The 144,179-nt window shown below is 52.0% G+C and overlaps 1 protein-coding gene across 2 annotated transcripts; it reads right to left on the bottom strand.

Annotated features, from left to right (window-relative positions):
- Positions 1-42,157: 42,157 nt before the first annotated feature.
- On the bottom strand, positions 42,158-138,901 carry LOC138570258 (zinc finger protein 84-like). 2 transcript variants are annotated; one of them, XM_069649020.1, is made up of 4 exons: positions 138,776-138,901; positions 138,306-138,366; positions 133,332-133,408; positions 42,158-45,515 (listed from the first exon to the last, which is right to left on the bottom strand). In XM_069649020.1, the coding sequence occupies exon 4, from the start codon at positions 44,929-44,931 to the stop codon at positions 43,384-43,386; it is 1,548 nt and encodes a 515-aa protein (XP_069505121.1). In that variant the 5' UTR covers positions 44,932-45,515; positions 133,332-133,408; positions 138,306-138,366; positions 138,776-138,901; the 3' UTR covers positions 42,158-43,383. The 2 variants fall into 2 exon arrangements, with proteins under 2 accessions (XP_069505121.1, XP_069505122.1); XM_069649021.1 differs by lacking the exon at positions 133,332-133,408.
- Positions 138,902-144,179: the final 5,278 nt, after the last annotated feature.

The following is a 144,179-nucleotide window of genomic DNA, read 5'->3' as shown; positions in this document are numbered from 1 at the left end:
AGTCCTCATAGGAATTGCTTTGGGGCATCGAGTAGCATGGTCTACTACAAGTATAAACCTGTTGCCTGAAGATGTTGGATGGTCAAGAGGACCAACAATGGTGATCCCTACCCTTTCAAATGGTACTCCCACCACAGGGAGAGGCACTAAAGGTGCCACATTCTTGGAGCACCTTTTACCAGAGGTTTGGCAAGTGTGGCAACTCTTGCAATACTTATCTACCTCAGCCCCCATTTTAGGCCAATACAAGTAGAGAGAGAGCCTTTCCTTTTTCTTCCTGAAGCTCAAGTGACCAGCCAAAGGTATCTCATGGGCTAGTTGCAAGAATTGGAGTCTGTTCTCTTGGGGCACTACAAGTCTCTTGTAGTCTCCAGGGATTGACTCTGTCGGTTCACTATAGAAGAGGCCATCTTCCCAGTGCAACCTATACTTCCCAGGCTCTTGCCCTTCAAGCTGAGAAGCTGCCTGGTGGCGAAGACCTTCCAGAGTTGGACATTCTCTTTGTCCCCTACTGAAGTCTGCCCTGTTGGGGCTACCTTCTGCCAGTAAAGACTGCAGCTCCAGTGGAGTAGAAGTGATTTATTTTTCTATCATCTCCTCGGGAGAGCCCCTCAAGGTTCTCTCCCTTGTAGGTTTGGTGAGCTCCTGCAATAATTTTCTGGGAGGTCAGGGAGTACTTGCACTACTCTTATCTCTTTAAGGTCATTCCCTAAAAGAACCCTTCCAGGCACTTCAGATTGCACACTAACAAGTATCCTCACAGTCAATTCATTGCACTGGATGAGAGCTGGTAATTGGGGAAGCATCTGCACAGGCCCTCCAGCTGACTTGGTGAGGCGTTTGGGTGCCCTAGCAACTACCTCCACCTTGGAAAAAGATTCATCCACCACAGATATGCTGGACCCAGTGTCTCCAATGGCAGGGGTCTCCTGACCATTGACTAGGACACTGTCTTTATAATACTCTTAAGTATTAGGAGGGACAGGATTATATACATCTAAATTCTGTTGTTCCCACAACCCTAGGGATACTAAAGATACACTAGCTGAGACTCTGATGGGGTCTTCAGCTCGTAGTTGAAAGTTTGCACTGCCCATATGTACTTCCTCCTCGGGAGTGAAGGCTAAGGAGACAGCGTGGACCCCTGAAGGTTTACCCTTACACCTGGGATCCCCTTTCACATGATCAGTAGAGACACAAATATAACATTTCCCAAATGTATTTATGAATGGTGGCCTGTTCGGACCTCCTTCTGGTCTAGGACCAGACGATACACTTGCCTGATTAGGTTTCCCTTGTGGCTTACCCTTAGAATTCTGTTTGGGGCCCTCTTTGGAATTGGAATTATTTGAATTATTTTTGTTTTCTTTCTTAGGCTGCTTTCCCTCATCCTTTTTCTGAGTGAGCCCTGAATCCTTGTGAATAGCCCTGTTGGCAACCCACGAGTCAGCAGCCTTAGCCAGTTTCTTAGAATCTAGTTCTTTTGAATCAGCCAAGTGCTGTCTGAGCTCAGGAGAGCAGGCATCATAGATATACTCCAACATTACAAGATTTCTCATTCCTTCATAAGTGTTAACTCTGTAACCCTTAATCCATCCCTCTAAGTTCTTCAAACACTCATTCACCCAGGTAGCCCAAGGGGTACTATCATGCTTTTTGAGGGTCCTAAACCTCTTAAGGTACTGGGAAGGAGTCTTCCCAGATCTAGCTATTAAAGCTAGCTTCACACATTCATAATCCATCCTATCCACCTCCCGCAACTCCATTACCACATCAAATGCAACAGGTGGGAGCCTAGAGAATAACCAGAGGATCAATTAATTCTCTGTGATATCCTGGAGCCCATGATTGTATTCAAACATTGGTAACCAATCTAATACATCCAACTTAGGTTCATACATACCCACAATCTCTTTAGGCATCCGGGGTCTTTTTGGACTGGAAGATCTAGAGGATTTGGGGAGAAAAGCATTTTCCAAAGCCAATTTCTTCATCTCTAGCTCATGATTGAGCTCCAATTCTTTGAGCCTTAGTTCTTGATGTCTCTGTTCAGTTTGGGCACTAATTCTTTTGAATTATAGCTCAAGTGTCATTTTTTCTAGGGTGATACATTCAGGACTTAATGTGGGACCTGACAATGGTCCAGTAGCCACAGGTTGAGGCATTTGAGCAGGCATAGGCCAGAGGGGGTGACATTGCTATCCTCCTCTTCCTCATCTGCTTCAACAATAACATCATCAACATTATCATCCTCAATGTTTGCCACATTTGCTGGAGTAGTAGGCACTACAGCCCCACTATCCAGACTTTGTTTTTCTAACATTCTATCAATCATTTCTGATTTCTTGCCTTTGACAGGAAGACCTTTCTGTCTACACAGATCCCTTAGATATTCAGCAGTATTAGTAAGGATGGTCTCCTGGCTGTAACTTTCCTACTTTGACTTTGTTTAAAATAAACTTTTGTGATTGTTAGCCTTGTGGTTAATTGAACCAAGGTACTAGCAGCACACTAAAATGTAAATCCAATATGTTTATCCCACCGCTGCCACCAGTGTTAGGCAGAATCCTGTGCAGTTCCCTTAGGGAGCGCTACAGAAGATTAAGACTACCGGTATGAGCAATAAATCCCCTTTGGTATCAGTCTGTACCACAAAGATTTAGTTGGTAGCTCTGGCTAAGCAGTCAGACTTATCTCAAGAGGGAGATGAGCAGTATTCAGGGTTTACACAATAGGGCATCAGTACTATGGCACAAGGAAACACTGACCAAAGCTTTGTATTAAAAAGAATATATATATATTTATTTTACACACTTCTAGTTCAACACATAAACCACAGTTATTAAAGCAAGTTAAAATCAGTCAAGAAAAGTATACCCAACTCCCTAGTTAAATTGTAGACAAGTTTGAGCATGAGTGAAAACTGAGCAAAACAGCACAGTGAAAACCAAACACAAATGGCACTCTATCAATTTCTCACAAGGGAGGGAAAGAACAAGTTATACAGGAATATACTCTTAGCCACCTTAGCAACACTTCCCAATAAGATTGTGATCAATTTTAGGCAAGGCAGTACTTTAGCATGTATAATACTGAGGTGAAAACCGAGCAAAATGGCACTTCACAAGTTTAAAAAGTGGGAAGGAAAAGGTGGTTATAAGAGTTAGGTGCACCAACACATTTCTAGGTGAGAAGCAATCTAGAGAAGGCAGTTGTAACAGATTTAGCCAGAGTCAATAGGCCTGTGCCAGAGTCAGTGGTACAGGGCAAAAGCCCAGGAGCAAAATGTTCTTGTAGCTGCAGTCAAGTCTTTGTTAAACGATTCGAAAAGGCGGTTGCAGAAGGTGAAAGACAAGGTTAAATGATAGGGACGGCCAACCCAGCAGGTAGGTAAAAGATTTAAAACACCTTTAGCGCTACCACCCGAAAAGGGAGGTCTGGTGGAACAAAGTACCTTAAAATGTAGAAGAGGCTCCTGCGGTGGCAGTTGTTCCTGTCAGTTCCTGCAGTTTGGGAGATCCAGCAGAGGAAGAGAGACTCTCGTCGTGGAGGAAGGTTCGAGTTACTGCACTGGCCAGGGATGAAGCCAGCCGCGGTGCTGTCAAAAGAAATAAAAGGTACGCTCCTTTAAATCGCGGTTCGGGTGGATGGGTGCCTGGCTATCCGGTCTCCGAGTGCAGGGTACTGGCGATTGCCAAACTGGTTGGCCCCACCAGCTCAAGGGAAGAAGGCTTTTGCAGATGAAGATCATCTCTCGTCATGTGGAGAAAAGTGGTGAGACGCTGCAGCAGGGCTTCACCGGTGGTTCAGTTGGTACAGATGTCTTTGGCTTCTCTCCACTTCGGCTTCTTAGTTCCAGTGGTGACGTCTTGCTCTTCCAGTCCTCAGGACCCTGCTTTTATGCAAAAAGATCCCCATTCATACAGCCTAGCTGTCACTCACACAGTGGAGTGGTCATCCTGGCGGGAGACCCTCCAGCCTATCAGGGCAGAGTGGGACATGGGTTGCTGAGGCAACCCTGTCCTGGGGTCCTACTCCCCCTCCCACACAATGGATCCACCCCAGACTCAGTGGCACCGCAAAGAGGGTTTCTTTGCAGAAGCTCGCCAAAAGGACGAACAAAGGATCCCCGACCTGGGTTAGGATTTTAGAGAAAGACACGAGAAAGAATTTATATAAAAGTTCTGGCAAATAAAACCTACCGGAGTAAAGTTAATATAAAAATAAACCGGCAGTATGTTAGAGGCTGTCAGTAAATGTGGTAGCCTCGAACAATGGGAAAATCCCATAGGGAAATATTCACAGTCGAATATTTTTGGTAGTAACCAGTGCCACCAGCCAGAAACTTTTGAGAGAGGGCCTGTACGGTACCCTCACGAAAATGAACATAAGGGAAAAACTATTAACCCTTGCCAGTACCTCCATAGTAAGATGGGTTGTACTGGTTTTGTTCGTAAAGATTGACTAGTAAAGTCAATGGGGACTTAACATGCCTGGGAGACAGTAGTCAGTCCCAGGGTATGGAGTCTATGTTTGGGGGTCGCTATGACACCCCTGTGTTACTGCACGGAGGGTGCTGTGTAACACATATGTATAAAGATGGTTCCTATAAGGGTGAGAAAAACCCCATAGACATTAAACACAAAAAGTAGCTTAGAACACATATAGCAGAAATGCCTAAGAATGGGAAAAAGAGTCTCACTCTTAGCAGGAGAAAAAAACAAACCCTTCAAATCCAGCAAAGCTGCTTGGGGACTCTATAGGTAAGTGAAATTAGCCATAGAATGATAATTCTCCCTAACAGTGGGGCCTTGCGCCATATTGGCCATTTCACTGGCGTTTTCCTGCATGGGGCGGTGTTGGGGGCGTTTCTGGCACTGTTTGCTGTTCATTGCACCACAGCTACTGATGCATTGGGAAATAAATGAATACGCGTGCCATGCAAATGCTGGTTTGTGTCACGGTGCACGGCGCTTGCGCTGCTTCTGCGCTGGATTGTATGAATCGGGCCATGTGTATGAACCCCAGTAACCCAAAACTGCACCGCGCTAACCATTTATGTAATTCAGCGCCCAGTTAATCTGCGTACGAACCCCAGTAATTCAAGGCAGCACCCTGCTAATCTGCATATGATCACCCCTAATTCCAAGCGGCACCTCAACTAAGTGCCATCACCACCGAATTGCTATGTAAACATTAACTTTAGACGTTGGTTCCCATGAGCTTAGTGCTTTGCGCCTCCCATCATGTGGCACTAAGATCACCAGGTTTGCATGTGACTATTCATGACGTGAAGTTGCACGTGGGAATCCATGAATACGGTATTGTTTGCGATTGACTGGGCGTGCAATTTCTCTGCATGGCCCATCCCTCAACATGCCCATGTTATTCCTTGTTCTTCCTCATTTTGCCTATTTATTTCTTTTTGTAGGCCTGTCCCACACTTTGCATGGAGTGCCGTGCAAAGTGCGCGACTGCACGCACAGATGTGATGGACTGTGCAAAGTTCCGGAAAGACATGCAAAGTCCGTCCATGGATCCATATATCGGTGAAAGGAGATTTGCGCGCTGAAAAGTGTACATGTAGTCACTTTTCAGCACGCAAACAATTCTATGAATCAGGCCCAAAATATGCTATTCGGTGCAGCACTAATGTTTACAGAATGAGGGGCATCCATGTTAATGTAAATTAAAACAAAACCACTGCAAACTCTTTATTGACACTGCAAAAAATTATTTTGCTATGATCGATGTTGCCGTTCTATTCTCTTTTGCAAAATTAGTTGCTAAAATGGGTACCACTCACATTGCATTTCCGTATTCAAAGACAAGGATGTCAGTGTATACATGCACATCTGACACAGTAAAGTTTATTTTCATTTCAATACAAATAAACAGGATGGACAGAATAACTGATTACAACTTACAATTTACTTTTCTATGGTCACACCATTAAGAGACACCATGATATATTTTTTATTAGGTTAGTATTACAACGTTCACCATGCTGGTGACACACTGGGGCTCATTTTCATCAGAGCCTTAAAGTTAGTGAAAGGAGTAAAAGTCCTGCATAAAGCTTTTATTCCTTCCGTTAATATCACGGCTCATTTTCAACCATTTTTATGGTGGAGAGGAGAGGTGGCACGGAACGTACATTTCCGCCACCTTCTTCCAAATGCAGGATTACTGACGCATAACCGCCATTTTTACCACTCCGGTGTGCTCACAATGAGGCCCACTATATGGTAAGTGCAAATGCTTGTTGGTTTACTGATAAAACTAGGTAGGGTAGACATTGAGAGTATCTGATATTGATCATACCCACAGGGCTAATAAGCATGGATACATAGATGCTCTAGAGGTAGACCCACAGCAATATTGCTGTTATGTCATGTTAAAGGTTCTTATAAAGTGCACTATTGCCACCAGCGTGGTCTCTTGGCGCTCTGGCAGATCTGTAATGCAAGAAGGGTGTAGGTAGTTAGTAGGATTGAGCGAGAAGAAGAGAAAGAGAGGTTTGATGTGTGATGTTGGCAGCTTCAGTTCAGATACACCGTTCACTGAGCGTAGGTGTGATTTTTCGGGTTGGTGGCCGTCATGTGGTGTTGGACGAGATTATGTGTGGTTTGCTTAGTTGTTGTGGTGTTGTGAAGTGCATGCGGTTTGTGGTGCTCTAGAGGTATGGCTGTGTTTAGTTCTGAGTTTGCGCGGTGTATGCAGAAGAATTCGTTTTTAGTACAGTTTGTTAGTGGCAGTACATTTCTGGCCCCCGCTTTTCTGACTAAATGCGGTCCATAACCCTTATGTCAATCATTCTAGAGTGCAGCCATCACTGCCCCCACGAGATAGTGTGTTCCCTGTGCCCAGTGGTCAGCCCATGGGCTTCCTGGTTTCTGCATCCAGCCTGATTCCTTTATGTGACGAGTTTCACCCTTGGTGGTCCGATTAAGTGGGACACATCTCCCTCTCCTGTTTCTACTTGTGGCCCTCTATCAGGATGGGTACACTTCAGGCCTAGAAACTACCCTTACCAGTCAGACGCCTCTCTTTTAGCCTGCCCTCCTTTTCCATTGTGTGTTTGTTTAATGGTGCGTTGAAGTTGTTCAGTTATTTTCACCCTGTTCGGAGCTGAACCAGATGAATTTTAGATGGTCCTTCATAGTTCATATTTCTCTGGTGAGAGAGTTACAAAGTGTTATGGCTATGCAAGAGAATGCTGATCCACCAAGTTATTTCCTCATGTATGGTTTAGGTTCTCAGGGGATGTCATCACTGGATCTATGTGTTGGCTTGTACATGATGATTTTCTTTTGTATGAACTCGGCTCCTTGGCCCTGTATTGCTCAGTGTGTTATGCACATTGTGTGGTCATTCCGATTTTGACTGGGAGCCATTATAACATTCTGTCCTATATTAAGCCTCTCAGGTGCTTGGGGGTTGCAGTTTCTCTTTCACTGACTGCAAAGACACAACTTTCTCTGGATCATTGCTTCGAGTATAGCAGGATTCTCTGCTGCAAATCTTATCACAGAGTCAGGTGGACATTTTGGAGTGGAGGTTAGGCTCTGCATGGTATGATGCAAATCCTGATAGCTATACCTTTGGCCTTGGGAAAACATCCTGCTACCCGTGTGGACCAGTAGCCCCCAACATTGGGCTGTCACCAGCCAATTCAATGACCAGTACCAGCACTGGGAGATTTCAGACACTGCCAGTGCGCCATGCGTGGACCTCAGCCGGCTCTGAATTTTTTCGGCAAGTTGGGTGAGGTGTCGTAGGGGGTAGGGGGCGAAGTTATAGGGTGGGTCCCAAACATTATTTTTTCCCCATAGACTGAATGGGGAAAAACTTTGCGAAAGGCTGGACTGGTTTTTTTTACCAAATTTGCGGCAAGAGCAGGGGCTTGGGCTTGGATGCATGGCTGGAAGCCTTACACAAAGACGTGTGTGGGTTGCCTGTAAGTACTCCTTAAAATGTTGCCTTTTGTGTGTGGTTTGTGAGTTGGGCATGCATTGTTCATTCCATGGGTGTGTTCATTGTTCACACATGGTACATTTGGCAGTGCATGGCAGGATCTTATGGAGTGTACATGTATGCAGTGTGTCCACTGAGTGCTGTGTTGAGAAAGTGTGTGTGTTGTAGTGCATAGGATTGAACTGTATAGTGCATGTGCTTGTGTAGTGTGCATTGCACAATTAGTAAATACCGTACTGCACTTGGAAGTACAGTATCTTTGCAGTTGGTGGAGTGTTCGGAGGAAAATAAAATACTGGTACATGCAGTTGGTGGTGTTGGGTACTGGTGTGGGTGAATGTGGATGATGAAATTGTGGATCTCTTCGGAGAACTGTTACGTGGAGGTGGTTTCACATGACATCAGACCTGCACTGTGAGTGTGTAAAGGTATATCTGCAATGTAGTGCAGAAATGAAAATGTTCGATGAGGAGGACTTGGAATGTGAACGTTAAATGCGTCTCTGCCTATTAAATAGTAAGTAATGCGGAAGTGCTGTACATATAATAGTGGAAACGGAAGAAGGAGTGCCTCAGCTTTAATGGGCTGTGCCCGTTGCTTTAGGTCGGAAGGCGCACGTGGTACAGTGTACCCTTCTGACCATGATGCCTTTGCAAATGGAACTGTGGGGATTATCAAATGAGGTGTGGAGGGTGTGGGTGACAAGAAGGGGTGGTGGTAGATGTCTCCAAATGTTGCTGCAGTGTGGTTGACTGAGAAGGAGAGACACAGAGGTATTATGTTGGGTGATACCTTTGTGCAAGATGTGCACATTTATGCTGTGGGAAGAGGCTTTAATACTAACTTTTAGTTTGGAGGAGTGGAGGCTTTTTGGGGCATAGTCTAGGAGTGGGGTTTCAGTGCTATGGTTCTCCTTTGTACATGTGTGGCATCTGTCGGTACAGTGGATGTCGTGGTTGTGCATTATGCAGCACTACATTTGACCTAGATGTCATGCGCATGTTTGCTATGTCACCTCAAGAAGTGGCTATCAGCAGTGATGCACATTTTTCCCACTGCTAAGGTGATGTTCTTCTCCATACAACCAAAAGGTGCTTGGAACCATGCTGGTGTAAGTTGCCCACAGCCAGTGTTTGGGAGCTGTTTAATAAACAGAGACTTCTGTGAATGTATGTGCAGTGCTGGGATGTTCTTCACCGACTATGACAGCATTAACGAGCAAGATTGTCAGTGATCGCAAGGAAATGTTATATTTTGGACCTCCATTGGCAATGCTGTTTGGTTTGGAATTCTGCACTAAGATTTGCAGAGAAACTTGTAGAACTGTGAGAGAGGCGTCGACGTTTAGTACGTACAAATGTGAGGAGGATAAGGAAACAAAGTTATTGAAAGAGATTTTTTTTTTTTTTCATTTTTTTGAAAGCACTTACGTAACAGAGCCAGGACACACAAATCCTTTTGTTTTTTGAGACAGTTGTACACACCCAAACCCCTATCCTGTTCTACAGTTCCCCTCCTAACCGCCCCTCCTTCCCTAGCATGTTAACTCAGCGGATAAGGTGTACTTGCACGCTTGCATGTGCCGCATGCAGACTTTCCAATGGGAGGTATGAAAATGAAACTGTGGAGCAAAAGAGACTGCTCTATAAGCCTGGGGGGTCTGGTGGGTATGGAAACACTGTGCCCGAAGGTCTCTTTGGAGAAAGAAATGCAGAAGGTATGGTGGAAGTGTACAAGGTAAGGGGCAGGCAATTTGGCTGTATGCATGCAATGTATGCATTTGTTTGAAGTTCGTAACATGGAAGCGGTGGCGCGTGTGTGCGTTATTTTTTCAAAAGTGTACAGTGAGTGGGGTATTGCGGAAAATAAACAAAAACTTGGCAGTGTATGGGATATGTGGCAGACAATGTACTGTTGTACATGCACTCTGTGTATGACATCACATGATGTGCAATTGTATGCTGTGGCATTTGTCATGCCCCTACACACACGTCTAAGAAAGCGGACCGAGCCAAGGGAAGGGAAACAAAGGGGAGATGGAGACAACTATGGTAATAGGCCAGGTGTGACTTACGTAGCCAAAGGCCATGGATGGAGGGAGGGGAAGGTACAGTATATGGGAAGAAGAACAAATGACTATAATTAACAGAAAACGGTCCTCAAGAGCGGGGTGTGATTGAAAGTCAGTGCAGCGGTTCGCGTTTTGAGTATGGGAGATTTTGGGCTAGCATACCAGAGTTGTGTGGTAACTAGTGCAGAATGAGTGTACGTCAGGCAGTTAGCCGGGGAGAGGGGAATAAACAGCAGACGCTAAGAGAAAGGGTTTGACTTACTTTTTGAACTGCCGATGATACCCCTCAATTGTCCGGGAGCCAGGGAGGCTGTTACAGAGGGAGGATACAGGAGAAGAAGCATACCTACCACAACAGAAGCCTGTCAGATTGTGTACACTCGCGTGGGATGTTCTTCTGCAACAATGGCCTCCTTACTTGTGGAAATGCTGATTTTTTTGGATGGGAATGGCTTTTCCTTGTCGCCCATTAGCAATGTGGTTTTCTTTGCCAATCTACATTATGCAGTGAAGAGTTTATTGTAATCCTGTGACTGCAAGAACACAGAAAACTCATGAAAAACAGAAAAAAGGTGTCTCGCAACAAGCATCTAAAATGAGAAATTGAAAAAGGAAAGCCTTTGGACAGCCTCCCTTAAAAACGAAATTGAAATGTATCCATCCACGGCGGCACACAGCACGGAACCCTCATCCGGAGATATTCATGATGGCCATGGAAATGGGACTGTGCAGGCTGAAGTATTGCACAATGCCGTTTCTGGGTGTGGTGTGTACGCAGAGGACTGGTGTTGAAAACTCATACTGTTACATGGAGAGCTCTTTAATGTAATTGGTGGATGCGTGTGCAACATTGTAAGAGAACATAACGACAGCGTGCAAGAAGGAAAAAAGTGGAAAGGGAAGAAGAATTGTTGATGCTTTAGTGGGCCGCACCAGTAGCAATACTTGGGAAAGCGCATGTGCCATATTCAGCTCTTCTCATCATGGTGTCCAATGGAAATGGAACTGTGGGCATTGTCCAATGAGGTACGCCGGGTGTGCATCACAGGCAAGGGCGCCATAGGGAGAGGGACTCCTCCTGTTTCTCTGGGGCGCAGCCTTCGCTGTACTTTCGGATGCGCACATGCTACAATCTGTGCGTCTCACCATGCGGGCCAATGGAAATGGAACTGTGGGAAATATGAAATCAGGTACTGTGCATGTGGTTCACACAAAGGCCCTGTCATACTGTTGTATATTGCTCTGCGTAGTGAGGCTGTTTGACATGGTGAAAAGCTGTGAGTTGCCTTTGGGTGATGCATTTTTGCTACATATGCATAAGTACGCCCAGGAAAGATTCTTCCTCCTCTGCCCAGGAAACTTCCTCATCCTCTGCACAGGGTTCCTTGCCTACTGTGCCTTCCTTATCCTCTGCACAGGCTCCCTTGCCCCCTGTGTCTTCCTCTTCCTCAGCACAGGCTTCCTTACCTACTGTACCTTCCTCCTCCTCTACAAAGGCTCCCTTGACTACTGTGCCTTCCTCCTCCTCTGTGCAGTCTCTCTTGCCTCCTGTGCCTTTTTCCTTGTCTGCACAAGCTTGCTTGCCTGCTGCGCATTCCTCCTCCTCTGCACAGGCTTCCTTGGCTACTCTGTGCCTTCCTCCTCCTCTGCACAGGCTCCCTTGCCTGCTGTGCCTTCCGGCTCCTCTGCACCGGCACCCTTGCCTTGCCTCACTGTCCCGGCCCCCTTGTCAGCCTTGGTTCCTCCGCCATCCTCCACTAGCCTGCGGAAGACCTTCAAAGATGCAAAGCTGCTCCATATTGCCACGCTTAACTCTCGCTCTGCTGTCAAACACTCATCTGATATATGCAAGCACCTTAAACGCATGGATCTAGATGTGTTCACCATCACAGAGACATGGTTCAAGGACAGCTCTGTCACAAGCATTGACACCGTCGCCCCTGAAGGATACAAGATCCTCTCTGTGCCCAGGCCCAGGGGGTCAGGAAGAGGAGTGACATTGATCTTGCCAGAATGGATACCTGTGTATCCAACCTGGAATATAAAGTAGGAGCAGAGGTGCTGGCTGAGTTTTTAACTCGCAGTGGCGAGTGCGGCAGCCAACGGGCTGGAGTGGACTGGGGGCGTAAAGGGACACAACGCAAAACACAGGGCTGGGGAATGAGCACAAGGGACCAAAGCCATGAGATAAGATGCATAATTAAATAAAAAAACAAAGGCAAGGGAATGGGTGGCATGGATACAGCACTCACCTGCACCCTGGAAGCCTAAGTGAGTGCAGGGGTGCTGCCTGAGTTTTTAACTCGCAGTTGGGAGTACAGCAGCCATTGGGGGCTGGCTGGAGGCGGCAAGGGACCCAAAACAAGACGCAGGGTTGGGAAATGAGCACAATGGTACAAAGCCAGGCGATAAGATGATTATTTAAACAAAAGAAAGGCAATGGAATACGTGGCATGGATACAACACTCACCTGCACCCTGGAAGCTAAAGTGGGTGCAGGGATGCTGGCCGGGTTTTTAACTCGCAGTGGCGAGTATGGCAGCCAATGGGGAGGGGATCGGTTGGGGTCAGCAAGGGACACAAAGCAAGGCCAGGGCTGGGGAATGAGCATGAGGGTCCAAAAACATGCGATAAAACACATATTAAAACAAAAAAGAGAAAGGCCGGGGATTGCGTGGCATGGATACAGCACTCACCTGCATCCTGGAAGCTAAAGTGGGTGCAGGGGTGCTGGCCGGGTTTTTAACTCGCAGTGGCGAGTATGGCAGCCAATGGGGAGGGGATCGGTTGGGGTCAGCAAGGGACACAAAGCAAGGCCAGGGCTGGGGAATGAGCATGAGGGTCCAAAAACATGCGATAAGACACATATTAAAACAAAAAAGAGAAAGGCCGATGATTGCGTGGCATGGATACAGCACTCACCTGCATCCTGGAAGCTAAAGTGGGTGCAGGTGTGCTGGCCATGATTTTAACTCGCAGTGGCGAGTACAGCAGGCAATGGGAGGGCGGTGCAGGCTGGGGGCAGCAAGGGACACAAAGCAAGATGCAGGGCTGGGGAATGAGCACAATGGTCCAAAAACATGCGATAAAATGCATATTTAAACATAAAAAAGAAAGACAAGGGAATGCGTGGCATAGATACAGCACTCACCTGCAAACTGGAAGCTAAAGTGTGTGCAGGGGTGCTGGCCCATGATCCTTCATGCAACGTGGGCCTCCCCTGTCGGGTTCACTACGCCCTTTCATTCAAATTCTCAGCAGCTTGTAATATTCAAGAGTCTTAATGTCTTTTAACCAACCATTCACTGTGGACAACCCTCATCCGGGATCACTCTTGTTGGCACAATGTTCACAGGTGTATCACTGCTCACCCCAATTCGCAGACATCCCTCAGCCGGGTTCACACTTGCCAAATACACAGTTCACTTTGCTTTATCACAATGCGAGATTCACTCTTGCTAGCTTTCCCCTTGGCATCCCTCCGTCGGGATTCTAACACAGTTCATGATTTGCCGATTTCATAAGAAAGCGGGGTTCCCTACCCCTGGCTTTCTCTTGGCATCCCTCCATTGGGTTCACACTTGCCACAGTTCACAAGACAGTTCTTTTAGACCCTTTAGGTTCTTCCCTTTACCTAAGTCTGGATCTCATCCCCCAGTCAGGCTCTCCTTTACAGCCCCAGCCGGCTTCCCTTAAAGTCCTTAATACAATTCACTTTGTTTTCTTTCTTGTCAAAGCGTCAGAGATGTTCGGTTGTACAAGCAGTTTGACTCAACCCTTGTATGACCCCCCCTGACTTCTCACGCCTGTCTCTCCTAAGGCCTCCTGGTACTTGTAGTTTCAACAAAGGGGACCACCCAGAGTCCTTCGAATGAGCACCCACGTGGCGCCTGACCACTCTGCAGCTGGTCCTTCAGTTCAGGTTATTTCTTCATACAATGTTGCCGTTTGCAACCTTGAGCTCAACGCAGTCTGGTTTGCTATCCGCTTTTTCCCACTCACCGGCTGTGCTGAACCTGTTGGCTTGTCTTGCTTCTCGAGTCAAAGACGGTAGCACAGTAGCAAATGTGCCTCCCCGCCTGGGTTATCAGTGCAGGATGCACCCCGTGCACCATTGACATCTGCTATACCACATGCCAGCTGTAAATCCCGGTCTGATGATTCTTTTCTCAGAGGCTTTGCAGGTCTGGATTGAAAAGGGCAATGGCACTTCCCTCCTTGTTGTCCTTCCAGGTCTCTCCTCCTTTCTCCTCCATTTGAACTGCCGGTCTGGAATAGCTGCTGCCTTGTGCAGTTGGCTTTGCTCGTAGTGTGCTCTCATGCCCCGACTTTTATCCCTGTGGGTAAGGGAAAGGGCCCTCAGGTGTGCATAGTTGTTGTCAATTGCCTGACTCTGCCTGACCCTTGTGTTGGGAAATGTCAGGTAAACGGCTCTGGTGTTAGTCCGTTGTCTTTCACGATATAAGAAAGTGATCATGTTGGAAAAGGGGGGGGTGCAGCTTCTGAATATCCTACGGGGTAGGATGGGAAAAAAGAGTTACAAGGAAGGGGGTACTACTTTGGTGTCCAACTTCCACTACCCATAGACCCCCATCCAGCTGATCCTCCCCCACTGTTCTACCCCCAGGAACTGGATCCAATAGTGATGGCCATGTCTTGGCCACCTGGATGACAGATCTCTGGGGACTAGCAGGTGAGACACCTTCAGGTTTCTCACAGTACATACAAGCCTTTACTGTCAACAAGATATGGGCCACCTCAGCCTACTTTTCAACAGCACTGGTGTTGCATCAAAAGATGCCCTCCCGTGAAACATTAACAGCCACGCTCGCTCAAAAAGCTGTCAGTTCGCCACCACACCACCAAATATTCAGCTGCTGCTCAATCCCTACGCCTCGCCAGCTCCAGGCACACAGAAAGCAGCATAAGAGACTCCTCTGGTCCTTGATTCACCCAGCTGAGGCCCCAGAGGCACACTCACTGACCAAGCCTGAAGTCCCGCTCACGCACCTATTGCCAAGTCCGGCAGGGAGGGAGGTTAGGGAAATAATCAGACGAAACCAGCAAAAAATAGCAGCAGGGATGTAATTAAAAATACAGGCCTCCGGGGAGTTCACTGTATTGATAGAAAGCAAAACAGATGGATTCTGGGTCGGATGAGGGTTTTTATGTACTGAACGAGGATAAAACATTTTGAGTATGGATTTGTCAGTAGATGGATCACATTCATGGGAAAGCACTGGGGACAAGGAACAGACAAGTGACACTTATTCAGCCTCCCATGCAAAAAGCCCTAAACTAATCCCAATCCCAAACAATGAGGAGAATAGGCTGAAGTACACATAATTCATAAAAAGAACATTCATCCATCACTATTGTGAACATCAAAAAGAAGTGTCTTAATTGGTTAATCAAAAGGATGTATTAGTTTGTTTGCAAGATGTACGGACAGCCTCCTAGCTGTTGAACCATTTCCAACCAACTAACCTGCCCTGCCCTGCCCTGCAGGGGCGCCACTTTTATATTCTCAAGGGCATATGACCCTCAAAGCTTTCAGAAACACTTACCAGACCTTCAGGCACGCTATTCCTGCATCCTGCCTAAAACAGTAGCCCCCCCCCACTTGTCTCAAACCATAGTGCATTATCAGTGTTCATGCTGCGTGTCACCACATGACATTCTATTTCCAGGGAAAGCTAGCCAATTAGTTCTAGTTTCGGGTACGACCTTCTCAGACTAGGGTCATCTGGACTCCATCTACTTCGGTCATTGAATAGAGACTTATTGGGCCTCATTACGACCCAGGCGGTAAGGGGTTTACGGCAGCGTAAACAGCGCCGACCCTTACCGCCTGAGTACGAGGTCCCTTAGCGCCATGGCGGACTTAACACCTGCTTTTAGCAGGTGTTAAAATCCATGGCGCTAAGGGACCATGGAGTTAATTACGGCACCGTAATTTACGGTGGCGTAATTAACGCCTTCCCCACTCCCATTATGCCCTATGGGGCAAAAATGGGAATGGGGAAGGGTAAATGGGGATTGGGGACTTACCGCCCCGCCAAGGTCGGAATGGGGCGGTAAGTCCGCCAACCACCATGGCGTAAACGTAGTTTACGCCATGGTGGTAAAGTCACGGCCCAGGCGGTAACTTACCGCCTGGGTCGTAATGAGGCCCATTGTCTCTGCCAGCTTGAGCTGGCATGATCCGCTGGACTTAGTTCAACATCCTTACTCTTGTGCCCACATTCAGGCAGAAAGTTCACAGTCAGCGGTTTTGGCGCACACGTGCAGTCTAGTTCCTCTAGTTGAATATCTGGCACTGGCTGAAGCCAATACCGAGCAAAGGAAAGTTCTAGTCAAAGTCTGCTAAGAGTGAAAGGAAAAATAATAAACACTAGGGCCAAGAAACGGGATGAGGTCATGGAAGGGGGGGTACATGTTTGGCCTGTGAAGAAAACCCTCGTTTCCAACCCTCTTTTTGTTATAACCTCTAACACTGATCAGCATTTTATTTATTAATTTTATTGACAAGTATGCATTCTTTCACCCTATTGTGCAAAGTTTAGGACATGTTGCAGAGCATGCTGGCTATCATATATCCAAAGGTTTAAAAAAGGCATTATGGGGATTGTTTCGCCCACAGCACAGAGGGGTTTCATTTGTTTGCTAGATTTTGTATCAATTCCTTGATTTGTGAACTCTTTTATATTAATGTCCTACCTACAAAAAAGGTATACATGATAGATCTTCTTTGCAATAAAATAAAAGGAAATTAGAAAACAGCTTAATGAGATGGAAGGTTACAAAAACAGAAAGTTATGGCATGGAAGGGGCACACACTGCTGATGTGAACTATTCATCAAAATATTAAATTGCTGAAACCGTCAGCCTATGGGTTGTAACAAATCATTTTATATGGAGATGAATTTATATAAATGAAGGTGCTTTATATTCTTCAGGAAAATGTGTAAAATCACTGTTTGGCAGCGAAGGCCACAAGTGAATTGACCCTGGGGAGAAAGCTGAGTAAGTAGTCGCCTGATTGCTAAGCCTCAAAGGTATCTGCCCCAAATGTAAATGTCTCTCAATGTCTCTCGCCAGCATCAAGCACGTCTCTTTTGCAAACAAATCCGCCTTTTCAGCTGCTAATTAAGTTGCAGCTTGATCCTGGTTAGTAGTATATGATGATACTACTGCCAGCTCTCCATTTATGGGCCACGGATTCCACAAAGGCTCCACCTGAAGAGGCCAACTTTGAGACTCCATCCCGACAACTCACCTGTTGGGCATCCTGGTGCTATTGCCCGCCAGCACCATCTCATTCTCCTCTTTGATGCCGCATTCCTAAAGGACCTGTTCCCAGCATCTCTTCTTCGCCTTCATTATTAACAGGCTTCTAGCAATCCTCTAGACTATGGACGGTGCTTGCTCATCCTCGCACCTCAAATGCATTATGCTCAATTCTCACCTGGTCTTCTGGCGACCATCACTCCAGGTCTCCAGGTCCATCACTCCAGGTCTCCAGGTCCATCACTCCAGGTCTCCAGGTCCATCACTCCAGGTCTCCAGGTCCATCACTCCAGGTCTCCAGGACCATCACTCCAGGTCCATCACTCCAGGTCTCCAGGTCCATTACTCCAGGTCTCCAGGACCATCACTCCAGGTCTCCAGGTCCATCACTCCAGGTCTCCAGGTCCATCACTCCAGGTCCATCACTCCAGGTCTCCTTTTGAACAGCTCCTTCAATCCTTTGCTCACCCCCTCCACTTTAGCCTCTTTTTTCACCACCTCCCCTTCTGTTGTTACTACCACTCCCTTCTCTGAATGTATTACCACCTTCCCTTTATCCCACCTCCTTTGTTAGTACCCCCTCCGCCATGTTCACCTCCTGCTCTTAAGCCACATCTGTTATTAATACTACCTGCTTATTGCTCCGCCTTTCCCTAGATCGCCTCTAAATGTTTTGCCACCTCGACTTTCCCCCCTTCAACAACCTTTGCCTCCATTTCTCCTGCAGGTTATTCTCTCCATGTCCATCAGTGTCTTCTGCGGCTCCATCCTTTCCGCTTTCCACCCACCTTCACTCCTGCTCCTTCATGCAGCTCTGACAACTGTCCTGCCTGAGGCCTCGTTTTCATCTGCAAGCTTTCAATCCACGGATGCTGGGCGTGTTCTAGGAGTATGCACAAGTGTTATCATTTTTTTTGTTGTAGAATTGTTGGGATCAAAAGCTTTAATTTATTTCAGTTGTTTCTAATTCCTGAGTACAGCTCTCACACGCTGTGTGAATCAAGCCTACAGAAGTCCTAGCAGAAATCCGGCATTTAAACACCTCTCGCACATGGAGAGGAAGGCAAAAGCTCCACGTTCTGCGAGTAAAAGGCCTATCAGCGGATTGCTCACCTGGATGTTACGCCCACAAGGCCTAGCACAGCTTTACCTTTGCTTCGGCATTCACGAATGGCATGTACATTGTCTTCTACACACGGGACGCACTCCCAAGGAACTGACTTCCCATATAAATGGAGCAACAGCACTGCTTGTGTCAACGTCTGTTAAAAGAGCCAGTGGAACCTTTGTCACATGCAACAAGCCCTTGCTCCTTGACCTGGGTGCTGAGAGAATGGAGATCCTTCCCACAACACCACAGAGACCTGCGTCATGGAGCAGGTGGTGGAACCCGGCCATCCCGGTCCGATAGCAGAGCGAGTAGAGCGCTCGCTTTGACATCTGTACCGAGCCTGCTTACGCAGGGTCAAATCCCGGCAGGGCCAAATAGAGGCGTTCATCCTTCTGAGGTCGATAAATGAGCACCACACACTGTGGGTAATATTAAGCAGCCCTCAGATACCCAAGGGTGTATAGCGCTATATAAATGCTAAATTATTATTATTATCCTATGGTCATTCCCTATACACCCTAGTGATCAACCAGGAAACATTATCACATCAGATACTCCTATTGGAGCAATATGTAACCACATTTTACAACTTCAAGTCCAAAATGGGGGACAAGAGTGTGTGTGAGAAACGTTTGGTACTGAAGAATATATGGAAAGAACAACTTGCATAAGAGTAAAATGTAATACAATCGATATTTTCTGCTACCTGCATTGGAGTTTCTGTTGGGTCACCCTTTCCATCTGGATGGAGTAGTGGGCAGTGCTGAGGTGCATGGGGCTGGGTCAGGCTTGGTTAAGTTTATATAGACAAACACGTTAGCAGCTTGCTGGCTCCTGAATGCCAATCACATTGCAGAGAACAATGGCAGACTCTGCCAGTATTAGTCTCTGTTCCCTGCTCTGCCATATCACAGCCACACTCTTTTCTTTCTCCAGACTCTTTCTGGAAACGTCCATCCTCACACAACCAGCTTTTGGCACTAAGGAAGGAGATAATGGTGGGTGCCATATACATTACCAGCCATAGTGGCATTAGCCATCAGGCACCCAACCTTTTTGTCTAACTATAGAATTAGTGGTTGTAGGTTTTATGAGACGTATGTTGTTTGAATGAAATACAAAAGGATCCTGTCATACAATGACTCCTGTTGTGATCAGAATTGCATAACATCAGTGAAATACAAACATGACGTTGTCAAGGAGTTCCCCCCTTCTCACCTGAGTCCGATCTTTGCTGGATTTCTTGGTCGATGCCTTCTTGCGGACGGATCGGGTCTTGAATAAGGCTGCACGAGTCTCTTCCGACTCTAGCGTGCGTTCAAAGTTCCGTGATGCAACGATCCAGGAATCCGGGAAATTAAGAAAGTGCACTAATCAGCACATGAGTACAGGAAGTAAGAAGAAAGGAGAGGGACTAAGAATGGAGTTAGTAGGGACGGAATCAATACCGCAAGCTACGGAGCCTACGTCTGGTCGCTACTTCACAATAGCATTGTGACGCGCAGAGCCGCGGGGGCATGGTCTATTAATAGAACATGCTACGTCCAACGTGTAGAGCGAGAATGGTATTTCACGCTGGACGGCCATGTTGGGAGTACCAGGGAGTGCAAGCCCCATTGAGACAAGGACCAGGAAGTCCAAAAGGGGCACGTTCTGTAGGTCATGACAGCATGCCTCCTCCGAAGATCGGCTCCTCCAGGTTTGCCCTGGTGTACGAGGTGAAATTTTCTGAGCAGTCGAGGGGCCTTGAGATTAGAAAGTGGTTCCCAAGTTCTTTAACTAGGAGGATATCCCTTCCATTCAACCAGGTATTGAAGCTGACCCCGTTTATACCTGGAGTCGCATATTCGGGACACTTCATATTCCAGTTGGTTGTCAACCAGCAGAGGAGGGGGGTCTGCAGGATTTCCGGGAGGACTGGATGTAGGGTTTTAATAAGGATGTGTGAAAAACTGGGTGAATTTTGTTCCAGGAGTCTGGTAGTTTGATCCGGTATGAGACTGGATTTATAATTTCCTTTGTGGAATTGGATAAAATGAGGAGCCTGGATTGTTATCATTCGGAGAATCATAAGACCTATTATTAGAGAATCATTAGAATCATCATTACCCAATCATTACGAGCGATACGCCGTATGAAGATGCAAAAGTTCAAGTGCGAGCCTCCTTTTATGTTGTCTTTTTCTGTCCTTTATTTCAGGTGCAGAGCAAAGGTGATGCGTTGAGGGGTTAAATTGCCGGGGTAAAATCAGGTGAGTCAGTGATGAGGGCAACCCCTCTAAATGTCTTTATAATTCCCCAGTAATGTCTTTTGTCCTTTCCCCATAGGGGCCGGGGTGCGGTACCTGCCAGAGATGTGGTGCCGACCCGAGATGTGGAATGGCTCACCAAGAATAGCCGGTAAGTAATATGGCAGAAAATCCGGCTTTCCTCTTGTGTTCCCTTGCTCACCTTTTGTCTCTTCTTCTCTCCCTTAGGTGCGGTGTAGAGATGTGGCGACCGGCACTGAGAGCCGCGATGGAGCCGGGCGGCGTCTTGGGAACAGGTGAGTGAAGCGCAGCGCTGCAGCGAGCAACGCGGTGCTTTTAAATGGAAGTCTTCCTTCAGGAATGCTGGCGTGAAGATTCCGGATGCAGGTAAGAAGGTTGAAATAGTTCTTGGTTTTCACCTTTCTCTTCTCTTATTCCCTTACAGGTGTTCCAGGTTCGAGGAGGGCGTGGCTGGAGTCCAGGTGCAGGAGCAGACACGGTGAGCGTTCAGCTGCTGGGATGCAGAACAATGCGAAGCACGTGTGGCTGTCCGGGTGTGGCTTAAATAGCCTTGGAAGAAGTTCCAGGTGAGTATTCTTCCACAGCCCCACCCAAGTAACAAAATAGTTCCTTCAGAAAAATAGTCCCTCCTAAGCCTCATTTGGCTTGGTTCTTCATGCAGCATGGTCTACATCAGGTGAGTGTGCAGCATGGTCTGCTTCAGGTAAGTGCACCAAACACTTCCCTTTATGAGCCTGGCGCCTATGGCGCCAGGACTGATGTCCAACATGAGCCTGGCGCCAACGGCGCCAGGACAGAGTCCAAAGAGCCCCTATAAAGGGCCGCTGGGCTTTTACCCGGGGGCGTGATGCCTGCTCCCGGGGGTGCTAGGCCTGGCCTGGTGCTCCGGGGGTAGGCATCATGACAGCACTCCCCCCCAAGGCCCCTCCCAAGGCCTTTTCCCCAGGAGGTTTCGGTTTGTTCGGGAAATTCCGATGGAACCTTTTTACTAGCCGAGGTGCATGTACGTGGTTGCTGTGTTCCCAAGATCTTTCCTGAGGCCCGTACCCCTTCCAATCAATTAGATAGAAAAGTTTTGATTTGAGATCTTAGAGTCCAAAATGTTCTTCACCTCGAATTCAGGCTCCCCATCTATCTGGATTGGTTCTGGTGGCTTTATAAATCCGGTTCCTGGTTGCACTGGTTTCAAAAGCGACACATGAAAGACGGGATGAATCCGCATGTTAGCTGGTAGATCTAGCTTGACTGCCACTGGGTTAATTATAGCTTTGATCGAGTAAGGGCCTAAATACCTTGGATTAAAAGTCTGAGGTCCCTTGAGTGATAAGTGTTTGGTAGCCAACCATACTTGATCCCCTATTTGGTATGGAGGCGCCTCCTTGCGATGCAGATCCGCATTCTTTTTGTATTTCTCTTTCGCATGTTGTAAGTGTGCAGTAGCATCCTTGAAGGCTTGAGTAATCGTAGAATGCAAATGGTCGACTGCGGGCATTTCGAGGCTCAAAGGTGAGTCCACGTCTGAAGTACGAGGGTGATGTCCATATAGGGTATAAAAGGGGCTCTGACCAGTTCCAGAGTGTATCGAGTTATTGTATGCATATTCAGCCACCCATAAAATGTCCTTCCAATTACCCTCCGATTGGTGCAACATACATCGTAGATATTGTTCAAGGGTCTGGTTCGTTCTCTCCGTCTGACCATCGGTCTGTGGGTGGTGACTGGTTGAGAGTCTTACGTCGATTTGTGCCAGTTGACAACACTTTTTCCAAAAATGAGAAATGAACTGGCTTCCCTGATCGGAAATTAGTATGGACGGGAATCCATGCAGACGGATGACATTTTCGAGGAATTCCTTGGCAAGAACAAAAGCTGAAGGTAATCCTTTCAACGGAATAAAATGGGCCATCTTGGAAAATAAATCCACCACAACCAGAATAGTATTGTATCCATTACAAGAGGGCAGGTCAGTGATAAAATCTAGTGACAAGGCGTGCCAAGGTGCTGGTGGAATGTCTAAGGGTTGAAGAAGACCGGCAGATTTTGTTTTTTGACCTTTGTTTTGGGCGCAAACTCCACAGGACATCACGAAAGATTTAATATCCTTTCGCCAGGACGGCCACCAGAATTGTCGTTTAATTTTTTCCTCTGTTTTGGCAATGCCAGGATGTCCTTCCATCAGAGTATCGTGATGACGGGAAATAACCAGTTCTTGCAATTCCTTTTCTGGCAAAAATAAACGTCCTTGGAATTAAGGTAAGCCATCGTTGATTGAAAAGGCAGACCCCCTTTTGATCCAATCCTGCAAGGCTGAAGAGTCCAGGAATAATTTTACCCGTGCTTGAATGTCTTCAAGGGTTTGTAAAGTGGTTATCCCCAAGATTCTTTGTTTGGGAATTATCGGCACAGGTTCTGAGTTTGTGTCCATTTCTCCCATTCCAATTCGAGATAGCACGCCCGCTTTGCCATTCTTACAGCCAGGACGGTAGGTGATTACAAATTCGAACTCAGCAAAGAATAAAGCCCATCGGAGCTGTCGTGAAGACTGAGCCTTGGCAGTTTTTAAATATTGTAAATTTCGGTGATCAGTGATCACAGTGATGGTATGCCTGGCGCCAAGAAGATAATGCTGCCAAGCCTTAAAGGCGGACTTAATGGCTAATAATTCCTTATCGGTGATTGCATAATTTATCTCCGGCGGCAGGAACTTAATGGACCAAAATGCTACGGGGTGCAGTTGGTTGGTTTCGGGGTCTCTCTGAGACAGGACAGCTCCCATGGCTAAGCTGGATGCATCGGTTTCGACTATATATGGGAGATCAGGACGCGGATGTTTCAAAATAGGTGCGGACGTAAATTTAGCTTTTAATTCCTGAAAGGCCTGTTCAGCTTCCTCGGTATATTCAAAACGTTTATTCTTCCGCAAGAGTGCAGTGATGGGTTGTACCACCCGTGAACATTCTGGGATAAACCTGTGATAAAAATTGGCAAAACCAAGCATGCTTTGGACACCTTTCACCGAACTAGGTGATGGCCATTTGAGGATGGCATCCACTTTCCGTGAGTCCATTCGGACCCCTTTAGGTGTCAGGATGAATCCAAGAAATTCAACCTCGGTGGTATGGAAAACGCATTTTTCCAGCTTTGCAAACAGTTTGTGCTGGCGCAATTTCTCAAGGACGGCCCTGACATGTTTTCTGTGATCAGATTCTGAAGAGGAGTACACCAGAATGTCATCGATATACACGAAAACACAGACGTTGATGAGTTCCCGAAGGACATTGTTCATGAAGAATTGGAAGGCAGCAGGCGCGTTGCACAACCGAAAGGCATCACCTGGTATTCGAATAGTCCATATTTTGTACGGAAGGCCGTTTTCCATTCGTCGCCTTCTTTAACTCGTACCAGATGATAAGCCCCCCGGAGATCTAACTTGGTGTATATGCAAGCGTCCTTCACCTGGTCAAGGAGTTCAGGGATCAAAGGCAGAGGGTAACGATTTTTAACAGTTATCTGGTTCAATGCGCGGTAATCGATACAAGTTCTAAGGTCGCCTTCTTTTTTTGGCACGAAGAACAAAGCCGAGGATGCCGGAGACTTTGACGGGCGAATGAAACCATTGGCTAGGTACTGATCTAAATATTGTCTCAAATGCAGATTCTCCGGCTCAGTAAGGGCATAAATCCTGCTACAAGGGGGTTGTGCACCGGGCACCAGATCGATTTGGCAATCGTACAATCTGTGAGGAGGTAACGTGTTGGCCTGTTCCTTTTGGAAGACGTCCTGGAAGTCTTGGTATTCCGGAGGTAGTTGCATGGAGACAGAGGTTACTGATGCTAGACTGACCTTCAGATTTTCTGGGTAGCAGGTTCGTGCACACTCTGGAAAGGTTATTCTCTTCGCTCGCCAATCAATTCGAGGATTATGTGCCTCTAACCAAGGGATTCCGAGTATAACCTGAAACTGTGGAGCCTTGATTACATCAAACACAACTGCCTCCCGATGGCCGTCCGGACCTACAAGTGTTACCTCAGCTGTGGAATGTGTTACCGGTCCCGAGGCAATTTCGGTTCCATCGACTGTGGTGATGACATCTTTGCTGGTTTTAGGACGCAGGGGGAGGTTAATCCTGGAGACCAATTCACGATCCACGTAGTTTCCTATAGCCCCACTATCGATGTATGCCTTTATTGCATGCAACCGCATAGGCTGTTCCGGATCTACGAGGACCATTGGCACAGTGAAATGCGAGGTCTGAGAGTTTGTTTTCAAGCTCGGCAAGTGGACCCCTACGCTTGTCGGGCGGGGTCGTTTCCCGATACAGAGGTTTCATGGATTTTTTCAGCGGCTCCTACCACCTTCCTGGGCGGCCTTACCGGGCAAACTCGTAGAAAGTGTCCAGAGGATCCACAATAAAGACATAAGTGCATCTGCCGTCTTCTTTCACGTTCCTTTTGCGTTAAAGGTCCTTTAACTCCTCCGATTTGCATTGGCTCTGAGGCTTCAGCCCCCTTGAGGTTAGCGTGGGTCTTGACTAACACCCGGGTCTCAAACTTGGACCAATCTGCTTTTCTGTTTTGCAGTCTGTGATCCAATTGGACCACTAAGTCTATATATTCAGAGCACTCTTGGGGCGGATTTACAACTTGGGCCAGGACATCTTTAAGTTCTCTGCGTAGACCTCGATAAAATAACGTGATTCTTTTATCCTCTGGCCACCCAGTTTCCACAATTAGTCTATTAAAGGTTGCAATGTAGGAAAGGAGGTCTTGATTGCCCTGTCGCAGAGATAGAAGTTCATCATCTAGAGCCTTCCCCTGGGAGTGACGAGCAAATAACCTTTCCATGCTTGCTTGAAATCTTTGAAAATCACGAAGAATCGGGTCATCTTGAGTTACCAGTGGAACTGACCAATCGGCAGCACTGCCGCTGAGATATGACAATACAAAGGCTACCTTGGTCTGGTCATTAGGGAAGGCCCCAGGTCTGCACAGGAAATGCAAACGACACTGATTCATGAATACAGCGAATCGTTTGGGGTCCCCAGCAAAGCGTTCGGGTGGGGCCAGCGGCATGTTTCCAGGTAGATTAATCTGCACCGGGTTACTGGAAAGCACAGGAGCGGGGTTCCCTCCGGAACCGGGTAAAGGAGTTTGTCCAGCTTGACCTTGCAAAAGCTGTCTGGCCAGGTCATCAGCTCTTTCCTTTGTTACAATCACTTCCCTCCTGAGAGCATTAGTCTCTTGACAAGCGGCGTGTACTTTGGCCCGTAATTCCCCCAGTAGTTGGGCCAACTGGTCAGTCTCGGAAGTTTCCATAGTGCCTGGGTGGGAATTTGTAGGAAGGCTTCGCGTTCTGTAACGCTCACCTGGCTCCCACGGAGGCGCTGGTTTGGTCTGGGTTGCTGTGGCCTCTCCAAGCGTGATGCGCAGAATTCAGACCACTGATTGAACAGGACCCCCAAATCTTGCTTGTCTGGCCCGTAGGAATATCCTTCTGCAGATGAGAAAGGGGATTAACTGTCTGCTGAATAATGTGCTTGCTCCCCCCTTTCTCCCTTCGTTCTCCTCTAACTTCCTCCAAAACCCCCGGTTTAAGCTCACCTTATGGTTTGGAAGGATGAACTCTCCATCCTGCTTCTGGTGCAGGGGCGCGCGTTCGTCCAGTTACTTCACTGGTTTTCAGAATGGCGCTGGCAAATCCAGTTGACTTTACTGAGAGATACGCTGTAAGTATGAAGATGCAAAAGTTCAAGTGTGAGCTCCTTTTATGTTGTCTTTTTCTGTCCTTTATTTCAGGTGCAGAGCAAAGGCGATGCGTTGAGGGGTTAAATTGCTGGGGTAAAATCAGGTGAGTCAGTGATGAGGGCGACCCCTCTAAATGTCTTTATAATTCCCCAGTAATGTCTTTTGTCCTCTCCCCATAGGGGCCGGGGTGCGGTATCTGCCAGAGATGTGGCGCCGACCCGAGATGTGGAATGCCTCACCAAGAATAGCCGGTAAGTAATATGGAAGAAAATCCGGCTTTCCTCTTGTGTTCCCTTGCTCACCTTTTGTCTCTTCTTCTCTCCCTTAGGTGCGGTGTAGAGATGTGGCGACCGGCACTGAGAGCCGCGATGGAGCCGGGCGGCGTCTCGGGAACAGGTGAGTGAAGCGCGGCGCTGCAGCGAGCAACGCAGTGCTTTTAAATGGAAGTCTTCCTTCAGGAATGCTCGCGTGAAGATCCCGGATGCAGGTAAGAAGGTTGAAATAGATCTTGGTTTTCACCTTTCTCTTCTCTTATTCCCTTTCAGGTGTTCCAGGTTCGAGGCGGGCGTGGCTGGAGTCCAGGTGCAGAAGCAGACACGGTGAGCGTTCAGCTGCTGGGATGCAGAACAACGCGAAGCACGTGTGGCTGTCCGGGTGTGGCTTAAATAGCCTTGGAAGAGGTTCCAGGTGAGTATTCTTCCACAGCCCCACCCAAGTAACAAAATAGTTCCTTCAGAAAAATAGTCCCTCCTAAGCCTCATTTGGCTTGGTTCTTCATGCAGCATGGTCTGCATCAGGTGAGTGTGCAGCATGGTCTGCTTCAGGTAAGTGCACCAAACACTTCCCTTTATGAGCCTGGCACCTATGGCGCCAGGACTGATGTCCAACATGAGCCTGGCACCAACGGCGCCAGGACAGAGTCCAAAGAGCCCCTATAAAGGGCCGCTGGGCATTTACCCGGGGCGTGATGCCTGCTCCCGGGGGTGCTGGGCCTGGCCTGGTGCTCCGGGGGTAGGCATCATGACAGTATGTATGTATGTTGAGAAACATTGAATGAGTTTGCATTTTAGTGCTTGGAATCATAAACGCTAGGAAGCATTTAACACGAGGCCTGAGCCATTTGCTGATGGAGAGACACCACAGAAGTTGGTTTTGCACTGGGCCCAGCGCGAAGAAATGTTATGGTACACTGTGCGTAAACATTGGCAGAGAGACAGATAACATGAACCCTTGTCCCAGTAGAGACGGCCTAAGCTTATCAGCATGGCTGGTGTTCGCGGAGACAACGTGAGGGTGGGGGCTGCTCCATGAGCACGATGAAGAGAAGGGAGAAGGTGCTTTTGCATGAGAGAGACAGGGCCTAAAAGAGCATTTCATGATGCCAACAGAGCCTACAGTGGAGAGAATGGGTTATGAATGGGGAAATAGATGCTGTTTTTCACTGCACACAGAATGGCCATGAAAGAAAGATATGATGTTCAAATGTCACGCTGACAGCACACGAAGTGACAGGACATGCCATGCAAGCAACACGCAAGCAGACCGGCAGGCATTTTGCTATATGCTGACACTATATTGCTATATTTTTTTAGTTTATTTTAATCTGGTTTTGGTCTTCCTACTATGTAAGAGTAATGAGGATGAATTTATGGATTGTTATTCGGTGACTTGGTTAGGTAATGGTGTGAAAATGTATGATATGGACTAGGTAATAGGGTCAATATGTTAGATACAGGAGATTAACTGTGTTCTCTTATCTGAAAATGTGAATATGTTTCTGCTTTGCTATTTCGTTGTTTTTACTTTGTATTTCTCTGTAATGAAAATGAATATGTTTTTTAAAGGTGGGAGGGGTGGGAAGGTTGGGTACGTTAAGACATGTTGTTCTTGATTCATACATATTGCATTGTCTAACCACTGATTCATATGTGTTGAAAAACCAATAAAGAATTTTTTTTTAAAAAAATGTTTTGTAAAGGTTTTTCTAAACCAAAACAAATAAAGAAAAAAAACACAGAAGGAGATATTCTAAGTAGAGTAACCATAGAGATATGTGCGTCATCGGAGACTATAACCAAAAGGGCTGGAGAGAAAGGAATTAGAGATCAGGAGAACCAGTGGGTTGCGGAGAAGTTGGTTGCTGAAGGCTAGCTCGAGGGAGTTTGGGAGAGTTGCAGAGGGTTGGGTGGAGATGGTGCAAGATGGAGTACGAGATGCAATGAGAGAGAAGCAGACTGAGAGGCCTTGATGAGATCGATCTGGCAGAGAGAGAGCTTGGGAGTTGGCAGTTAACAGATCTTGAGTACTGCCACTGAAGGGGAGAGGCCTGGCAAAGACAGAGCTGGAAACACATGCAGAATGGGAAGTAGGGTTTTGGCCTACACTAAATTGATTGATTAGGACAGACACTCACATAAGGGGAGAAGAGGAAACCAGACAGGGATTGTGTAGAGTGAGAGTGTGGATTGGGGTGGATTTGCCCATGGAGGAGATGGATGCTGGCGCTTGCATTAGACTGCATTCGAACCACACATTAGGCAGCACAGGCTTGCATTAGAAACCTGAAAGGCTTATAGTCAGTGTATGATAGCTTTGCACCAGAAGCATAAAAGGTGCAAATTAGACATAGCATTAGAACTGCCTGCATTGTTATGCATTATGCTTAGCTGTGTGATCATAAAAATATGTATCCCATTGTTATAAATTGAATCGATTCTTTGTGTTTTCTTTGTGTGGTATTTATGTTATTTGTTATTGTAGGAGTAACACAGTGCACATAGGGCCTGAGATACGAATGCAGCAAGGGGGGGTAAAGTGATCCACACCCCCAATAGGAGATTGTCAAGGATTGTTTGAGACCGGTGCGAGCTTGCCCAGGGGGGGCAAGACGATGGTTAGGGATTTTGTTTTTTCTGACTGACACCTAGATGGGAAATGGACCATAGTATCGAGGGGCCAATTTGTTTGGCTGTAGATGTCGGGGTAGTAATTTCGAGGACAACCAGACTTGATAACCAATTGCATAAAAAGGCCCTGGTCTTCTTTTGGAATCCGCATACCTCTTAGTCTTTGTTCTGGCCTTCTCTAAGTTTTCTTTGGCCTCCTGGTGTACGTTGATGAGGGTTTCGATCCAGGAGTCGACAGTAGGTACCGGTGTGGGATGAGGGAGAACAGAGGGTAGAACCGATGGATGGAAACCTTGGCTACAAAAAAAGGGACTGGTCTTAAGTGCTGAATGATCGGAATTGTTGTAGGCAAATTCAGCCACGGGTATCAGGAGCGACCAGTCATCCTGAACCTTGGTGGCGAAACATCGAAGATACTGTTCCAGGGTCTGATTAGCACGTTCTGTGGCCCCGTTGGTTTGGGGATAATAACCTGATGAGAGGGTGCGTTGGATTCCCAAAATGCGACAGAGATGTTTCCAGAATCGTGAGACATATTTAGGTCCTCGATCAGATATGATCTTGGAAGGAAGTCCATGCAGACGGAATATGTGTTCCAGAAAGACTCCAGCAAGTTCAGACGAGGATGGTAGCTTAAACAGGGGTGTAAAATGAGCCATATGAGTGAACAGGTCAATGGTAACCATGATGGTTGTGTATCCTCGGGAAGGTGGTAATTCTACAATGAAGTCTGTAGCAATGAATTCCCATGGCCTTGTTGGCAGTGTAGGTTGCAGTAGATGACCCGCCGGTCTCTTGTTATCATGTTTATTTTGACTACAGATAGCACAAGCTTGGATGTACTGCTGTACATCGGTCTTCATTCCAGGCCACCAAAACTGTCTTTGTATGAGGCGGAGGGTGTTGGTTATGCCTCGATGTCCGGAGTGAAGGGTATCATGACAGAGGTTTATTATTCTTTGTTGTAATTTCTGTGTGGGAATGACCAGTACATTGTCCTTGAATAAGTATCCTTCCTTTCACTCTTAGATTCCATTGACTCTTCCTTGAAATATCCTTCCACAGATCAGAGGATTGGGTTTGCACTCGAATTTCTTCCAGGAGACTGACTGCTTGAGCTACAAAAATCGTGTGGGGAAACATCTTAGGATAGGCCCTATCTTCAGTAGTTACATAGTCAGGACGTCGAGATAAGGCGTCAGCAATCAGGTTTTGTGATCCGGGAACATGAGTGATGTGGAACTGGTACTTGGCAAAGTAGGCCCAACTCGCCTGACGACTGTTCCTACACTCCAATGACTGTAGAATTTGAAGATTCCGATGGTCCGTGTGGACCTGAACTGGATGTCTAACACCCAGAAGTAGATGTCGCCATTCAGTAATGGCTTGGCGGATGGCTAACAGTTCCTTTTCCAGGACGGAGTAGTGTGTCCCACTGGGAGTCAGGGTTTGTGAAAGGTAAGCGATGGGGTGTCTCAGTTTATCCTCAAATTCCTGCTTCAACACCGCTCCTATGGCGTAGTTAGAGGCATCCGTTTCCACTAGGAATGGTCGATTTATGTCGGGTTGGGCTAAAATGGGGGCTTGCGTGAACTCTGCCTTTAAACGTTGGAATGCCTTATCTTGCAGTGAAGACCAGATAAAGGGGGGGTCTTTCTTCAAGAGAGCAACGATCAGCTGAACGATTTTGGAAAAGGTGGATATGAACTTCCAGTAGAAGTTGGCAAGCCCCGGGAAGGATTGAACTTGTTTCACGGACGTGAGAGCGGGCCATGCCAGTATGGCCTTTACCTTTGAAGGGTCCATACCAATTCCTTCTGGGCTAAGGATGAATCCTAGGTAGTGAACAGAAGTAACGTTAAACAAGCATTTTTCGAGTTTGGGTAAAAGTTTGTGTTCACGGAGTCATTGTAATACTGCCTTTACATGTTCTTCATGCTTTAGAAGGTCCTTGGAAAAGATCAATATGTCGTCCAGATAGACAATGACAAAGAGGAATAACATGTCAGAGAACACCCTATCCATGAAACGGTGAAAAACTGCGGGGACATTAGCTAGTCCAAAGGGCATGACTAGATATTCATAGTGACCAAAGGGTGTTCTAAAGGCGGTTTTCCATTCATCTCCTTCCCGGACACGGATCAAATGGTAGGCACCCTGGAGATCCAACTTTGTGAATATTACGGCACCTCTCACAGCTTCCAGGATATCCGAGATCAAGGGCAATGAGTACCGGTCTTTGAGGGTGCATTGATTAAAGCCACGATAGTCGAGGCAAGGTCTGAGTTCCTTGGTGTCCTCTTTGGGAACAAAGAACAACTAAGCACCCGCTGGAGATTTTGAAGGTCTTATGGTGCCATTTTCAAGGTTGGTATCCAGGTATTCTCGGAGGGCCTTTTTCTTGGGTTCGGAAAGGATGAACATTCTGCCGAAGGGAATCACTGCTGAGGGATCTGTATCTATGGCACAGTCTTCAGGTCTGTGAGGGGGTAAGGCCTGGACTATGGCAGTTGAAAATACATCAGCATATCCCTGATAGGCTTCAGGGACTTGTATGATATTGGACACCATGAGTGGTGTTTGCTGGTCTCTTGGTGGTTCTTTAGGGGGTGTCAAGGAGGGATCCAGGAAAAGACAGTGAGACATACAAAACTCTGAGCCTAGGAATAGTGATCCTGCTGTCCAATTGATATACAGATTGTGTTTCTGTAACCAGGACATACCCAATACCATGGGGTAATGAGCTGATTTAATGATGTTGAATCTAATCCCCTCTTGGTGATGGTTTATAGAAAGCTAGATCTCTTTAGTCTGCAGGCTTATGGGCCCTGAAGTCAGGGGTCTTCCGTCGATTGCTTCCACCAGCTGCATAGTGCTTTGTGTCTCGTATGGAATGTGATGACTAACAACCCAATCTTGATCAACGAATATTCCCATAGCTCCGCAGTCTACCAAGGCCAAAATGGAATAGGTCTTATTCTTGGAGGGCAATAGGAAGGCCTGCAGTATCACCAAATTGTTTTGTCCAGGAGAGTTCAAGGATGGAATTGATGTGGAGCAAACATCTCTCTCCCGAAGCTCTGCTCCATCTAGGATCGGGACCTGCCGTTTCCCGAACGCCGAGGAGGGGCTAGAGGACATTCCCTAACCAAGTGTTTATCCGAGGCACAATACATGCACAACCCCGTATGAATCCTTCTCATCTTTTCTTGCGGGGATATAGGTCCACGGAAGGCTCCTATCTGCATGGGTTCTGGTTCAGTGACTGAGCGTGGGTTTGTGTCTGTCTTGGTGGTGCTCTCAAAGGACACCGTCAGAGTATTTCCTCTGGATTTCTTCTTCTCTGCCTTCCTTTCCTGGATACGAAAGTCTATTTGCATGGCAAGGTCCATTAGTGCCTGGAATGAGTTTAGGCGAGCCACTCTGGCCAACTCATCCTTAATCTCCCATTCAGTCCTCTCCTGAAAAGCATAAAACTCGCCTCAGGAGACCAATCAGCTTCCTTGGCTAATTGCTTGAATCAGGTTACAAAGGTGAGCATATCCTGGGATCCCTGCTGAAAGTCTAACAGGCGTTCCTGGGCACTATAGATCTGCTCTGGGCGGTCAAACATGGTTTTAAGGGCCTGTATGAACCCATCATAGTCATCTAGGAGAGCATCGCTGGAATTAACGAGGGGCGTAGCCCAAGTTAAGGCATTTCCTGAAAGGTGAGAAATTATGAAACCCACCTTAGCCCTGGGAGTCGAAAAGTAGTAGGGTTTAAAAGTAAAGTGGACCAAACATGAATCCAGGAATCCACGAAGGGTTTTTGCCGACTCATCGTATTTGTCAACTATGCCGCCCAGCAACACACTTTCTTTTGTGGCAGAATCACGGGATAGAAATAATTGTTTGAGAGCAGCGTTTTCTGCCTTTAGATTCTGTACCTCGGTTGATAGTTCTTGCATGCCACGCATCAGGTCCTGAACGGCCGCTTCCATGTCCATATCGAGTTTGGTCGGGTGGCGTCTCAAACTGTCAAGGAGTTCCCTCTTCTCACCTGAGTCTGATCTTTGCTGGATTTCTTGGTCGATGCCTTCTTGCGGACGGATCAGGTCTTGAATAAGGCTGCACGAGTCTCTTCCGACTCCAGCGTGCGTTCAAAGTTCCGGGATGCAACGATCCAGGAATCCGGGAAATTAAGAAAGTGCACTACTCAGCACACAAGTCCAGGAAGTAAGAAGAAAGGAGAGGGACTAGTAATAGAGTTAGTAGGGACAGAATCAGGGAAGCAATACCGCGAGCTACGGAGCACACGTCTGGTCACTACTTCGCAATATCATTGTAACGCGCGGAGCCGCGGGGGGGCGTGGTCTATTAATAGAACACGCTACGTCCAACGTGTAGAGCGAGAATGGTGTTTCACGCTGGACGGCCATGTTGGGAGTAGCAGGGAGTGCAAGCCCCATTGAGACAAGGACCAGGAAGTCCAAAAGGGGCGCATTCTGTAGATCATGACATACGTGAAGACAATTTTAAAAAGTTGACAATCACATTCATTCCAACATAAAACTGGAATCAAGGTGGTAACCCCACTAATTAAAAGACATGAAATGCCTCTGTTCCAGGAATCAGTTTACACCACAGAAAAACCAGAAAACAATGTATATTTAATGTTAGCACATACTGACATATTGGCTGAATCTCAATATTCTTTTAATCAGCATTTCATTCAGTTTATGAACTCAAGTGGGTGGGGTTTTAGCTAGACATGCCAGCTTTCCAGGATCAATTTCATTTAGTGAGCATTGTTGGAATTCAGAGATAACAGCTATGATATCATTATGCCTACACCACTCTCATTGTAGCCATATAAGCACAATTTCATTTTCCAAAGTTGCACATCTCAGAAAGTATTTTGATTAAATGTGCTCTTACCACTCTAGTTACAAAATGTCACATTTTTAAACACATGTCCATGTCATTTAATGGAATACATTTGACATCGTCGTCATGCCTTTCACGCCAATTCCGTTTCTCGTAAAGCAGTGCTTTATCAGTGGGCATGCACCCGCTCGTATGTAACTATTTCACAAAATGCTGACCCTAGACCAGGTAACTATCTATTAATATTAAGTGCACCAATAAAGATAAACCCATTTGGGGATCTTGAGAAAACAATGAGACTGTAGTGCTGCAGAATTTGCTGCAAAAGGGGAAATGTTGCAGAGTTCAGATAGGTGTTCCAGCCGAGGTACACTTTTCTTGGGCATTCAGCCTTCTAGAGTAATATTGGAGATTGCATAGTCCACGTTGCTCCCTTGATGAGCATTGCCATTTCACACGTTAAGCTGAGCTTAACTTTATTAACCATGTTAGAATACAACGTTCTCCAGTTGTATTAGGGAGGGTTCCACATAATATGAATTTGAAATATTTTACTCACTCTGTTTTGAGGTTGATAAATTATTTTTGGAGGATGTATAAATTGAATCCTCATTCCCAATGAAGGCTCTTTTTACTTTACTTAAAAAATAACCACACTTCATTGCACCTAACAAATCGTATCAATAAGAATGTGCATGTTTACTTTACAGTTTCTCTGCAAATCAGGCTGTAATATCTGTGGAACTCCTTCATGTGGTACTGCATGGCTGGCATCACTAAACTGAACATATCCATGGAGTCGAGTGGGTGGAAGCAGAGAAGTAGGCACCTGTGTGTCCGTCGTTCATGATGTTGTATGGCATCATTATTTTTTTTAAAAACTTTATTTTTGGTATTTTAGACACAATACAACTTCACACCCACATTAGGGTGGATGAAAACTTTGCACCCTAGCCCAGCTCCCATCCATCGCCCCCTCCCCCCTCCTTTGGATTCAAATGTCCTCTATGTTAGTTGTTGAATCCCTCCTGTTTCCCGACTGAGGAAGCGAATGTGCCAAGTCTATACCTTCACTGAGGTGTACTCTCCGTCTCTGAATCGTCCGTTGTGGGGTCACCTGCTTCGCTCATCAGGAATAGTGTCAAAGGGCCCCAAATGCCTGGTGGGTGAGCGTGTAGAGGTAGAAGTTTAATATAGTCTGTTTCTAGATCTTGGTAATAAAGTATGTCCTTCTGCCATGCGGCGACCGCTGGGGGGGACCTCGGCCCCAGGCCATGGCAACCCTTCTACGTGCCAGTGTCAGCAGAACCCCTGCCAGCCTCCTAATTGGTGCAGAGAGTAGTCTTGTCATGCCCAGTACAGCAGCTGTCTGGAGCGGTTGTATTGCTTCACGACAATAGCTGCCGTCATCTCCAGGACTTGATTCCAGAAAGAGATTAGTTCTGGACACTCCCAGGCTAGGTGGACAAAGTTTGCTGAAGGGGTCCCGCATCTGTTGCATTTCGCCATCGCGTCAGTGTGGTGTATGTTGGCTTTTTCTGGGGTGTAACGGGTCTGATGGAGGAAGCTGAAATAAATAAGTTTCAGGCGTGAGTTGAGAGCAACTTTTTGAGTCTGTTTCAGGATATAGATCCAATCTTCCTCCGAAATGACTGCGTGCAGCGACTTCTCCCATCTGGCTTTGGCAGAAGAGATGGCGGGGGCCGTGCTAGAGATAATGGATTTGTAGATTTGCAACACCAGCCTACCTTCGCCCTGTGCCTGAATCGCGTTATGCAACAGCTGCCAGGTTGGTGGTTGACACAGGAAGTCTGGCAGAAGGGTCTGAAGTATAGGAATACGTCCAAAGCAGTATCGCCTCCTTTCATTTTTGCTTGGTCTGGAGTTAAAAAGCCGTCCTCCGTGAAGAGGTCCCCAAGGGTTTGCATGTGCAGTTTATCTACCCACTGGTGGAACACCCTCTCCGAGGTCAGCGAAACTCCTGGAATGAACTTGACGGGTAGAAGAGGTGAATACCGTGTTTGTACCCCGCACCTCAGGGCTAGTGTCTTCCAGGCTTTGTATGTCATGAGCATCGCATTCATCGTGGAGCTGGGGACAGGAATCTGACTAATGACGACTGCTGTCAGCAGGTCAGGCGTTGCGAGGGCTTGTTCCACTTGTACGTGAGGGCGGATTGTTTGGGAGGCATACCAGTGGCTGAAGTACTGTGCTTGCGCTGCCAAAAAGTATTTCTCCAAATCCGGGAGGGCTAGCCCTCCACTGGATACTGGGAGCGTCAGTGTTGCGTGCGCCACCCTGGCTGGCTTGCCCACCCAAAGTAGCTCCAAAACCAAGCATTTCAGTTTTTTCAGAAAGGTCTGCGGTAGCAGCATGGGGATATTGTTGAATAGATAAAGTAATTTTGGCAGGATCACCATCTTGACCAGTGAGGCCCTTCCCCAAAGAGTTAGTGGAAGTGTCTTCAACTGGACACCTTTTCCTGAAGGGACTTGACCACCTCTTCGTAATTATCTCGAAACACCTTGTGTTGGTTCAATGACAATTGTTTCCCCAGGTACCGGACCATGTATGTTTTCCATGTGAGTTGGAAGTCGTCCATGAACTGCTTGGTGGCTGGGGTCAGTGGGAACACGATAGATTTTGATTGGTTAATCTTCAAACCGGAGGCAGCACCAAATTTAATAACTTCCCTCATGACCGGGTTCAGGTAGTCTTCAGAGTCACGTATGAATAGTGCCAAATCGTCGGCATAAAGCGAAATGATGAGTTTGTGTGGACCTATGGGAAGTCCTCTCTGCTGACGTTGTTCATGAAGGTTGGATGCCAAGGGTTCCATGACCAATGCGAAGAATAGTGCTGATATTGGACAGCCCTGTCTCGTGCCTCGCTGAAGTTCTATTGTGGCTGATTTGGCTGTGCCTACAATTATATTAGCCCTTGGCTTAGTGTATAATAGGGAGGCGAGATTAATGAAGCGAGCACCCAGACCCATCCGGGAGAGAACCATGAACAGAAACGGCCATTCCACAGAGTCGAATGCTTTTTCGGCATCAAGTAGCACCCCAATTGCCTGCTTTGTAGGGTCCAGGGCCTTCATGACACCGAACATTCTCCTAATTCCGAAGGACGTGTTGCGGCCTGGGATGAAGCCGGCTTGGTCTGCCAACACAAGGGCCGGCATCAATGGAATCAACCTTTTAGCCAGCACCTTAGCGAGTATTTTATTGTCAAGATTGAGCAGGGAGATAGGGCGATAGGATGCTCAGTCCTCAGGTGGTTTGCCTGGTTTATGTAAAAGGATGACATTGGCTTCGCAAGAGGAGTGCGGAAGGTTCCCTTTTTCCAACGCTTCCTCGTATACTGCCGCCAGGAGAGGAGCTAAGGTGCAAGCGAATGCTCTGTAGAATTCTCCCGTTAAGCCGTCCGGGCCCGGTGCTTTGGAACAGGAGAGAGTCTTTATGGCCTCTATGATCTCTTCTTGTGATATCATTTAATTCAGAGGTTCACGCAGGGGTTGCTCAACCCAATAAAGTTATGTGTCTTCCAGATAATCTAGCGGGGCGTTTGAGTCTTTGTTGAGTTTAGCGCTGTAAAGGTCCTGGTAGAAAAGGCCGAATTCTTCTGCAATCTTTTCGTCGGTATGGATCATCTCGCCCTGTTTGGATCGAATCCGCTCTATTTGAGATTGCTTGTTGTCAGCTTTGATTAGGTTTGCCAGAAGGGCACCGGGCTTTTGGCCCTCCCCATACTGTCAGACTTGACTGTGGCGGCCCAGAAATTTGATCTCACGGTCTGCTAAGGAGTTGAAATTTTGCAGTTTCTTTTTTAATGCTACTGCTAGTTTTGGGTCAGCCGCGTTTTCTATCTGGAGCTCCAAGTGTTTTATGTTCTCTTCGCTGGTCGTAAGCTCGCGCCTGAGCAGCTTGAGGATGCCGTTTTCTTTGGCATGACAGATTCCCCTGATGAAGCACTTCAGAGACTCCCAGATTATGCCTGCCGAGGAGACCGATCCTCTATTGGCCTCTAGAAACACGTTGATTTCCTCTCTTAGCTCGGAGGCAAATACTTCATCTCGCAGTGAACCCGTCTTGAAACGCCATTGCTGCAGTGGCGATGTAGGGTTGGAAGGCCTGAGGGTGAGGAATAGTGGGGAGTGATCAGAGAGAGTTGAGCCGCATGACAGGGGGCCATTTACGGAGGTGAAGAGATAGTCGATTCGGGAGTTCGAGTTGTGAACCGCAGAGTGGAATGTGAAATCCCTCAGATCCCCGTTGGAAACTCTCCACGTGTCTTGAAGGTCGAAAGCATTGCAGATTTCCTTTATTTGGAGGCAGGCTTTGGAAAGAAGCTGAGGAGTGGCCTTCGATCTGTCTCTCGTAGGATCTAATACCATGTTCATATCTCCTCTCCAGATTATTGTCGCTGGATCCTGACTGGACTGGCCCATTGATGATGTTTCCCCGGGAGTAGGTGTCTCTTGGATCATGGCCACATCCACTTCCTGGTATCTGAGATATTGGAGGATTTTTCTCATTTTGGCTGGGATATTGCCTCCCCTTATGTTCCAGGTCAAGACATTGAATGGGGGGATGTAATCTTCATGTTGGGCCACTTATCACTTTCAATGGACGCCATTGTTGCGGCTACGTTTAGCACAGTGACAGTGACAGAATATAGAGGATGAGTGCCTTCCAGGAAAGGCTGTATTAATAGTGAGGTGAGAGATACGGGACAAGAGGACGGCTGGGAGCTGGTGGCGCTGAACTTTTCTACTGAACATTGAGGGTACACTCCTCGGGTGAACTCCAACTGGTCTGTAACTTTACTCTCTGTAGGGTGGGCAACCCCCAACTGGCGCACCGAGAGCTCCCTCGTCAACCAACAAGAACTAAAGGCGGACCTCGGAGTCACCATGGTACTGGCGAACTACACTTTGAAAAAACACAACTTATTAACCCAACAGACGCTGTGCTAGGGGCACCTGGGGCCTCCCAAGCGATACAGCCCCGTCTTACGTACAATGTGGCTGTTCCGGTGCGGTCAGTGACGTGTGAAAGCTTGAGACGGGCCGTCCGGCTCTACTGTTTATGGTGGGTTCCTGAGGTCTCGGCCTGGCATGGTTCTGTTCCGGACATCCCATTTGGTCCAAGAATAGATTCGCCTCGTCTGGGGTTTGAAAGAAGTGGACTTTCCCCTTGTGCAGTATTCTAAGTCTCGCAGTCTTTGACATTGGCAAATGTTTTCCGTTGTGCTGCACCGCTGGGGAGAAGTCGGGGTAGATGTGTATTTTGTCCCCGTCGTGGAGAAGTTCGCCTTTCTCCCTGGCCAGCCGAAGGATGGAGTCTTGATTCCTGTAGTTAAGTAGCCTCGCTATTATTGGCCTGGGTGGCGAGCCTGGAGCTGGTCTAGTCGAGGGGACCCTGTGTGCTCTCTCTATTATGAAAAGTTGGGATAATGCATCGCGGCCGAATAGTGATATGCAAAGGGACTCCACGTAGTCCTCCATTTTCCCCTGCATTTGGTGTTCTCTCACTCCAACTATCCGTAAGTTATTCCTTCTCGATCGGCCTTCTAAATCTTCACACTTAGCAATAGTAGATTTCATTTGCGATTCTAGTTGGGAGACGTTATTGGCTAGGGTAGTCGAGTTGTCATCAAGATTAGACACTCTCTGTTCCACCTCGTTCATCCGTTCAGCGTATGAATCCATACGGTGTTGCAAGAGGTCGACTTTAGACGCAAGGCCATCCATTTTGCTGCTCAGGCTGACTATACCAACCTTCACGTCTAGAAGGATTTCTTTAATTTCAGACGGATTATCGATCGCCTCTCCCTGGAGTGGACATGCTGATGAAGAGGTGCTTTGGGAGTTGAACCACTTTCAAAGTTTAGTTTCCTCTGGGATTTATCATACTTTCCCATTGTGACTGCGGATTTGGGAGGGACTATTGCGGCTTGCGGGTGGGCAGTCATGCCCAGGACACTCTGGGGGGGGCGCTTTTCTGACTAGGACTGTTCGTAGCGTATTGTGTGTGGTCGACCTGAGATCCTGGAGGGGCGTGGGGTCGCCACCGTTACAAAGGATGTGCTCTTGCCAAGTTTTGCTCCTTCTTTATTTGGGGTGGAGGGTGGGGCACAGGACCATTCGTCTGGGACTCCCACGCCCCCCGTCCCCCACCGGGAGGATGGGAGTAGAGTGGCGGGTGGCCCCGGGAGCCAATGCTTGGGACAGCAAAATGATTGTTTTGTGCAACTGCCCGCTGGATGAGGATAGTGAACCCCCGTGTTGCCGGGTCATGGCGGTGGATGAAGAATTTTCAGCTTATGGTGTGCCTGTGTCTGTCTCGCCGCAGAGGCAAAGTCCTCCGGGGGGTCGGGGTAATAGGCGCTGGGCCTCCTGCGGGCCAGTGACTCTCGGCCCCCTTCGGGGTAGTTGTCAGGAGGGTGCTCACGCTAAGGGGCGCCTATGTCCAACCCCACGTGTTTGCTTGCACTCGGAGAAGGGGGGAGGAGGCCAACGATTGTGCAGGCTTTGTTCCGGGAGCACTACAACCTCCCTCCCACTCCTTACCTCTGCTCTGTTCTCGCTCTCCAGGCGGCCAGGTCCGCGCCGCCGATCCTCTGTCCCTCCAATGGTTCGTGTGGGTTAGCCTGTCGCCGGGGGGAGATGGATGGGAAGGGGGCAGCTGCCGGCTTCACGCCCAGTCGCTGCAGTCACCGGTGGCCACGGTCTCTCAATGGCTGTGTCCTCGGAGCTTCGCATCGACCACACGTCTCGGGGGAGGGCAGGATTTTCCGCGGGTCTGCTGATGGGTGCCTCCGTCTCGCCACTCCAGTCGTGCCCACCGGATCACTTCGCCGGGAGCCGCCGGGCCTCTGGAGGGGGCGGCGGTGGTGAGCGAGCTCGCACCCGGCAGGCCTTCAGTACGCAGCTCGGCCTCCAGATCACGCAGGCCGCCCGGCGCCACAGAGTGGCCAATTTTAACCCAGATTTCATCTGCAGACAGCCGCTGTGAATAGCTAGATAGGAGACGAGGGGGAAATTTGCCAAATCACTGGTAACAGCAAGGATTAAACAGGATTGATGCGGGGCTGATCGGGAGCCTAAACCATGGCGGCCATCTTGGTTGGCCCTCTAGCACCCTCTTGTATGGCATCATTATGAGTTGGACCACAGCCCTTAAATGCACCAGTAACGCTATTACCGCTGCATGTTAGGGTTGGCCCTATCAAGAGTCTGGAGGAAAAAGTGAGTTTTACTTGCAGCTTTTTGCTGGAGGTACAAATCTCAATTTTTCCGTGCTGTTTTCGGTGCTATTAGGCCCATAGTTGGGAGAGTTGCTACTTATTTTGGGTAGTATTTCACAATTGTTGGGGAGTAAATGTTGGCCAGTACACTGCTTATCTTGAAGGCTAGTATTAAGTGCTGCCTTATTTTTTAGAATTCCTTTTCCTTAACACTAGTTCACCCAAAAGTCTATTGGTTCTAATAGCAGGAGGGCATCAACACATAAAATAATCCATCAAAATTAAGGAAAGTCAAACAAGCGTAGAATTGTCATAAGCAAACATCTGAAGAGCACCTGGTCTGTGAAGGCGTACAATCCCAGAAAGAGGGCACTGTAGTTATATGGAGCTAAAACCAAAAAGGCTGCACCTCCTGGATACCTACTGAAACAGTGAATTCTAGGGGTATACCGAACTTCGGCTTTGAGTAAGTATTCGGCTGAATTACGGCTTAAAAAAAGCTATTCGGCTCCGGCAGAATAGTTTCTTGCTATTCGGCTGTTGCCAAATACTTTGTCATTCTCATTTGAATACAATGCAACAAGATCTCAGAAAGGCAAATATAGACTTCAGTTTGCAAAACTGAATATAATTAGACCAGACACTTAGACACAAGACCAAATTGCAATCACACAGCTGTAAAATATCTTATATTGTAATCTGCTCTTTAGGGCATGTTTTGTTACAGATTCTTAGAGATCAATATCAAAGGTGCTCCCCTTTTATACTTAGCCAGCAACAATACAGGAACATCTTTTCTTTTGTCAAATGTTTATTTGCAATGTGCACTTTCTTCAGTTAGAAAAGACAATGTGCATATTTCACTTTAGGATACATTCAGTTCCTGTCATGTCACTTCCCACTGTGTGTGTCATAGTCATCTGATATTTTATCAGGAATGATAAGGTGCGTATGTTTGTGTATTGGCGAGAAGGAGTGGCGAGGATAAGGGAAAAGTGAGCTGCATTTGTTCCTATGGGCCATGCCCAAGCGGAAACATTAAGAATTCACAATAGGAAGTGGAGACTAGCAGGGCTCGGTTATGTCAGGCAGAGTAATATGCCCTACCTAACAGGCCTTTCAGAGGTATTTATGTTGGGTAATCAAAGTGGGCCAGCGTGTGACAGTGGGTTGCAAATTACAATATCCATTTTGTTCAACCTAGTCCTTTTGCATTTGTGAAGCCTCCTGCTTTGACTGGCACTGGTTTTGAATATGCAACAACATTCTGGTTGCCTTCCCTTCCCAACAATTTGGTCCCTTCATTTTGGTTAAATCTATATACTTTAAATAAATATGCTGCATTAATTACAATGAAGAGAAATAAAAGTATAAAATGCATTTAAAATTGTGCTTTTTTTAAGTTTCGTGATTTTTCAAGTTTGGAACATGATTTATTAAATAAAACAACTATTCGGCTTCATATTCGGCATCAGCCGAATAGTTGACAAACTATTCGGTATTCGGCCGAATACTAAATATGGCATTCGGCACAACCCTAGTTAATTCTCATCTGGATGGAGGGCTGGATCTAAAAGGCACAGTGATGACAAGAACGAGGGAACCTGTGCCATAAAAGCAAAAGCTAGACAAAGGACCTGAAACCCAATGTGAGGGGTCAGCGGAAGCTAGTGCAGGTTGTAATGAACCAGTGATATGGTCATATTTCTGAACACCTGGAAAAAGATAGGATTGCACTTTCCATTCCCCTTGAAGTTTAGATACATGAGCTGGAGAGACATGACTTATGATTCTTTCCCCTCATTCTGTGCACTGATGAGGTATCGCACCTCTATGTGTTCTCTGGTGGTGAGTAAGATCTCCCTTCAAATTAAAGCTTTTTCCACATTCCGTGCACTAAAGAGAATTCTCACCTGAATGAGTTGATCGATGGTAAAAAAGACCTGACTTATTATTGAATCTTTCCCCACATTCAAGGCACTGGTGAGGTTTCTCTACTGTATGTGTTCTCTGGTGGTGAGTAAGATGTACCTTCTGAGTAAAGCTTTTGCCACATTCACTGCAAAAATAAGGTTTCTCACCTGTGTGCGTTCTCAGGTGGCGAGTAAGATCTCCTTTCAAACTGAATGTTTTCCCACATTCTGAGCACTGGTGAGGTTTCACTCCAGTATGTGTTCTCTGGTGCCGAGTAAGGTGTGTCTTCTCAGCAAACCATTTTCCACATTCAGTGCACTGATAAGGTTTCTCACCTGTATGTGTTCGTAGATGAGTAATAAGATTCCCCTGCTGACTGAAACTTTTCCCACATTCACTGCACGAGTAAGGTTTCTCACCTGTGTGCGTTCTCAGGTGGAGATTAAGATTTCCCTTCAAAGCAAAGCTTTTCCCACATTCTAAGCAATGTTGAGGCTTCTCACCAGTATGTGTTCTCTGGTGATGAATAAGACTTCCTTTCCCAACAAACCACTTCTCACATTCAGTACATTCATGAGGTTTCTCACCTGAATGTGTAGACTGATGGTAAATAAGGCCTGTCTGATGATTGAATCCTTCCCCACATTCAAGGCACTGATAAGGTTTCTCTCCTGTATGTGTTCTCTGGTGGTGAATAAGATTTACATTCTGAGTAAATCTTTTGCCACATTCACTGCACCAATAAGGTTTCTCTCCTGTATGTGTTCTCAGGTGGCGAATAAGATCTCCTTTCAAACTGAAGCTTTTCCCACATTCTGAGCACTGTTGAAGCTTCTCTCCAGTATGTGTTCTCTCGTGGCGAGTAAGGTGTGTCTTCTCAGCAAACTGTCTTCCACATTCAGTGCACTGATAAGGTTTCTTGCCGGTATGTGTTCTTAGATGAGTAATAAGATTCCCATGCTTACTGAACCTTTTCCCACATTCACTGCACGAATAAGGTTTCTCACCTGTGTGTGTTCTCAGGTGGTGAATAAGATTTCCCTTCAAAGCAAAGCTTTTCCCACATTCTGAGCAATGTTGAGACTTCTCACCAGTATGTGTTCTCTGGTGACGAATAAGATCTCCTTTCCCAACAAACCCTTTCCCACATTCAGTGCATTCATGAGGTTTCTCGCCTGAATGTGTAGACTGATGGTAAATGAGGCCTGCCCGATGATTGAATCTTTCCCCACATTCAAGGCACTGATAAGGTTTCTCTCCTGTATGTGTTCTCAGGTGGTGAATAAGATCTCCTTTCAAAGTGAAGCTTTTCCCACAATCTGTGCACTGTTGAGGTTTCCCACCAGTATGTGTTTTCTGGTGGCGACTAACATCTCCCTTCCTAACAAACCCTTTCCCACATTCAGTGCACTCATGAGGTTTCTCACCTGAATGTGTTGGCGGCTGGTAAATAAGCCCTGTCTGATGATTTTCATCTTTATTCTCGCATGGGCAATAAGAACTCTTGGGAGATGGCAACTTTTCCCTCATTCTGTGCACGTGTAAGATTTCTCATCAGTATATTCTGTCAGGTACTTAATAAGAGGACCCTTTCCATTGAACCTTTTCCCAAATTCAGTGTGAAGATGAGCTTTTAGGTGTGTAGGTTATTTCTGGTGTCAAATAACATGTGTCTTCTTACTGAAGCTTTTAAATTCTTCAGCGGATACAGGAATAGGCAGGGATACAGTTTACCCATTTACAGGTGTTTCACTAAATGCTTTATACAAACTACCCATACATTAATAATGTGTATAAAATAGGACTCACGTGTCTTCTATCACAGGCTACTAATAATAGGCTAAACAAAAGGCTTTTACTACTGTACATCAAGCAATATTGCTTTCATTATTCCATCATGCTAGACATTTATCTTAGCTCTATGTTGCTGGGTGTTACCACAACAACATAGGCTTTCTAATCCAAGTTCCTGAACACTCTGAAAAGACAACTGGACCCAAAACTGTATCCTTCTAGAACTTTGGGAAATTGCATATTCTATCAATGAAGCTTTGAATGCATTAGTCCAGATAATTTAGCAGTCAACGTTGTTGCAGTTTTGTGGCTTCAATCACCTATTGAAATAAAAGGAGATGAACATTATTAGTGTCAACATATTCATAATCACAGGCATCAATAACAGGCAGGCTGGTTATCAGTAGTAGTGATGTGCAGTAGTTAATTACTCACATAGTAACTAATATGACTTTGAAGTGCCATCTATTTGGGAACAACACTCTAATAGGTGGCAGAGCAGTGGTTCTACAATGACAAAATATATATGTGGTAGAGATGATATGAAGCCAGAATAGTGTGATTCATTGATATTTAGAACCATTTAGTTGTCCAAGAGCACAAGGAAAACAAATCAGACTTTTAAGTGGATATTTTACTCATCAGGACCATGCACATATGTACTACCGTCTCATTTCTTCACAAAGGACTACTCTAGTACATGAAAGCTCCCCATTTCCATATACAAATGGTAAAGGCATGTGTCATCGTTTGACCATCATATTCATTAGTGGTGAATGATTTAACTTTGGGTGCCTGTATATTTCCCAAACACAAATATACACAGGGTAATTCATAGAATTTCGCAGAAAAGTGTCGCAAGCGGCTGGAGCAGAGTGTCCGCGTGCGATTGTCTGCGCCACGCGCGTGCGCCAAAACCGATTTCCGCGCACAGCGTATTCATGGATTTTAGGCTCCCAAACCAGCCGTGGCGCAGAGTATCGCAGCGACCCTGCAGCAGCGCCAGTAACGCCCCCAAGAACGCCCTTGCGCAAGGAAAAGCCATCAAAATCGCTAAATCATCGCAAAGGGCTGCGCTAACCCTGGACCAGTTTATAGGCCTGCCAAACAAGGAACGCAAAGCGGGTAACGTTCATATCAGGGGTACGCGGGAAGTTTTACATGCGATTAGCCAGGGTTCGTGTATGACAGGGGTACGCGTGAAGTTAAACACGCGATTAGCCAGGGTACGTGTATTACAGGGGTACGCGGAAATTTTCACACACGATTTGGCTGGGTACGTGTAAGTTTTACATGCGATTAGCCAGGGTACGTGTATTACAGAGGTGCGCGGGAATAATCACACGCAATTTGGCTGGGTATGTGTATTACAGGGGTGCGCGGGAATTATCACACGCGATTTGGCTGGGTACGTGTATTACAGGCGTGCGCGGGAATAATCACACGCGATTAGGCTGGGTGGGTCCTCACAATTGTGCCCTGTACACCCTCCACGGCCCCTGCAGGCAGCCCACAAAACAGGGGACTACCCTGCACACCTGCTCATGTCTCCCACCCCCCACCCCCCCAGCAGTGTGGGGCACCCTCCACCAGGCCCCCACCCATGTCTCCCACCACCCCCAACCCCCAGCCACCATGGGCAGCCCCCACCAGGCCACCACCCATGTCTCCCACCCACCCCCACCCCCCAGCCACCATGGGCACCCCCCACCAGGCCCCCACTCATGTCTCCCACCCACCCCCACCCCCAACCACCATGGGCAGCCTCCACCAGGCCCCCACTCATGTCTCCCACCACCCCCACCCCCCAGCCACCATGGGCACCCCCCACCAGGCCCCCACTCATGTCTCCCACCCACCCCCACCCGCCCAGCAGTGCAGGGGCAGCCTCCACCAGGCCCCCACTCATGTCTCCCACCACCCGCACCCCCAGCCACCATCGGCAGCCCCCACCAGGCCCCCACCCATGTCTCTCACCACCCCCACCCCCCAGCCACCATGGGCAGCCCCCACCAGGCCCCCACTCATGTCTCCCACCCACCCCCACCCCCAGCCACCATGGGCAGCCCCCACCAGGCCCCCACTCATGTCTCCCACCACCCCCACCCCCCAGCCACCATGGGCAGCCCCCACTAGGCCCCCACTCATGTCTCCCACCCAACCCCACACCCCAGCCACCATGGGCAGCCCCCACCAGGCCCCCACTCATGTCTCCCACCCACCCCACCCCCCAGCCACCATGGGCAGCCTCCACCAGGCCCCCACTCATGTCTCCCAACACCCCCACCCCCCCAGCAGTGTGAGGCACCCTCCACCAGGCCCCCACTCATGTCTCCCACCCCCCACCCCCCCAGCAGTGTGGGGCACCCTCCACCAGGCCCCCACCCATGTCTCCCAACTCCCCCACCCCACAGCCACCATGGGCATCCACCACCAGGCCCCCACTCATGTCTCCCACCACCCCCACCCCCCCAGTAGTGTGGGGCACCCTCCACCAGGCCCCCACCCGTCTCCCACCCACCCCCACCCCCCAGCCATCATGGGCAGCCCCCACCAGGCCCCCACTCATGTCTCCCACCACCCCCACCCCCCAGCCACCATGGGCAGCCCCCACCAGGCCCCCACTCATGTCTCCCACCCACCCCCCCAGCAGTGCAGGGGCAGCCTCCACCAGGCCCCCACTCATGTCTCCCACCACCCGCACCCCCCAGCCACCATGGGCAGCCCCCACCAGGCCCCCACTCATGTATCCCACCCACCCCCACCCCCCAGCCACCATGGGCAGCCCCCACCAGGCCCCCACTCATGTCTCCCACCCACCCCCACCCCCCAGCCACCATGGGCAGCCCCCACCAGGCCCCCACTCATGTCTCCCACCACCCCCACCCCCCAGCCACCATGGGCAGCCCCCACCAGGCCCCCACTCATGTCTCCCACCCACCCTCACACCCCAGCCACCATGGGCAGCCCCCACCAGGCCCCCACTCATGTCTCCCACCCACCCCACCCCCCAGCCACCATGGGCAGCCTCCACCAGGCCCCCACTCATGTCTCCCACCACCCCCACCCCCCCAGCAGTGTGGGGCGCCCTCCACCAGGCCCCCACTCATGTCTCCCACCACCCCCACCCCCCCAGCAGTGTGGGGCACCCTCCACCAGGCCCCCAACCATGTCTCCCACCACCCCCACCCCACAGCCACCATGGGCATCCTCCACCAGGCCCCCACTCATGTCTCCCACCACCCCCACCCCCCCAGTAGTGTGGGGCACCCTCCACCAGGCCCCCACCCATGTCTCCCAAAACCCCCACCCCCCAGCCACCACAGGCAGACCCCACCAGGCCCCCACTCATGTCTCCCACCCACCCCCAGCCCCCAGCCACCATGGGCAGCCCCCACCAGGCCCCCACTCATGTCTCCCACCCACCCCCACCCCCCGAGCCACCATGGGCAGCCTCCACCAGGCCCCCATTCATGTCTCCCACCACCCCCACCCCCCCAGCAGTGTGGGGCACCCTCCACCAGGCCCCCACCCATGTCTCCCACCACCCCCACCCCCCAGCCACCATGGGCAGCCCCCATCAGGCCCCCACTCATGTCTCCCACCGACCCCCACCCCCCAGCCACCATGGGCAGCCCCCACCAGGACCCCACTCATGTCTCCCACCCACCCCCACCCCCCAGCCACCATGGGCAGCCCCCACCAGGCCCCCACTCATGTCTCCCATCACCCCCCCAGCAGTGTGGGGCAGCCCCCACCAGTCCCCCACTCATGTCTCCCACCACCCACACCCCCCAGCCACCATGGGCAGCCCCCACCAGGCCCCCACTCATGTCTCCCACCCCCACCCCCCAGCCACCATGGGCAGCCTCCACCAGGCCCCCTCGCATGTCTCCCACCACCAAAATATATATGTGGTAGAGATGATATGAAGCCAGAATAGTGTGATTCATTGATATTTAGAACCATTTAGTTGTCCAAGAGCACAAGGAAAACAAATGAGACTTTTAAGTGGATATTTTACTCATCAGGACCATGCACATATGTACTACCGTCTCATTTCTTCACAAAGGACTACTCTAGTACATGAAAGCTCCCCATTTCCATATACAAATGGTAAAGGCATGTGTCATCATTTGACCATCTTATTCATTAGTGGTGAATGATTTAACTTTGGGTGCCTGTATATTTCCCAAACACAAATATATACAGGCTAATTCATAGAATTTTGCAGAAAAGTGTCGCAAGCGGCTGGCGCAGAGTGTCCGCGTGCGATTGTCTGCACCAGGCGCGTGCGCCAAAACCGATTTCCACGCACAGCGTATTCATGGATTTTAGGCTCCCAAACCAGCCGTGGCGCAGAGTATCGCAGCGACCCTGCAGCAGCGCCAGTAACGCCCCCAAGAACGCCCTCGAGCAAGGAAAAGCCATCAAAATCGCTAAATCATCGCAAAGGGCTGCCCTAACCCTGGACCAGTTATAGGGCTGCCAAACAAGGACGCAAAGCGGGTAACGTTCATATCAGGGGTACGCGGGAAGTTTTACATGCGATTAGCCAGGGTACGTGTATGACAGGGGTACGCGTGAAGTTAAACACGCGATTAGCCAGGGTACGTGTATTACAGGGGTACGCGGGAATTTTCACACGCGATTTGGCTGGGTACGTGTAGGTTTTACACGCGATTAGCCAGGGTACGTGTATTACAGAGGTGCGCGGGAATAATCACACGCGATTTGGCTGGGTACGTGTATTACAGGTGTGCGCGGGAATTATCACACGCGATTTGGCTGGGTACGTGTATTACAGGGGTGCGCGGGAATAATCACACGCGATTAGGCTGGGTGGGTCCTCAAAGGTGTGCCCTGTACACCCTCCACGGCCCCTGCAGGCAGCCCACAAAACAGGGGACTACCCTGCACACCTGCTCATGTCTCCCACCCCCCACCCGCCCCAGCAGTGTGGGGCACCCTCCACCAGGCCCCCACCCATGTCTCCCACCACCCCCACCCCCCAGCCACCATGGGCAGCCCCCACCAGGCCCCCACTCATGTCTCCCACCACCCCCACCCCTCAGCCACCATGGGCAGCCCCCACCAGGCCCCCACTCATGTCTCCCACCCACCCCCACCCCCCAGCAGTGCAGGGGCAGCCTCCACCAGGCCCCCACTCATGTCTCCCACCACCCGCACCCCCCAGCCACCATGGGCAGCCCCCACCAGGCCCCCACTCATGTCTCCCACCACCCCCACCCCCCAGCCACCATGGGCAGCCCCCACCAGGCCCCCACTCATGTATCCCACCCACCCCCACCCCCCAGCCACCATGGGCAGCCCCCACCAGGCCCCCACACATGTCTCCCACCCACCCCCACCCCCCAGCCACCATGGGCAGCCCCCACCAGGCCCCCCACTCATGTCTCCCACCACCCCCACCCCCCAGCCACCATGGGCAGCCCCCACCAGGCCCCCACTCATGTCTCCCACCCACCCCCACACCCCCAGCAGTGCAGGGGCAGCCTCCACCAGGCCCCCACTCATGTCTCCCACCACCCCCACCCCCCAGCCACCATGGGCAGCCCCCACCAGGCCGCCACCCATGTCTCTCACCACCCCCACTCCCCAGCCACCATGGGCAGCCCCCACCAGGCCCCCACTCATGTCTCCCACCCACCCCCACCCCCCAGCCACCATGGGCAATCCCCACCAGGCCCCCACTCATGTCTCCCACCCCCACCCCCCAGCCACCATGGGCAGCCCCCACCAGGCCCCCACTCATGTCTCCCACCTCCCGCACCCCCCAGCCACCATGGGCATCCCCCACCAGGCCCCCACTCATGTCTCCCACCACCCCCACCCCCCCAGCAGTGTGGGGCACCCTCCACCAGGTCCCCACCCATGTCTCCCAACACCCCCACCCCCCAGCCACCATGGGCAGCCCCCACCAGGCCACCACCCATGTCTCCCACCCACCCCCACCCCCCAGCCACCATGGGCAGCCCCCACCAGGCCCCCACTCATGTCTCCCACCCACCCCCACCCCCCAGCCACCATGGGCAGCCCCCACCAGGCCCCCACTCATGTCTCCCACCACCCCCACCCCCCAGCCACCATGGGCAGCCCCCAGCAGGCCCCCACTCATGTCTCCCACCCACCCACCCCCACCCCCCCAGCAGAGCAGGGGCAGCCTCCACCAGGCCCCCACTCATGTCTCCCACCACCCGCACCCCCCAGCCACCATGGGCAGCGACCACCAGGCCCCCACCCATGTCTCCCACCACCCCCACCCCCCAGCCACCATGGGCAGCCCCCACCAGGCTCCCACTCATGTATCCCACCCACCCCCACCCCCCAGCCACCATGGGCAGCCCCCACTAGGCCCCCACTCATGTCTCCCACCCACCCCCACCCCCCAGCCACCATGGGCAGCCCCCACCAGGCCCCCACTCATGTCTCCCACCACCCCCACCCCCCACCCACCATGGGCAGCCCCCACCAGGCCCCCACTCATGTCTCCCACCCACCCCCACACCACCAGCAATGCAGGGGCAGCCTCCACCAGGCCCCCACTCATGTCTCCCACCACCCCCACCCCCCAGCCACCATGGGCAGCCCCCACCAGGCCGCCACCCATGTCTCCCACCACCCCCACCCCCCAGCCACCATGGGCAGCCCCCACCAGGCCCCCACTCATGTCTCCCACCTCCCGCACCCCCCACCAGGCCGCCACTCATGTCTCCCACCCACCCCCACCCCCAGCCACCATGGGCAGCCCCCACCAGGCCCCCACTCATGTCTCCCACCACCCCCACCCCCCAGCCACCATGGGCAGCCCCCAGCAGGCCCCCACTCATGTCAACCACCCACCCACCCCCACCCCCCCCCAGCAGTGCAGGGGCAGCCTCCACCAGGCCCCCACTCATGTCTCCCACCCACCCCCACCCCCCAGCCACCATGGGCAGCCCCCACCAGGCCCCCACTCATGTCTCCCACCCACCCCCACCCCCCAGCCACCATGGGCAGCCCCCACCAGGCCCCCACTCATGTATCCCACCCACCCCCACCCCCCAGCCACCATGGGCAGCCCCCACCAGGCCCCCACTCATGTGTCCCACCCACCCCCACCCCCCAGCCACCATGGGCAGCCACCACCAGGCCCCCACTCATGTCTCCCACCACCCGCACCCCCCAGCCACCATGGGCAGCCCCCACCAGGCCCCCACCCATGTCTCCCACCACCCCCACCCCCCAGCCACCATGGGCAGCCCCCACCAGGCCCCCACTCATGTATCCCACCCACCCCCACCCCCCAGCCACCATGGGCAGCCCCCACCAGGCACCCACTCATGTCTCCCACCCACCCCCACCCCCCAGCCACCATGGGCAGCCCCCACCAGGCCCCCGCTCATGTCTCCCACCACCCCCACCCCCCAGCCACCATGGGCAGCCCCCACCAGGCCCCCACCCATGTCAACCCAGCCACCATGGGCAGCCCCCACCAGGCCCCCACTCATGTCTCCCACCACCCCCACCCCCCGGCCACCATGGGCAGCCCCCACCAGGCCCCCACCCATGTCTCCCACCACCCCCACAACCCAGCCACCATTGGCAGCCCCCACCAGGCCCCCACTCATGTCTCCCACTCACCCCCACTCACCCCCACCCCCCAGCCACCATGGGCAGCCTCCACCAGGCCCCCACTCATGTCTCCCACCACCCCCACCCCCCCAGCAGCGTGGGGCACCCTCCACCAGGCCCCCACCCATGTCTCCCACCACCCCCACCCCCCAGCCACCATGGGCATCCCCCACCAGGCCCCCACTCATGTCTCCCACCACTCCCACCCCCCCAGCAGTGTGAGGCACCCTCCACCAGGCCCCCACCCATGTCTCCCAATACCCCCACCCCCCAGCCACCATGGGTAGCCCCCACCAGGCCCCCACTCATGTCTCCCACCCACCCCCACCCCCCAGCCACCATGGGCAGCCCCCACCAGGCCCCCACTCATGTCTCCCACCACCCCCACCACCCAGCAGTGTGGGGCACCCTCCACCAGGCCCCCACCCAGGTCTCCCACCACCCCCACCCCCCAGCCACCATGGGCAGTCCCCACCAGGCTCCCACCCATGTCTCCCACCACCCCCACCCCCCAGCCACCAGGGGCAGCCTCCACCAGGCCCCCACTCATGTCTCCCACCCCCCCAGTAGTGTGGGGCACCCTCCACCAGGCCCACCAGGCCCCCACCCATGTCTCCCACCCATGTCTCCCACCACCCCCACTCATGTCTCCCACCACCCCCACCCCCCAGCAGTGTGGGGCAGCCCCCACCAGGCCCCCACTCATGTCTCCCACCCACCCACCCCCACCCCCCCAGCAGTGCAGGGGCAGCCTCCACCAGGCCCCCACTCATGTCTCCCACCACCCGCACCGCCCAGCCACCATGGGCAGCCTCCACCAGGCCCCCACTCATGTCTCCCACCACCCCCACGCCCCCAGCAGTGTGGGGCACCCTACACCAGGCCCCCACCCATGTCACCCACCACCCCCACCCCCCAGCCACCATGGGCAGCCCCCACCAGGCCACCACCCATGTCTCCCACCCACCCCCACCCCCCAGCCACCATGGGCAGCCCCCACCAGGCCCCCACCCATGTCTCCCACCACCCCCACCCCCCAGCCACCATGGGCAGTCCCCACCAGGCTCCCACCCATGTCTCCCACCACCCCCACCCCCCAGCCACCAGGGGCAGCCTCCACCAGGCCCCCACTCATGTCTCCCACCCCCCCAGTAGTGTGGGGCACCCTCCACCAGGCCCACCAGGCCCCCACCCATGTCTCCCACCACCCCCACTCATGGCTCCCACCACCCCCACCCCCCCAGCAGTGTGGGGCACCCTCCACCAGGCCCGCACCCATGTCTCCCACCACCCCCACCCCCCAGCCACCATGGGCAGCCCCCACCAGGCCCCCACTCATGTCTCCCACCCACCCCCACCCCCAGCCACCATGGGCAGCCCCCACCAGGCCCCCACTCATGTCGCCCACCCACCCCACCCCCCAGCCACCATGGGCAGCCTCCACCAGCCCCCCACTCATGTCTCCTACCACCCCCACCCCCCCCAGCAGTGTGGGGCACCCTCCACCAGGCCCCCACTCATGTCTCCCACAACCCCAACCCCCCAGCAGTGTGGGGCACCCTCCACCGGGCCCCCACCCATGTCTCCCACCACCCCCACCCCACAGCCACCATGGGCATCCCCCACCAGGCCCCCACTCATGTCTCCCACCACCCCCACCTCCCAGTAGTGTGGGGCACCCTCCACCAGGCCCCCACCCATGTCTCCCACCACCCCACCCCCCAGCCACCATAGGCAGCCCCCACCAGGCCCCCACTTATGTCTCCCATCCACCCCCACCCCCCAGCCACCATGGGCAGCCCCCACCAGGCCCCCACTCATGTCTCCCACCCACCCCCACCCCCCGAGCCACCATGGGCAGCCTCCACCAGGCCCCCACTCTTGTCTACCACCACCCCCACCGCCCCAGCAGTGTGGGGCACCCTCCACCAGGCCCCCACCCATGTCTCCCACCACCCCCACCCCCCAGCCACCATGGGCAGCCCCCATCAGGCCCCCACTCATGTCTCCCACCGACCCCCACCCCCCAGCCACCATGGGCAGCCCCAACCAGGCCCCCACTCATGTCTCCCACCCACCCCCACGCCCCAGCCACCATGGGCAGCCCCCACCAGGCCCCCACTCATGTCTCCCACCACCCCCACCCCCCCAGCAGTGTGGGGCAGCCCCCACCAGTCCCCCACTCAGGTCTCCCACCACCCACACCCCCCAGCCACCACGGGCAGCCCCCACCAGGCCCCCACTCATGTCTCCCACCCACCCCCCAGCCACCATGGGCAGCCCCCACCAGGCCCCCACTCATGTCTCCCACCCACCCCCACCCCCCAGCCACCATGGGCAGCCCCCACCAGGCCCCCACTCATGTCTCCCACCCACCCCCACCCCCCAGCCACCAGCCACCATGGGCAGCCCCCACCAGGCCCCCACTCATGTCCCCCACCACCCCCACCCCCCAGCAGTGTGGGGCACCCTCCACCAGGCCCCCACCCATGTCTCCCACCACCCCCACCCCCCAGCCACCATGGGCAGCCCCCACCAGGCCACCACTCATGTCTCCCACCCACCCCCCAGCCCCCAGCCACCATGGGCAGCCTCCACCAGGCCCCCTCGCATGTCTCCCACCACCAAAATATATATGTGGTAGAGATGATATGAAGCCAGAATAGTGTGATTCATTGATATTTAGAACCATTTAGTTGTCCAAGAGCACAAGGAAAACAAATCAGACTTTTAAGTGGATATTTTACTCATCAGGACCATGCATATATGTACTACCGTCTCATTTCTTCACAAAGGACTACTCTAGTACATGAAAGCTCCCCATTTCCATATACAAATGGTAAAGGCATGTGTCATCATTTGACCATCTTATTCATTAGTGGTGAATGATTTAACTTTGGGTGCCTGTATATTTCCCAAACACAAATATATACAGGGTAATTCATAGAATTTCGCAGAAAAGTGTCGCAAGCGGCTGGCGCAGAGTGTCCGCGTGCGATTGTCTGCGCCAGGCGCGTGCGCCAAAACCGATTTCCGCGCACAGCGTATTCATGGATTTTAGGCTCCCAAACCAGCCGTGGCGCAGAGTATGCGACCCTGCAGCAGAGTGCTGCGACCCTGCAGCAGCGCCAGCAACGCCCTCAAGAACGCCCTCGCGCAAGGAAAAGCCATCAAAATCGCTAAATCATCGCAAAGGGCTGCGCTAACCCTGGACCAGTTTATAGGGCTGCCAAACAAGGAACGCAAAGCGGGTAAGGTTCATATCAGGGGTATGCGGGAAGTTTTACATGCGATTAGCCAGGGTACGTGTATGACAGGGGTACGCGTGAAGTTAAACACGCGATTAGCCAGGGTACGTGTATTACAGGGGTACGCGGGAATTTTCACACGCGATTTGGCTGGGTACGCGTAAGTTTTACACGCGATTAGCCAGGGTACATGTATTACAGAGGTGCGCGGGAATAATCACACGCGATTTGGCTGGGTACGTGTATTACAGGGGTGCGCGGGAATTATCACACGCGATTTGGCTGGGTACGTGTATTACAGGGGTGCGCGGGAATAATCACACGCGTTTAGGCTGGGTGGGACCTCACAGGTGTACCCTGTACACCCTCCACGGCCCCTGCAGGCAGCCCACAAAACAGGGGATTACCCTGCACACCTGCTCATGTCTCCCACCCCCCACCCCCCCAGCAGTGTGGGGCACCCTCCACCAGGCCCCCACCAATGTCTCCCACCACCCCCACCCCCAGCCACCATAGGCAGCCCCCACCAGGCCACCACTCATGTCTCCCACCCACCCCCACCCCCCCGCCACCATGGGCAGCCCCCACCAGGCCCCCACTCATGTCTCCCACCCACCCCCACCCCCCAGCCACCATGGGCAGCCCCCACCAGGCCCCCACTCATGTCTCCCACCACCCCCACCCCCCAGCCACCATGGGCAGCCCCCACCAGGCCCCCACTCATGTCTCCCACCACCCCCACCCCCCAGCCACCATGGGCAGCCCCCACCAGGCCCCCACTCATGTCTCCCACCCACCCCCACCCCCTCAGCAGTGCAGGGGCAGCCTCCACCAGGCCTCCACTCATGTCTCCCACCACCCGCACCCCCCAGCCACCATGGGCAGCCCCCACCAGGCCCCCACCCATGTCTCCCACCACCCCCACCCCCCAGCCACCATGGGCAGCCCCCACCAGGCCCCCACTCATGTATCCCACCCACCCCCAGCCACCATGGGCAGCCCCCATCAGGCCCCCACTCATGTCTCCCACCCACCCCCACCCCCAGCCACCATGGGCAGCCCCCACCAGGCCCCCACTCATGTCTCCCACCACCCCCACCCCCCAGCCACCATGGGCAGCCCCCACCAAGCCCCACTCATGTCTCCCACCCACCCCCACCCCCCAGCCACCATGGGCAATCCCCGCCAGGCCCCGACTCATGTCTCCCACCCACCCCCACCCCCCAGCCACCATGATCAGCCCCCACCAGACCCCCACTCATGTCTCCCACAAGCCCCCACCCCCCAGCCACCATGGGCAGCCTCCACCAGGCCCCCACTCATGTCTCCCACCACCCCCACCCCCTGTGATGTTCGTGAGGACGAATCATTCCTCTCCTATCTGTTCCAAGAAAGCCGCACCGGATTATGACCGCGGCAACCCTAGCAACGGTCTCGTTGTTTCCCCGCATTCCTCTTCGACCTACTCCAAGATGGCCGCTCCGAGTTATGACCGCGGCAGCCCTAGCAATGGTCTAGTTGTTTTCCTGCCTCGAGCCATGCATGATGCGGAAGTCGATCGTTCTTCGGCATATCAACAAGGAAGTCCTGGAGACCGGCGCGTTGCTACTCTCTTAGGAGTATACGGACGCTCAGTGAGTATAGCCAGCCCAGCCTTTAAATCTCATTGCCTCCCTTTCTCTCTCTATCCGTCTCTTGTTTCTTTCTCAGTCTTACATCTACTTGTTCTTAGAATTCGGAACACGAAAAGCGGATCGAAGGTATCGCTTTGGCAACCACTAAGCCACGGCAACCACTAAACCACGTCCCCACAGAACGCGACACATCGCGACATTATCCCGTGTTTCCCTCGAAGGTAGAATTAATTTCTCATACTCTCAAATCTGTACCATCCGTATTTCTTGATCCTTGAATACTTGATATCCTTGCTTCCCAGAAAATCCCTTTTCACACTAAGGAGTACTTCTTGAACGGGCTCGAATCCCCGGGCGCCGCATCTACTAATACTCCCCGTCTAGATGTGTGAATGGTAATCTCTGTTCTTACAAACTTCACCTCCGTTCCTTATTGTGTTGTTTTCTCTTGACCCTCATGTATTTACCCTTATACCTCTCCAGCATCTAATCAACACATAACGCTGCCATCGGATCGAGGCCCTTCAGTTTCCTCCTGTCCGCCTCGCCTGTATCAACGCTCCCCAGCAGCTCTCCATAGGGTTTTCTCCCCCATGAGGGTTTCCCTGGTTTCTCCACGGTCGCCAAGTATTTAACTAGGCTCCGAAGGGTTTGCCAGGGGGATTCCTATTTTCTACTGGGATATAACTTTCCACCCTTTCTTCTTGAAACCTGGTACACCACGGGAAATACGAATTGGTCGTTCCTCTAATTCCAGGTAGGAGATTCTACGCTTTCTGTGTTGCAATGCATGAAGACTGATTAACTGCCGGATTCGGCTTGTAGTGAACATTACAGATAGCAACGCCTGAAACAAACTATTGTTTTTAGACATTGCACCTAGAAACCTGGAATACCCTCATAATGGACCCTCAACAACAACAGCAGATCCAACAGCTGATCGCTGCGGTGCAATCCTTAACCACAGAGGTCCAACAACTCCAGCAGGAGAACACTGCCCTAAAGCAGAATCAACAACAGGCAGCTCAACAGATAGCCCAACAAGTAGCACAACATACTGCTACCTCACGAGTTCCTCACTGTTCAGAGGTCCCTCCAGGGCCTCTTCCTGGAGGCCAGTTCGATGGGAATCCCCACAAGGTGAAAGAATTCCTAGATTCCTGTTACGTTCAGTTTGCCTTTAAAAACGTCTTTTTTCATACTGATCGGGATCGTGTGGGTTACATGGTATCCCAAATGACTGGCCCAGCTTTAGCCTGGGCCACACCCCTAATCACTAGTAATAATCCTATATTAGACTCCCACACGGCCTTTTGTAATAGTATTCGTACTATGTTTGGCCGACAGGAGATCCGAGTAGCTTCCCAAGAACACTTACTAGACTTAAAACAGGGAAATTCTGACATTCTGGCATATATAACCAGATTTAAGCAAATGGCCAGCGAAACTACTTGGGCCGATGACGCACAGATAACCATCTTTAGGAGAGGACTGTCGGAAGAATTGAAAGATGAAATATCCAGGGTTCCACGTTCTTCTTCTTTAACTGAGTTTATTGCCCTAGTCCTTCAGATTGATTACCGAATGAAGGAACGCATCAGTGAAAAAAAGGAAAGGACGGATACCCCGTTTTCCTGTGAATCTGCCTGCTGCTCCACGGGTTCCATCCACCGAGGAACCCATGCAACTAGGTGCAACAGGCAGGGGACCCCTTTCCCTTGAAGAACGGAGTTGAAGACGATCCCTTGGTTTATGTATGTATTGTGGTTCCAATAGCCACACCGTACAGGAGTGTCCAATCGCACCACCAAGGAGATCGGGAAACGCAAACGCCCGACCGCAAGGGGAACCACGGTTCGGGATCCTATGACCAAGCAAGGTTCCTCACAAATTGTCCATACCTCCACTTGTAACAATTCATCGGATGCTACCATGGTGGTTGTAAAGGTTTCTCTAACCTTTGGAAAACAGGTCATACAAGATATCCCGGTCCTTATTGACAGTGGGGCTGCCGGGAATTTTATCGATGGTCACTGGGCCTATTCTCATGGTATCCTACGGTCTTGTAAGACAGAATCCATTCCCGTGGAAAGTGTTGACGGCAGTCCTTTGATATCTGGACCCATTACGGATCATACTGGTCCTCTGCTTATGTCTATCTCTTCTCATCAAGAACTCATAATTCTAAACATCATCCGGGCGGCACACCATCCTATTATTTTGGGGATACCATGGCTCAAGAAGCATAATCCCTTTATCAATTGGACAGCTGGGTCCTTCTTTTTGGGTTCCGAATTCTGTCTTGGCCACTGCATAAAAGATCAACAAGAGGTTCTGTTGGACACCAGCTCTTCCTCTCCTAACTTTCAGGGAATCACTACTCTAAATCAAATCACAGGGCTCCCCAAACTGTACTATCATTATAAAGAAGTCTTTTCCACCTCTGAGTACTCGCAGTTACCACCTCATAGACGAGACGATTGTGCCATCGATCTGATCGCTGACCAACCTTTACCCTTTGGTCGAATGTACATCCTATCTCAGAATGAAAAAGAAGTACTACGAGAATATCTCAGAGTAAATCTTATGAATGGGTTGATCACGGAATCTACTTCACCGGCAGCCGCTTCCCTGTTTTTTATATCCAAACGGAACACAACGGAACTTCGCCCTTGCATAGATTTTCGGGGTCTCAATAAAATCACTATACCAGACAAATATCCGATGCCCCTGATACCAGATATTCTGGAAGCAGTCAGGGGAGCAAATTTATACACCAAACTGGATCTCAAGGGAGCGTACCATCTGATACGGATCAAGGCCGGAGATGAATGGAAGACGGCATTCCGGACACCATTTGGCCATTACCAATATCATGTTATGCCATTCGGTCTCTCTAATGCCCCGGCGATATTTCAACGCTTTATGGATCATCTCTTCGCTGATCTACTCTTACATAACGTAATAGTGTATCTGGACGATATTTTGATTTTCTCCTATACTCTACAGGACCATGTTAAACATGTGGAAGAGGTTCTTCGTCGTCTTCATCAGAATCACCTGTTCTGCAAATTAGAAAAATGCTCTTTCCACCAACCTCAAGTCACGTATCTAGGTTATGTTCTCTCGGCCAAAGGTGTAGCCATGGACCCGGAGAAGGTTTCTGCCGTATTGGACTGGCCTATCCCGACCTCAGGGAAAGACATTCAGCGGTTTATCGGCCTTGCCAATTTTTACCGGCGGTTTATTCCGGGATTCTCAAGCCTGACTAAACCACTGACAAATCTGTTAAAAAAGGGAGTATCCTTCTCATGGCCTGAGACTACAGATCAAGCCTTTAGGAGACTTAAAGATCTGTTCACGTCGGCACCTGTTTTACAGACCCCTGATCAGAATCGTCAATTCATAGTGGAGACGGATGCTTCTCAATATGCTTTGGGAGCAGTCCTTCTTCAGTCGGATGGTTCCGAACAGGAACATCCAGTGGCATACCTATCTAAGACTTTAGTACCTGCAGAGTTAAATTACACGGTATTGGAGAAGGAGCTGTTAGCCATCAAAAGGGCTTTCGAAGAATGGCGACATTTACTACTTGGAGCTAAGTACCCGGTGGAAGTTCGAACGGACCACCACAACCTTCGTATTTTACAGTACGCCCAGACTTGCAATAGTCGTCAGGCCCGGTGGGCTCATTTTTTTTCCCCTTTTAGGATCACATTCTCCTTCATACCTGGGAAAGATAACGTGATCGCTGACGCTTTATCACGTAAAGAACAGCTCCCCAATGATTCCTTTAGATCTGAACCAATATGTCCTAGGGTGGCGTTAGAGTTACATACCTCCCATGACTTCTTGGCGCGTCTAAGGTATCAATCCAAAACAGTAGGAAAATCAGGAATATCACTCGGGACGCTACCTACATTGGTCAAGGAAGAAGGATGCTATTTCCTTGGTCATCGGGCTTTCATCCCTACAACCTCCCTCCAGAAGGAAGTATTGGATATGTGTCACAAATCTAAGGTAGCGGGACATCGAGGAATCACTACCACACGAGAAATGGTTTCACGCTGGTTCTGGTGGCCATCTCTACGGGAGGACATAAAAAGATACATTGGATCTTGTCCAGATTGTCTTCAGAACAAGTCTCCCCGAAGGTCTCCATTGGGACTACTGGTCAAAATGCCAATTCCATCACGTCCTTGGCAGATAGTCTCAACGGATTTCATCGTTGACCTTCCCCCCTCGAAGGGGTGTTCGACGATAATGGTTGTGATCGATTCTTTTACAAAGATGGCTCACTTCATATCTCTTGCCAGGATTCCTACAGCGGCCGGTATGGCCCGTATCTTTACCAACCACATTTTCGCGTTGCATGGCCTACCAGATACTATCATTTCTGACCGCGGAACACAATATACCTCTCTCTACTGGAAGCACATATGTCAACATCTTGGGATTTCCCGTGCCCTCAGTTCCGGTTATCACCCCCAATCCAATGGACAGACGGAACGGCTCAATCAAACTTTAGAGGGATATCTAAGGAATTACATTTCGGCAGCTCAGGATAACTGGACAGATCTACTTCCATTGGCAGAGTTTGCTTACAATAACTCCTATCACTCCGCCATTCACACTTCTCCCTTTTTCTGCTCCTATGGGTTTAGTCCTTCAGCATTCCCGATACTAAAAAGATCGGAACACAAATTTCCTGATGTAGACCAATTAATGAATCAAATCAGACAAGGCCACAAGAGGGCTAAAGATACCCTGTTACAAACCCAGGATAGAATGAAGAAATTTGCAGATCGCTCCCGTTCTCCAGCCCCTATCATCAAATCAGGAGACAGGGTATGGTTGTCTTCACGATTTCTCCCCAGACACCTGGTAACATCCAAACTGTCTCCAAGATACTTTGGTCCTTTCCGGGTGGATAAACCCATTGGCTGTGCTGCCTTTAGACTTATCCTTCCTAAAACCTGGTCCCGAATTCACCCTGTTTTCCATGTTTCTCAATTGAAACCGGACAACCGTAATTCATTTCATCCATCGATAACGACTCGTCCTCCTCCCATTTTGGCCTCATCTGGTCCTGAGTTTGAAGTGAAGGAAATCTGTGATTCTCGTATTCTTCGAGGACATTTACAATATTTGATCGATTGGAAGGGTTACTCCCCTTCGGATCGCACCTGGGAGCCGGTTGACGCTGTACATGCTCCTCGTCTCGTAAAACTGTTTCACTCGAGACATCCCGACAAGCCGGGAGGGGATGGACCTAAGAAGGGGCATACTGTGATGTTCGTGAGGACGAATCATTCCTCTCCTATCTGTTCCAAGAAAGCCGCACCGGATTATGACCGCGGCAACCCTAGCAACGGTCTCGTTGTTTCCCCGCATTCCTCTTCGACCTACTCCAAGATGGCCGCTCCGGGTTATGACCGCGGCAGCCCTAGCAACGGTCTAGTTGTTTTCCTGCCTCGAGCCACGCAGGATGCGGAAGTCGATCGTTCTTCGGCATATCAACAAGGAAGTCCTGGAGACCGGCGCGTTGCTACTCTCTTAGGAGTATACGGACGCTCAGTGAGTATAGCCAGCCCAGCCTTTAAATCTCATTGCCTCCCTTTCTCTCTCTATCCGTCTCTTGTTTCTTTCTCAGTCTTACATCTACTTGTTCTTAGAATTCGGAACACGATCAGCGGATCGAAGGTATCGCTTTGGCAACCACTAAGCCACGGCAACCACTAAACCACGTCCCCACAGAACGCGACACATCGCGACATTATCCCGTGTTTCCCTCGAAGGTAGAATTCATTTCTCATACTCTCAAATCTGTACCATCCGTATTTCTTGATCCTTGAATACTTGATATCCTTGCTTCCCAGAAAATCCCTTTTCACACTAAGGAGTACTTCTTGAACGGGCTCGAATCCCCGGGCGCCGCATCTACTAATACTCCCCGTCTAGATGTGTGAATGGTAATCTCTGTTCTTACAAACTTCACCTCCGTTCCTTATTGTGTTGTTTTCTCTTGACCCTCATGTATTTACCCTTATACCTCTCCAGCATCTAATCAACACATAACGCTGCCATCGGATCGAGGCCCTTCAGTTTCCTCCTGTCCGCCTCGCCTGTATCAACGCTCCCCAGCAGCTCTCCATAGGGTTTTCTCCCCCATGAGGGTTTCCCTGGTTTCTCCACGGTCGCCAAGTATTTAACTAGGCTCCGAAGGGTTTGCCAGGGGGATTCCTATTTTCTACTGGGATATAACTTTCCACCCTTTCTTCTTGAAACCTGGTACACCACGGGAAATACGAATTGGTCGTTCCTCTAATTCCAGGTAGGAGATTCTACGCTTTCTGTGTTGCAATGCATGAAGACTGATTAACTGCCGGATTCGGCTTGTAGTGAACATTACACCCCCCCCAGCAGTGTGGGGCACCCTCCACCAGGCCCCCACCCATGTCTCCCACCACCCCCACCCCCCAGCCACCATGGGCATCCCCCACCAGGCCCCCACTCATGTCTCCCACCACCCCCCCAGCAGTTTTGGGGCACCCTCCACCAGGCCCCCACCCATGTCTCCCACCACCCCCAGCCACCATGGGCAGCCCCCACCAGGCTCCCACCCATGTCTACCACCCCCCCACCCCCCAGCCACCATGGGCAGCCTCCACCAGGCCCCCACCCATGTCTCCCACCACCCCCAGCCACCATGGGCAGCCCCCACCAGGCTCCCACCCATGTCTACCACCCCCCCACCCCCCAGCCACCATGGGCAGCCTCCACCAGGCCCCCACCCATGTCTCCCACCACCCCCACCCCCCAGCCACCATGGGCAGCCCCCACCAGGCCCCCACTCATGTCTCCCACCCACCCCCAGCCACCATGGGCAGCCCCCACCAGGCCCCCACTCATGTCTCCCACCCACCCCCACCCCCCAGCCACCATGGGCAGCCCACACCAGGCCCCCACTCATGTCTCCCACCACCCCCACCCCCCCAGCAGTGTGTGGCACCCTCCACCAGGCCCCCACCCATGTCTCCCACCACCCCCACCCCCAGCCACCATGGGCAGCCCCCACCAGGCCCCCACTCATGTCTCCCACCCACCCCCACCCCCCAGCCACCATGGGCAGTCCCCACCAGGCCCCCACTCATGTCTCCCACCCACCCCCACCCCCCCAGCAGTGTGGGGCACCCTCCACCAGGCCCCCACCCATGTCCCCCACCCACCCCCACCCCCCAGCCACCATGAGCAGCCCCCACCAGGCCACCACTCATGTCTCCCACCACACCCACCCACCCCAGCAGTGTGGGGCACCCTCCACCAGGCCCCCACCCATGTCTCCAACCACCCCCACCCCCAGCCCCCATGGGCAGCCCCCACCAGGCCCCCACTCATGTCTCCCACCCACCCCCACCCCCCAGCCACCATGGGCAGCCCCCACCAGGCCCCCACTCATGTCTCCCACCCACCCCCACCCCCCAGCCACCATGGGCAGCCCCCACCAGGCCCCCACTCATGTCTCCTACCACCCCAACCCCCCCAGAAGTGTGGGGCACCCTCCACCAGGCCCCCACTCATGTCTCCCACCACCCCCACCCCCCCAGCAGTGGGGGGCACCCTCCACCAGGCCCCCACTCATGTCTCCCACCCACCCCCACCCCCCAGCCACCATGGGCAGCCCCCACCAGGCCCCCACTCAGTCTGCCACCCACCCCACCCCCCAGCCACCATGGGCAGCCTCCACCAGACCCCCACTCATGTCTCCCACCACCCCCACCCCCCCAGCAGTGTGCGGCACCCTCCACCAGGCCCCCACCCATGTCTCCCACCACCCCCACCCCCCAGCCACCATGGGCATCCCCCACCAGGCCCCCACTCATGTCTCCCACCACCCCCACCCCCCCAGCAGTGTGGGGCACCCTCCACCAGGCCCCCACCCATGTCTCCCACCCCCCCCCACCCCCCAGCCACCATGGGCAGCCCCCACCAGGCCCCCACTCATGTCTCCCACCCACCCCCACCCCCCAGCCACCATGGGCAGCCCCCACCAGGCCCCAACTCATGTCTCCCATCCACCCCCACCCCCCAGCCACCATGGGCAGCCCCCACCAGGCCCCCACTCATGTCTCCCACCACCCCCACCCCCCCAGCAGTGTGGGGCACCCTCCACCAGGCCCCCACCCATGTCTCCCACCCCCCCCACCCCCCAGCCACCATGGGCAGCCCCCACCAGGCCCCACTCATGTCTCCCACCCACCCCCACCCCCCAGCCACCATGGGCAGCCTCCACCAGGCCCCCACTCATGTCTCCCACCACCCCCACCCCCAGCAGTGTGGGGCACCCTCCACCAGGCCCCCACCAATGTCTCCCACCACCCCCACCCCCCAGCCACCATGGGCAGCCCCCACCAGGCTCCCACCCATGTCTCCCACCACCCCCACCCCCCAGCCACCAGGGGCAGCCTCCACCAGGCCCCCACTCATGTCTCCCACCACCCCCAGCAGTGTGGGGCACCCTCCACCAGGCCCCCACCCATGTCTCCCACCACCCCCACCCCCCAGCCACCATGGGCAGCCCCCACCAGGCCCCCACTCATGTCTCAACACCCACCCCCAGCCCCCAGCCACCATGGGTAGCCCCCACCAGGCCCCCACTCATGTCTCGCACCCACCCCCACCCCCCAGCCACCAGCCACCATGGGCAGCCCCCACCAGGCCCCCACTCATGTCCCCCACCACCCCCACCCCCCAGCAGTGTGGGGCACCCTCCACCAGGCCCCCACCCATGTCACCTACCACCCCCACCCCCCAGCCACCATGGGCAGCCCCCACCAGGCCCCCACTCATGTCTCCCACCCACCCCCCAGCCCCCAGCCACCATGGGCAGGCCCCACCAGGCCCCCACTCATGTCTCCCACCCACCCCCACCCCCCAGCCACCATGGGCAGCCCCCACTAGGCCCCCACTCATGTCTCCCACCACCCCCACCCCCCCAGCAGTGTGGGGCACCCTCCACCAGGCCCCCACTCATGTCTCCCACCACCCCCACCCCCCCAGCAGTGTGGGGCACCCCCCACCAGGCCCCCACTCATGTCTCCCAACCACCCCCACCCCCCAGCCACCATGGGCTGCCCCCACCAGGCCCCCACTCATGTCTCCCACCCACCCCACCCCCCAGCAGTGTGGGGCACCCTCCACCAGGCCCCCACCCATGTCTCCCACCACCCCCACCCCACAGCCACCATGGGCATCCCCCACCAGGCCCCCACTCATGTCTCCAACCACCCCCACCCCCCCAGCAGTGTGGGGCACCCTCCACCAGGCCCCCACCCATGTCTCCCACCACCCCCACCCCCCAGCCACCATAGGCAGCCCCCACCAGGCCCCCACTCATGTCTCCCACCCACCCCCACCCCCCAGCCACCATGGGCAGCCCCCACCTGGCCCCCACTCATGTCTCCCACCCACCCCCACCCCCCGAGCCACCATGGGCAGCCTCCACAAGGCCCCCACTCATGTCTCCCACCACCCCCACCCCCCCAGCAGTGTGGGGCACCCTCCACCAGGCCCCCACCCATGTCTCCCACCACCCTCACCCCCCAGCCACCATGGGCAGCCCCCATCAGGCCCCCACTCATGTCTCCCACCGACCCCCACCCCCCAGCCACCATGGGCAGCCCCCACCAGGCCCCCACTCATGTCTTCCACCCACCCCCACCCCCCAGCCACCATGGGCAGCCTCCACCAGGCCCCCTCGCATGTCTCCCACCACCCCCAGCAGTGTGGGGCACCCTCCACCGGGCACCCTCCACCAGGCCCCCACCCATGTCTCCCACCACCCCAACCCCCCAGCCACCATGGGCATCCCCCACCAGGCCCCCACTCATGTCTCCCACCACCCCCACCCCCCCAGCAGAGTGGGGCACCCTCCACCAGGCCCCCACCAATGTCTCCCACCACCCCTACCCCCCAGCCACCATGGGCAGCCCCCACCAGGCTCCCACCCATGTCTACCACCCCCCCACCCCCCAGCCACCATGGGCAGCCTCGACCAGGCCCCCACTCATGTCTCCCACTACCCCCACCCCCCCAGCAGTGTGCAGCCCCCTCCACCAGGCCCCCACCCATGTCGGCCACCACCCCCACCCCCCAGCCACCATGGGCAGCCCCCACCAGGCCCCCACTCATGTCTCCCACCCACCCCCACCCCCCAGCCACCATGGGCAGCCCCCACCAGGCCCCCACTCATGTCACCCACCCCCAGCCACCATGGGCAGCCCCCACCAGGCCCCCACTCATGTCTCCCACCACCCCCACCCCCCCAGCAGTGTGGGGCACCCTCCAGCAGGCCCCCACCCATGTCTCCCACCACCCCCACCCCCCAGCCACCATGGGCAGCCCCCACCAGGCCCCCACTCATGTCTGTCACCCACCCCCACCCCCCAGCCACCATGGGCAGCCCCCACCAGGCCCCCGCTCATGTCTCCCACCCACCCCCACCCACCAGCCACCATGGGCAGCCCCCACCAGGCCTCCACTCATGTCTCCCACCACCCCCACCCCCCAGCAGTGTGGGGCACCATCCACCAGGCCCCCACCAATGTCTCCCACCACCCCCACCCCCCAGCCACCATGGGCAGCCCCCACCAGGTTCCCACCCATGTCTCCCACCACCCCCATCCCCCAGCCACCAGGGGCAGCCTCCACCAGGCCCCCACTCATGTCTCCCACCAACCCCTAGCAGTGTGGGGCACCCTCCACCAGGCCCCCACCCATGTCTCCCACAACCCCCACCCCCCAGCCACCATGGGCAGCCCCCACCAGGCCCCCACTCATGTCTCCCCACCCACCCCCACCCCCCAGCCACCATGGGCAGCCCCCACCAGGCCCCCACTCATGTCTCACACCCACCCCCACCCCCACCCCCCAGCCACCAGCCACCATGGGCAGCCCCCACCAGGCCCCCACTCATGTCCCCCACCACCCCCACCCCCCAGCAGTGTGGGGCACCCTCCACCAGGCCCCCACCCATGTCTCCCACCACCCCCACCCCCCAGCCACCATGGGCAGCCACCACCAGGCCCACACTCATGTCTCCCACCCACCCCCCCAGCCCCCAGCCACCATGGGCAGCCCCCACCAGGCCCCCACTCATGTCTCCCACCCACCCACACCCCCCAGCCACCATGGGCAGCCCCCACTAGGCCCCCACTCATGTCTCCCACCACCCCCACCCCCCCAGCAGTGTGGGGCACCCTCCACCAGGCCCCCACTCATGTCTCCCACCACCCCCACCCCCCCAGCAGTGTGGGGCACCCCCCACCAGGCCCCCACTCATGTCTCCCACCCACCCCCACCCCCCAGCCACCATGGGCAGCCTCCACCAGGCCCCCACTCATGTCTCCCACCACCCCCACCCCCCCAGCAGTGTGGGGCACCCTCCACCAGGCCCCCACCCATGTCTCCCACCACCCCCACCCCACACCCACCATGGGTATCCCCCACCAGGCCCCCACTCATGTCTCCCACCACCCCCACCCCCCCAGCAGTGTGGGGCACCCTCCACCAGGCCCCCACCCATGTCTCCCACAACCCCCACCCCCCAGCCACCATAGGCAGCCCCCACCAGGCCCCCACTCATGTCTCCCACCCACCCCCACCCCCCAGCCACCATGGGCAGCCCCCACCAGGCCCCCACTCATGTCTCCCACCCACCCCCACCCCCCGAGCCACCATGGGCAGCCTCCACCAGGCCCCCACTCATGTCTCCCACCACCCCCACCCCCCCGCAGCAGTGTGGGGCACCCTCCACCAGCCCCCCACCCATGTCTCCCACCACCCCCACCCCCCAGCCACCATGGGCAGCCCCCATCAGGCCCCCACTCATGTCTCCCACTGACCCCCACCCCCCAGCCACCATGGGCAGCCCCCACCAGGCCCCCACTCATGTCTCCCACCCACCCCCACCCCCAGCCACCATGGGCAGCCTCCACCAGGCCCCCTCACATGTCTCCCACCACCCCCAGCAGTGTGGGGCACCCTCCACCAGGCCCCCACCCATGTCTCGAACCACCCCAACCCCCCAGCCACCATGGGCATCCCCCACCAGGCCCCCACTCATGTCTCCCACCATCCCCACCCCCCCCAGCAGTGTGGGGCACCCTCCACCAGGCCCCCACCAATGTCTCCCACCACCCCCACCCCCCAGCCACCATGGGCAGCCCCCACCAGGCTCCCACCCATGTCTACCACCCCTCCACCCCCCAGCCACCATGGGCAGCCTCGACCAGGCCCCCACTCATGTCTCCCACCCCCCAGCCACCATGGGCAGCCCCCACCAGGCCCCCACTCATGTCTCCCACCCCCTCACACCCCCCAGCCAACATGGGCAGCCCCCACCAGGCCCCCACTCATGTCACCCACCCACCCCCAGCCACCATGGGCAGCCCCCACCAGGCCCCCACTCATGTCTCCCACCATCCCCACCCCCCAGCATTGTGGGGCACCCTCCACCAGGCCCCCACCCATGTCTCCCACCACCCCCACCCCCCAGCCACCATGGGCAGCCCCCACCAGGCCCCCACTCATGTCTCCCACCCACCCCCACTCCCCAGCCACCATGGGCAGCCTCCACCAGGCCCCCACTCATGTCCCCCTGCCCACAGGCCCTGACAACCCTCAAGCATGGGCCTCATGGCCAGCCACCACAGCCCAAAGACACAACCAAGTATTGCCCATGATACTACTCCAATGGAAACAATGTAAATTAACACATGTGTCTCACACACACACAATGGTTGCAAGTGAACCTGAGAACCCATATCATGACATGCATGAAAACAATGAGATGAAACCACACATTGAAGAATGAAAAAATCCAAATAATGTATTAATAACAACAGTAATGGCAATCAAAATTAAACAAAATACACAAGTAAAAAAAAAACAAAATTAAGCTGGCTGTCCCTTTTCAAAATAAAATCATTAAATGATAAACCAAAAAAAATTCTTCCAAAGTTCAAGGAAATGAAGGGAAAAAAGAAATAGAAAAACATTGCCCCATGGGAAAAAATATTCATAGTAAAAAAAATGTCCAAATCCAAAGTCCAACTATGTACAAAGTATTCAGGGTCCATCATCCCAACAGAAGAAATGAAACCTATCAGAAAACCTAAAATGGAACTATATACAAAAGGTGGAGCAGTGTCCGTCGACTCCAAATAAAAATAAACTATAAAGGAAACCTATCACTAAATAACTATATACAATGGCGGCGGGCCAGTCCAGCGGCTCACTTAGTGGTGTTCCGGGCCAGGGCATCATCGAACTCCTCGTCTATGTCCCGGAGGCGGTCCTGTTCCATGGCCCTGAGGGCCCGCAGGGACGCCGACATGTTCACCTCCAACTCCCTGCGGATTGCCTCGAGGCACTAGGCTCGCCTCAGGGCCCTCCGCATGGAGTTCTCCGCCCTGACCATCGTGAGCCGCGCCTCTTCCGCCTGCCGCCGCTCCGCATCTATGGCGTGGTCCAACCGCTGCCACACGAAAGACACTTCCCATCCAGGGTCCTCCTGCCCTCCGGCCGATGCCTGTCCCTCCGATGTTGAAGGCCCTGAGCTATCGTGGCTCCCACCTACAGCCTCCTGCTGCTGCAGCTGCTGCTGTCCATGTGCCCTGTCCGATGGTGCCTGCACATCCTCCTCCAGCTGGGGTGCAGTCATTGATGTGGCCACCCCTGCTGGACGTCCGACTCCCGACTGTGGCAGGGATCTGTTGTCCACCAGCCTGGCCGCACGGTCGGAGGCAGCTCCACAGGGCACCCAGGTGACACATGGGTGGGAAGATGGCATGGAGGACGACTGGGGCATAGGGGGTTCCGTGGAGGAGGGGGTTGGAACAAGGTCCAAGAAACGGAGGAATCCAGCCCTGGTGAGCTGTCCCAGTGGGTCAACGCAGTCAACGAGCCATGCAAGAATACGTGCAGACTCATCATGAAAAGGCTGCAGGTCAGCTCGCATGGCCCGTTGACGCAATGCCACCCCACCCTGGACAGGCTCAACCTGGTGCAGGATAGCCACATCTGCAGGGAGAGGAAGGCCAGGTGTTGTAAGCCAATCCCCTCCCTGAGAACGGGTCTGGAGGTAGGCATCCCCGCTGGTGCAAGATGATGCAGTGACAGGAGCAGGGACAGGATTGCACACAGGCACCTCCGCGGCGGCCTGTGCCGCCTCCTGTCTCAGATCCTGCACTGCACCACTAGCACCAGTGGAATCCCCACCTCAAGACCCCGCCTCTGTCGCTTGCACGGCCTCCTCCTCCTCCAAACCCCCCACCAACCTGGATGACTCTGTGCCATCTTCCTCCGTTGGGCCCTGTGGGGTCCCAGCTGCCCCTTCTGCTGCCGAGGAATCCAACTCCAACCTCCACCTCTTGGACCTCCCCTCGGCAGCTGCGGCCTGGGACACGGCACCGGACTCCTCACTCCCTGACGAGATCAGAATCTGGGAGGGGATCCGGGCCTTGCGTCTCCGGCTGGTGGTGCGACGCCTGCCACTGTGCTCCACAGCACCTTCTCCGCCCTCTTCATCAGTTGACGCTGCTGACAGGGAGAAAGAAAACACAGGCATCAGGGCACTGTCCAATGGACTCATACACACATGACAGTCATACATGAGTGGCATTGGTAAACCTCAGACATGGCATCACAATCCCCAACACACATGTCATTTCAACTTGCACACATGAGCCATAACACAGGCATATTGCAACAGCCAGCACCATCCATTCACAAACAACAGCATGAGCAGCCAAAGGTCATCCACACATCACATGCAACATAGGGAGTACACTACACATGCACACACACCACCAAACTTGCATGCATGTGTACACCTCCGCCAACTGTCGCAGTGTTCCGATCGACATCCATGTCACACCTGACAATCATTCCTCCACATCCTGCGCCATGCAAGCCCACACACACAAGCACCATCCATGTGTCACACATGAGACCCCTCGCATGTGTCACCCTCACGGCCCTGTACACCCCCCCCTACTTGCCCACATAAAAATACATGTTCAACCTGCACACTCCTGGCACACCACATGCACAGCTTACAATCAGTATGCATGTACACTTACCGTTCGACTCCAGACGGGTCTGCCTCTCAAGGACCTGGACGTGGAGCGCTGGGGATATGTGTTCCAGGACCCTCATCTGATCTTCCAACAAGTGGCCCCTTAGCATCCGCTGCCTTCAGGAGGCGCCGGGCCTTGTTGAGGGTCTTGGACCTGAAGTCCTCCCAGCGCTTCCTGACACGTTCGTAGTCGCGGACTGCCACCTCCTCCGCGTTGATGGCAGTCACGATGCCCATCCAGATCCGAGTCCGTCCTTCCTTGTCGGCGCGCAACCTTCCGAAGAGGGCATCATACTGCCCCAGGACATGCTCCACCAGGACACCAACTTCGGTGGCAGTGAAGCTGGTGCCCCTCTGCCTCCTTGGCCGGGGGTTGCCACTGGTGCCAGATGTTGCAGTGCATGACATGGCAACCCCAGAGGCAGGAGTGGGTGGGAAACTGGGTCCTGGGGCTGGGCTGTGGGGCGATGGAAAAGCAGTCGGGAGTCTTCGGTTCCAGCAGGGGTGGTCACAGCAACAGCACCCCTGGCTGATGTGCAGGCAGCAAATGGCAGGGCACGTGGGCAGCAGGCAGTCAGGCAGCAGCAGATGGCAGGTGGGAGCATGCTCAGGGCTCTGGGGGGCAGTAATTCGGCCTTCTGGGCAGGAGCGTGGTCTTCCATGTGTGAACGCGTGGCCAGCTTGATACGGAGTGATTTTGCACGTGAAAATCCAGTTTGTCTGCGTGTAATTCGAGGAAAGGCCCTTAGCACGTAAGCGCGTCAGCACACGTCTGTACATTCATTGGCCCAAAAGCCACCAGCGTATGCACGTCTATGAAGTCACGTGCACGTTGAATATGGCACACGTTTGAAATGTTGCGTGTTAAAGAAATGAAAGACACGTCCGAGTGTCAAAGCGTGTAATTGGTGGAAATGGCCTTAGACCGTACACGCGGAAGTGACAAAGCGTGTAATTGGTGGAAATGGCCCTACACGCGGAAGTGACAAAGCGTGTAATTGGTGGAAATGGCCCTAGCGCGTACACGCGGAAGTGACGCTGGACATGTGGGCCTGCATAAAAGGTACGTGTAGAACACCATTTCCTTGTTTGTGCTTTTTGTGGAGAGCGAGTGGGTGAAATCTGTACTTCTTGTCGTTTCACACGCGATTTACTTCACGGCGTTTCAAGTTCGTACTCCCTGTTACCTCTGACAGCTTTTTCTCTTTTTTCTCTTTTTCTGGTTTTCCTGGGCCTGTTCCCTCAAACAGCGTTCCCTTCTACTGTTGTCCTGTCTCCTCAGACAGTGTACAATTCTTCTTTTGGCGGGGGTGATGCCAACGCGCAAACGCGCTTCTTTTTCACGCTCTTTTTCCTGGCAGACGGTGAGTCACGCACGTATCTAACATCTGTGCTTGCCCCGTGTGTAGCCTACCCCTTCAGAGGTCATTCTAGGCTGCGTGTGACACGCATACGTTCATTCTTGTGTTACTGGGTGCCACAGCGTAGTGCAGGTTTTTTTTTCCGCACACGTGGTCTAGGAGGGGTTGCGTGCACGTCATCTCCCTTTTTTGGGCTTCCTGTGCGTTGCGGGACCCGTCATCTTTCCCCAGGGGTCACATTCAGCCTTGCTAGAGCACTAGGGTACAATTACCATCTGGTACCCAACCCCTTTGACCCCCAATTGCCCAGGACAATAGTTTACAGCCACTCCCATACGCACATTAACATCAGTGCCATGGTTGGGAGGCGAGGAATCCGTAAGGGTGGCAAAGGTGGACGAGCCACAAGTGGTGGCCGTGGTGGATCCGGTAGGGGACGTGGTCGTTACTTGCAGGGTGTCCCTGTCCCCCCATGTGTGGAGGACCAGTCAAGGGCACCCATAACCCCCCCCGCTTCCCCTGGTTGTGGCTGATGTGGCTGACACCATCCATGCTCAGCCCTTGTTGGACCAGCCCATTGTGGCACCAGACCTGGCTGACTCCATGGCTGACTTCCAGGTCAGCAGGCCTATGACACGTGCGCTGGTGCACGTTGATGTCATCAGGCCACGTGGATCAGGGGCAGCAAGGTCATCTGCTGCCCCAAGTAGGCAGGGTGGAGAGGCTGCAGGGGCAGCTGCGGCTCCATCCACCCCAGCTCTCACACACCCAGCCAGGACAGTGTCGGTCCTAGTCCATCCTGCTGAGCTGACATTCCCCCTGACACCATTACACTTGAGCCAATGCCTGCACCAACTCCCATGCTGAGTGTGCAATCCCACACTCCTGATACAGAGTCCACCAGGGCTCCTGCCCCTAGTGTCCAGAGCGGCGTAGGACACTCAGGATCACCACCACCTTCCAAGCGGAAGAGGAAGAGTGCTCGTCCGGCACAGGCTGATGCCCCAGACACGGCTACACAGTCCGGCCCGTCGAGGAAGCCCAGCTTCACGGATGCCGAACTGAATGCACTTGTCGAGTATGTGTCTTCACATGATAACGAGATGGTCATTGTTGCAGGATCCAAGACCACACCTGCACAACGCCAGGCACACTGGCAGACCATTGCGGACATCGTAAGTGCCCTTGGAATCGTGAGGCGCACAGCCAATGATTGTTATAAGCGCTGGAATGACCTAAAGCGCAGGGCAAAGAATAAGCTGGCCTCAAGTCATGCCGCAAGTCTGGTGACTGGAGGTGGGTCTCCAGTAGAAGACATGGAACTCACTCCACATGAGTCAGTCACTGGGACCTACGTCACGGAGGAACAGATCCAAGGCGTGGAGATCTGCCTGATTATGAGGCATTGTCCGGTGAGTGCACATGAATGTGTGTGTCATCCATGTGCATGGTGTGTGTGTGAGGGCTCCTGTTTCTGTGCCAGGTGAGGGTGTGTGCGCCCGAGTCGTTTGGGTCACCCATGTGCTTCATGCAATACATTCTGCGCAGCAGCATTTGGCCATAGCAGTATCCCTTCTGCCAACAGGAGACATCTAGCCCAACAGCACGCCAGTTGCCCTTGAAGTGTCACCTTGCCACAACATTGTTGCTTATTTTTCTCTGTTCATTCAGGCAGATTGTTTGCATTCCACCATTTTTACTAGGCATTTCTCAGTTCTCTAGTCACATGTCTGACATGGCTATGGTAAAGTGGAGTGACTTTGTTACCTGGATATCATTTGTTTAGACATGTCCCTGTGCAATCGGACCATTTTGGACTGGCAGCTCCAGGTGAAAAATCAGACCTGTTTGAATTAGAAAAGCTATTACATGCGGGAACTGGACTGAATGAATAGGTGCTGCCCTCCTCTCCATCTTCACTCAATAGCAATGGTACATGCCATCTGTGTGATGGCATGTGTATTTCACCTGGCAATCACAGGCCAATGTGTGATGCCACTGCCAGGCAGCATGCAGAAAATGTGTTCATCTTCCATCTTGGTGTCATCAGTGTGTGCCATTTGCCTACCCTTCATATGCAGTGAGGGTGCATGCATGGGAGGGTTTTAGTCATGTGGGACATGTGTCAATCAAGTTCTGGTTCTGTTGCTTCTCAGCCCTCATTGTGTGCCATGGTGCTAATGCCTGCTTCCATTTGTTTACTTTTATGTCTTTGCAGGGGAAGACGCACCTGATACTGCTCCGGTTGTGGAGATGGTGCAGACCCAGGAGGGGTCCGAGGGCAGACCGACCACCAGTGAGGGACGTGGTGTGGTGGTGGGTGAGAACCCACAACTGCTGCAGGTCGTGCTCTCAAGGGGTGTCTCTGGCTGCACCTCCCCCGAGCTGTACTCAGGTGTTGATTCGGATGATGAGACCTACGTGCCGTCGTAGGTGAGTGTTCCTGGGAGGGATTCTGTTCTGTCCCACCCACCTGCACCAGGGTCAGAACCCTCAATGGGGATGTCAGTGTTGGCAGCTACGCCTTTGGTGGTTACGGATGCAATGTCACACTCCGCGACATCTGATCCTGTTCCTGGGCCAGCAGATCAGAGGGGGAATGCAGTCCTGCAGCCTCAAGCAGTGCCGGCACAGCAAGGCGCAGTTCGCCTTGCCCCAGACAGGTGTGGTGCCCGCCGACGTGGTGGCCGTACGCCACCTGGCAATACCGCATGGGAGAAATCCATTTACGGTATGGCAACCCAACAGGCAGCATCATCAGAGATGATGACTCAGGCCATGGATAGGGTGGCCACTTCCATTGTTCCCCCCGAAAGGCTGATGGAGCGACTACAGCAGGCAACCGACTCCATCTGCCAGTCACACAGGGAGGACATGTTGGCGTCCAACAGGGACAGGCGGGCGGCACTGGCGACTCTGCAGGAAGCCATCTCTATAGAGTCCCAGGGCCACAGGGAAGCCCTGAGGCTGGAACTCCTTCACCTCAGGACGACTCTTGTTGAGCTTGAGGCTTCAACAAACCGAAGGACAGAACAGCAGCTGGAGCGTCTCACCCGTACGCTCTCAGCTAAGATGCAGGCAACTAGGGTGGAGGTCCGGGCATCCCGTGAGTTGTTGCATGGGGACCTCCGCACACTCATCTTCCAGAACGAGACCTACCACACCCGCATGCTTGCAGCCATGGAGGAACAGACTAGGGCCTTGCGTGGGCTGCCTCCCATAGTGCCACCACCTCCGGATGCAGCTGCACAGGGTGATAATAGCGACAGCAGTGATACTCCCACAATAGGGTAGCCGTGTGGGCCATGAGCCCATGGAGGTGTTTTTTTTTCGCAAGATCCACACAGGTGGGTTTTGGTGTGCACCCTGTCCTCGGACCTCCTGGGTGGCCCCCACAACCCCCCGGGCCCACTAATGGCCATTTTTGATTTTTTTTTTCTTTTTTTTTTTTTTTTTTTTGGGGACATTATGTTGCCTTGTGTGGCTCCCGTGGGCATATGCTGCATTGTGGCTGGGCACATGCAGGTTTGTCATGTATTTGGTTCAGATGCTTGGGTTTTTGTCACACACACCCCTCCTGCTTCCCGTTTCCATGGGCTTGCAAAGGGTGTGCCCTAGTGACATTGACGTACATGGTGACATTGGACTCCCACTACATGTGTGGGTAGTCTAGTCAATACTGTGTATACATTCCTAGTGCATATTGCTGTTGTGTTGTACACTGCATGTTGCATTGATGTGTAACTCATCATCCGTGTCTACCTCCTAATTTGCAGGTCCTTTCCTCATGTCTACACAAGGCCCTCTACTTTGGAGATGGGGTCCATGTTGGCAGCAGTGCACCTACAACTCAACATGTCGGCAACACTGTACAGTTGGAAGTGGTGGGAGTGCAGGCATTTCCAGGTGGTGAGACTAATTCCTTACATTCGTAATGTCATGTTAATGGTAGTTTTGAGAGTCAGTAGCTGATAAGTGTTATTGCTAAATACCTGCTCAAGTGTGTTGTTGGTCCTGCATTACTGTGAGCATTTCAGGTGTCGCGAGTTTCAATTAGGGACACTGTACATTGTGACACTTGTGTCATGTTGTGGGGATTACTTTGTTTACCTGCACATAGCATGACATGGCACGGTGTGTCGTGTGGCGGTGCTGTGGATGGGTTGGGTGACATGGCACTGTCCTCATGTTGCATTTTGCAAGTGGGTATTCATTTTAGCTGCATGAATGTGTTTTTTCACGAAACTGCATTGGTGGTGTCTGTGTAGGTAGGGGTGCACACATTGTAACACTTCCAGGTGAACAATCTCAGGCTGATATGGTTTTGACGGTTGATTCTCCAGACATTCAGGATCAGTGTCAGGTTGAGTCATCATTGATTGTCAGATGGTATGTGCCAGGGCAGTGTGCACTCCACAGGGGTGTGATTTCTATGTGAAGTAATTAGCCACCAGCTGTGTACGGGCTGCCTCCCCCCGTGCCCTTTCCCCTCCCATGCACAGCGGGCGTGCATGTGGTTGGGGATGTGGGGGCACCACCATGTCCACGGCCAGGCCCCGGCGTGTTGCAACGTTGTGCAGGACACATGCTGCCACTATGATCCTGCACACTATTGGGGGAGCGTACAACAGCTGCCCGCCAGAACGGTCAAGGGAGCGAAAGCGTGCCTTAAGCACTCCGAATGTGCGCTCCACTATGCCCCGGGTTGCAATGTGGGCTGTGTTATATCTTACCTCAGGTGGCGTGGTGGGGTTCCGAATTGGTGTCATCATGTGGGGGCTGAGAGGGTAGGCACTGTCCCCTGTGGAGGTGGTGATTGGTATCATTGGTGGGGTTGTGACCTTGCTCAGTATCTGACATGCATGCATGCGCAGTGGCATTCATACTCACCAAGCAGCCATGTATTGCCATGCCGCCCAGCTTCTAGGTCCCGTTTTAGGATGGACATTCGGTAAATGAAGCTGTCGTGGGTGGACCCGGGATAGTTGGCATATACTGAGGTGATGATTCCCTTGGCATTACATACTACCTGCACGTTGATGGAATGCCAGTGCTTGCGGTTCCTATAGATGTGCTCAGATGCCCTGGGGGGACGTAGAGCCACATGGGTGCAGTCGATGGCACCTAGCACTTTGGGGAATCGTGCCACACCGTAAAAATCCAGGGTGGCAGCATGCCTTTCTGCAGGTGTTCTGGGCAGGTATATGTGCCTGCGGACTGATGGGCGTACAGTGATGATGTTCAAGACCTGGTGTAGGCAGCGTGACTGCGTGGCCTGTGACACCCCACCCACTATGGCACTTGTCCGCTGAAATGATCCAGTGGCTAAGAAGTGCAGTACATTGAGGACCTTCTCCAGGGGGCTGAGTGCTTGGGAGCACAGGGTGGGTGATGTGAGGTCATCCTCCCACTCACTCACCAGGTCCAGTATTATGTGTGGTGGAAACCTGTACCTCCCATACACCTGGTCATCAGGCATCCCGAAAAGGCTGGTTCTGGGTGTGAATATTCTGGCCCTGACTATCCTCCTCCTCCTCCTTTGGTAGCCCACGGCCACTGCTGCTAGGAACGGTATATTCATCCTGGCGTCTGAGCTTGTTAGTTTTTTGCGCGCAAATTTATGCGTCGCGGGTCGACGTATGCCTGCTTCCTACTGGCGTACGTGTTTCTTTGCGCGTGTTGTAGGCGAGCGTGTGAAACTTCCCGCGCACCCCTGAAATCCAGTACCCAGGCCAATAGCGTGTGGAAATTCCCGCGCACCCTGGAATACACGTGCGCTGATGTACTCGCGTGTGAAACTTCCCGCGCACCCCTGAAATCCAGTACCCAGGCCAATAGCGTGTGGAAATTCCCGCACACCCCGGAATACACGTGCGCTGATGTACTCGCATGTGTAAGTGCCCGCGCACCCCTGAAATACACGTAGATAGGCCAATCGCGTGTACGTGCACTTTTGTCCAATTACACGCGATGACACTCTGACGTGCAGTCTTTCAACGTGTGCTCCGTCATCACGTGCTATGAGGGAAACACCCGTGCGGGTCACATCACAGACGCGCTTACACGCTGAGGGCCTTTGGTCCAATAGAATCGTGTATGCGTGCTGACGCGTTTACGCGCTAAGGGCCTTTCCTCGAATTTCACGCTGACGTGCAGGATTTTCACGTGCCAAATCACTCCATATCAAGCTGGCCACGCGAAAACACACGGAAGACCACGCTCCTGGCCAGAAGGCTGAATTACTGCCCCCCAGTGCCCCGAGCAGCCTCCCACGTGCCATCTGCTGCTGCTGCCTGCCTGCCTGCCTGCTGCCACCGTGCCCTGCCATTTGGTGCCTGCACATCAGCCATCTGCAGGGGTGCTGTTGCTGTGTCCACCCCTGCTGGAACAGAAGACTCCCGACTGGGATAACATCGCTCCACAGCCCAGCCCCAGGACCCAGTTGCCCACCCACTCCTGCCTCTGGGGTTGCCATGTCGGGCACTTCCACATCTGGCACCAGTGGCAACCCCAGGCCAGAGGGGCAGAGGGGCACCAGCTTCACTGCCACCGAAGTTGGTGTCCTGGTGGAGCATGTCCTGGGGCAGTATGATGCCCTCTTTGGATCGTCCCACGCCAGCAAGGAAGGACGGGAGAGGATCTGGGCCGACTGTGTGGTTGCCATCAACGCGGAGGGGGTGGCAACCCGCGACGTCCAGAAGATCAAGAAGCGCTGGGAGGACTTGTGGTCCAGGACCCTCGTGAAGGCCCGGCGCCTCGTGGAGGGGGGCCGGGGCCGCATGAGTTCCATCCAGATGAGGGTCCTGGAACGCGTGCGCCCAGCGCTCCACACCCTGATCCTTGAGAGGGAGACCCGTCTGGAGTTGAGCGGTAAGTGGCCAAGCATTGCTGTGTGAGACAGGGCATGTTGCGGTGTGCTGGTTGTCTGATACTTGCCTGTATGTGTGACATAGGCCATGTATGCATGTATGTGTGCAGGGACATCATGGTAATGCATGTGCGACCAGTGATGTGTGAACCACATGGTTATTGCATGTGTTTAAATGCGACATGGGGAGCCCTATGCAGATTTTACACATGAGAGCATGCAAGTCTCTGTTCCTGGACATGGGTGGGGGTGAGGGATGGGTGCTGATGCCAGGTACATATATGATAGCCATGTCTGTGTGCCTGACCTGCGTGTCTGTGACTTGTGAATGCCATGGATGCATGACACATGTATGTGATAATGCACAGATTCACTGATGCAGCCTAGTTATCCTTGTATCCGCTGTGTTTGGGGTGTATGAGGCCAGATGGATGTGACTGAGGTGAAGTGTGTGCATGTGATAGGCATGACCCATGATGCATGTGAGTTCCATATCACTGTATGTTTCAAGAGTCCATTGGACATGTATGGAAATGTCCATGGCATGCACCATGCCTGTTACTGTGTGTGTTTTGCCTGGACTGACCCATGTGTTGTGGAGGGACATGATGGAAGTGTACTTTGACAGTGGTACCCATCTGCTATTGCTTCCTGTCTAGGGGACCATTGTACAGTACCCTGATGCTTGTGTTCTATGTCTCCCTCTACGCAGCGGCTAGTGAAGAAGAGGGCGGAGACGCCGCTATGGAGCAAGGCGGCGGGGATGCCCCCACGGCTGCAGCGGAAGGGATGGGTGAGCCCCCACAGGGGCCTGCTACGGCGGAAGACGGTGAGGAGCCATCCAGGTTGGTGGTTTCCACAGAAGAGGAGGAGGCCGCCACTGAGGCACACATGGGGACTGGTGGGGGCATCCCTGATGGTGCAAGTGGTGCAGTCCAGGGGCAGGGGCAGGAGGCAGGACAGGTCACCGTGGAGGGACCTGTGCATGTCGCTGTCCCTGACCCTGTGAGTGCACCACCATGCACCAGCAGGGATGCCCCATCCCAGGCCCGTCCGCAGGTAGAGGGGATGTCCATGTCACCTGACTCCCCTCCACCTGCGGACGAGGGGACCCGTGGCCGTATGGAGAAGGTCCTGATTGGGGTCGCGATGCGCGCGGGTGCAATTCGTGATGACGTGCGTGCTTCCCGGGAGGAGCACGCACGTCATCACGAAGAGCACCATGCCGACGTGGCCCAATTGGGATCTTCCATGTTCGGGGGTTTCCTGCATGTGTCGGCCAATCTGGCGGCCCCCTCCTCCTCTGTGGAGGCTATACGCTGGTCGTTCTCCTTGCCGTCTTCCGGCCCAGATGCCACCAGGGCCCCCTGTGGACCTGCCCTGACCAATGCAGCCAGCTCGGTGGGGATCCCATCCCTGCCACAGTCGGGAGTCGGAGGTCCAGCAGGGGTGGACACCACAGCAACTGTACCCCAGCAGATGGAGGATGTGCCGGCATCATCAGGTAGGGCACGTGCACGACGGCGTCGGTGGATTCCATCAGCCTGGATGCCGTCGTGCTGGCAGAGGCAGTTGCGTCGGAGGCAGCAGCAGAGTCAACGTGGGAGGCATCATGGCTCGGGGCCATCAACATCGGAGGGGCAGGCATCGGCCGGAGGGCAGGAGGACCCAGGACAGGAAGTGTCTTCCGTGTGGCTGCGGTTGGGCCAGCAGATAGGTGCGGAGCGGCGGCGGGCGGAAGAGGAGCGGCTCACGATGGTCAGGGTGGAGAACTCCATGCGGAGGGCCCTGAGGCGGGCCGAGTGCCTCGAGGCAATCCGCAGGGGGTTGGAGGAGCAGATGGCGTCGTCCCTGCGGACCCTCGGGGCCATGGAACAGGACCGCCTCCGGGACATAGACGAGGAGTTTGATGATGCCCTGGCCCGGAACACCACAGAGTGAGCTCCTGGACTTGCCCGCCGCCTTTGTATATAGTTCTTTAGTTTTAGGTTTCCTTTGTTTCTTCTTATGATTTGGAGTCGACGGACACTGCTCCACTTTTTGTATATAGTTGCATTTTAGTTAGGGTTTTTTGTAGGTTTCCTTTGTTCAGTTGGGCTCATGGACCCTTGGATGTTTTGTACATAGTTCTTCATTGGATTGTTTTATTTTTTTTATTTTTATTTATTCACCATGGAGCAATGGTCTTTGCATTTATTTTTCTCTCTCGGATTGATTTTATTTTTAATGTGACTTGGGACAACATTTTTTTGGATTTGGATTTGTAGTTTTGATTTTTTTGGACGGACATGCAGCTTATCTTTTTTTCATTGCCATTGTAGTTTGTTTCATTTCATTTGCATTCAATTTTTTTTAATACAATTTTGTTTTCATACTTCACTGTGTGGTATCATCTGTTTGGTTTCATGCATGTCATGTTGGGTGTTTTCCCATTCAATTGCAACCATTGTGTGTGACGGACATGGGATCATTTGCTTTATGAACATTGGGGGTGTAACATGTAATTTCCATTTCCATGTGGGTGAATGGGTTACTTGGTAGGGCCTTTTGGCTGTGGAGGCTGACCATAACGCACATGATTGGGGATTGTGAGGACCTGGGTGCAGGGGGACATGAGTGTGGGCCTGGTGGAGGGTGCCCCTGCACTGCTGGGGGGTGGGGGTGCAGGGGGCCATGAGTGGGGGCCTGGTGGAGGGTGCCCCTGGATGCTGGTGGGTGGGGGTGCAGGGGGACATGAGTGGGGGCCTGGTGGAGGGTGCCCCTGGATGCTGGGGGGTGGGGGTGCAGGGGGACATGAGTGGGGGCCTGGTGGAGGGTGCCCCTGGATGCTGGGGGGTGGGGGTGGTGGGAGACAATAGTTGGACATGAGTGGGGGCCTGGTGGTGCTGCCCCTGCACTGCTGGAGGGTGGGGGTGATAGGGGCCATGAGTGGGGGCCTGGTGGAGGGTGTCCCTGGATGCTGGGGGGTGGGGGTGCAGGGGGACATGAGTGGGGGCCTGGTGGAGGGTGCCCGTGCACTGCTGGGGGGTGGGGGTGCAGGGGGACATGAGTGGGGGCCTGGTGGAGGGTGCCCCTGGATGCTGGGGGTGGGGGTGCAGGGGGACATGAGTGGGGGCCTGGTGGTGCTGCCCCTGCACTGCTGGGGGGTGTGGGTGCAGGGGGACATGAGTGGGGGCCTGGTGGAGGGTGCCCCTGCACTGCTGGGGGGGGTTGGGAGACATGAGTTGGACATGAGTGGGGGCCTGGTGGTGCTGCCCCTGCACTGCTGGGGGGTGGGGGTGATAGGGGCCATGAGTGGGGGCCTGGTGGAGGGTGCCCCTGGATGCTGGGGGGTGGGGGTGATAGGGGCCAAAAGTGGGGGCCTGGTGGAGGGTGCCCCTGGATGCCGGGGGGTGGGGGTGCAGGGGGACATGAGGGGGGCCTAGTGGAGGGTGCCCCTGGATGCTGGGGGTGGGGGTGGTGGGAGACATGAGTGGGGGCCTGCTGGAGGGTGCCCCTGCACTGCTGGGGGGTGGGGGAGATAGGGGCCATGTGTGGGGGCCTGGTGGAGGGTGCCCCTTGATGCTGGGGGGTGGGGGTGGTGGGAGACATGAGTGGGGGCCTGGTGGAGGGTGCCCCTGCACTGCTGGGGGGTGGGGGTGGTGGGAGACATGAGTGGGGGCCTGGTGGAGGGTGCCCCTGGATACTGGGGGGTGGGGGTGCAGGCGGACATGAGTGGGGGCCTGGTAGAGGGTGCCCCTGCACTGCTGGGGGGTGGGGTGGTGGGAGACATGAGTTGGACATGAGTGGGGGCCTGGTGGTGCTGCCCCTGCACTGCTGGGGGGTGGGGGTGATAGGGGCGATGAGTGGGGGCCTGGTGGAGGGTGCCCCTGGATGCTGGGGGGTGTGGGTGCAGGGGGACATGAGTGGGGGCCTGGTGGAGGGTGCCCCTGGATGCTGGGGGGTGGGGGTGGTGGGAGACATGAGTTGGACATGAGTGGGGGCCTGGTGGTGCTGCCCCTGCACTGCTGGGGGGTGGGGGTGATAGGGGCCATGAGTGGGGGCATGGTGGAGGGTGCCCCTGGATGCTGGGGGGTGGGGGTGCAGGGGGACATGAGTGGGGGCCTGGTGGAGGGTGCCCCTGCACTGCTGGGGGTGGGGGTGATAGAGGCCATGAGTGGGGGCCTGGTGGAGGGTGCCCCTGGATGCTGGGGGGTGGGGGTGATAGGGGCCATGAGTGGGGGCCTGGTGGTGCTGCCCCTGCACTGCTGGGGGGTGGGGGTGATAGGGGCCATAAGTGGGGGCCTGGTGGAGGGTGCCCCTGGATGCTGGGTGGGGTGGGGGTGCAGGGGGACATGAGTGGGGGCCTGGTGAAGGGTGCCCCTGGATGCTGGGGGGTGGGGGTGCAGGGGGACATGAGTGGGGGCCTGGTGGTGCTGCCCCTGCACTGCTGGGGGGTGGGGGTGATGGGGGCCATGAGTGGGGGCCTGGTGGAGGGTGCCCCTGGATGCTGGGGGGTGGGGGTGATAGGGGCCATGAGTGGGGGCCTGGTGGTGCTGCCCCTGCACTGCTGGGGGTGGGGGTGATAGGGGCCATAAGTGGGGGCCTGGTGGAGGGTGCCCCTGGATGCTGGGGGGTGGGGGGTGCAGGGGGACATGAGTGGGGGCCTGGTGGAGGGTGCCCCTGGATTCTGGGGGGTGGGGGTGGTGGGAGACATGAGTTGGACATGAGTGGGGGCCTGGTGGTGCTGCCCCTGCACTGGTGGGGGGTGGGGGTGATAGGGGCCATGAGTGGGGGCCTGGTGGAGGGTGCCCCTGGATGCTGGGGGGTGGGGGTGGTGGGAGACAGGAGTGGGGGCCTGGTGGAGGGTGCCCCTGCACTGCTGGGGGGTGGGGGTGATAGGGGCCATGAGTGGGGGCCTGGTGGAGGGTGCCCCTGGATGCTGGGGGGTGGGGGTGATAGGGGCCATGAGTGGGGGCCTGGTGGTGCTGCCCCTGCACTGCTGGGGGGTGGGGTGATAGGGGCCATAAGTGGGGGCCTGGTGGAGGGTGCCCCTGGATGCTGGGGGTGCAGGGAGACATGAGTGGGGGCCTGGTGGAGGGTGCCCCTGGATGCTGGGGGGTGGGGGTGCAGGGGGACATGAGTGGGGGCCTGGTGGTGCTGCCCCTGCACTGCTGGGGGTGATAGGGGCCATGAGTGGGGCACGTACCCGGCCAAATCGCGTGTGGAACTTCCCGCGCACCCCTGAAATCCACGTACCCTGCCAAATCGCGTGTGGGACTTCCCGCGCACCCCTGAGATCCACGTAACCAGCCAAGTCGCGTGTGGAAATTCCCGCGCACGTACCCGACCAAATCGTAGTTGACTCGCTAAAATCAATTCCCCTTTTTGCCTCCCTCATTTAGGAGGCCTCGGTCCTTGATGAAGCATTTGTGTATATAAAAATGAATTCACAGTTCTGTCTGCCATCACACCTTCTATCAAGGACATACCTGCACTCATGTCAGCTAAAACCTCTATCAAGAGTACAGAGGCAGTTTCTGTATAGCAAGATGGCCAAACCAGCAAACGTTTTATGAGCGGTGGAATTATCTGATTGGATAATCTCTAGAAGACAACCTCCCATCGTCTGTTCCCCGACGTTAAACTGTGCAGCCACCACCGAATACTATGTAAGCCAAATCACACTGAAGAAGAAACACCTCTTTATCATGGCAACACATTTATGGACCTTGGTTTTACCATACACTTGTGTGGGTCGTATCCATCTCGAGTTCCCTATGAATTCCCATTTTCACACTAACCCGATGGTGATCCATTTATCTGACCACAACCAACCATAAAGAGATTGAAATACAAAAAAGAAACTCATGCAATACCTCAAAAATCCCCTTCCGATCCTCTCTATGCTTGCTTTTGAACCCACTGCCATTTTTCCACTGAGTAAAAAAAACGATCAAAACTCCATCATTTTGTTTCTTTATGCAGAAACAGCAAGGCCACATCTCTGTCCAATTCCTAGTACCCACTCCCAACATAGTCCATTTGTTGCTTCATGTCAGGGGGATCTTCCAAGATTAAAGATAAGATATGCTTATAATGGGCATCTATAACCTTGCCATCATGTCCTTCTTACAAAAATCTAATGCACTTGTTATCCCTCCGGTGAAGATTCTGCAGACCCTTGCATTTTTCCTCATGTTGGTAGACTGCTTTCAGGAGTACTGTCGGGAACCTAGGGTTTGATACTTTCCCAGGTGTTGAAAACGTCATTCTAGCAGGTGCAAATCATGCCCTCCCACCAACAATGCCGAGATCTGATGTGTTGTATTTAATAGCCTTCATCAGTTCTATCTCTAGAGTTCCCATCATGTTAACCGCACAGATTTAATATCGTCCTTGAATGCAGCGAGGGAGGGTTCCAAATTGCATCTATTGTGTCGACTATACGGGTTGGTGAGATCCACATTTTAGGCAGCAAATAATATAGGGACAGGGTCTAAAAATGATAAAGCTTTAAAGAAATGGTATATATGCAGAACCTATATTAGCATAGCAGAGTGGCGGGTAGGAATGTTACTTGAAAGACTGAGCGATGTTAAACCAAACTCGGATGAGATCTGGAAAGCAAATCTAATTAATGTTAACCATTCTTTGTTGCCTCAAATTAATATGTTTATTCTTAGGCAAGGAATATGGATACCTGATAAATCATTAAGTGCAAACCTTTTTCTGTCAGCTAATTGTTCAGGCCAAATTGGTTTATTATTGCATACAATCTATCACTGGTGTGCTGTGCGTTTCGGTTGGAAGATGGAAGATAATTAAGCAAATATGTCCTATGAACATAAAAAACACATTGGGCTTCATTACGAGTCCAGCGGTAGCCTTGCCGGAAAAAACGGCAGGCTGCCGCCAGACCCGGAATACCATTCCACCTCCGTGATTGCTGGAATCACTGGTGCATTACAACCCCGGTGACCCAGTAATTCTGGAGGCGGAATTCCAAAAATCCCCATTCCCATGGAGTCCGATAGGACTCCATGGGGATGGGGACAATGGAAACACTGGTTCTGTCTATAATGGAGCCTGTGTTTCCATTTCCGCCTGCAGGCGGGTGGCGTTACTCCCGCCAGGTCAGACCTGGCAGAAGGGACACCGCCCGCCTGCAGAGCTCGGAATCAGATGGTCCAGAAACAATCGTGGCAGCGGATTTACCACCACCATTGTTTCCACACCGGCAGGGTCATAATGAGGCCCATTGTCTCTGATTATTTTTTCACATCCTCAATTCAACCACAACTAAATATATTGCTTCCAATTGGAAAGCCGTACATTTGATATCTGTTCATTCTTATGTGTGGTTGTTGAGAGATGCAAGAACATTTGTGAGGAATTGCCCTCTGGTAAGGGTGTAGAATCCCTACTTTTGTGATTTGTGTTGAATAATAAAATGATGCATGTAATTCTATCTCAGAAAAGGTTGTCTTTCCCCTCCCCATTTCTCATAAAGCTTCATGATAAAAGCATAGTGACACGTGTGCCTTGCTGCATCCGTCACCAAATCTGCAGCACAAGCTCTCCAGGTACACAGAGCAGGTTCAGAGGTCCCAGGTGCCCTTTTCACAGTTCCTGCAAGAGCAAAGTCAATGCTGCGCAAAATCAGCATTTACGTCTGCACCTCTGATGCAAATCCAAAATAATGATGACATAATAATTATGATTAATTTCCATCTGGGGCAGGGTAATTTTGGTATGGTGACTGGAAGTTCACATAGTTATTAATGCCACCTCCGATCTGTATCATACACATCTCAACACTGTGAGCCTGGTGCAGCTGTGAAAGGGTTATGTGTATTATAATCAGACAGCCTGTCCTTGTTCAGCCAGAATGGCAATGCACTTAAAGGTTAAGCCTCACTTTGATCAGGTCAGGTAACACTTATCCAGCCAAAGGAACTGTCAGCAGGATAGTCCTGAGAAGAAGCCTCAAAGTGCACACCCTAAACAAAAGGACTATCTTCACATAAAGGGTGTTGCATACTAAAGGGCCTTTATTTATGTCTTTTTTTATTGGCCATTTTTTTTTTCCAAACCTCTTTTGATTGCTTTTATACAAGCAATAAGACATTGTGGCATTATATTACATGCGCCGAAAACAGCACTCCGTTGCTTGCTATTACAGGAGACAATAAACAAACAAAAACAACAAGTCTGTAGAGACTCAGTGGGGACGAAGGAGAGGGGAGAGGATGGGTCATGCAACGGGGATAGGAGCCAGAGGTTGTTGTTTGCAATTCGAGTTTAAATTGGGAGGGGGCTGTGTGGCACTGAGCCATCAGTAGTCGCATAAACTCTCTCGAGCGGGAGGGGGAGGGGGAAGGCAAAAGTAGTACCGGGCCCTTGTGTCTTTCTCACTGGCTTCCCCTGGCTGTGACTTGTGCCCTGCTCTTCCCATCTCCACTTTAATCTTGCTTGTCCATCCATCGAAGAGTGGGAGGCTGTCTGGCCAGGCCTGGGTATTGCTGTGTGTAGTCCAGGAATGGGGCCCAGGTTTGGTAAAATGTGTCTCTGTTTCCAAACCGAAGGGCTGTTATTTTCTCGGCCGCTATTATGTCCCAACACTTTGCCCACCACATCTGGACTGCCGGTCCTTCTGGGTTTTTCCAGAGCCTGGCTACTGAAATTTTAGCTGCCGTTAGCAGGTAGGTGCATAATTCGGCTCTGTGGCCCAACAGAGGGAATTGGCCCTCGCTGCTTGCTCCAAGTAGGACAATACCAGGGTCCCATGGGATTGTGAGGCCCGTGATCTTGTTGACCTGATCTAGCACAGCTTTCCAGAATTGGGTGGCCTTGGGGCATGTCCATAGTAGGTGGTACAGCGTACCTTTGACCGGACATCCTCTACAACACAACTGGGGGATCGCGGGGTTACATTTATTGAGTGTCTGTGGGGTTTGATACTACCTATAGCATACCTTGAATGCCCCCTCCTTGTTCGATATGCATTTAGAACCTCTGTGCGCTCTGGTCCAGATGTGGTCCCATTCCTCAGGTTCAATGGGCCTCCCTATGTCTTTCTCCCATCTGTACATGTATGGTTCCTTGCAGGCTGGATCGGTTCTGTCGAGACTCTTTATAAAGGGTTGATATTCTTCCCTTGGGAGGGTGTTGCTGTGAGGGTTTGGTCCAGGGCTGTAAGGTCTCTGCTTCCGTGTTTTTTCATGACACTGCTTGAACGCCAGTGTCTAAGCTGTGAATATCTGAACCTCTCCGTCTCCGGAACTTTGAATTTCGCCTTGGTGGCTTTGAAGTCCAGGGGGTTTCCATCTTCGAAAAAGTCATGCACCTTCTCTAGTCCTCCTTCTTTCCATCTACGAAGATTATTAGGGCTATTGCCCTGCTAGAATTCCGGGTTCTTCCAGATCGTGGTGAGTTGGCCTGTTGTGCTTCGGCATTTCCATAGTCGTGCCGCTTTCCTCCAGTTCATAACTGTGTTTTTGGTAGCTGTGAGAGGCTCCATGCTAGTTCGATCGCTGGGTCTTTTCCTATGCGGCAGTGAGTCTATCGGAACTAGGCTCCAAGCCTCATCCAGCTCCAGCCAACGGGGTTTCGGAGTGGCGGAGGTCCAGGCGAAGGCCTGCGAGAGCTGCGCTGCAAGGATATATCTAGCTACATCTGGGGCTCCCAGGCCTCCAGCCGCCCGTCTTCGAAGCATAATCCCCCTCGGAATTTGTGGCTTCTTTCCTTCCCATATATATTTTATGATGCTCCTTTGCAACTTCTGTACCGCTTGTTTCGGAATGGTAGCTGGCAAGGCTGAGCAGTGATAAAGCAATCTGGGAATTAGGTTAATCTTTAGAGCCGTGATTCTCCCAAAACAGGAGATTTCCTGTTTCTGCCAGTGTGTCAGGTCACTTTTGAGTTCTTCGAGGAGTGGCGGGAAGTTTGCTTTATATATTCTATTGGGTATGACTGGTAGCTGTACCCCCAGATAGGGCAATTGCCTTTTCGCCCAAGGTATTAGATTGTCGTTTTCCAGCGCTATCGTCATAGTCCGAGGCAGGTTGATACTCATCGCTGTGGACTTGGAGAGATTCACCTGGAATCCTAATGCCTCCCTGAATTCCTTCAGTTCTGACAACAGAGCTTTCATGGATTCCTTGGGTTGGGCCAGTGTTAAGAGGACATCGTCGGCGTATAGGGCAGCTTTATAGTCTTGATCTTTGATTTCCAGGCCGTGGATTGCCGTGTTGTGGCAAATTCTATTTGCGAATGGCTCCATGTAGAGGGCAAAGATGAGGGGGGAAAGAGGGCATCCTTGCCTCGTGCCTTTTGTTATCTTAATTATGTCTGATCTAGTCTCATTCATTCTGAGCCTGGTGGATGGGTGTTGGTAATTGGCTAGTGTCCATTTTATGAAATTAGGGCCGAATCCATAGTGCTTTAACGTTTCTTGGATATAGCCCCAATCAAGCATACCAAAGGCCTTATGCGCATCGAGAGATAGGAGCATCATTTCCAAGCCCTTCCTGTTGGCAGATTCGATCATATTTTTGGTTCTCCTTATGTTTTCGTGGGTGCTGCAGCCAGAGATGAAACCAGTCTGGTCTGCGTGGATAATGTCTGAGAGTAGGGGCGCCGGCCTGTTTGCTAGAATTTTCGCAAATACTTTGGCGTCATTGTTCAATAGGGTGATGGGCCTGTAAGATGCACAGTGGCTTCGATCCCTTCCTGGCTTCAGAATGAGCACAGTTAGTGACTCCTCCATGGAGGGGGTGGCGGCTCCCAACGATAGGAACGAGTTGAACAGGGCCGCCAGCTGGGTTGCGAGGATGTAGGAGAACTTCTTATAGAATTGGGCCGTGAGCCCGTCTAGTCCTGGGGTCGAATTTTTCAATGTTGAGATAACCTCGCTCACCTCTTCCGCTGAGATCGGGTCTTCTAGGACTTTCAGTTGAAGATGCGGAGGGTCCGGCCCGACTCCTGCTAGATATTTAGACGGTGCAGATTTTTTTGTTGGGGGCGCTGTCATGATTCCCTTGTGGTGTGCTGTCATGATTTCCAATTTCTCTGCGTTGGAGTGGCAAAGAGTCCTTTGGCAATCCGAGACATTGAATATTATTTCTCGACTGCAGCTTTTTAAAGTTTGTGGACCAGAAGCCGGTTTGCTTTATTACTGTTCACATAATAGAATTGTTTGGTGTAGTTTAGTGCTCTGGCTTCATTGTCCGCTAAGTGCATTTCTAGAGTTCTTTTTGCTTTTTGGAATACGCGGCTCGCTTTCTTGTTTTGGCCTTTTTTGAGGATGCGTTCCGCCTCTGCCACCTCCGCCTCGAGCTTGTCCTGCTGTAACTTAATCTGTCGTCGGAGCAGTGCTGTGCAGTCGCCTGTGACACCCCTAATAGACTGGCTTCATTGCATCCCAGATGATCGATTCCGGCGTGTCCCTGGTGGTGTTCTCCTTGAAGTAATTCTTGAGGGCTACCGCGATATCCATTCTAATAGCTATGACTGGTCTTGTAGCCTAAAGTATCGCTGAGCCGGCCCGGGCAAGCCTTGTACCCTTAGTTTCATTGTGACAGGGGCGTGGTCCGATAGAGCTCTGTGTCCTATTTGAATGGTTTCAACGCAGGGGATGAGAGCACTGGAAAGGAGCAGCAGGTCGATCCTTGAGTGCCCCAGGTGGGCATGAAGAAGAATGTATAATCTTTCACCCCTGTGTTGGAAAGTCTCCATACGTCTATGGTGTCGGTTTCCTTCAGAAATTCTGCCATGGCGAAAGCCTTGATGAAGTCCTCCGTTGTTGGAGGGAGCATTTTGTCCAGGTTCGGGTCTGGTGTTAAGTTGAAATCGCCACCCAATATTAAATGGCCCTCATTAACGGTTATGAGAATGGGAAGCAGATTGCAGAGGAATAGGCTTTGCGCAACATTCGGGCAGTATATTAAAGCTAGAGTGATGGGAAGCTCCACCAGGAGGCCTTTCAATAGTATGTATCGCCCCTATGGGTCTCTTTTGACAGTGATTTGTTTTAGCGGCAGGTCTCGACTAATATGGCTACTCCTCTTTTCTTTTGACCCGCAGAGGCAAAATAGCATCTTGGGTAGTGTTGAAAGGAGATGCGCTTTTCGTCTGTCGCAACGAGGTGCGTTTCCTGTAAGCAGACGATGTCGGATGCCAGCTGGGAGAGTCTGTGCTCCACGGCTTTCCTTTTACGAGGGGCATTGAGACCCTGGGTGTTCCAGGTCATCACTGAAAGTTCGCTATCTGGCCGGACCATTTGTGATTACGATGATTGAAGGATTTGTCCTGCCCCTGTTGGATTGCATATCTTTAGTCTCCCCCTCCCCAGTGGGAGGAGAGTCCATTGTTGGAGTAGTTCTGCACTGAAGATCATCCTCCCTTGAGATGTGTTTCTTACTGAAAGTCTCCCCTCCCCTCCCCTCCTTGCTGTCCCCTTGGTTCCTCCACCCCCCGTACCCCCACCGGAATAAAAAAGAAAAAAGAACAAGAACATAAATAAAAACAAAAACAGGTATTCCGGACCAGCCTTCACACAACGGGGCAGTCGGCTGGGCCACAGCTACCAGTTTGGTAAGAGACCCTTGGGTCTCCCGCTGAATCGGTGAAATTGCTGCAATGTGGGTTTGTGTTTCATTGGGTCCTTTGGCAACTGGTGTTGTTGCAGGTGGCTGACTCCAGGAGGTCCCCAGGGGGCTAGTCTGTTTGTGTGGTTCTGGCCTCCATCCCGAGGATCCTTGGGGGATGATGTGGAATCCAAGAGGCTCCCACCTAGGGAGCTCCAAGCAGCCCAGTTCGACGAATGTGACCTGCAGCGAGGATACCCCAGCACTGGAGGGAAGCCTCAACGGTTATTCTGTTATTTCCCTTTGGCCGACGGGCCAGGCACTCTTCACCGACCATCCACCCGGGACCAGGCGCAAAAGGGTTCCCTCTCAGCCCCCTCTAGAATTGGGTTTAAGCTCCCAGAGACCTCCTCCTCTGTGTCAGGGTTCATGAAAGATTCCAATGTGAAGGCAAGGGCTGTGGGGAAATTCCAGCGGTAAATGATTTTCCACTCACGCAGCCAATCAGTCATGGGCCTGAGAGCTTTTCGTTTTGCCAGTGTGGATGCTGCCAAGTCCTGGAAGAGAGAGACTGATGCATCTCTGAAGTGGATGCGCTCCATGGCCCTGGCTTCATGCATTAGCTTCTCTTTGAGCCTGTAGAAGTGGACTCTCACTAGTACGCTGCTGCGGCAATGGAACTTTGTCTATGTCTTGCCCTATGCACTCGGTCGAGCTCCTATGCAGAGTCATCTGGGAGGGTAATAATGAAGCGGAACAGGTCATTTACGTAGGCTGGGAGGTCTTTCTCTGAGATCGACATTGGGATTCCCCGTAGGTGGATATTATTACGCCTAGAGTGGTTTTCTGCATCTTCTTGTTTGGCCTCTAGTGCCTCACACCTGGATTCTAGGGCTCTGATTCTATCTGCCCCTTCTCTGATCTCAAAGTTCTGTTCATACAGTGCAGTCTCAATTTCTTCCGTTCTTGATTCGATCTCCCCCACTCGCTTGTCCAGCCTTGCAATCTTGACTCTTTACTTCTTCAGTTCCTTTCTGAAATTCTTTGGTGAGAGCCGATAGGAGTTCTTGCAAGTCTGATTTTGTGACAGTTTGGGCCACCATGGCTGCCTGGCTCTCGGGCGGATTATTTCCTCTCCCTCCCTCGCTGCGCTCGCTTCTCTTGCTTTTTTCCCCCATAGGTGTTGTTAATAGCGCTGTTATGTCTGTTTGCTTAGTCGCCTTGATGGTCTTGGCCATACTGATTCAGTCTACCCAAATCCGGGTCAAGTAGGAGGGGAAGGAATGCGCAGATGAGGTCCTCCCTGTTGCTAACGTGGCGCTGCACCTCTCGTTGAACATAGAAGGGGGATCTCGTGGGCCCCTCAAATTGTTGGCTCGCCGCCGCCAGACGGGCTGTGGTGGCAGTTAGCACACGCAGTCCAGGGTGCACCCGGTGGCTGATGTGGGGAGTAGGACCACCCTCCGAGTTACAGGCCTCTGATTGTGGCAGTTAGTGCAGGCTCCTTCCTTGTTTATAGAGGGTAATCCTCAGGAGGTGCAGCTTGGTCGGGGGGCTCCGATAGTATGGCGCTCTTTGGGGTAACAGGTATATTCTTCTTCCTTAAGGCCAGGACCTCCTCAGAGCTATTGTGCATTTTTAAGACGCGTATACATCAATACACTGTTTCAAAGCGCAACAAGGCAAAAGGGAAGGGTAAAAGGGAACAAATAATCAATGCAAGACAATAAGTAAATCATAGAACAACAGCAGTCTTACTCGGCCTTGTGACATTCGGAACATGCAAGTGCAGAGGAAGAGAGGGAGGTGGGGGGTGAGGGGTAAGTGCTGAAGAGTCCCCCAGGCTTTAATGCTGTGAGATTGGGAAGGGAGTGTAGTCAGAGGTAGCTCAGCAGCTTTGGAGATGGGTTTCCCATCTCGCTTTCCACTGAACATCTCTTTCCTTCCTGTCACCTACACTTCATGCTGCATAACACAGTTCAAATATGAAGAAATAAGGCAAAGATCACTTGTTACCTTAAGAGGGATTGGGCCTCTTAAAGGAAGCTGGCTTTTACCCAGTCCAGTGTGGCCTTTAGCCTTCTTAAGAAAGAGTCAACCCCTCTTTCTTCAATTCATTTTGGGCCTTCAAGGCATTGATTTGGACCCTGTTGTGAAAGCAAAGGCCCACTACTAAAGGTGAATATAGGTGCTCTAAGGCAGATGCAAGCTCAGCTCCCTACCCATCACCAGGGCGCATTGGGGGTGAATACTGCTGGAACAAGAACAACCTCTCTTTTTGCCAGCTGCACTGGTACTCAGGACCATATTGGAGGTGAAGGACCCTCCCAATTTGCAAGTGAAGACAACAAGAACCCATCTTGCCCCTGAGTTGGACCAAATGCACTAGAGAAAGGAAAGCAGATGGTTGCCTGCACTCTACCATGTTGAACTAACAAACTGATAGCTCAGGGGGCAGCGTGGGCAACGTGCTTGCCTTGGTAGCAAGACGAGACAGAGTACCACATGTTCAATCCCCAGGTCTGCGCTTAGAAACCTCTGAGTATTAAGTGTGTTACAAATAACCTATCATATCAGATCAACCCTGTTCAAGTGCATTGATGCACAAGGATGTACAGTGCTGCCTTTGGCACTACTTTGAACCTCTTCAAACTGATGTTGCAGCTCATTTGAACAGTTTTCAGCTGTGCCATGCAACCTTAGTGAATTGCTTGCTTTGGTTCGAATCTGTGATTATTGCAACAGCAGAAAATACCGACTTTTTAACCCTTTACACCACATATATATGCGGTGGGAGACTGAGAGTAGGAAGATTACCACTAGTAATATACAATGGTCCTGCCCAGTGATGAGGCCAGGCAGGGTCAGGCACTCTGTCATAATCACACACACCTGAAACACATTGACGGCTAGAGTATAAGAGGTAGAGCATAGACTCACACAGTGAGTGAGTTGGAGCCCGAGAAGGAACACGAGTTGGAGGTCGAGCAGGCAGGCAAACTGGATCACCTAGGTACCCCGAAATCGGTCATCGGAGAACGAAGCACTGAGATGCTGACGGCCTGAGAGCTGGAAAGGCTGCAGAAAGTGTGGCGAGGGAGCCGTGACTCCAAGGAGCCAGAAGGGGGTCGCTTGAGGAAACAAACTCTGAAGAGAAATCCTGACACAGGTGCTCAGTCCGCTGGGCATATGAGAAGGTCCGGGAGGGTCGGAGGGGCAGCAGAAGAGACCCTGACCTCGACACGCAACAAGGGATAAAGAAAAACACAGCCGGTGAGTGAAATACAATGTTGTAAAACGAGAGACGCAATGAAGATGAAAGCGTCTCTTGTCCTTTGTTGAAAGAGTGTGATAGGAAACAAAGTGACGGCGAGGACGTGTGTACATTTACACGAGTAAAGAGAGACTTTTTGAGATTGTGAATTACAGAGGGCTCAAAGCAGGAGGGAAAGTGAAATAAGAACTGCTATGTTTGTGGAGTCATCCAAGAGGGTCTGGGACCCGTAACGAGAATTGAGAAGAGGGCCTGGGACCCACAAGGATAGTTGTGAAAGACAGTACTGGGGGCACGACCAAGTGAAGTATAATGCGAGTAGCACAAACTGTGTAGACGCCTTAGTAAACGAATGGTCCCGCACAGGGCCGACGAAGATACTGTGCATTTGGAAAAGTCTCTGTTACCGTACAATGAAATAAAGAAGTGCCAGGGGCACGATTGTGTGAAGGCCTCACTGACAGAGTGGTCCCGCACAGGGCTGGCGAATAATGTGCGTTTGCGAAGGTCTCTCTCATGTAAACCATTGAAGGATTGTTGAAAGGTTGGGAAGGGAACTCCATTGGGAAACATTTTGAGTTCATGCTGAACCAGGCAAGGGAAGCCTAAGTGAACTGTATGGTGTTGAATTGTTGGCAAGTCAGGCGAGGGAAGCTTGGAAGAACTCTGCCCCATTGAACTATGTGAACTAGCCACCCACCCCTCTTGGGGGGTCGGGAGCATGAAGGCTGGATTCAGAGGTGAGAACTGAGTCAGGGCAATGTTTTGATGAGTTCAGGAGAAGGACTTCATATTTATCAGCACATGAAATCGACATCTGTTGTGTCTTAGTTTTCAACGGCATTGGGCAAAGTGCTATGTAGGATTCTATTCTTTTTGTGGGATTCATTCCACCACTGGAATAGTAGGAGAGTGGGGTTTCCATGTGAGGATTCTAAGGGAGACTGTTGGAGGATAAAGATCCTTCTGGTCCCACTGGACCACTCTTTGATGAACGTGGGCAACTCCTTGATTATCTTTCTATTAAACATCATCTCATTCTCTTAGGTGACTTTAACTGTCCCTCTCCCAACACCTTTAAAAAATCTGGACTCACGTCTTTTCTTGGTGACCACGCTCGCCACTCTATCCATAACCTACCTACCCACACTAAGGGCAATGCTTTGGATCACTTATTCATATTTTCCTCTCTCTCAGCCACTAATACTACTGCCACACCATTCCTACCTGCTCACTCCACTGATTCCACCACCATCTCCTTTCCACCCTCTGACCTCTCATCACCACTTCCCTCACCTAGTACTAAAAGGATATTTAAACCTTCTGCCATTCCTTCATTTCTTTCTAACCTACAATTCTCCCTCTCCTCCTTCACACCAATTCCTCTTCCACTAACACTGCCTTCTACATCACCCAATCCATACTATATGACTCATTCTGCTCTCACTTCCCACTGCTAACTTTCACCCTTAAATCTCAGCATCCTCAACAATGGGTCACCCCATAGATATGCCCTTTCTGCACAGACATGCGTAGGGTGCTGTGCAAATGGAGGCGTGCCCACTCGAAGGAGTACCTACATCTCTACCTCTCTGCACTGACCTCTCTCAAGTACTCTCTTGATAGAGCGAAAAGGGAATTATACCTCACCCTCATTGACCCTCACTCCTACCATCCTCGCTGGCTTCAGGTCACCTTAAAATCACTCCTCCTGAACCTAGGACTATGAACTCCACTCCCACAGCTAATGGCCTACCTGAATACTTCACTGAATTAATTTGCAAACGTAGAGACTCTTTTCTGATCTTACTCACACTCCTTCCTCCTACATTCCACACTCCACCTATTCTGCCATCATCCACTGCCTCTATTTCCCACTTTAGCATGCTACTAATGAGAAGCACTATCTTTACTGATGAAGGCTAAACCCTCTTCTTCTACCCCATCAGAACCTATTGCTCCTCAGCTAGTCAAACCTATTGCTTCTTTACTGGCCTCGCAGCTAGCCAACTCATTAACCTGTCCTTTGACTCCGCTTGCTTTCCCTCTATTTTCAAAATGGCCACGGTCATCCAGCTCCTAAAAAAGCAAAGGGCTGACCCAAACATACAGGCTAACATGTGCCCTGTGTCTCTCCTTCCACATGGCTCTTAAGTGCTCAAAAGTATTTTGATCAACCGTCTTACCGGTTTCATAGACACACACAACATTCGTGGCTCCCTACAATCAGGTTTTTCGCTCCTGTCACTCCATGGAAACTGCTCTCATGAATGTCTCCAACTTCATTGCCTTTGCTAAGCACTCTAACCTATCCTCTATTCAATTCTCCTTGACCTGTTTGCTGCCTTTGGCACTGTCAATCACTCTAATCTCATGAATACTCTCTTTTATCTTGGGATTCGCGATCGAGCCATTGCCTGGACTGAGTCCTATCTGCACCTCACCAATTGTCTATCTCCTGGGGCAAAAACACCTCAACTCACTCGTCTAGCTGTTGGTGTTCCACACGACTTTTTCTTGCACCCACTCCTCTTTACACTCTACACTCTACACCTCTGCTCTTGTGGCAATAATCTCCTCCTTTGGGTTCACATACCAACAACCAAACCTTCTTCTCTTTTCCTGAACTCTCTCTGTTCCCTCTATCAAAATTTCAAGCTGTCGCTCTGCCATTAAATATTGGATGGCTTTGTACTATCTGATGTTAAACTCTATCAAAAGAGAGGTGCTCTTCTTCCCTGACAAATATGTTCTCTCTTCTCTTATCCAGTTCCCACCTCACACTCTCCCCTACTCTTCTACAGCTAGAAACCTTAGCATCATCTCTGACCCTTCTCACACCTTCTCTACTTTCATCTGCAAAACTAAAACAGTAGCTCGCCTCAACCTCCTAGATATTTAAAGAAAATCAGGCACCTCCTTCCTATCAACACCACCAAACATTGCTTAACCAATCTGGTCTTCTCTAAACTTGACTACTGTGGCAGCATCCTCTTTGGTCTCCCCCAACTATGCTTTCTGTTCTCTCAACAAGATCAGGACTCTATTTAAACTCACTCACTTCATAACTACTTCCTCAACATCAACAGGCTGGATGGCTGACGATGCAAAACAGTGCCAGTTTTAAAATGTCTTCTCCTGGTTCACAAATATATCCATGGTAAGGCACAACCATATCTATCCTCCTCTATCAAACCCTACAAACCTTCTCGTAATTTCCGCTCTGCCTTGACTACCCTAGTGGCATCTCGCCCTCCCTGTGCTTCCTCTCGTTTCTGCTCCTTCTCTCCTAATGCTCCATTTGCATGGAATTTACTTCCCCCAGACATCTGAGAAACAGTTCAGATGTGTTCAAAACCAAACGCAAAGCTGACCTCCTTGCCTCTGTGTCACCCTCCTTACCTACCTCACATCTGCCATCAAGCTAAATTGTTTCCCTTGCATCTAACCTGCCTCTGTCCCTCACTGTCCCTGCCTCCACTCATCATCCATCATGGTCACATCCCTAACACAACTGGCCATACCTCCTACCTGTACTTAAAAAATGTCTAATGTTGGTTGTTCTTAATCCATGCATGTCAAGCCATGTATTGTCCCCAGTGACTGTTTCGACTGCAGAATTATCGCTCATTTTCTGAGACCTCTAATTCCGTGAAGTGGTAAAAGTGTCAGTAATTCCGTTACTGCCACTTTTTCCACTTACTGCCCAACTTGTAATGAGGTCCTACATTCCGTACTTACCTAGTGCATACACCATGTGGCGACAAGGAGGACACCATAACAGCCCCTGCTGAGGGGTCACAGGAGAACTAACGGCAGAATCAATAGGCAGCCGAGGCAGATGGGATTGACACCCTACAGCATGCATCCCACATGCCGTGAAGTATAGAATGGTAGTACGTTGAGCACATAAGGCCAGGAATTCTGCTGTCTGGCGTGCAAAAATGGACAGCACACACCAATGTGCAATGTGTCTCATCATGCTGGGAGAGCGTTGCACATAACTGCACAGCGTGCACAATATGGGGATCTCCGGAAACCGTTGTATGCATTGCCTGGCAACCCCAAGAATTTGCAGAAGTGGCCATGTAAAAAGTAGACAAAGGCTCACATTAACAGGGTAATTCATAGAATCCAGCGCACAAGTAGCGCACGCGGCTGGCGCACAGCGTGCGCCTGCGATAGTCTGCGCCAGGCACGTGCGCTAAAACAGATTTCCGCGCACAGCGTATTCATGGATTCCAAGCTCCCAAAACAGCCGTGGCGCAGAGAATCGCAGCGAGCCTGCAGCAGCGCCAGTAACGCCCCCAAGAACGCCCTCGCGCACGGAAAAGCCATCAAAAGCGCTAAATCATCGCTAAGGGCTGCGCTAACCCCGGACCACTTCACAGGGCAGGCAAACAAGGAAAGCAAAGCGGGCAATCTCCAAATCAGGAGTACGCGGGAAGTACTACACGCGACTAGGCAGGGAACGTGAATCACAGGGGTACGCGGGAATCATCACACGCGAACAGCCAGGGTGCGTGTATTACAGGGGTAGCGGGAAGTTCAACACGCGATGGGCCAGGGAACGTGTATTACAGGGGTACGCGGGAATTATCACACGCGAACAGCCAGGGTGCGTGTATTACAGGGGTAGCGGGAAGTTCAACACGCGATGGCCAGGGAACGTGTATTACAGGGGGACGCGTGAAGTAGAACACGCGATAGGCCAGGGAACGTGCATCACAGGGGTACGCGGGAATTATCACACGCGAACAGCCAGGGTGCGTGTATTACAGGGGTAGCGGGAAGTTCAACACGCGATGGGCCAGGGAACGTGTATTACAGGGGGACGCGTGAAGTAGAACACGCGAACAGCCAGGGTGCGTGTATTACAGGGGTAGCGGGAAGTTCAACACGCGATGGGCCAGGGAACGTGTATTACAGGGGTACGCGGGAATCATCACACGCGAACAGGCAGGGTGCGTGTATTACAGGGGTAGCGGGAAGTTTAACACGCGATTGGCCAGGGTACGTGTATCACAGGGGTGCGTGGGAATTATCACATGCGAATAGGCTGGGTGGGCCCCCACAGGTGTACCCTGTACACCCTCCCCGGCCCCTGCAGGCAGCCCACAAAACAGTGGACTACCCTGCACACCTGATCATGTCCCCCTGCACCCCCATCCACCAGGGGCACCCTCCACCAGGCCCCCACCCATGTCTCCCACCACCCCCACCCCCCAGCAGTGCAGGGGCACCTGCCATCAGGCCCCCATCCATGTCTCCCACCACCCCCAACCCCCATCCACCAGGGGCACCCTCCACCAGGCCCCCACCCATGTCTCCCACCACCCCCACCCACCAGCACTGTGGGGCACGTGGCCAGCAGGCAGTCAGGCAGCAGCCGATGGCAGGTGGGAGCGTGCTCAGGGTTCTTGGGGACTTAAATTTGGCCTCCTGGCCAGGAGCGTGGTCTTTCGTGTTAGAACGCGTGGACAGCCTGATAGGGAGTGATTTTGCACCTGAAAACCCCACACTCATCGCGCGAAAACCCGTCACCAGCATATGTGCGTCAATAGTTACCTGCACGTGCAGTGTCAAAGCGTGTGATTGGTGAAAAGTGAGCGACATGCAGGAGTGTCGAAGCGCGTGATTGGTGAAAAAGGATCCACATGCAGGAGTGACAAAGCGTGTGATTGGTGAAAAGTGAGCGACACGCAGGAGTGTCGAAGCGCGTGATTGGTGAAAAAGGATCCACATGCAGGAGTGACAAAGCGTGTGATTGGTGAAAAGTGAGCTGCACGCAGGAGTGTCGAAGCGCGTGATTGGTGAAAAAGGATCCACATGCAGGAGTGACAAAGCGTGTGATTGGTGAAAAGAGAGCTACACGCAGGAGTGCCAAAGCGTGTGATTGGTGAAAATGGGCCAAGCACGTACACGCCGTAAGTGACGATGTACGTGTGGGCCTGTATAAAAGGTAGTGTTGAACACAATTTCCTTGTACGTGCTTTTCGTGGAGAGCGAGTGGGTGAATTCGGTACTTCTTGTCGTTTCACACGCGATTTACTTCACAGCGTTTCCAGTTCGTACTCCCTGTTACCTCTGACAGCTCTTTTCTCTTTTTCCTCTTGTACTGGTTTTCCTGGGCCTGTTCCCTCAAACAGTGTCCCCTTCTACAGTTGTCCTGTCTCCTCAGACAGCGTACACCTCTTCTTTTGGCGGGGGTGTTGCCAACCAAAAGTGCTATTTTTTCACGCTCTTTTACCTGGCAGACGGTGAGTCACGCACGTATCTAACATCTGTGCTTGCCCCGTGTGTAGCCTACCCCTTCAGAGGTCAATCTAGGCCGCGTGTGACACGCATACGTTCATTGTGTTACTGGATGCCACAGCGTAGTGCAGGGTTTTCCATCAGCACACGTGGTCTAGGAGGGGTATTGTGCACGTTCCTTAACTTTTTTGGGGTGCCTGTGCGTTGCGTGACCCGTCATCTTTCCCCAGGGGTGTCATATAGCCTTGCCACTGCACTAGGGTACGAATACCATCTGGTACCCAACCCCTTTGACACCCAATTGCCCAGGACAATTGTGCACACCCACTCCCATACGCACAATACCATCAGTGCCATGGTTGGGAGGCGTGCAAGCCGTAAGGGTGGCAAAGGTGGCCGAGCCACACGTGGTGGCCGTGGAGGATCCAACAGGGGACGTGGTTGTGACTTGCAGGGCGCCCCTGCTCCCCCCAGTCTGGAGGAACAGTCAGGGACATCCAGGCCCCCCCCCCCCCCCCAGTTGAGAGTCATGTGGCTGATACCAACCCTGATCAGCCCATGTCGGACCAGGCCATTGTGGCACCAGACCTGTCCGAGGGTGATTCCATCGCTGACATCCAGGTCAGCAGGTCCACTGCACGTGCACCGGTGCACATTGGTGTCATCAGGGCACGCGCATCTATGCCAGATAGGTCATCTGCTGGCCCCCGTAGCCAGGGTGTGGCTCAATCCACCCCACCTCTCATACCCTGCCAAGACTGTGTCGGTCCTAGTTCATGCACCTCAGATCAGGCCTGACCCCATCCCACTACCCCCAATGCCTGCACCTACTCCCATGCTGAGTGGGCAATCACACACACCCAGTACAGAGTCCACCACGGCTCCTGCCCCTAGTGTCCACAGCGGCGTAGGACACTCTGGATCCCCACCCCCTTCCAAGCGCAAGAGGAAGAGTGCACGTCCGGCACAGGCTGATGCCCCAGACACGGCTGCACAGTCCGGCCCATCAAGGAAGCCAAGCTTCACAGACGCCGAACTTAATGCACTTGTTCAGTATGTGTCAGATCATGATAGGGAAATGGTCATCGTTGCAGGGTCCAAGACCACACATGCCAGACGCCAGGCACACTGGCAGACCATTGCTGACAGAATAAGTGCCCTTGGAGTAGTGAGGCGCACAGCTAGTGATTGCCAGAAGCGCTGGAATGACCTTAAGCGCAGGGCAAAGGATAAGCTGGCCTCAAGTCATGCCGCAACCTTGGTGACTGGAGGTGGGTCCCCAGCACAGGAAATAGAACTCACACCACACGAGTCCGTAGCTGGATCCTACGTCACCGAGGGACAACTCCAAGGTGTGGGAGACCTCCCTGATTACGAGGCATCATTCGGTGAGTGCACATGCATGTGTGTATTATCCATGTGCATGGTGTGTGTGTGAAGCATTCATGTTGGGTGCCTGTCAAGGGGGTGTGTGGCAGAGTTGATAGTGGCACCCATGTGCCTCATCCAGTATGTTCAGTGCAACACCATCTGGCCACAGCACTATCCCTACTGGCAACAGTGCACATATGGGCCAACACCATGGAAGTTGCCCTTGATTAGTAATTTTGTCACTACATTGTTGCTCATACTCCCCTGTCTATTCATCTGATGTCTTACATACCATTCCTCTCCTTTCCCCCAGCCATTCAAGTTTCATCTTCACATGCCTGACATGCAATGATACCACATGCTAATGCGTCCTCTGTATATAAATGCCTACCAACATGCAGTCATACTGTGGATGTAGCCTTGACATCCACCTCCTTCCTGGGTCCTTTGGTACCGTCTGGTTTCGAGCCCCATTCCCTCACACTCCATGCTGCTCTTCATGGTCTATCTTCCATGACTTCTACAGTTCAGACCATCGTGCCCTACGCACGACACCTGCTTGCCAAAAGTCAAATGAGGGCAGCCTGCCCTCCAATGCGACCCACCCTATTGCTGACCAGTGCATCTGAGCCTACTCTAAGCTAACTCTCACTGACATCTGCTCATACATGCCTTTGCCTGTCCCATAGACCCTTCACATGGTCCCTGTCCTCTCTCCTTGCTCCTCTTCCACCATCATAGGTGGGACCCGTTGAGGTGTACTCCTGGCCTCCTTCCAATCCTCAGATACCACTATTGATGTGCATGGTAATGGGAGCGTCTCAGTCCAAGGCCCTTAGGCCAACCTCAATCTCCTTGAGAAATGCTACCCACATCTCATCAACTTCCTTACCTCTCCTGCTGTCCCCCCTCCTCTCTCCTCATCAATCCTGCACTGCCTCCCTGCACCCTCCCATGAACCTTCTCCGCCTCCCACTCCAACTCCTACACATGCGGCACCTCTGATCTCTAGCACTCCCCGTAAGTCCTACAAGGCTGTCAACCTCCTCCACAATTACACTCCTTTCACTGCGGCTGCATCAGGCATTCCTCCGATAACTGTCACTTACATGAGGTTATGCACCTTGACATCCTTGGTCTCATGGAAACATGTCTGACGGCCAGCTCTGTCTGCATCCTTGACCCTCTCCTTGGCCCGCCACTACTGTGCAGGGGGGGTGTGCCCTTGGCTTCCCTGAGGGTATTCCTGCCACTGTCACACCTACTTAGACCTACTCCACTCTGGAATGGCTTGTGTGAGGTTTCTGTCCACCACACCTTGACATTCTCAAACAGTGCGTACTGTGTCTGGGAAAACTGGTCAAATGTACTACTTCCTTTCTGAGTGTCCTCACCTCTCCTCCTCACTCATGTCCCCAGACACAGAATTCCTCATCCTTGGTGCGGTACGCATCCACCTGCATGCCTGTTGACGCCCCCACGTGACCTTTCTGTGACCTCAGCAACTCCCTCTCACCCTCTAGACTCCCGTCTGTCCCTACTCATTCTGCAGGGCACACTCTTGATGCTCTGATCTCATCTGACTTTCCCCTCTCCGTCCATCTCTGCACTCCTCTCTCCTGGAGTGATCACATTCTCCTCTCCTCCCAGCTCACCCTCAACACCCCACAGGCAAAGCCACCCTCACCACTGTCACACACCTTCTTGGTATTCCGACCCATGAAGTGTGTGTCAGTCGAGGCTCATGCTGCCAAAATCTCCCCCCCATCCAGCTCCCCCTTAGGCTCACTCCCATCCTGACAGGGCCCACTCCATGCTCCACTCCATGTCAGGTACACTGGATGTCTTTGCCACGGTCATGACCACCTGTCTGAAGCCCCATGCCAATGCAGAGTCCTGGCATGACTCGGATCTTGGGAACCCAAACCACAGGTGCCGGGTGGCAGAGAGGGAATGTCCTGCATCATGGCCATCCTCTGGCAAACTGGCCTGCCACATGCTCCAAAGGCAATAGCGCCTCACCCTTCTCACCAAGATGAGATCCCCAATCCAAGGGCACATATCTGCGGCATGTGACAACTCTGCAGGACACATAGAAATCTGAAAGGACCTTGCCGAGCCAGAAGCAGTGTGTACCTCCCCTGTCCCCTCCGAGCCCACAGCACAGCATGATTGTCTCTGTACCCCTATAGGCCACCCCCCCAGCACTTGTCTGCGCCTAACACCATCTGCCCTTGACGTCAAGTCCTACTTACCTTGTACAGCACTTCCAGCCGCCACTCCCCCTTGCACTTCATTGTGCCACCCACCCCTGCACTTGCGTGACATGAATGACACCAGCACCAGTAGTATTGTTGACTGGCATCCCCTTCTGCCCCACCACCCCTCAGTGCTCCGCTGCACCTACAAACATTACTTGACCGGTGCTTCACGAATGCAAAATTATTCCGTTACAGGTGTTGGGGAGGTGGAATCACAATGTTTACTGCATTATGTTGATGTAGACAAGGCACTGTGCATCGTTGCCAATTTGGACTAGCAGATCCATGTACAACATGTATACTAATTGATGTGACGATGCAATGTCAGGACCAGAGTGGTTGAAATCCAAAAAAGTAGCCCTCCTCTCCCTCTTCACTTGGTGGCTATGTCACATGCCATGTGTGTGATGGCATGTGCCTTTGACATGGCAATCACCGCCCAATGTGTGATGGCAGTGCTAGGCATCAAGGTGAGCAGGCGTTGCTCTCCAATCAGTACATAGTATGCCCTGAGCCTCCCCTACAGACCCAGTGATGGTGAATGCATAGGAGGACTCCCAGTCATGTAGGACATGTGTCGTAGGACTACTGCCTATGTTGTTCATCAGCCCTTGTTGCATGCCATGGTGCTAATGCCTGTTTCCATTTTTCTCTTTCATGTCTTTGCAGGGGACGAAGCACTTGTTGATGCTGGGGATGTGGTGGTGGAGCCGTCCCAGGAGGGCAACCCGGGCCGACCTACCACAAGTGAGGGACGTGGTGTGTTTGTGGGTGAAAACCCACAAGTGCTGCAGGCCGTGCTGTCGAGGGGTGTCTCTGGGGGTTCCTCCCCCGAGCAGTATTCAGGTGTAGACTCGGAGGATGACACCTATGTGCAGTCGCAGGTGAGTGTTCTTGGGAGAGAATCTCCTCTGTCCGACCCACCTGCAGCCAGGCCATTGGCCTCAATGGGGATGTCAGTGTCGGCAGATCAGCCTCCGGTGGTTACGGATGCAGGGCCACACCACCCAATCTCTGATCCTGTTCCTGGGGCTGCAGATCAGAGAGGGACTGCAGTCCTGCAGCCTGAGGCCTTGCCGGCACAGCAAGGCGCAGTCCGCCTTGCCCCAGGCAGGTGTGGTGCCCGTCAACGTGGTGGCCGTATGCCACCTGGCAATACCGTATGGGAGCAATCCATCTACGGTATGGCCACCCAACAGGCAGCATCATCCGAGATGATTGCACAGGCCATGGATAGGGTGGCCACTTCCATTGTCCCCCCAGAAAGGCTGATGGAGCGACTGGAGCAGGCTACAGAGTCCATCTGCCATGCACACAGGGAGGATATGTTGGCGTCCAACATGGACAGGCGGGCGGCACTGGCGACTCTGCGGGAATCACTTTCCATGGAGTCCCAGCGCCACAGGGAAGCCCTGAGGGAAGAACTCCGTCACCTCAGGTCGACCCTGTTAGAGCTTGAGGCTTCATCCCATAGAAGGACAGAGGAGCAGCTGGAGCGTCTGACACGGACGCTCTCGGCCGAGATGCAGGCAACTCGTGCGGAGGTCAGGTCATCCCGGGAGTTACTGCATGGGGACCTCCGCATGATTATAACCCAGAACCAGAACTACCAGACCCGCCTGCTTGCAGCCATGGAGGAGCAAACTCGTGCTTTGCGTGGGCTGCCTCCCATTGTCACACCATCTTCTGAGGCAGCTCCCCCACCTCCAGAGTCAGCTGCAGGGTCTGGGCAGAGCCATAGCGACTCATCTCCCACAACAGAGTAGCCGTGTGGGCCACGAGCCTATGGGGTGTTTTCCTTTCCCATGATCCACACAGGTGGATTGTGGCGTGCATCCTGTCCTCGGACCTCATAGGTGGCCCCCCCCCCCCCGCCGGCCCTTTCATGGCCATTTTTTCTCTTTTTCATTTTTATTTTGCAAGAGTGTTGCCTTGTGTGGGTACCTGGGCATACACTGTATTGTGGCTGGGCACATGCAGGCTTGTCCTGAGTTTGGTTTCGATGCTTGGGTAGCAGACATCCACACCCCTCCTGCTTCCGTTTCCATGGGCTTGCAAAGGGTGTGCCCAAGTGACAGCAAATTACACGGTGACATTGGACTCCCATGAGCTGTTGGCCAGTCCATAGTCAATACTGTGTAGACATTCATAGTGTTCATTGTTGTTGCACCTAACTATGCATGATGGTATGATATGTGCCTCTACTTACATATGTTGCTCATGTTTTGCAGGTATTTCACACAGATCTTCACAAGGGCATACTCTCTGGAGTCACACTACATGTCGGTAGATGTGCACTGACACTTTTGCATGGCGCCATCACTGTACATCTGGACGGTGAGGACATACCAGCTGAATCAGGTAATGAGACTACCATTGATTACATGCAATGTGTCTTGTTTGGGTGGGCTTCAGGGTGGGTTGGTGTGTAATTTGATAGAAATTACTCTTACACAGGTGTGTAGTAGTGGCTCCAGGGCGGTTAGCTGCTCAAGTGCGGCTATGTTCCATTTGGGGCACTGCTATTTGTGACACTGGTGTCATGTTGTGATGGCCAGTTTGTTTGCTGTCACATACCATGACATGGTGTCCTCAGTGGCGGGACTGTGAAGGGAGTGGGTGACATGGCAATGTTGTCATGTAGTGAATCGCCTGTGGCAATGCATTTTAGATTGATGGAGTTGTGTCTTTGCGTTGTGATGCATAGCTGGTGTATGTGTAGCTAGGGGTGCACACATATTGACACTTCCATGTTAACAATCTCAGGCTGATGTGTATCTGACAGTTCATTGTCAAGTAATTTTCAGACATTGTCAGGTAGAGTCATCATTGATTGTCAGATGGTATGTGCCAGAGCAGTGTGCACTAGCCAGCACTGTGATTCCTAGGTGAAGAAGTTGGCCACCAGTTGCGTACGGGCTGCCTCCCCCCGTGCCCTTTCCCCTCCCATGCGCAGCGGGCGTGCATGTGGTTGTGGATGTGGGGGCACCACCATGTCCACGGGCAGGCCCCGGCGTGTTGCAACGTTGTGCAGGACACATGCTGCCACTATGATCCTGCACACTATTCGGGGAGCATATAACAGCTGCCCGCCAGAACGGTCAAGGGAGCGAAAGCGTGACTTGAGCACTCCGAATGTGCGCTCCACGATGCCCCGTGTAGCAATGTGGGCTGTGTTGTACCTTACCTGGGGTGGCGTGGTGGGGTTCCGGATTGGGGTCATCATGTGGGGGCTGATAGGGTAGGCACTGTCCCCTGCGGAGGTGGTGATGGGTATCATTAGTGGTGTTGTGTCATGACCCAGTATCTGACATGCATGCATGTGGAGTGGCATTCATGCTCACCAAGCAGCCATGTATCTCCATGCTGGCCAGCCTCTAGGTCCAGGCATAGGGTAGACATTCTGTAGATGAAGCTGTCGTGGGTGGACCCTGGATAGTTGGCATATACTGATGTGATGATTCCCTTGGCATTGCATACAACTTGGACGTTGATGGAATGCCAGTGCTTGCGGTTTCTATAGATGTGCTCTGTTGCCCTGGGTGGACGTAGAGCCACATGTGTGCAGTCAATTGCACCAAGCACTTTGGGGAATTGAGCCACACCATGGAATTCCTGGATGCACGTCCGCCTTTCTGCATGAGTCCTGGGGAGATATATGTGCCTGCGGACTGAAGGCCGTGCAGTGATGATGTTCAAGACCTGGTGTAGGCAGCGTGACTGCGTGGCCTGTGACACACCACCCACTATGGCACTTGTCCGCTGAAAGGATCCAGTGGCCAAGAAGTGCAGTACATTCAGGACCTTCTGCAGGGGGCTGAGTGCTTGGGAGCACAGGGTGGGTGATGTGAGGTCATCCTCCCACTCACTGACCAGGTCCAGTATGATGTGTGCTGGAAACCTGTACCTCCCATACACCTGGTCATCAGGCATCCCGAATAGGCTGGTTCTGGGTGTGAATATTCTGGCCCTGACTCTCCTCCTCATCCTCCTTTGGTAGCCCACTGCCACTGCTGCTAGGAACGGTATGTTCATCCTGGCATCTGGCTTGTTTATTGAAAAGTGCGCAAATTAATGCCTTGCGCGTGTAGTAGGCAGCGTGTGAGCCTCGCACCCCTGGAATCGGGTTCCCACTCCAATCGCGTGTGGAAATTCCCACGCTGCAGGCATACAGGTGCGCTGACGTACTTGCCTGTGTAAGTGGCCGCGCGCCCCTGAAATACACGTACATAGGCCAATGGCGTGTAAGCGCACTTTTGGCCAATTACACGCGATGAAATACACGTACATAGGCCAATGGCGTGTACGCGCACTTTTGGCCAATTACACGCGATGAAATACACGTACATAGGCCAATGGCGTGTAAGCGCACTTTTGGCCAATTACATGCGATGAAATACACGTACATAGGCCAATGGCGTGTACGCGCACTTTTGGCCAATTACACGCGATGAAATACACGTACATAGGCCAATGGCGTGTACGCGCACTTTTGGCCAATTACACGCGATGACACTCTGACGTGCAGGATTTCCACGTGTGCTCCGTCTTCACGTGCTGAGTGGGGAACGCCCGTGCGGATCACGTCAGACGCGCTTACGCGATGAGGGACTCTGGTCCAATAGAATCGCGTATGCGTGCTGACGCACTTACGCGCTAAGGGCCTTTCCTCGGATTTCACGCTGACGTGCAGGAATTTCACGTGCCAAATCACTCCGTATCAAGCTGGCCACCCGAAAACACACGGAACACCACGCTCCTGCCCCGAAGGCCGAGTTACTGCCCCCCAAGTGCCCTGAGCAGCCTCCCACGTGCTATCTGCTGCTGCCTGCCTGCCTGCCTGCCTGCTGCCACCGTGCCCTGCCATTTGGTGCCTGCACATCAGCCATCTGCAGGGGTCCAGTTGCTGTGTCCACCCCTGCTGGAACTGAAGACTCCCAACTGGGATTACATCGCTCCACAGCCCAGCCCCAGGACCCAGTTGCCCACCCACACCTGCCTCTGGGGTTGCCATGTCGGGCACTTCTACATCTGGCACCAGTGGCAACCCCAGGCCAGAGGGGCAGAGGGGCACCAGCTTCACTGCCACCGAAGTTGGTGTCCTGGTGGAGCATGTCCTGGGGCAGTATGATGCCCTCTTTGGATCGTCCCGCGCCAGCAAGGAAGGACGGGAGAGGATCTGGGCCGACTGTGTGGTTGCCATCAACGCGGAGGGGGTGGCAACCCGCAACGTCTTGAAGATCAAGAAGCGCTGGGAGGACTTGAGGTCCAGGACCCTTGTGAAGGCCCGGCGCCTCGTGGAGGGGGGCCGGGGCCACATGAGTTCCATCCAGAAGAGGGTCCTGGAACGCGTACGCCCAGCGCTCCACGCCCAGATCCTTGAGAGGGAGACCCGTCTGGAGTTGAGCGGTAAGTGTCCAAGCATCACTGTGTGAGACAGGGCATGTTGCGGTGTGCTGGTTCTATGATACTTGCCTGTATGTGTGCCATGTGCCATGTATGCATGTATGTGTGCTGGGACATCATGGTAATGCATGTGCAACCAGTGATGTGTGACCCACATGGTTGTTGCATGTGTAGAAATGCGGCATGGGGAGCACTATGCAGATTTGGGACATGAGAGCATGCCAGTCTCTGTACCTGGACATGGATGGGGGTGAGGATGGGTGCTGATGCCAGGTACATATATGGTAGCCATGTCTGTGTGCCTGACCTGCATGTCTGTGACTTGTGCATGCCATGGATGCATGACTCATGTGTGTGACAATGCACAGATTCAGTGACGCACCCACCTTACCCTTGTTTTGCCTGTGTTTGGTGTGATTGTGGCCAGATGGATGTGACTGAGGTGTAGTGTGTGCATGTGATATGCATGAGCCATGATGCATGTGAGTTACATTTCATTGAATGTTTCAAGAGTCAATTGGACATGCATGGAAATGTGCATGGCATGCACCATGCCTGTTACTGTGTGTGTTTTGCCTGGACTGACCCATGTGTTGTGGAGGGACATGATGGAAGTGTACTTTGACAGGGGTGCTCATCTGCTATTGCTTCCTGTCTAGGGGACCATTGTACAGTAGCCTGATGCTTGTGTTCTTTGTCTCCCTCTACGCAGCGGCTAGTGAAGAAGAGGGCGGAGACGGCGCTGTGGAGCAAGGCGGCGGGGATGCCCCCACGGCTGCAGCGGAAGGGGTGGGTGAGCCCCCACAGGGGCCTGCTACGGCGGGAGACGGTGAGGAGCCATCCAGGTTGGTGGTTTGCACAGAGGAGGAGGAGGCCGACACTGGTGCACACATGGGCCCTGGTGGGAGCATCCCTGCTGGTGCAAGTGGTGCAGTCCAGGGCCAGGGGCAGGAGGCAGCACAGGTCACCGTGGAGGGGCCTGTGCATGTCGCTGTCCCTGACCCTGTGAGTGCACCACCATGCACCAGCAGGGATGCCCCGTCCCAGGCCCGTCCGCAGGTAGAGGGGATGTCCATGTCAACTGACTCCCCTCCACCTGCGGCCGTGGGAACCCCTGGCCGCGTGGAGCAGGTCCTGATTGGGGTCGCGATGCGCACGGCTGTGATTCGTGATGCCGTGCGTGCTTCCCGGGAGGAGCACGCACGTCATCACGAAGTGCACCGTGCCGACGTGGCCCAATTGGGATCGGCCATGTTCGGGGGGTTCCTGCATGTGTTGGCCAATCTGACGGCCCTCTCCTCCTCTGTGCAGGCTATCCACCAGTCGTTCTCCTTGCCGTCTTCCGGCCCAGATGCCACCATGGCCCCCTGTGGACCTGCCCCGACCAATGCAGCCAGCTCGGTGGGGATCCCATCCCTGCCGCAGTTGGGAGTCGGAGGTCCAGCAGGGGTGGACGACACAGCAAGTGGACCCCAGCAGATGGAAGATGTGCCGGCATCATCGGGCAGGGCACGTGCACGACGGCGTCGGTGGTTACCATCAGCCTGGATGCCGTCGTGCTGGCAGAGGCAGTGGCGTCGCAGGCAGCAGCGGGCTCGACGTGGGAGGCATCATGGCTCAGGGCCATCAAGATCGGAGGGGCAGGCATCGGCCGGAGGGCAGGGCAACCCTGGCATGGCGGTGTGTTCCGTGTGGGAGGAGTTTGGCCAGCGGGTAGGTGCGGAGCGGCAGCGGGCGGAAGAGGAGCGGCTCGCCATGGCCAGGGCGGAGATCTCCATGCATCAGGCATTGAGGCGGGCTGAGTGCCTCGAGGAGGCTCGCAGGGAATTTGGAGAGCACATGGGGTTGTCCCTGCGAGACCTCGGGGCCAGGACTGAGTCCCGCCTCCAGGACATTGACATGGAGTTCGAGGATGCCCTGGCCAGCATCACCAAGTGAGCCGCAGGACTAGCCCGCTGCCTTTGTATATAGTTTTTTAGTTAGTTAGTGCTAGGTTTCCTTTATTTAATTTTTTTTTTTTGGACCGCTTGGACAATGGCCACTTCTTTGTACATATTTTTTTAAATAGTTAGTATTAGGTTTAATTTGTGGTGTTGGGCTCATGGACCCTTGAACAATCCTGTAAATATAGTTATTTTTTGTGAGAAATTTTTTTTTACTTTCATATTGGTCACACCATGTCGTAATGGTTTATCTTTCATTTCATTCTACATGTGTTTACTTTGGACAAAATCTATTCATTTTTCTATCCTTTGTTTTTTGGTTTCTCATTTTTGTTCCCGGACATGGACCTTTTATTTGCTTTACCAGATAGTTGTCAGAGTTTACTTTATTTTTATTTTTTAATACATTTTAATATTATCTTACACTTGTGTCATTTTTTCTTTGGTTTCTTACATGCCATGATATGGGTTTTGACATTGACTTGCACCCATTGTGTATGTGTGTGTGGCGGACATGTGTTCTTTTGCTTACTTGCCTTTGGGGTTGTGTCATGTGATTGCATTCACTATGTGGGTGCATGCAATCCTTGCCTGGGTGTTTGTGCTGGGTATGCTGGTCATTACTGCCATTATTGTGTATCGTCAGGACCAGGGGCCAGGGGGACATGGGTGGGGGCCTGGTGGAGGGTGCCCCAGGTGGATGGGGGGTTGGGGGTGGTGGGAGACATGGGTTGGCCATGGGTGGGGGCCTGCTGGCAGTTTCCCCACAGTGCTGGGGGTGGGGGTGGTGGGAGACATGGGTTGGCCATGGGTGGGGGCCTGCTGGCAGGTTCCCCACAGTGCTGGGGGTGGGGGTGGTGGGAGACATGGGTTGGCCATGGGTGGGGGCCTGCTGGCAGGTTCCCCACAGTGCTGGGGGTGGGGGTGGTGGGAGACATGGGTTGGCCATGGGTGGGGGCCTGCTGGCAGGTTCCCCACAGTGCTGGGGGTGGGGGTGGTGGGAGACATGGGTTGGCCATGGGTGGGGGCCTGCTGGCTGGTTGCCCACAGTGCTGGGGGTGGGGGTGGTGGGAGACATGGGTTGGCCATGGGTGGGGGCCTGCTGGCAGGTTCCCCACAGTGCTGGGGGTGGGGGTGGTGGGAGACATGGGTTGGCCATGGGTGGGGGCCTGCTGGCAGGTTCCCCACAGTGCTGGGGGTGGGGGTGGTGGGAGACATGGGTTGGCCATGGGTGGGGGCCTGCTGGCTGGTTGCCCACAGTGCTGGGGGTGGGGGTGGTGGGAGACATGAGCAGGTGTGCAGGGTAGTTCCCTGTGGTGTGTGCTGCCTGCAGGGGCCGTGGAGGGTGTACAGGTAATGCCTGGGAGCACACAGCCAAATCGCGTGTGCAACTTCCCGCGCGCCCCTGAAAACCACGTACCCGGCCATTTCGCGTGTGCAACTTCCCGCGCACCCCTCGAATCCACGTTCCCTGCCATATCGCGTGTGGGACTTCCCGCGCGCCCCAGAAATCCACGTACCCGGCCATATCGCGTGTGCAACTTCCCGCGCACTCCTGCAATCCACGTACCCGGCCATTTCGCGTGTGCAACTTCCCGCGCACTCCTGCAATCCACGTACCCGGCCATTTCGCGTGTGCAACTTCCCGCGCACCCCTCGAATCCACGTTCCCTGCCATATCGCGTGTGGGACTTCCCGCGCGCCCCTGAAATCCACGTACCCGGCCATTTCGCGTGTGCAACTTCCCGCGCACCCCTCGAATCCACGTTCCCTGCCATATCGCGTGTGGGACTTCCCGCGCGCCCCTGAAATCCACGTACCCGGCCATTTCGCGTGTGCAACTTCCCGCGCACCCCTCGAATCCACGTTCCCTGCCATATCGCGTGTGGGACTTCCCGCGCGCCCCTGAAATCCACGTACCCGGCCATTTCGCGTGTGCAACTTCCCGCGCACCCCTCGAATCCACGTTCCCTGCCATATCGCGTGTGGGACTTCCCGCGCGCCCCTGAAATCCACGTACCCGGCCATTTCGCGTGTGCAACTTCCCGCGCACCCCTCGAATCCACGTTCCCTGCCATATCGCGTGTGGGACTTCCCGCGCGCCCCTGAAATCCACGTACCCGGCCATTTCGCGTGTGCAACTTCCCGCGCACCCCTCGAATCCACGTTCCCTGCCATATCGCGTGTGGGACTTCCCGCGCGCCCCTGAAATCCACGTACCCGGCCATTTCGCGTGTGCAACTTCCCACGCACCCCTCGAATCCACGTTCCCTGCCATATCGCGTGTGGGACTTCCCGCGCGCCCCTGAAATCCACGTACCCGGCCATTTCGCGTGTGCAACTTCCCGCGCACCCCTCGAATCCACGTTCCCTGCCATATCGCGTGTGGGACTTCCCGCGCGCCCCTGAAATCCACGTACCCGGCCATTTCGCGTGTGCAACTTCCCGCGCACCCCTCGAATCCACGTTCCCTGCCATATCGCGTGTGGAACTTCCCGCGCACCCCTGCAATCCACGTACCCGCCCATATCGCGTGTGGAACTTACCGCGCACCCCGGTATGCACGCACACGTTTATTTTTTCTCTCTGCGCGTGTCTGTGTTTGTGGGTACCCCTTTGTACGTCATTTGTCCAGGAGGGCAACAGTATTGTACATTGGTCATGTCTGTATATAGGTGCTATTTGTTGGCGCGCCTTTTAGCGCACATTTCTTGCAGGCGCAGACACGCTACCGCCTGCTTTCTTGTGGCGGTCGTGTTTGTGCCTGTTTGTGCCTGTGCGCTGCTTTGAGCGTGCGCTTTTTTGTCCTATTCTATTCCATGAATACGTGTTGTATGCGAGCGTGTGGGCGTTCCGCGCACTTGCCTCCTGAACTTTCCCCGTGCCGCCCACATTCTTCCCCATTCCGAGTGTTGTGCCCCATTTTATTCCCCATTCCGAGTGTCCCGCCCTGTGTTCCGCCTACTTTAGAGCTGTGCGCTGCGCTCGGAGTGATGGCGCAGTGGCCGTGGCGCACGACGTTGGTTGACCTGTGCGCCGGCCTGCGCCGCGCGTTTTTTCCGCGCACGTCCTCTGCTTTTCTTGCGCAGGGACTTCCATGAATCGACGTGCGCTGGTTTCCCTGCGCTTTGCGCTGATTTTCGGCGCAGCGCACGCATTGGCCCCTCTGCGCCGGGATTTTCGGCGCACATTTATTCCATGAATCGGCTTGTAAGTATTATGAGTAGAACTGGGAAATCTAAAAGTCATGAACATAAACACCGAACAAGGCATATTCACTTGTACACAGAACTATCTTATAAAACCAAGAATAGCAGCCAAGTATGCAGCCACCCCCACCATTTCTATCAGAACAAGAGCCAGACCCTATATTATGGCACGGATTTAGTGGCCATCCATCAAGGGTGAAAAATGTACCACGGTCAGTAAAAGAAACAATATTACTTCATAACCTAGCAACGTATGATTTTTGCTGAGCTACCGGATCTAGAAGATGAAGGAGATATCGATGAATATTGTAGAGCTATAATCAAAATGCAAAATCACAGAAAGGAAATACTGCAGTTGAGAGACACACATTTTTCCATAAAACCAAAGATGTGAATAAAGAAAGAATGATATTGTTGCACTAAGAACGCTCAGCTATTTATGTGAATTTTCCAGAACGCTCTGTCATTCATGTGAATTCTCCAGCACGGTCAGTCATTTAAGTGAGTTTTTCAGAAAGCTCAGTCATTCATGCGATTTGCCACACTGACTACTTCTCTGATATGATAAAGGATCAGTTAGTGAGGTGCACTAACAACCCAAATGTACAAGAAAGTCTCTTGACTAAGGACACACCTTTAGATTCAGCTGTTGAACTAGCAAGCAGTACTGATCAAACCACCATGTACTTTAAATGCATGAAACATTATAAAACAGATGTCCACAGTACGTCTCATCAAATTCCAGGAAAAATAAAAACATTGACAAATGAAAAGAGATAACGGGCCTCATTCGGAGTTCGGCAGTGTGGCCAAAAACAGCGATAAATAATTCAGTGCATTACGACACCGCCAAACTATGGGTTTGGAGATAACAGAGGAAAAACCTCCAGCAGAATGCTGACCGTAATTCCTCTGCCTTACTGCCAAAAAAACAGCCAAATCCGGCTCAATTACCACCAAAATCCTAGGGACTCCAATAAATGGGCACTAACACCGCCTACCACCACTTGTAATCTGGTGGTAATTCCGCCAGACCAAGTGGCAGTAATGGGTATATTCGTTTGATGCTATTTTAGCAGATTTAGTAATGAGGCCCAAAGTGTTTAAAATGTGGCAGTTTTCGTCATGCAGCCAACAGCCAATTTTGCCCGGCAAGAAATGCTTCCTGCCCGAGATAGAAACACAAGTGACATTTTGCACGCATGTGTAAAGAAAACCAGAACCAATAGTCTTCAGAAAGGACACTTTAATCCATTGACAAAGGCAGCCCACAGCAGAGCAAACACATTTTTGAATCGTGCCAATAAGAGGAAATAAAGGGTTGTTAGATACCTCCCTGCCGGATGGGCGGAGTATTGTCATGAAAGTGGATAGTGGCTCATCATGGAACATGATTTCGAGAAGTGACCTTTGTGAACACACAATGTAGGAAAATGGAAAAACCTTTTCCACCAGAAATCAAACCTTTGGCCTATGAGAAGGTACAGATTGATTTAGTCAGAGGATTTTGTGCAGAGATTCTACATAAGGGCACAGCCTGTCAAGCCTGGGTATATGTTGTAAAAAAAGGGGTCAACTCTCTTGGGGTGAGAGGAACATAAAGTACTCAATAAACGTGTAGAAGCAGGTGCTATTGAGTCAGTCAGAATTGCTGAAAGTTATGGACATTTGGACCATCAATACCCAGAGGTTCTCTGAGAGGTGTTGGGCGAGTTGAAGGACTTCTTGAACCACATTAGACTGAAGGATAGGGCGAGCCCTGTAGTGCATAATGATAATGATGTGTTTATTTATATAGCGCCTTAATCCAAAGCGCTTTACAGAGCACATATTTACAAACAACATCATCCAACCGAAATTGGCACTCATAGCGTAGCACTGTGCCCACCTTGCACCCTATAATGTGAGAAAGGTGTTGAGCTATGAATTTGGATATCATGCTATAGAGAGGAGTCAAACAAGTTCTGAATGACTAACCCCGGTGACCAAGTGAAATGGGAAATTAATGGACCTCACCTGGAATATTTGTGTTGATAGACATCCTGTTCCCGACACAGCAGAAATGTTGACAACAATGGGCACTTTTTCTGTGTTTTTTTATATGCATCTTATATGGTTTGTACATATTATGGCAAATAAATTCCTTTTGAAATAAATTAATGAATGAAGATTGTTCACACACTCCTATGAATCCAGGTTGTCTCTTTAAAGGAAGATGATATATTGAATGTTCTTTTCTAAAAAGGTTTTTCAAATAACGTTCAAATAATTTCTCGTGCATCACCTGTTTGCACCAGTTACAGGGCGCCCCCACCATTTGTATTGGACACAACACTGGGCAAGGCAAACATTTTCAGTGTGACAGATTTATCGGCAATTTGTTGGAGGAGTGCCTGCATTTAACATTGTTTATTACTCATGAAAGAGCAATCAATTTTGTCGAATTGCATTTGGTTTGGCTTCCACTGCTGCAGTCTTTCAATGAGTGATGGAGAAAGTTACTGAAGGGTTGAAGAACATGGTGGTCTTCTAAGACGATGGGCCTCATTACACGGAAGGCGGTAAGGGTTAACGGTCACCGGTAAGGGTACTGGTGACCGTTAACCCTTACCGCCTTACTACGAGGTCCCTTTGCGGGACCCGCCTTAACGGCTGGTGTAGACCAGCCATTAAAGTTGGGACCCGCAAAGGGACCTTGGTGCTAATTACGGTACCGCAATTTGCGGTACCGTAATTAGCCCCTTCCCCATTCCCATTATGCCCTATGGGGCAAAAATGGGAATGGGGAAGGGCCATGGAGAAAGGGGGAATTACCGCCCCGCCAACCTTGGAATGGGGTGGTAATTCCCCTTTCCTCCATGGTGGTACTGGTATGGTACCGGCGGCAACCATGGTGCTAATAGCACCATGGTGTACCGCTTACCGTGTAATGAGGCCCGATGTATTGGTATATGGGGTTTCGAAAGAGGAACATGATTAAGTGCTATGGAGGATTGTGGATAAGCTGAAGATGGTGGGCCTCACGATACAAAGAGAAAAGTGTAAAATAGGAGTAGCAGAAGTGGAATATTTGGGACAGAAAATCTCAGAAAAAGGGATACGTCCCAAGAACAGCCAAGTAGATGCAGTAAGATTGGTGGCAACTCTTGAAGACAAGGAGCAACTGCGTTAGTGTTTAGGGTTGGCTGGCCATTATAATAAGTTTGTTAAAGATGTTGCAATTAAGTCTGCAATATATGGCCTTATTCAAAAACAGTGTGAAGTTTGTCTAGTCAGAACAATGCAGCACAGCTTTTGACCAGATGAAAGGGGACATTGTAAATTCCCTATTGTTAGGAACATTTCAACCAGTACAATGTTGGATAAAGAATTTGATACATGGGACGAGATAAAAGATGAGTTAAGCATCATTGGAGGTAATTTAAGGAGAGGATGCAAAATTGTTCTGCTGATGTGTTATAGGGCAGAATTATTAGCCTGGCCCATGTAGATCATTTGGGTTGCAGTATTACCAAAACAAGAATAAGGCAGTGCTATCGGTTGCCCAGCATTCAATTCAAGGATTCAATGGTGGATAGGAAACTCAGGTAGTGTTCAGAGTGTGGATGTAGTGACAAGACAAAAATGTGGGGTAAATCCCTCTGGCCATGGTACAAGTACCAGTAAATCCTTGGTTGATGGTAGGGGTTGATTTACTGGGTGAGGTGTAAGGGTTAGGTAGAAGGGATCAAAATGGGGGGGTGTACCAAATAGTAGATTGAGGTATTCAACCAAAAACCGAATAGTTGAACAAGTATTCGTTCAGAGCCAAATACAGAGCTCAATAGTTGCCTTTTTAATTAATTCTTTCTTGTCTACATAACTTGACTATGTAAATTAATAACACAGTTTAAAATATGCATAACCATTCCTTGTTGCTTTTTTTTCTTGCTGTCTACAGAAGATGTTTGTGTAAACCATGAAAGTAATGCATCATCAGAAAGAAAATGTTCAATAACAGCACAGTTTATACTTTTGTGCATTCATAGGTGGCGCGTGTTGGGCAGGACCCAAATAGCTAAAATCAACCCAAAAGTTTAATATTCATGTATGCAATCACTGCAGGGCGAGACTGGGATGTGTCTACTTGCAATTCCAAATGTTCCTTGCGGCATGCCCATACTTAGCTTTCTGGCTCCAGCAAGGCACTGAAACACAAAAGGAGTGATTACAGCAATTAGCCCCCTGCTGCCTGCTGAAACTATACTGAATACAAACCTTTGGGCAAAAGCCATGCTTTCAACCTGTGGAGTCGGATGAGGCATTAAAAACAAATATCTTTTCAATAGACAGTATTTTTATTTATTTTTTGGGTGGGGTATGTTTGTGGTGTTTTGGGGCATGATAAAAAACACCAGACGGAAATAGATAGGGGATACTGTGTCCTGGTTCTCGGCGGACCCTATTTTACTTATTCTTTTAACTTGTACATTCATCAGGTCCAATGGTACTAAATCATAAACTTGTACCTCCTTAATTAATCATTTATAATGCGCTTAACACTGGAGACCAGTATCTAAGCGCGCGATCATGATTCAAACCTGTGTTGCAGTGCATTGTCTTGCTTCCAAGACCAACATGTTGCCTGAGCTAGCCTCCCATCCTTGTCTTTATTACACAAGTGTCCCTCTTTTTTTAACTCTAATGTTGGGAGGAATATTTCTGCTGCTACGGAATGGGGCATTTTGGTTAAACAAATATAGCCATATTCTTTAGGGATTTCTGTCACTTTTACTCAATTCAAAGGGACTCATTTTGGCAACATGAGAAAGTTGAAGGGCAGGAATTGTAACCCATGTTTCGATATTAGAAGCACATCTCTGCTGCAGGCAGACTTCCCACTAATCTAGTTTACTTGCTTCATAGCATTGGCCTGCAGGATGTATACAGTTCTTTGTTGCAGGCACAGTACCTCCTGAGCTATTTACTCAGTGTTTGGAACTAACTGGGATCCCTGCAACAGCTATATTAATCCATTTAATTATATTATTTGGATCGGGAATTGGTGGCTTTGGAGCCTGCAACTTGTAGATAACTCACTCAGGTCATCAGAAAATCAGTAAGCGCCTAAAGAAAACACCATTTTCAATAGTGAGTTCATAAACTATTGTTCCAGCTCAACTGGTTTTCAACTGCAAAGTGCAGGGGAGACCAGAGATAAATTTAAAATATTGAGAGTTTTGCCTCAGCTCGCCCCTTCCCAGTAAACCACCAGATTAAAGTCTGTCTGTTTGCACTTTCACACCTGTGCTCTGCCTGTACTCTATCAAAAAAGGGACAGCAGCATTTGTTTGCTGTTCCTTTTAAAGAATGAGCAGGAAATGTCTGAATGATTCCAGGCACGCAGTCAACGCATTACTTGATGTATCTTGTAGGGGAAACAATTTGGCTTCAAGTGATAATTAATTAAGCATTCGTCCAAAGCCAAATATCACATTTTCGGCTGGAATTCGGCCAAATACTCAAAGCTGATTTCTGGTACGCCCCTATAAAATTAATATTTATTCTTGTTGATTATTGCCCGAAGTGGATGGAAGGCTGTAGCTGAGGTTTTTAGAGTCAGTGGGCCTCATTGCAAGTTTGCCCGTCTGGTAACTACGGTACTGGTATGCTTGTCGGTACCATAGTTACCGGGCGGCAAACTACGAGTTCTGCTTGCGGGTGCCTTTTCGCCGGACCAGTACCCGCAAGCAGAGCATGTCGGATGCACTGGCACCTTTCAAAAATGGTGCCGGTGCATCCAGCCTCCCCATTCCATTCCATCCCCTCTCGGGCTCAATCGGAATGGCGAAGAATATTTTCCGGCGCCCAGGAATGGGCAATTACCAAGTCCGCCGGGGTTGTAATACCCTGGTAATTTCCCATTCCTGGGCGCCAGAAAAAAGTGCAAGGTCGGCAGCAGCCTGCCGGTTTCACCAGCAAGGCTACCGCCGAATTTGTAATGAGGCCCAGTATTTTTTAAAAAAGGATTTCCTAAAGAAATAGTTATTGATCACTGGTATGCAGTTTACATTAGACACGATGAGAACATTTCTAGCTAGTTTTGCAATTAAGCACAGCTTTATATCACCCAAGAGCCAATGGCCTGGTTGGAAGTATGGCTAGATCAAGAGTGGTATACAATTGGCACTTGGGGCTGGGGTCTCTTGGAGAGAAGTGCTTATGATTGGGTCAAATTGTACAGCAACGCACTCTGTAACAAACGTGTCTCCTCTTAAATCACTTAAGGACAGGGACGCAGGTAGACGTTCTCCAGGGTGGTTGGATCTTGCCGTGTCTGGGTCACTGGACCGGCGTAGGAAGGTAAAGAAAGGTACAAGCAATATTTTGCTCTAGAGCATAAAGCCAGAGAGAGTGGATAGTAGGAGCGTGAGTGTGGATAATGAATCCCAGAATTAATGTCAAATGCCAGGGTTAAACGTTCCTGGGTCCAAAGAAACTAGCAGCAGTGAGGAAGAGTGTCATAATTGTGGACGGATGGGAAGTGTGGTTGATGGGGAAACTGGGGAAATGATTCATTGTGACCCCTGTGATTTGAGAGAGTGCAAGGGTCTTTGAGATTCACTGGAAGTGAGGCATCAACTAGAGGATTGAGAGGACAGTAGCGTGGAGGAGAGACTGAAAGTACTTGTGGTGAGACTGAAAGTACTGGAGATGGGTGTGTTGCATTTCTCATTACTAGGCAGGGGTTGGGTGGACAGAGAAGGTGCAGCTCCCGAGAGACAAGGAAACCCAGATGGTTAGAAGATTTAAATGTATCAAGGGTTAATGGGTGCACCATCATTCTCAGCAGATTCTCGTAACAATGTTCTATCGACAGACGCTGTACATAGTTGTTAATTGTATATAGTTGCATGTGTTTTGGAGGGAGAGAGATCTGGTATGTGGGATTCCATTCCACCACTGTCATAGTAGGAGGCTGGGGGTTTCATGTGAAGGTTTTAAGGGAGACAGTTGATGGAGGATGACGAGGTTGGTTATCGGCAGATGGTGCAAATAAAGGCTACATTCCGCACTTACCTGTGTCCGGTATGTGCATACAACACACAGCTACCTCGAAGGACTCCCCAACACAATATTTTCACTCAGCTGCACTGCAAATGTGACTGACACAACAGATCCTAAACAGGGTGGCATCCCCTCAGCCACTGGATGTAATTATTTACCATAATAAGCATTGGGTGAGTAGTGAATGGTGTGCTTCTAAGCAGCACATCCAAAGCAAACCCATCCCTTTTTCCCTTTTGTGGCAGTATAGAGTAAATCTTTTTTATAATCTGGGAGACCTAATGCAGGGGCTTCCGCTGACTTTATTTTTGTGAAAGGCTCCTCTGCTTCTGGAGTCCATTGAAAAGTCTCTACTGTGTGGATCGAGGTATGGGCCCTGTGACTAATCCTAAGGTGTCGTCACTGTTTTAGATGTGAAAGACCCTTTCCATGAGGCCAGTGAGGTGAAGCTGCTACCCGATAGTCCCACTGGGGGTCGTACTCAGCGGGAGGGAGGACCCATTTGCGAGTAGTGACCAACTTGAGATAATGCAATATCCATCTAACCCTCCCACTTTCTGTATAAAACCTTTTCTTTTCCTCCCATCAGCTAACCCAATGTACTTCTGTTGTACGTCTCAACTAGCAATTACTGAGAAGGAAAACACCCATGAGGTATGCAATGACAGTACTAACATGAAGAATAGGCCAAGAGCAATGATGTTAAGAACCAAACGGATCCACCGATTGGCCGGTTGTCATTCAAAACAGAGGAGGGAACACCACAATGGCATCTTCTGCCTTTCAGAACGAAACCGGGAGCTCGGCAAGCTACGCGAATCAGGTCGGGCCAAAGAAGCAATTGGAATCGGGGAGAGGAGCGTGCCCACAAAGGTCCAAAGAAGCGGGAACCTTCGCAAAGAGGAGGACGTGGTCTCGCTGAGCGCGGAGACTGGCAGAGTGCAAACAACCCACTGTCAGGCTGCTGGAGACGTTTGCGGAAGGCAAGAGAATGCTCTGGGTAGCTGGAGAGGTCACAGAAAATCCTGGGAAACCAAAAGGCAACCGACAAGACCCTGCAGGTATTGGGGTGGCCGAGCCCACTTTCGGGGAGACTGAGAGAGCACAAGAAATCTTAAGGAGCAAGACACCTGAATATTTACTGATGCCCATCAGCACAGTAAAGGGGGTTGAGGACCCTTGTTGGGATAATAAATCCCAAACCACGATAAGAAGGAACACACATTTTACGCTGGCGAACAGTGTTCAGAGACCTGGGCAGGAGACTAAACCAAGGCTGTGGCAGAGAGAACTGTGAATTAAGCCACATGAGGAGGAACTGGGACCCGCGCTGGGGAGGTGCACCACTGATAGTGATAAAGAGAAACAGAACAACTGCACGCAACACTGAATACCCCAGTTGGTAGGAGAGTGATTCAAGAAGGGTGGTATTCTACCTCCCGATAAGGCCTGGGAGTCATGCCTACCAAGAAGGTTGGAAAGACTCTGGGGAAAGGGAAACAATCCCTTGAGTCTTGACAAACTTGTATTTGCAAAGACGCCTTAGGAAACATGTCCATACCATGCTACCTTCTTACAGGGCCTGGGAGTCAGGGCTACCAAGAAGACTGAAAAGACTCTGAGGGAAGGGAATCAACCCCTTGATTCTTATGGAGCTTTTGTTTGTTTTCGGCACCTTTCTGAACTTTTGTTCTAAACTGCAAAGCTGGGCTGCATGTGGACAGCCAAGAGACATTTCCCTAGCATGTTATACTTAGATTAGTTTGTGATGGATGGACTAGGATTTGGACAAAAGATGGTGAACTTTACTTTGGGACATTCTTACACAAACAGTGTTCATTAGCTAGTGTTGTAGGGGCAGCGAAACCCGTTTTATAGATAGGGTCAGTTAGGTTTTCCATCTACTTCCCCCATTTTATGATTTAATAAAAGTCTTTGTCAATCAACATGCCACATTTGTGTCTGTCTCTTACTCCTAGACCCTCACAGGTATTACTATCTCACCATAACCTAGAATCTACTGTGAACAGAAACAGACTACCCTTAGAAATGCTCTCATTTGTGTAATAGTTTGGGGTTTAGAAAAATCTTGTAAAGAGCTTCTTTCCTAGTTGAGGATATCAGCTGATAATCTTCCATAATATCATATCCCAAGTAATGAACTCTTTGTGTGCATAGTTGCAGCTTCTGTTCAGAAGATGCATGTCCTTTTCCAGCCAGGGCGGTTAATAATGCCTGGATGTCTTGTCTACAAGCTTCACAAGAGGATGCTGGACAAGCACAGACTTTCTGAGTTGTTTTATGTCATCAAAATCCTTCAGCTGCTGCAAAAAGAGGATGAGAGACTCTGTATACCCTTTGGGTATCCATGTCCAGATATACTGTACTCCTTTATGTGAAAATGCAAACAGATGCGGTCTATCCTTATGTATTGGAACTGAGACAATTGCTGAACATGTGTAAACTACCAAAGAAAACGGGTGGCCTGAGCGTGGAAGGTAGCAAAATTGGGTAGCACAGGAAATGATGAGACTATTACAGCATTCACAGCTTTTCAATCTTGAACAAAATGCTAAGAATCTTTCCAGGACTTCTTAACCAGCAACATCAGGGTGTTACATGAAATATTGGTAAGGACAATGATTCCTTGACCAGAGAGATTAAATAACTAAATACTGCCAGTGGGGCCATCGTATGATCTCCCAATCGAACCTGGAGATGAAGAGCACAGCTTCTAGAACCAGAGAGCAGGGGGGACCTGTTCCTGGAAGCTGTGGCAGGATTTAAAGGTCCTGCCTGAGCTGAAAAGGTCCAGGCCAAAGAAGCAATGCAGATCAGCCAGCTGTGGAAAGGCGGAAAACAAGCACAGCGAGACACCGCCATTCTGGGCCTGAATGGAGCCTGAAGAATGAGAAAGCATGTTCCGCCCAAGCAACGACACCAGAAGACAAGTGAAGTAGGAAAGCCAGTGATGACACATTCCCAATGTCTACTGAGGAGCATTGCTCATATGAGGAAGGTGTGCAGTGGCTCCACGAGGGAGGGAGAGAAAACGCCAACAACCCAAGGTGGGCTAACAGAGACTGGACCCCAAAGCGGGGTAGAGCATCTGAGAGCCCAAGGCAACCTGAGAGAAGTCAAACTCCAGAAAGGAGTTACAACCCTGAATGCCAGAGCTGGCTAAGAGAGCATGAGTCCCAATGTGGGGAAGAAAAGCTAAAAGCCCAATATGGGCAGAAAATAATCAAATCCCAATGCAGGGTAAAAATCGTAGAGGTCCTACCCTGACCAAGGAAAATATTCTCCCAGGTCGGCTTGAAAAACTGGAACCCCAGAAGGAACACTAAACAAAATGGACATTCCAAAAGAGGAGGCATACAACCACGAAACCCAAGCCAGAAAAAGAGATCCCAAAACCCTAGGCGTGGTAGACATCCGGAGACACCGGCCAGAGGTGATATGATATGATATGGCATTTATAACGCGCCCATACACAAGTGTTTCAGGGCGCGACTAGGCAAGGGAGGGGAAACAGTGGGAAGACAGACAACGATCCTACTAGGCCAGGTGTCATTCAGATTGTGCAAGTGCAAGGGGGAAGGAAGTGGGGAAAAGTGCAGTGCAAAGAATCGAAGAATGAATAAGATCAATAAAAGCGGCCAGATGGTGTCAAGTGCAGGGTAAGAGCAAAAATAAGTGCTGGTAGGGGACTGTAGGGATGCAGAAAAACAGTCCCCAAGTACGGGAGTTGCCAGAGGGGCAGGGCAGGTGCGGGGCCTGGACCCAAGATCAGGAAAGGTGGCCAGGTAACCAGTGCAGTTTCAGACAGGAAAATCAGCAGGGGAGAGGGGCAGAGAAAGCAGAAGCAAAGAGGAAGGTTTTGAGGTGTTTCCGGAACCGGGGATGGTTCTCCTCAAATCTCAGGGAGGCAGGAAGGCTGTTCCAGAGGGAGGCCCCTGCTGAAGAGAGAGCTTGTCCACCCACTCATTGCTTGGAGAAGCGACTGACCCTGAGGGAGTTGGAGGCAGATGAGCGAAGAGCTCGAGAAGGAAGGTATTTGGGCGGCCCCAGGTCCCAGAAGGCCTTGTGGACAATGCAGAGGGTTTTGAATTTAATCCTTGCAGCCACTTGGAGCCAGTGCAGAGATTTCAGTCCTGGAGAGATACGATCCCTGGGCTTGAGGCCAGGGACAAATCTCGCAGTCCTGTTTTGGATAAGTTGTAGAGGGCGGAGAGTAGAGGCAGGCAGATTAAGATAGACACTGTTGAAATAGTCCAGCTTAGAGAGAACCAGGGCTCTGGAGACGGGGAGCTTCTGGGGGAAGGAGAGGAAAGGAAGAATACCTCTGAGGAGGTGTAGCTGGTAGTGTGATTTCTTAGAGACGTCTGAGATGTGAGGAGAGAAGGAGAGTGTGGAGTCGAAGATGACCCCAAGGTTTTTTGCGTTGCAGCTGGGGGCAGGAGAGGGCCAAGATTGGCTGGCCAGAGAGCTGCAGGGAAGGAGGGAGTGGGTGTGCCGATGAGTAGAATCTCAGTCTTACTGGCACTAAGGCATAGGTCATTGGCGGCACAACATTCCTGGATGGCGGACAGTCAGAGATGAAGGAAGGAGAGGAGGAGGCCAAGGGTAGCCTGAAAATGAGCTAGGTATCATCCACATTTTTAACGCATGCTTTTAGCAGGCGTTAAAAAACCAACCCGCAAAGGGACCTAGAAGCTAATTACGGCACCGTAATTTATGGTGCCGTAATTAGCGCCTTCCCCAGTCCCATTGAGCCCTATGGGGCAAAAATGGGAATGGGGAAGGGTCATGGCAGCATGGGGAATTACCGCCCCGCCAACCTCGGAATGGAGCGTTAATTCCCCATTCCGCCATGGCGGAGTCGGTAAGTTACCGGCATGGACCATGGTGCTGTTAGCACCATGGTCCAACGCCTGGGTCGTAATGAGGGCCAGGGTGTTGGAGTCCAGGTTGGAGAGCAGGTCTTCACGGATGTTCAGGAGAGCAGTTTCCGTGCTTCTGGCAGCCCTGAAGCCAGACTGATGGTCATGAAGACAGCCAACAGATTCGGTGTGGAGATTAAGATGGGAGATGGCCAGTTTCTCCAGAAGCTTGCCCAGGAAGGGAGTGCCAAGTAAGAGACACTAAATATATTTAGACAAACATTACAGCCTAAGAGACATTGAGAATATCAGCATAAACTGTGCAGCAGGGCAAATGATATATGTCATTTATAACGCGCCTGTACACGTGTTTGTAGGCGCGACAAGACAAGGAGAGGGAAACAGGTGGCCAAAACAACAATCTTACTAGGTCTTGTGTCAGTCAGATCGGGCAATTGCGGGGAAGAGGGAGGGGAGAAGTGCCGGGGGGGAGTGCAGGACATCAATAAGTGCTGCTGGAGGGTGGCTCTTAAGTGCAGAGAGAAGGGACTGTAGAGTTGCAGATAAAGAACCTTAAATGCTGGGGGAGCCTAGAGGCAGTGCAAGGGCAAATGGACATGCAGGAGCCTGGGCTAGTGTTCAGTGGGTGACCAGGTGACCAGTGCACGGAGCAGTCAGGGACATCTGCAGGGGAGAGGAAGAGAGAAAGTGGAAGTGAAAAGAAAGGTCTTAGAGTTGCTTCCGGAACCCAAGGTCGTTCTGCTCAAGTTTGAGAGAGGCAGGGAGGCTGTTCCAGAGGGAGGCCCCAGCCAAGGAGAGAGATCTGCCCCCACTCTCTACTTGGAGAAGCATCTGACCCTCAGACTGTTGGAGGTGGATGAGTGGAGAGCTTGAGAAGGAAGAAGTTTAGGAAGAGAATGTTGGGGTAAGTGCGGTCCCAGGCCCCAAAAAGCCTTGTGGACGATGCAAAGGATCTTGAACTTGATCCTTGCAGCCACAGGGAGCCAGTGAAAAGATGTCAGAGCTTTAGAGATACAATCCCTGGGCTTGATGACAAGGCCAAGTCTTGCAGTCCTGTCCTGGATAAGTTGTAAAGGTTGAAGTGTAGAGACAGGCAGATTTAGAAAGAGGCTGTTGCAATAATCTAGAGACAGTGAGCTTCTGTGGGAACATGAGAAAAGTCAGAATACCTCTGAGGAGGTGCAGCTGATAGTGTGACTTCTTAGAGACATTGGAGTTGTGAGTAGAGAAGGAGAGGTTGGAGTCGTAGATGACACCAAGGTTCTTAGCCTCACAGGAAGAAGCAGGAAGAGGGCCCAGGGTGGGTTGCCAGAGAGAGAAATTAAAGGAGGGAGCAGGTGTCATGATGATTGTCTTACTGGCAATAAGGCAGAGATCATTGGCGGCACACCATTTTTGAATTGCTGCCAGACAGTCTGGTATGAGAGAAGCAGAGGTGGCTGAGGGGAGCCTGAAAGAGAGCTGCGTGTCATCCGCATAACACTGAAAATTGGAGCAGAATGTAGTGATGCGGTGTGCACGAGGTGCCAGGTAGTAGTTGAAAAGCCAGGTAGAAAGGTTAGACCCCTGGGGAACACCACAAGTCAAGAGAGAGATAGAAGAGAGGAAAGACCACAGTTAGACCTGGGAGGGTGAGCCAGTGAGAAAGGAGGTCAACCAGACCAGGGCCTGACAAGTGATACCCAGGTTGTCACAGAGATGATTAAGCAGGATGGCATGGTTGACCGTGTCAAATGCACAGGATAGATCGAGGAGAATGAGGACAGAAGGAATATTAGAGTCAAGATTAGAGAGCATGTCTTCACAGGTGTCCAGGAAAGCAGTTTCTGTGCTTCTGGCAGCTCTGAAGTATATAGATTAAGCGGGGAGATGGGCAGCTTTTGCAGGAGTTTGCCCAGGAAAGGAGTGATGGAGATCGGGCAATAGTTAGCTGGAGAGGAAGGATTGGCAGAGGGCTTCTTTAGAAGTGGGTGCACATGGGAGTTCTTAAGGTGGAGGGGAAGGTTCCAGTGGCAATGGAGTGATTGCAGAAATAGGCGAAGGCTGGAGCAAGGGTGTCAATGTGGTCCTTGATGGTTCGAGATGAGCAGGGGAGAACCTGCTTTGACAAGGCTTTCATGGATCGGACAGGTCTAGAAACATTGGGCCTCATCACGACCTCGGCGGTAACCCTTAAATCCGGCGGTAGCGCTATTACCGCCAGATTTAAGGGTCCGCCGAATCAGGGCCACGGCAGATTTCAACCCAGCTCTGAGCTGGTGTGAAATCCGCCGAGAATTTGCGCTCATACCACCAGCGGGAAATCCGCCGGCGGTATGAGCGCGAAATTTCCCCATTGAGCCCAATGGGGAATGGGGCATTTCCGAATGGGCTCAATGGGGAATGGGGACTTCCAAGTCTGCCCAACTCGTGATCCCGCGCTATTAGCGCCGGGGGCTATGGCAGTCGCGCTAATAGCCCCCGCGCTAATACCGCCGGCGTTACCGCCGAGGTTGTGATGAGGCCCCTTGTCAGGGGTGATCAGGTGAAAGGAGGAGAGAGGAGGAGGAGAAACGGCCAAAGATGGGTCAGGGGGAGAGGAAGAGGAAGAGAGAGTGGACGGGATGTCCTGAGTTTTAGTGGTAAAATGAGAAACCAAGGCCATGCATAGGGCCTGGGAGGGAACAGGGGAGGGAACAGGAGAGGTAGACACTACAACATGGTTGACATATTTTGAAAAGTTCATCTTCACTATTGCTCCCATCCAGGACGGTGCCCAGAAGAATATACTGTCATACCAGTCCACACTATTATTCCAGCTTCTTTCTTCATGCGCACTCCCAGGGTGTGTACATCTCCTATTATTTGTACGAGGGGGGCCATTCTCTGCATCGTCAGGAGGCATGAATGTGCAACAGGAATCTCCAATTTCCCTGCACATGCCTCCTTCCATCGCTGTGAGGAGATCGAGGACGTAGCAGTTTTGCATTGTCATCAGTCGGTAGGCCTCCAACTCTGCCTTTATGGCATTGAACCCCTGTTCTTTGTCAGTCACCAGCTGTATCAGTTCCCAGCGGATGATCTGCAGCTACTTGGCATTAGTGGCTGCTTGGACCCCAGGCAGTAAGAGTGATGAAAGAATGTTTCCACGCTGCTGAACAGGTTTATCGCTGAGAGGTTTGGATGAGTTGTGAGATAGATAGTTTGCTCTTTTCTTCCTCCAAAGCTTGTCTTTTATTTCCTTTTCAGGGAGGATGTGAAACTCGGGGGCTTTGGATGGCGCACATCTTCTATAGCATCTAAGCCAAGCTCATGGTAGGCATCATACTTTGCCCTCTATGTTTGCCTTCTCGTGTTTCTCTGGCTTTTTATATATCCATTAATAATTTTACAACTGGTGTCATTAGTGCAGTCTGCATCATCAATAGAACTGGGAAAAAATAAAGCTCTGACAATAAATTCTAAAAACCGTGAGCCGGTGGGTGCACTTGTGGCAGGGATGGAACTAAATGTGGCCTTGGTGCAGTGTATTGGGGAAAGTAGATACTTTGGGCCTAATTCACAGAAGGGTTTTATAATGGCAATACCCCATTGGAAATCACTCTGTGAATAAGGGCCATAGTTGCATTTGTGCTTGGGACATTATTGATAGTGGTGTTTCGATAAACCTCCCCCTCCCTTTTATATGAGCCGCCACCCCCCCATATAAAATCAGCTCCTAAATAAATGCCTAATGCAAACATAGATTGTGCAACCAACCCTGCACTATAATGCAGGGCACACAAATAGGAGTATGAACATTTAGAAACACTGACATAGCTAACATGCAAGATTCATCCAAAATACAGGGATATGTATACCTCAGTTTCACACTTTGAGTAAACGCTGGATAGTGACTACACATTACTATGTTTTTACAGTCCATGATTTATGGGGTGTGCCTTCTAAGCGAGCTCCCAACACAAACAACCGCTCCCCCTCTTCAGGACGTTTTAATAATGTATGTCTCTTAGTGCAGAGAGGAAGTACTTACCTTTATTACCGCATTTGTCCAGTGTCTCAGCTCTTAGAAGTGGCTATATCATGACATGTATGCGCTATATGGCTCACCTAGAAAAACAACCAAATGCAGAAAGTTAGCAATGTGTACTCACTGCAAGCCGACATTGTAAGCACCGTTCCATGGTTCTCAACAATTGGTGTGTTGACAATGAATGTGGCCGCACAGATCCTTTGTATACTTGGGAGAGAAGAGGTCAATGGCACGTGGGAATGTGTGAGGGAAGCAGTGAAAGACGAGAACAGGGTTAGGGTGGTGGAGAGAAGCAGGGTACACAGCAGGGCAGCTGCAGCACTCAAGGGGCGTCCTCTATGAAAGGAGTGTGCAACTGAGGGGGAAGTGGAGAGCCAGTGATGGCAATGAGGGAAGCAGTGAAAGAAGAGGACAGGGATAGGGCGGTGAAGGGAGTATACCTGGGAGAGAAGAGGTCAATGAAGCGTGGGAATGTGTGATGGAAGCAGTGAAAGAAGAGGACAGGGATAGGGCGGTGAAGGGAGTATACCTGGGAGAGAAGAGGTCAATGAAGCGTGGGAATGTGTGATGGAAGCAGAGAAAGAAGAGGACAGGGATAGGGCAGTGAAGGGAGTATACCTGGGAGAGAAGAGGTCAATGAAGCATGGGAATGTGTGATGGAAGCAGTGAAGGAAGAGGACAGGGATAGGGCGGTGAAGGGAGTATACCTGGGAGAGAAGAGGTCAATGAAGCGTGGGAATGTGTGATGGAAGCAGTGAAAGAAGAGGACAGGCATAGGGTGGAGAAGGGATTATACCTGGGAGAGAAGAGGTCAATGAAGCATGGGAATGTGTGATGGAAGCAGTGAAGGAAGAGGACAGGGATAGGGCGGTGAAGGAAATATACCTGGGAGAGAAGAGCTCAATGAAGCATGGGAATGTGTGATGGAAGCAGTGAAAGAAGAGGACAGGCATAGGGCGGAGAAGGGATTATACCTGGGAGAGAAGAGGTCAATGAAGCATGGGAATGTGTGATGGAAGCAGTGAAAGAAGAGGACAGGGATAGGGCGGTAAAGGGAGTATACCTGGGAGAGAAGAGGTCAATGAAGCATGGGAATGTGTGATGGAAGCAGTGAAGGAAGAGGACAGGGATAGGGCGGTGAAGGAAATATACCTGGGAGAGAAGAGGTCAATGAAGCATGGGAATGTGTGATGGAAGCAGAGAAAGAAGAGGACAGGGATAGGGCGGTAAAGGGAGTATACCTGGGAGAGAGGAGGTCAAAGAAGCATGGGAATGTGTGATGGAAGCAGTGAAAGAAGAGGACAGGCATAGGGTGGAGAAGGGATTATAACTGGGAGAGAGGAGGTCAAAGAAGCATGGGAATGTGTGATGGAAGCAGTGAAAGAAGAGGACAGGGATAGGGCAGTGAAGGGAGTATACCTGGGAGAGAGGAGGTCAATGAAGCATGGGAATGTGTGATGGAAGCAGTGAAAGAAGAGGACAGGGATAGGGCGGTGAAGGGAGTATACCTGGGAGAGAAGAGCTCAATGAAGCATGGGAATGTGTGATGGAAGCAGTGAAAGAAGAGGACAGGGATAGGGCGGTGAAGGGAGTATACCTGGGAGAGAAGAGGTCAATGAAGCATGGGAATGTGTGATGGAAGCAGTGAAAGAAGAGGACAGGGATAGGGCGGTAAAGGGAGTATACCTGGGAGAGAGGAGGTCAAAGAAGCATGGGAATGTGTGATGGAAGCAGTGAAAGAAGAGGACAGGGATAGGGCGGTGAAGGTAGTATACCTGGGAGAGAGGAGGTCAATGAAGCGTGGGAATGTGTGATGGAAGCAGTGAAAGAAGAGGACAGGGATAGGGCGGTGAAGGGAAGCAGGGTAGACAGCAGGGCAGCTACAGCACTCAAGGAGCATCCTCTCTGCAAGGAGTATGCAACTGAGGGGGAAGTGGAGAGCCAGTGACAGCAATGAGGGAAGCAGCAGCTAAGGAGAAGGGGTGGATCTGCTTTAGAGCATCAGTGGTGGGGGCGAGAATATGCACCAACTGCATCAAGAGCATTCCTTTAAGTAAGCAGTACTATTTGAGTGAGCAGTAGGACTTCTGCCTCTCTATGCTAATCCTGTACACAAGCAAGTTATAAGAATCGAGGTAGTAACATGTCTTAACAGTGGACAGATATGCAGGACACAGCCGTGAAAGTGGTTCTATGTCATTTTTTCGATGTTTGTTGGTCATCTAACCAATAGACAGATTATTTTCGGCCGATTTTAGGCATCCTACAAAAATAGAAAAAAAGACATTTCTTTGCCCTCCACCCTCTCTTGCCCCATTTGCTAAGAAACAGGGGTTCACCCCCAAACCTCATACCTCAGCCCCCACTGCCCACTCCCCTCCCAAGGCTCCCACCCCCACCATTACACACACAGAAATAAATACACCCAACACACACACACACACACACACACAAACACACACGCACACATGGACTTTCCCGTTCTCTCTCATAGCCTTTTCCAGGTCCGAGGAGCAGTAGATGGAGCCACATCTATGTTCGGTCAGACTCCTCATTCCATGCCACCACACATGTCATGCAGAGCTATACCTGCAGTATCATCGATTCATGCTCCTGTAAGCAGCAACATTGCAGGCTGTGAGGACTTCACGCAGACCTAGTTGCATTAGATGGAGCCACATATTGGAGCTTCCCTCACTGGGAAATATGCTGGAAAGTATTTCAAAATGTCTCTTCTTTGGAAACGCACAGAATAACAGATGCTAGCCAGTAGTGGGTCCCACTCTCTGCAAGTGTATCATTATTTACGAAAATTGGAGACAGGAAGTGCATCAATAACAGATACATGACTGACATGACCATTTAATACTCCGATCACCAGAATTGTTAACTGTTCACGAAAGGAGATAAACTGGCATGCCATTATCCTTGACAAGTAATCCTCCACAAGTGTACCTGGCATGAGCACATCAGAGAACCAGGCTTCCCTTTCAACTACCTTATGCCAGGACCACTCTCGTGAGTTAGCACCCACGAGGGGACAGCATGGAGAATGCAGGTATGTCATACTTCCAATTTTCAATACCCCACTTCCTATAAACTCTTCCTCATGCTCTAAATTCCATCCAGAACGCAAAGCCTTACATACCTAGACACAAAATGCAACACCCAGATGGCCAAGATGAAGTTATAGCCTTACTATCACATCTGGTGTTCTATTTTAGAATACTCACTCCTCATCCAAACTTGACCATCTAACTCTTGTTCCCCAGGTGGAAGTACAACAACCAACTCTACTTGCATGCAGAAAAGTGCCTATTCAATTCTCTTGTGCAGCTCCACTCCTCCACCCGCTTCAGCAAAGCATTGTGATCCAGAATCTAGGAGCATTGTGCATGCTTTACAGTACACACAAAAATGACTAAACCTTTTGGGTAGAGCCAATTCTTTGGGGTCCAACCACATTTTATTTATGTCTTTATTTGTTTCATTTATAAAGCACACAAAACCCAGGGGCATCAAGGCGCTGTTACAACCAGTTACACATATGAAAAGCTTACAGTGGAGGCAAAAAAGAAGAAAGAAAAAGAAAAAACAGTGAACAGGGAAAGATAGAGCATCCCAACATGAATGGTTATGCGAATAGCCAGGTGTTTAGTGATCTTCTGAATACCCAGTAGGATTGTCCTGCTCTCAGGGATGAAGGGAGGAAGTTCCACTGTTTAGCTGCAAATGTTTGGAAGCTGGCACCACCCGCTTTGGTGCGTTTGAATTTGGGTTACAGTAGTATGTTACAGTGGGCTGTTCTGCAGGGTCTGCTCAATTGATCCCGGGTGATTTTCTGTGCCAGGCATATAGGGGCCAAGTTGGACAGGCATCTGTGGGTGATGGAGTGTTTTAAAGATAATGCGATCATTAATAGGTAACCAGTGGATATTCTTCCTGGCTTCGGAGATATGTTCCCTTCTAGGGATATTAGGGGCAGCTCGAACTGCTTTGTTTTGGATCACCTGCAATTTTGCTATGTTCTTACCCGAGGTGCCAGCAAATAGGGCGTTGCAATAGTCAAACCTGGATCCTATGATTGCATGGGCAATTGTGAGACAGCTGTCTTTCGAGAAGAAGGGTCTGGCAGGATTAATCAATTTTGGGTTGTGTGCCAAAGAAGAGGCAATGGCATTCACTTGTCTTCTGAGGGATAATGTTGAGTCAAGGTGCTCGCCCAGGGTTTTCACTGAAGAAGAGAGTGGGATCTGTATGCCGTCCATGTAGAAGGAGGAGTATTGGGGGTCAAGATTCTTGATAGTGGCTGATGGACCAACCAAATACATTGCCAACTAAGTCCAAGAGGACAGCGCAGATGATGGTACTAACATAGGTGTATTTTTAGAGTGCACGTGTAACCCCACGGGGGTATATATGTGCTCTAGGTAGATGTATGTTAATTATTTCAAAACTCAGTGGTACTTTGTAGCTGGTAAGATGGATCAACGGGTTAAACGCTTGTTGCTGTGATCTGTGTTGGATCTGCAGGTCGCAGGTTCAAATCCCGGCATGGCCAACTCAGCCTTTCATCCTTCCGAGGTTGATAAATGAGTACCAATTTCAATTGGGTAATAATAGTAATGTATGTAAATATGTCCTATGTAAAGCACTATATAAAAAACAAATGACTATTTTTACACTTATGCTACGATTTTCAGAAGGATGAAGGCCTGAGTGGACCTGCATGGTTTTGAACCAGTGACCATGAGGCCACACAGAGGTGGCACTAGAGGATGCATTAAGCCACAGGGAAGGAACTTGAAACAGGGATCCACAGGGCTTGGACACTATGTCCACGAACTGACACAAGGGTGTTGGGTGGAGAAGGGAGGAGAGAATGGGGCACTATGGGTCCAGAGAGACAGGCGACCTCAGAAGCAAAGACAAATGTGTGCAGAGAGACATAAACAAACTATAGCCGTGATTTACCTTGTGTAGTCTGTGCTTCTGACTGTTTGCTGAATACGATGACACAATACTTTATTCAGTGCTGGGAAAAAACATTATTGGATTATTAATTAATCCGCAACACGAATGTTCTACATTATATTCTACAAGCACTTACAAGACATCCAGAGCAGATGTATAAATTGAAATATCCAAAGAGGGAGCTGCCCACCTCCACCCATATCCTATAAACCACCCTCCATCCCATACAGATGAGAAATGATTAACAGAACGTTTATGAAGGAAAAGCAGAGACAATTTGACATGTGTCCTAAGGCTCCATTCTCAATACAAGAGAGTGTGGACTATCCCCTTTCATTCACCTATATACAATTAGGCACGAATAATTCCTTCTCAGTGTGTGCTGTATTTCACATTACAAAAGGTAGCATTTGAGATGTAAATTAGTGAGAAACGGGGTAGGAGGTCCAATGAGACAAAAAGGATCCTACCCGCCCCTCAGAACCTCGCAGAGGGACTACAGGTGTCCCAGCTACCGGCTGCCATTGCCAGGCAGCAGAACTGATCAAAAGACGTTCAGTGCCTAGACACTAAGCAGCGGAGCATGCGCAGAAAACTGGGCAGAGCATGCGCAGAAAAGGGAGGTGAGACAGGACTAAGCACAAAGGGATTCTAGGCAGAGCATGCGCACAAAAGGGATTCCAGGAAGAGCATGCGCACAAAAGGCATTCCAGGAAGAGCAATGCGCACAAAAGGGATTCCAGGAAGAGCATGCGCACAAAAGGCATTCCAGGAAGAGCATGCGCACAAAAGGGATTCCAGGAAGAGCATGCGCACAAAAGTTATTCCAAGAAGAGCATGCGCACAAAAGGGAGGTGAGACAGGACTAAGCACAAAGGGATTCTAGGCAGAGCATGCGCACAACGACGGGCTCCCGCGCCCGACAAAGGAGGGCCCCTCGGCGGGGGCCCCCCTTAGTGCCGACTGCCTCACGAGGCATGGTGGCTCGAGGATCCATGGGGGAGGGGGAGGGGGAGGGGAGGGTGAGCCACGCATCGCACCCCATGGAGGGGGGTGGAGGGGCAGGTGACGTCATCACCTCGCGCGCCCATTGGGCTTAAATACCCTGGGAAAGGTCGCTGGGTCTCTCTTGCCGGCTCTCGCCTACGTTGCTGTTGTCCTGTTGCTGCCGCGTATATCCTGCGTTGCTGTTCTCCTGCTGCAGTCCGGTGTCGGGCGTTCAAAGTCGTAGCTTCGGAGAAACAGTGCTGCTGATCCGGTTCCTGTCGGGAAGGAAGGAAAGGGAGTGCGGGCGAAGCGAAGGCGAAAGGGTACGTGAAATAATTCCAGTTACAGTTAAATCCTGTATCCCAAGAGGACGATGGCAAGGGCAGTCCGTTTTGTCTGCACGTCTCTCCCTGCGGTGTGGGGGCTTAATATAGAGGGGGCGTTTCAGGGGATCATACACGCTGCTCGACGGGAGCAGGAAGGGTACTAGGTTGGGGAGGTAGCAACTGGGAGGCCCATGTACGGGTGTACAAGATGTGGTTTATGGGCCTGCACGGGCTTAACCGCATGTTACGATCGTCGCAAGAATAGGAATGTGCATGGGATGCGGCAAGTTGAAAATTTTCGTTGTAGCAATACACAATAATTAAATGCATGGCCAGGGTCGGGAAACAGGAAAAGGGTAGGCCCGTGGGTAGGGGGCACCAGAAACTGTAGCGGGGTTGCATCCGGGGCGTGGTAGTCAGTTGGAAGAAGTTGCGGTGGTTTGTTGGTTGGGACGGGCGGGGTGCATGCGGGAATAGCATCAGCGTGTAGAAAAGGGGAGACGGCACTGTTAAGACTGTAGGCTTCCTGTGCAGCGTAGTAGCCAGGGGTAATTAACAGCTGGTGCAAGGACATGTCGGAGGTCGGATCCACAGCGGTGCGGCGAACTTCAGAAGAGGGCCCAAGAAAGGGAGTAGCAGATGGGAGGAGGCCATTGCAATGGAGGCCTCACATTCCGTGGCGCTCATGGACCGTCCAGGAGAACGCAGGGGGGGTTTGGTTTGCCAAACAGTTTAGAGGACAGACCAGGGCGCCCGAGGGACTTTCGCCATCAATGTTGGGTTTCGCCGGTTTTCTGGCAGAAAGTTGAGCTTTTGTAAAAGCAAACATTTAAGGTAGTTAGTTGGTTGAGAGGTGTTAGGTTTTACAGCGAAGGAGTACGGGTAGGTGGGGTTACACGGGTCGTTAGTCGGTTTGGACAGGCAGGGGACAGGCGATGGTGATGAACATACACGAGGGATAGGGTTGGGAAGTTGGTTTCGGTGAATTGGTCAAGGTTTCGATAGGAGCGGGGTGTAAAACTATGGGTTCGCATCGCCACGAAAGCCGGCGGACCAGAGGTTTTGGACTTTCAAGCCTTCCGTTTTAGCGAGCGTTAATTTTATAGCATGCCGTACAGGAGTTGGTGGCAACGGCGCCACAGTGGTGGTTGGGCAGGGGGGGGTGGTGGAAGGTTTGGTCGACTGCATGGAATTGTGATTTGCTACTGCTTGGGTTGTCGAGTACGATTAACCTAGTGGTTGCTTCCTTGAATTTCTTTTACCGATTTGTCGGCAGCATGTATTGTGGGGGTGGGGGGCCGGCGGCCAAGCAGATTTGGGTCTTTTGAGCTTCAGTTTCCGTTACCGCCATCTTACAGCATGAGTGCATGGGGATTTGGAGGGTAAGGGTGATACCGTGACGGCTGTGGGCTGTGTTGGGGGGTGGGGGGAGGTTGTGGCCCGGAAGGTTTAGAATTTTAACGGGTTGCACGGCAAGGCTTAAGGCGCGCGGGACAACACGACGGCATGGAATTGGTGCGTTAGCCATTGCATTGGCTATGCTAATCACTAATAATTCATTCTTTAGGCGAGGCGACGCGGGTTCGCAGGTCGGATCGTGCTAGCACGGCTGCTAAAACGTGGGCGCATGGGGATTTCGTTTTGCGTTGCATTGGGTTGTCGATTAATTGTTTTAAAAGGTTAACACCTTTACAGGCTGCCGGCAACGTCGTGTTAAAATCAATGGTGTTGTTTGAGCAAACGGCGTACATGTTAGGAGCGCCAATGCTAACGATCCCCACCGTCTTTCGCCCAGGGCGGGCGGACGGTGGCCTCAGGCCTCAACAGTGCACTGTCGGGGCAAGTGATGGGCGGCATCACAGATGGTGGGGGGGCTGGGGAGAGCGTTCGCCAGGCAGGGCTGGGTTCGGCCGTGCATTAAGCTAAGCCCACAAGGGCCAGTTGGGAGGAAAGGGAGCGGTTGGGTAGGTGGGTGGGGGCCTTCAAAGGGGGGAAGCGGCCGCGGCGCCCGGTGCTCAAGGGGGGGGCGGGGCAGTTAGGTCTGGTGGCACATGGCGGGGGGAGCACAGACAAGGCTTACAGGTGACAGAGCTGGGCTAAGGGGTGCAGCGGTAGGTGCCATTAATTTTACCGGAGAGGCACGGGCTTGGGGGGCTGCAGGCTGGAGGGCATGATCGTGCTGGCCCCCTCCGAGTTTTGGAGACATGGGGTTAGCCATGACGGCCCGGGTATGAGTGCGAGGTATTGCTCGTGGGGGGGGGCAAAAAAAAAAGCGCATTTAGCTGCGATGCGGCGCAGGCAGAAGGGGAGGGCTATGGCGGGCAGGGGGGGGGCGAAATCAGCGGAGGCACAATATTGGGAACATGACCGGCCGGGGTGCCATAGGTGGACGGTCCTGCAAGGGCGAACAAAGTAGATGAACGAGAGAGGGGGAGCCATATTTGGCCCTCCAGGTGCATCAGGAAGGCTTTATAGGACAGAGAGGGTAATGGAGTGCTCGCATTGGCTACTGGTGGCCAACACTGCCCACCCCGACCGTCCATTCAAGACCCCTGTAATAATCATGCAATGCACCCCTTGGTTTCCCTTAGCTCATGCATTTGCTCCCATCTCCCAGGACACAGGCGGCACTAAAATAAGGCCGCTTTGCCTACTGCACCCTGTGGAAACGTGTATAGTATTATTTTGCCACCGTGGCTTGTCGGCCATTTTTCGCTTGCATAAAGCCTTCCAAACTGGCAGGGAGATCAGACTTACCCAAGTGTACGGGCGCTCTGCACTCCCGAGGAATGGAATAATCGGCAGTTTCGTGATTAGTTAATGATTGTGAGGTATAGTATTATTTTGCCACCGTGGCTTGTCGGCCATTTTTCGCTTGCATAAAGCCTTCCAAACTGGCAGGGAGATCAGACTTACCCAAGTGTACGGGCGCTCTGCACTCCCGAGGAATGGAATAATCGGCAGTTTCGTGATTAGTTAATGATTGTGAGGTATTCCGCAGGGATTTTGCATGTGGCAGTTATGGTTGCAAGGCTGCCTTTTACTTTTCCGATTTTGGTTTGGGCTGGATGGATGGACGCCCTTGGAAGGCTAATTTCAAAAGGACACGTTTCATTTTAATTTCGAATGGGATTGTTTATGAGGATTGTGGATGCGGGGCCGCGCGGGGGCATGGAATGGAGTTAAGGCTAGGGCGCTCCGCGTTAGGGCCAAATGAGGTGGGGTTCAGGGGCAAGGTCAAGGTGACGGGGTTCTGGGAAATGTATAGAAATGTGCTATTGGGGTAGGGAGTTGGGGGTTGATGGCATTGTGGTGGGCATCGTTTCGAGGGGGCCTCGTTTGGTTTAGGGGAATGGCCAAGGTGCCTTGGGGGGCCCAAATTTATCAGGCGCGACAGCAGGCTTCCATTCGCGATCCGGTGGTTTTCCACGGTTATGTTAATTTCGAATATAATGGTGTGATGCCTTATGTATCAATGGCAAGTTCAGTTTATTGCAGGAGGACAGGGAAAGTATATGCAATAACAGCTGCCCCATTGAACATGTACGAGGGGTAGGGAGGTTGATAGATGCTGGTTGGGTGGTAAGGGCTGCGTGGCCCCGGGCGGTAAAGCTTTCAGCGTATATGCGGTCGGGGAGCATGGGCCTCAATTTTAAGTTTAAATGGCGCGGGGTCTAATTATGGGATTGCATCGCCATGAAAGCCGGCGGTTGAGCAGATTTGGAGTTTCAGGTATTCATTTTACATCACCGATTGGTCGGAAGCATGTTGCACGGGGAGCTGGGGGCAATGGCTACACTATGGTGGCTGCGTCGGGTTAGGACAGGTTAGGGCACGCAGGTCATTCACCGACTCCCAAGGGGGTTTTTGAGGCCGACAGTTGGTCTCTGGATGCGATTTCCTTAGGTGTGCGGTTGCTGGTTCTCAGGCCAGGCTCGTAGATGGGGTCGTATTCAGATTTCGCTATGCCGGGTTTAATTTGCTTAAGATTCTGGTTTGAAATTAACACCTTTTACAGTTTGCTGGCAATGCTATGGAAAATTCTATTGGGTGCTGGGTAGATAAGTGGTGCTAGAGTTTATTGTTGCAATACCACTTTCGGTTTAAGGTTTAAGGCAGGTGCCACCCTCAGGCCCCAGTTATTCATTTTGCGTACCCCGGGACAATATAAGCGCGGCAATGAATATGGGCAGCAAGCAGGTTTACCTGTGCAGCGCGCGCCAGCACTTCAAATTCACAAGAAGGCGGAAGCCGCGACAGGCGCGCAATGCAAGGAGCCCCTACAATATATGCAGGCGCTGGGTAGAACACAGATGGCCATTGACCACAAGAAAGGGGAGTCAGTAACGCGGCACGTTGGTTAGTAATGCAATGAGGGTCACCTGGAACCGTAACACTAAAGGGAATGGTGCAAAGGGTAAACGGTCACACTGAAATGACGCTTTATTGCAAATTAGGCCGAAGGGTATCGGGTCTTACAGCACCATGGCATCGCACATCCACCCAACCCTCATCTATCCTGCTCGGTGTGGCCCCGGTATGCTAACTGGTGCAGCTGGCC

This window comes from Ambystoma mexicanum, chromosome 2q (assembly GCF_040938575.1).
Source record: "Ambystoma mexicanum isolate Mex_15411 chromosome 2q, UKY_AmexF1_1, whole genome shotgun sequence".
Lineage (NCBI taxonomy): Eukaryota > Metazoa > Chordata > Amphibia > Caudata > Ambystomatidae > Ambystoma > Ambystoma mexicanum.
This window is presented reverse-complemented; position numbering and strand designations above follow the sequence as displayed.

Excerpts from the sequence above, each read along its gene's own strand:
- LOC138570258 (XM_069649020.1), bottom strand. The coding sequence starts at position 44,931 with ATGAGGGAAAAGTTGCCATCTCCCAAGAGTTCTTATTGCCCATGCGAG.